We start from the raw sequence: 144179 nt of genomic DNA on the forward strand, positions 1-144179 counted from the left end.
ATTTTAATCAGATTTAATTCCAGCTGTAGGGCACCGACAACCCTATTTTGTGCCCTGCTCTTTCACATCTTATGGTTTATGCAATTAGATTATTTAGTCAATGAAAGGAGATGTAAATTGTGAGCTACATATTGAAAAAAAAGAAAAAGTAAGATTTTCATCAGTGACATACAAAATACTTGCCTACACTCCTGGAATAGACGTATGACACAAAATTGGGTCCACCAGGGGTTTCCCCTGTGCCCCGTGGGCCAGTACAACCCTGCTTGCCCCCTTAGTGCAGTTTCATGACATTATGCACTCAGGGGTCAAGGCCAGCACAGAGTTGTGGTGCTGTTTTATAATGCCGTCTGCCTGGCACTGTAAGGCCTGACTAATTTATTTATTATTATAATATTATTGTAATTATATTTATCAGAAGTTACTTATAAATTGTACACATATTCTGAAGCGCTTTGCAGGGAATATTTGAAGATTCACATCAGTCACTGCCCCAGTGGAGTTTATAATCTATGTTCCCTACCACATGTACAAGCATACACAGACATATTAGGGATAATTTTGTTGGGATAATAATCCTACCAGTATATTTTTGGATTGTGGGAGGAAACCGGAATCCCCAGAGGAAACCCATGCAAGGACAGAGAACAGTTAGGACCATGGTGGGGATCGAATCCATGACCTCAGTGCTGTGAGCCAGTAATGCTCACCGTTACAGCATCTGTGATGCCCCGCTAAGCAAACAAGCCTGTAAAAATGGGTGATTAAAAAATTGTCTAAAATTTCATGACTGTCTCCTATGGTTTTTGGCATGGTGATTTATAATATGACCACCAATGAGTTTACACAAAGTGAATGGGAAAATATGGGAAAATACAGTACCATAATAACAATTATATATATGTATTCTTGTTGAAACATATTTGTTTGTCCTTATAGTGCCTTTTTCTTTTATTCTCAAAGCTACATTGGCGTTTTCTCTCTTGTAGACAGCTTGCAGCTATTTTCTGCTCAGCATCCACCAGTAACCTCCGCCACCTATCGGGCTTTCTGATTCCCTTACCTCCTTCAAATGCTCCCTCAAAACCCACTTCTTCCGACTAGCCTATCCCTCCTCCTCCTAAACTCTTTTGCTCCTCCTATCCTGCCTACCCTACCCCTCCATCCGTTCCCATCCATTCCTACTTATCCTATTGTTTTTGCTTGCCAAATTTCACACCTATTTTGACAAATTCACTTGAAACTCAAAGGGTTGAGGGCAATCCTGATACAGCAACAAGGTAGTTTCATAGAGAAAAGAAGGGCAGGGAAAGGTGACAGAAGCTTAGACTATTGCTGTAAGACAGCATTAATTAAGAAATGTAACTGAGGCTTGTCCCTGCTTCTTTCACTCTCTGAAAAGAAAGATTTGGTCAGGAATTATTGACATAATGCTACCTTGCTTCAGAAGTGATCATTCAGTGCAGACTGAAATAAAGCTGTTATACATAATATAAGCAAATGGGACCGTGTCTGGTATGCTGGGCTGACAGTTAGGATTCTGACCGTCGGAATCCTGACTGTCAGGAGGTCATCCGGCACCCGATGGGACTATTGCAGATTGAATGGAACTGTCTACAACTGCACCAGTTTTGAATGCAAGAAAATGTGGATATGTGACCATTTGATAGGTTGTACCCTTCTACAGTATGTGGCTGCACCAACCCTATCCATGCATTTTGCTGCAGTCATCTTTATCAGTGTGCACTTGTATCACCTATAGCCCTGGTGCAGATTGATCACCATGTACCCACAACTCTTCATAGCGAGCATTTGTGTCAATACAGCCAAGAGTGTAAATGTACATGTGTGCACTTGGCTAAGTCAAATGTGTATTAGTAAACATGCAAAACCCTGCCACAAATGAATGTGTGTTCAACACTGCCTTAGCCCGTCTGCGGTGTTTAATTGCCCATTCTATTCTTTTCTCATACAGAGCTCAGTGACCTCTACGGAAGGACACCTGTGTAATGCAAAAGGATATATTACTGTACAGTATCTTTACCAGGCAGATGACGGAATAAGGAATTGGGAATGTGGAATGCTCTCTCTAATTTTGTACCCATGCTTTTATTCTGACTTGTTATGGTCCTGTATACTATGTCTCTCTGTAGAGATCAATTATCTCTATGTAATCTTGCTTTTCTTACTCATTAACCTGTCAAAAGCTCAACAGATGAGAAACACAATTAACACAGGTGTTCGTGTAACCTTACAATGCTTCCTCTGACCTCTGACCCCAACTTATTTTGCACCTCTATCTCATTTCCATCTCTAGTTTGTATCATTAAAGAAATATATAATTATGCCATGAACTTAAAAACGCACACAGTCACACATACACATACACATACACACACACACACCCACAATAAATACAATACATCATGATCCCAGCATGGCATTAAATCAGAGCTGTTGTCGTAATGTGAGCAATATCACTAAGGAATTGTGATTAGACAAATAGTCTCCACAAAATGAGTACAGGGATATACTGCAGAATAATCATTTCATCTCTGTCTGGAAACATCTTAATGCACAGCATACTTGCCTACTTTTGAAAACTAGTTTCAGGGAGATTCCGGGTGCTAGTAAAAAGTGCTGTGCTGTTGGGAAGGGGGGGGGGCAGACATCATGCTCCGCGCCAAAGCTGTCTGGCACCACCCAAAAAGGGGCAGAGCTACAAGCCTTGTGGGTGTGTCGTGGGAGAGGGCATTTTACATGTTACACATATTACATGATACACAGTCCCCCTATATTACACTATACACAACACACTCCATATTACATTATACACAGCCCCCATATTACATGATACACACACAGACCACAACATATTATATAACACACAAACTACCCCATATTACATGATACACAGACCATCCCATATTACATGATACACAGCCCCCATACTAGATGACACACAGACCACCCCATATTACATGATACACAGCCCCCATACTACATGACACACAGACCACCCTATATTACATGATACACAGCCCCCATACTATATGACACACAGACCACCCCATATTACATGATACACCGCCCCCATACTATATGACACACAGACCACCCTATATTACATGATACACAGCCCCCATACTACATGACACACAGACCACCCCATATTACATGATACACAGCCCCCATACTACATGACACGCAGACCACCCCATATTACATGATACACAGACCCCATACTACATGACACGCAGACCACCCTATATTACATGACACACAGCCCCCATACTACATGACACGCAGACCACCCTATATTACATGATACACAGCCCCCATACTATATGATACACAGACCACCCCATATTACATGATACACAGCCCCCATACTATATGATACACAGACCACCCCATATTACATTATAAACAGAATCCCCCCCACACACACACACACACACACACACACACAAGTAAAGTACACATTCCCCTCATCATATTACAGCCCCCAGTACACCACAGCACTAACCTTTTCCCTATTTCTGGGAGGTGCAGGGAGGAGGGAGCTGGCAATATGGTGGATGGGCGGAGACAGCATCAGAGCAGCCGGTGACAGGAGCAGGAGAGCAGGGCTGATACACTGAGCCCACTGTGTTTGTGTAGTGGGCGGGGCCAGCATCAGGGAAGCCCTGGCTGACGTCTCTCCTGCTCCTCCTGCTGCACGGACTTCCTCTTAGTGCACACAGCATGTGGCCGGCTGTGATGTACTATAGTGCAGAGTCGACCCCCTCCTCTCCGGCGTGCACATGTCCAGTGAAGATGTTAATGGCAACCCACAAAAAATTGGGAGGTGCGGACAGGTTTGTGGGGGAAATGGTAAAGGATTGGTAAGACAATCGCCTGGGCACTGTAATTCTCGCTGTCTTGCTGCCTATCCTGCACCCTGAAGGGTTATTCCTAGGTAACCCGAATAGTAATCGTGAAAGAAGGGGTTTGTTGGATGTGGGATATGGCGCTACACCCGGTCAAGCACGATATATGAGTATGGGATACTTAACTTAGGTATTTTCGGTCCTTTTTCTCCCTTTCTTACTTCTTCCTTTGCGTATTTTCTCGTCAATTTTTTGGGGAGAAAAAAGAAGGAATAAAGATATTTTAGGTTGGAACAGGGGTTAAGTTTTGTATTCAAGATATTATTGTTCTTGTCCCAGTTCTCTGATATTCCTCACCTCACTTACATATATATGTAGTGAGGGTAAGCTTATCTGGGTTTCTTTATATTGGGTGATGGACTGTGGGAGGCGTACCTCACTTACACGTTTCTGCACATGAAAACTCTCATCAAGGTATCTTTATCAAAAACTGCGTACCAGTACTCACGATTGATAATGTATGTACACGTGCATCAGGGTATCTTTAATCATTCCAGGCTGACTTCTTATCCAGTGAAAAAAAGTTTTTATTTTACAGTATAAAATTATAAAAAAAAAATTTCTTTAAAAACGGAATTTTAGTGTAATCCGTATACTTCTACTGTCTGCTGGTGGAGGGGCACTGTTATCCCCTTTAGGGATAGGGCAGGACTAGTGTTGGGCCACTGACCGGTAAGTGGGCTCCGCAAGGTTTGTGGGGGAGTTGGAGGCTCATGCAATCAGCGGGAGCATATGATACACAGTCAGAATAACAGAAAAATGTAACCCGTTTTGTGCCTGGTGATTTGTTAAAATAGGTGTGAAAACTGCCAAGCAAACATTTGTATTAATGACCTGCAATGTTTACCTTATATACAAAATATAATTTTTTATTACCCTTTTTTTATTTCAATTTATATAACAAATGTGAGCGACGCTGGCATCTTTAGCCGACATTTTGCATATATCGCACACAATTATTTTTTTAACACTCTCTGAGAGCTGCAAAAACTGAACAATTGCCTTAAAATTAAGGGCCTGATTAATGTTGAGTCACATTTTTGTGAATTGGGCCCCATCCCAATGTTTTGGGGACTACGCATGCATTTGCTCTTTTATGCGCATGTGCAGCCCCTAATTTGCGAATAGCTTCAGTGTAGTCGACAAGCTACTTGCAAGCATTGGGGTGGGCCAGGGACACATGGGGGGGGGGGGGGGGCAAGGCTATGTAGACGCCCAGAGATTCCAGCGTGTGCCCACAAAACGGTTGTAAATAGTGGGCACCCCCATGATATTGCAAGCGGTGCCCGGCCTTTGTGCTAAACATCCATTCGCATTGTGGCAGGATGTTCATGCATTGGTTACCGGTGGGTGGTATTAGAGGGTTCACTAAGCAGAGATTCTTCACTGTTTAGCGAGCTTTAGTGAATCAGGGCATAAATGAGGTAGCCCAAAGTGAGAGTCTGGGTGAAAGATGGAGGATACTCTAATTTATGACTATGTACTTCTCATACAGTGATTATTACATTGTGTAGAATAGAGAAAAATCGAATAGATAGAAATACAAATTTTAAGAGTCTGGTGAACAAAATGCAAAAAAGTTCAACTTTTCAAACAAAATATCAGGAACAATCTGTGTAGAAGTTAATGTTAAGTATGTCAACATGTCGTCATTATTATTTTTTCCCAACTGTTTTTTGGTTTATTATTTGTATAGTAGTCTGTTTTTCCTGAAAACCTAAGAATTTAAGAATCTTATGATGTATTAAAAAATACATTTATAATTCAGGACTTTTCCTCCAAGCCTGTTCCAGGCTTCACTCAGGTGTTAGTAAAGAGAGTGATCAAATGCATATATGTACCTTACAGCCCAATAAATCTCCTCCAAGCTCCACAATGACAGGTCGGACTGACCTTGAAATGGTCTTTAATCTGGTGTTTTAGAAGAATAGAGAACGAGCTTTGACAATCAGAAGCTAAACCCAGCTAGCACAGGACTATCTAGATATAGCTTAATCTTCTTAATCTACTAAAACAAATCCATTCCTTTATCTTGATATTAACATATTTCGGTTTTATTATGAGCTTCTTGTTTTGTAATTCTCATTCTGATTACTTGAAGGGATGATAAATATAAATTGTATATCTTAGCTATTATATGGGAAAATCAAAATACAACACATTAGACACCGTAGTGACTTTGCAATAGTGTTTGTCATGTCCGAAGATGGGGAATAAAGGAACCCCGAACCATTGCAAAGTCACAACAACGGTGTCTAGTGTGATTACATAAAGCAGCCTAAGACTGGGTGAGTGTCGTGTTTCTCGGACAGACTGTATACATATATTACACGTTCAGCACTGCATATTCATTTGGAATGGTGAGTGCTCACTAATCGTGGAATCAATCTATCTATCGATATATATATATATATATATATATATATATATATAGCCCTCTGACGAAGTCCTAGTGACGAAACGCGTAGGGTCGTGGCCTGGCGTCATCATTTCTGTTCGTCTAAGGATCAGCTGAAGCTGCCGCTGCTCAAATCCTTTCCCCACGGGAACCCTCATGCTGTAAACGGTGCTGTTCTGTCTAACCGCCTGCTGTGGTACGTCATTCTGTACTTTGTGATCCAGTGTTTTAAAGGAAATAAAATATTGTACCATCTTTTATCTGCACTATGGAGCGCTCCTGTTTTTTTTATTTTATAGAACAGATATATATATATATATATATATATATATATATATATATATATATATATATATCCAACTCGGGTTTGGCACTCACTATAACCAAATGCAGCAGCGCCGGTGCCAGCACATAGAAAAATATAGTAGATTTGCGGTGGGGCACTCGTGGCTATTCTCCATAAACTAGACAAGCCAGCTAGTATGCAGCAACGTTTCAATTTATTTATCAAAATTTGTAACCTGACGAAAATTTGATAAATAAATTGAAACGTTGCTGCATACTAGCTGGCTTGTCTAGTTTATGGAGAATAGCCACGAGTGCCCCACCGCAAATCTACTATATATATATATATATATATATATAAATATCAATAGATAGATAGATAGATAGATAGATATAGATATATATATATAGATCCCTATCTATCTATCTGTCTGTCTATCTATCTATCTATCTATCTATCTATCTATCTATCTATCTATCTATCTATCTATATGATGTACTCTACTAGTTTAGAAATGAAGGACAGGAATATATATGTCACAGTTACATTGCACTTTACAAAGGAGACAGGGATACAACAAACTGGGTATTTACAAATAATCAATAGTATGAGGGCCCTGCCTCCAAGCTTACAATCTATAGGGAAATAGGCATTGATACACAATGATTGATATTCTTTATTTCATAAAGTCCACCAGAATGCAAAGGTTCCTGGTGTGCTGTAAGATACAGTGACCCAGCAGTTTGCCCATGGGTCAGTAGGATGGAAAATCTGAAGAAAAGAGTGAATATGTGTGGACTGTATAATGGGCTGTGATTAGATAGGAACGGTATATGAAGGCTAAGTGGCCGGTTCTGGGATTTGATAAGCTTGCCGGAAGAGGTGAGTTTTCAGGGAATGTAGATTTGGAGACTGGAGGAGAGTCTTATTGTGCCTGGAAGGGCATTCCAGAGAGGGGGTTGCAGCCCGAAGAAAGTCCTGCAGTCGGGAATGGGAGCGAGTAATGAGTGTGGATGATAGACGCAGATCTTGTGAGAAGCATAGAGGTCGGGTTGGACGATCATTTGAGATAAGAGAAGAGATGTATGTTGGTGTAGTTTGGCTTATGGCTTTGTGTGTAAGTAAAATGTGAAGAGACCTGGACAACGTTAATTAGTAGCACTCGAGGACTGAAGTTGGCTACCTATGCCTTAAAGCAGGCATGTCGAAACTATGGCTCTCCAGCTGTTGTTAAACTACAAGTCCCAACATGCTTTGTCACAGTTTTGCTATTAGGGAATGCTAAAACTATGGCAAGGCGTGATGGTATGTGTAGTTTCACAACAGCTGGAGGGCCACAATTTGGACATGCCTGCCTTAAATGAAAAAAAAACCTTGAAGTGTATGCTAGTGGATTCATTTTTGTTATTAATCTTTGAAGCTTGAATATGCCTTTGCTTAATTCATTATCATATCTTGAATAAAACACATATTTTACCTTCCCTGAAGATACAATATATTTTGGGATATCTTTTTGAAAAGCAGTAGATATTGTTTTTTTTTTTTTTTTTGGTATGGGTGAGATACACTCTTTACTATTTAATAATATATGTTACTAAAAGAAAGCCGGAACTATCTCAGTATAAACAAAACCTATTTAGTTAGGCAAAATAAGAAACAAAGCTGAAGTTATCAGTCAATCTGTCACGTTCCAAAAACCTAAATGTGCCCCAGCCATTGAGGATGCAATGCTGCCAGTTATATGTACTGCATATAGGCTATCCATCACCCACACTTTAATCTAATGTAATACCATGATTTTTAGGGGAATGAAAAAGAAGATGTGGACACATTTCCATTTTTTAAATGTCAAATAGACATGGAAATGTCACTTGCATAATAGAATGTAACATGCCCTGTACCGTAGTCCCTACTGATGTACCTATATCATCAAATAGCTGCCGCTGACAATAGGTTTGAGAATCCTTTCAGAGAAGAGACTAATGAGGAGCTTGGAAGTAGGGACAGGAATGACCTGGAGCAAGATGTGAACAGCCAAAGATAGGTTTTAGTAAACTTTAAAGACATTCAGTGTGGAAACAAAAATGTATAAACATTATATGGTAAAGGCCTGTTACTATAAGACAAGACTTGGCCAGAGAGCGTTTACACTGTCTCCCCGTCGGGTCCTACAGTAGATCGGTATCTGTAGTAATGGAGTCAAGCTCATTGCATATGTGCAACCTCTGCCCCAATGTGCCTTTTGTGCATGCCCAGATTACCACGTGATATTTATCTTCCTCTGTTCTCCATAGGAGTAGGACCTGTCCATAAGTGTACCTGTGTATCACTGAACCTATTGTACAGTATAGACACAGTGGTACAACCTTTAATCACCACTGACAGTAGAAGTATCCCTGCCACCACTGCTTCTATTATCCCTGTTCAACGCCCAGACACTGCATGCTATTCCTGCTAGTCCTAGCTGGATCTGCATCATACTGCATGGGTTATGCTGCAGCACTCTTGTGTTGTCTGTGCAAATTACCGCAGGATTCTTTTCATTTTGTTGATAACTGTGGCATTTTTCAGTTTGGAAAGATAATCTAGCTTGAACCAACTGGAATACGAATCCACTCTAAAGAGATTTACCGCAACTGACCAAGGGAAATCAGAAACCTCATGGAGAGTGAGCGGTTCTTGGACATGATGGGCCCATAAAGCATTGCTTGGGTCACAGGCAGAGACAGCACACTCAATGTCAGCAGCCATAGAGGGACAAAACAGGCCATCCTCATACCCAATTCACACCAGAAGCAAATTACCGGTTTAAAGCTTTTCAACTGGGCAAATTGTGGAATAACCCGGTTTTTGTTTTTGTTTGGTGTGGTGTTAACTTGGATTTAAAACCCGGATTGACCCTTCCAAACAGAAGAAAAACCTGGGTTTTTCAGCAAATTCCTGACTTGAAAAGCTTTAACCTGATAATTTCTTTCTGATGTGAATTTGGGCCAGACTGCACCCAGCAAAATGATGTGGCACTCAATAACGCCAGGTCGGTGGTATGAAAGGGGAATTGTTCTGCTGTATGGTGACTTCACATCTAGTGTTCCCTGAATGCCCTGTTGAGCATATAAACCTGGGAGGGCACAAGGTCTATCACTTTACCTGTTCTTCGTCACACTTTTGATTTTATTGCACATGTATTTGTTACACTGCTGGTTGTCTGTCACTATTCATGTTCTTTGTTACCTCATGTTCACGGTGACTGTACTCAAGGACGGACAACTGAGTATATTACCGCTGGGCTCTCCAGACTCAGATCTTTGGCCATTATCATCAGCGACGGGGCCCAGACACGTATGGGCATTGATCGTCTGACAGACAGGCAAGGAATGAGTAGGACAGCATTGGCTGCAGCTTCCTGAGTGTTCTCAGCAGCAGCCTCATTTCAGCACCATGGACAGCTCAGGTATAGCACCATAACAGCTGATCTCATGGGGGAAATTTACTAAAGGAAATTTGTAAAAAATAGGTGTATTTGTATCCAGAAATACACTTATTTTTGACATTTACTATCCCGAAAATACGGCACTTCGTATTCGTATTGATAGCACATTAATGCGAATATGAATTGCCGTATTTTCGGGATAGTAAATGCCAAAAAATAAGTGTATTTCTGGATACAAATACACCTATTTTTTACAAATTTCCTTTAGTAAATTTCCCCCCATGTGTCTCAGTTTATGCTGCATGTGGGGAGTACTGATCTCCATGTCTGTCAATGCAATCTGCATGTGGGGAATGTGATCTCGATGTCTGTCAGTGTATGCCGAATGCATGGTCCCTGATCTCCATGTCTGTCAGTGCATGCTATATTTGATCACCTGAGTACATGCTGAATCTGTGGAGGAATCTGTGATCACATTACACTTTAATTTCATGTGAGTTCTCTGCACACGCTTAATGCACCCTGACATATTCCACTTTAATGTCATGTGTTTTCTCTGCACATGCTTCATGCACCCTGATACATGTACATTACACTTCAATGCTATGTGCTTTCTCTGAACACGTTTCATGGTCTCTAACACATTACACTTTAATGTCACGTGTTTTCTCTGCCCTCGCTTCATGCACCCTGTCACATTACACATTAATGATATTGCCTTCTCTGCACATGCTCCACGCACCCTGTCACTGCTCTGTCTACACATGCTTCATGTATCCTGACACAGTACTCTTGTACAAGCTTCATTTATCCCTCCTTGCACAATAGTATTATAATGTGTACTACAGTACAGTACGGGGGTTATTATGGTTCATCGCTTGGATGCGAGTTCGTATCCTTGCAAGTGACCCAGATCCCGCTGTGGGAATGGTGGTACGCCGGCCCACCATTCCATTTGCAAGGTGCATACATTCCATTTGCATGCCACTGGGACCGTCCCACATCTTTCAACGGTCGCCGACCATCGAAAGATGTGGAAGGTGCACGCAATGTGGAAGGTGCACGCATATGTAAGGTTGCTCTGAGCTCAGGGGGAAGTGGACGGGCAGCTGACATCCTGTGATGTCAGCTGCCCGCCCCCTGCATGCCCGTCACGGCTCCATTAGCACGAGAATGCCCATGAAATGCTGGGCATTCCCATATGCTAAGAGTGTGATTCAGTACCCAATTATCGCAAATTGTAAACGTTCTCACATGTGCGCATGCATGCCGCCTCAGCGCACATGTGCAAAGTATAAAACTGCGGTCACATTCCGGAAAATGCAACCGCAGTGTGATCACAGGTAGAGAGTGGTGGCAGGGCGGCGACACAGCATTGGAGGGACAGCAATGCGGTGTTGGATGAGTCATGTCTGGACCATTTCAGGTTCATGGCAACTGTGTGACATCAAACACTGCCAGCGCAAGCCAAAACATAATGGCTAGCAGCTAGACAGCACAGGCAGGGGGCTACCCATCTTATGTGAGTGCTTTGCTATTCTGCAAGTGTTCGCATATTAGCAATGTGCTTGGAAATTTGGCATTACGGGGGGGGGGGGTGACCTGGAATCCAGGGGCAGCTTTGTCCTGTGCTGGGCAGGCTCCACATACTAGCGTACTAGCGAAAGCAGTTTTAGTGGTGATTTTTCACAAAACTACATCTGAAGCTGTTACTTTTCTGGTCACTTGTTCCTCTTCCTGTTCCATGTCACTTTACTGTCATTTATTCTGCTCTGTTGATCATTCTTTTATCTCAGTTTTGTTTTCTGTTCTTTCATGTTCTCTTTCACTATTGCTACTTCATGTCATGTATGGTCTCTGTCACTACTCTGCTTTGCATATCTTTATCCTGTAGTGTATGCTGTTATAATCTAGACAGCGACCTCTATGTTTTATACTGTATCCTTCTGGAGCACTCAAGTCCTCTAATAACTTTGTTAAACATGTTTTTAAGTATGTTTTACAAGGGCAACATTGCTCAATGAAATAAAAACTGTGTGACTATGGTGCAGAGTTATGGGCAATTGACTTTATCTAAAATAAATGTATCCCTTTAATCCAGTACAGATATGATTTACACAGCGTCTGTGGCAGATTAAAATTTAGGTAGCCACAGAACCTGTGTAAATGATAGATGTCCTGGATAAAAGGGATATTATGGGACACCTATGGCCCCCTTATAAAATATGGGTTTGATCAATTTAAGAAATTACTTTATGTCATAATAGGGGTGGGTCACATAGAAAATTACAACGGTCACAAAATATCTTAAACAGAGGCTGTACTAAAACGCATCTTACCGTGGAGAAAATGGTGCTCCTGCTTCACCTACTATCATGAAGAAGCTTCAAGTGGTTGCCACACTGTTTACTTAGAAATGCCTGGCTGAGAAGGGTGAACCTCCTCTGTAGTTTTATATTTTGCCTGTGGCTGTACAGTGGATCTGATATCCGCCATGCAGCTGCTGCTGAGTGTATGGGAATGTTCATTGACAATTGGACACTGTAACTGAGCACACCTATTGCTTCCCTCTCGTCACTTACTGTATAGCTGCTTCTCCTCATGTTAAGTGACACTTCATCTTAGTAATACTTAGCACCACTATGAGGTGTATTCAATGCAGTGTCGTGGGTGGTTTGTACAGAAAGGATGGCTTATTTTCGGTGAGAAAAAGCCATCCTCGCTGCCAAACGCCCTTGACGTATTCAATGTTTGCCTGGAATCCGCAGCGTCAGAGGATGGTGTGGTGAGGATCCCTTTAAACTACAAAGTTTGCCGCAAATGCAGGGAGTCTGCTGCATTTTGTGGTAAGACCTGACCAGTTTAATGGGCACACTTGCCGTTTCCACCTCGCTGAAAAGAACCAGCGAGGTGGAAATAGCGAGTGAAGGGCAGGAAGTTCAATACTCTGACGGCAAGCTGTCAGCACTGATAGAGCATTGAACACCGCCCCATAGCTGCCTATGGCATAAAAAATCTATGGTGGGTGGGAAATGAGTAGCTGTGTACCCCGTAATTTGTTAACCAGCATGAAGCTCAACCAGCAAGCAGGGTAATGCCACAGCCAGGGAGACTTTTTATACATGTCCCCCAGCCAAAGCATTAACCCCCTGACCGGTCCTCCGTCTGTCTGATGGTCCTGAAGAAATATAGTATGGGTACCGGTGGAAGGATACCATACCTACCAGGGTCCTCCGGGGTAGATCGTGTCCTCTTCATTCCATGTAGCATCCAGTGACTAAATAACAAAATGCATCATCCGGCACCAGAACGAACTGTCAGAAGGAAACACAGGATGTCTGTTTACATCCTGTGGCTCCTCCTCCCAAATATGGCTATTGGCCATTATTCTTTAGAATAATGATTCCTATTCGTATTCTTTCGATGATATATATATATATATATATATATATATATATATATATATATATAAACGTAGGTTTTTCTTCCAGTACCCAGCCGGGTGTTCTGTCGGAAAGAAGAGGCGGCACTCGTCGGGCTTTAAATTCAGTGTTGTATTTGTATAGGTAAAAAATTCATTACAACAGGTTAAGACAACGTTTCAAGACCCATATTGGTCTTTTCATCAGGTCTCAGTGCAAATGGTACAGTGCAAAATCACAAACAACTTGTTATATATATATATATATATATATATATATATATTTTGTATTCGTTTCTATGGTGTTTACATTCGTATTTGTAAATGCGAATGTGCCATGAATACGACTTGCGGTATTTTTGGCATAGTAAATGCCGAAATTGCGAATATGCATAAAATATGCGTATTTATTTATACGAATACACCTATTTTATAAGTATTATCGTTAGTAAATTTCCCCCATAGGTGTTGAAACTTTTATCTGCAACTTACATGAATTCGATGTCATATGTTTTAAACGTTTTTTTGTTTTAAAAATTGTTACAATTCTGTGAATTAAATGTGGAGTTTTTAATCAATTAATTTGTGTTAACTATTTAATTAATATATAAACTGTATTTCAATCTATATATTCTCATGCCAACCTTCACCTAAATAGGAACAAAGCGGGACAGTGTTTACTTTATCAGAAAACACGAAGTTTAGCCCCAGATGGCTTCAAAACTGCAGCAATTAAAATGATATCAAGAAGTAAAGCTAAAGCATGACATGATTGAGTAGATTAGTGGGACCGATTCCATATGTCTCGCTTTAAACTGGTCCCCATGCAGCCAGCAACGACTCATGCCATTGAACAGCAAATTAATCATGCTAACTGTCAACTGCTGTCACCATACATCATTCACTTTTTTCCTTGACTCTTTATTTTCTGCTGTAAGAAAATGTGATATCAAGAAAGAAGCATGTAGAACCTGAGCACTACTCACTGTGTAACAATGTCTCAGTTAAAATATTGATGACATACAGTGTGTGAATAAAGGGAAACAGTGAGGGATTAAGCATCTGACAGGTGGGAAGCTTCTATCAGCTCCTGATTTAATATCTGAGAGATGACTGCTTGACAACAGTGAAAAGAAGCTCAATGGTTCTGTTGTATGTTGTTCCTGTTGCCAATACTAAAGTAAATCAAATTGCTTAAGTGAATTATCTAATAAATTGCACTGAGTTTTAGTGTTGTGTATCCAGACTTGAGAATCTGTGACATTTCTTGATATGAACAAACCAAGTCACCTTTCAGTTAGAGCTGTGCAGACTCGGATTCCAGAGATCCGAGCCCCCACGGGCGCCATCATTCCGAGCCTGGTTCCGAGCAGCGCTCGGAGATTCCCGCCTGACTCGGGTCCGTCCGCGTGGTCAGAACGTCATCTCCCAGCGCCGAATTTTGCAAGGCTTTAAATAGCGGCTGCTGCGCCCGCCATCTTCACTCCAGTCTAGTAGTGGGTTGGGAAAGGGTGTGTTGGTGCTGCTGCTGGAGCTTAAACTTGAGCTTGACCTTGAACGCAATATTTTTTATTCGCTGGGGCTGTCTCTCAGTGCGGCTGTGTAGTCTAACTGTGTACTTGTAGTACTACTGTCTCCTCTGTGCGGTCTACATCTGGTGTGCTGTGCTGTAATTATTTTATTCACTGGGGCTGTCTCCCTCTGTTCTCCTCTCTGCTTAGGGTGGGCTCTCCCTAGCAAGGAGGACAGTCTAACTGTGTACCTGTAGTACTACTGTCTCCTCTGTGCTGGGGCCTACCTCTGGTGCTGCGCTGTAATATATATTATATGAATAATAATTAATTATATTATATATAGTCCACTGGTGCTGCCTGCACTGAATCTGCCAGTATTATTTAGTTACTCAGTCCACTGTTACCACTGGCAGTGCTACTGCCTACGTAGTGTACCTACCTAGTACATATTAGGCTGCTATATCTAATTTAATTAAAAAATAATACTTGTGCTGTGTGGGACTGTAAAAAATAATTCCATGCTGCTGGTGCACTGACGTGTGCCACTGAGTGCCACTGCCAAGCAGTACCTAATAATAAAATTAATTATTATAAAAACTGCTGGTGCACATACTAGTATTGCTGATGTATCTACCTGTCTTGTGCCTAGTACTGCCTTATCTACCTGTCTGGTCTGGGGCCCACTGCCTAATACTGCCGTATCTACCTGTCTGGTCTGGGGCTCACTGCCTAATACTGCCATATCTACCTGTCTGGTCTGGGGCTCACTGCCTATTACTGCTGTATCTACCTGTCTGGTCTGGGGCCCACTGCCTAGTACTGCCTTATCTACCTGTCTTGTGTCTAGTACTGCCGTATCTACCTGTCTTGTGCCTATTACTGCCGTATTTACCTGTCTGGTCAGGGGCCCACTGGTAATACTGCCGTATCTACCTGTCTGGTCTGGGGCCTACTGCCTAATACTGCCGTATCTACCTGTCTGGTCTAGGGCCCACTGCCTAGTACTGCCTTATCTACCTGTCTTGTGTCTAGTACTGCCGTATCTACCTGCCTGGTGCCTAGTACTGCCGTATCTACCAGTGCAGTGCCACTCTTACATGAGCCACGTGTTTGTGCCGCACACTTGTGTGGCTTAGCATAGTTATCCAGCTACCTCGGTGCAACCTTTTGCCCTAAAAAAAATATTGTGAGGTGTTCAGAATTGAGTGGAAATGAATGTTGTGAATGTTTTTTATAGCGTAGGAGCAAAGAAAAAAAAAAGATTCTGCGATTTTAGCAGTTTTTATGCTTTTGTAACAAAAAAATCAGAACCCAAAACCCCAAAAATCCAAACACAAAACACTTAGGAGGTGTTTTACCAAAACCCATTAGAACCCAAAACCTCAAGGTAAACAGAACCCAAAACCCGAGAAGTGGCCGGTGCACATCCCTACTTTCAGTTAAGGAGCACTAAGCTATAGGGCTTGTTAATACCTATTAATTCCCTAGTAAAATAGGAGATGGCATCCAGTGGTTGCTGGCTATACCGTATGCACCTACATTGTGTGACAAGTGCAGTCTATTGGCCAGTGGTATAGTTGAGAGTTGTTCATGTAACAGTGATGATGCAGGGTAAGATCTTCAGATGTTTGAGTAAAGTAACACCGTAAAAGCTGTACAGTTACAGAAAAATGACCACATGCAATAACAAGTTTTCAAAACAATGTAATTCTGACCATTTGTGTTTGGAAAGATGAGAGTACAGTAAGGATATGTTAGCACTATTGCAAACAGGTGCAGACCTCATGGCCTGATTAACAATGGAGCGGATGGATCTGCAAACTCCAGGCCTCCACATAAAAATAAACCCATCACTATGACAGCATGATGATCACTTGCTGGCCAAGTTACATTTCTACTTTTCGCACAAAACTATCCAATATTTGGACTTTTATATATTTATGGAGACATTGGGGTTTATAGTGTATGCATGGGTGGAACTGCTAGAGACAATAGTGTCAGTTACCGCCAGGCTCCAGCCTTGAAGTGGGCACCTCCTCCATTGGCTCCTAGCCAGCTACCAAGTCTTAGAGAAGTATCCTAACCCTATCCCCCTATGCCCCTAACCCTCCCTACTTGTGGGGCCAGATAAACAATGGGACAGATGGAGCTGCAGCTTCCGACCAGCTGCCCACATGGCCAAATTGCATTGCTACAGTATCTTCCACACATATTTAATGTACAGTATTTAGGGAGATATTGTAGCTCATTGTGTTCTACAGGCTTACATGGCATTGGCATCATCTCCTGTACTTCTCATAATAGGCCCTTGAACATTTGCATCTTTAGGCCCGTAAGCTCCTTAATCCGACCCTGGCCGACCTGCAAACAGATTTATATATGCCTGAGAAAACCATAAAATGTCAGTGTATGCAAGGGCAAGTGCAAATATGCAATGAAAATGATGACAGTCATTAGAACTAGCGAGCTACAGTAGTCTGTTTGGCTGATGGAGAGTTGTTTCTTTAGAATTAGAAAGGTGTTACTGAAGCCAGTCCTTGATAGAGCTTTGCTGAGCCCTGTGACCTCCACTCTCGACCACCGCCTTGGTGTATGAGCATGTGTATGTGATGTGTGCCTGTCATAATCCAAAAAAATGCTAGAATGTGGCCTCAAATACATTCTGAATGGATCTACACTAATGACCAGAGAGGTGAAAGTAATGTTTGGTGGGTCATTCTCAATTTGGCAAATTGGGCCTATGTAATCTAGCACATTTTTACTTTTGTTTAAGAGGGGTATATCTTTTGCACCTAATATAGGGCAGATTCAAAAACACAATTATGTTCATTGCTGTTAGCCTGAGGTGTATGCTGCTGATACAGAGGTATACACAGAGGTATACACAGTGGTGTAATTATTAAATATGCACCCCCCCCCCCTGCCAGAAAATTTCAGCAGCCCACCCCCAATAAAGTTAAGACCCCCAACCCTCACTCACTCCTCCACTTGCCCCCACCTGGTCTGTGGCTGGGACCTGCAGATCTACTTGTCTGCAGTCCCAGTGCTCCTCCTGCTGCTCATGAAAAATGCCCCATACAAAATGGCTGCCCCTAACAGCACACCACTTTAAAGGATGCTAGAGGAGGACATCTCCTTTATTATCCTCAAAAACTGTCTGCTGTAAGGGGGTAGATATTTTGTGAGGGCATTTTTCATGAGCAGCAGGAGAAGTGCTGGGACCACAGACAAGTAGATCTTCATGTCCCGGCAGGTGGCAGTGTGGCAGTGATAGCCCCCGAAGACCCCCAGCGCCCACACTCAACCCTTTGAGTGCCAAGTGAATTTCTCAAAATTAGTGTCAAAATTGCCAAGCAAACATTTTTATTGATCATAATGACCTGTAATGTTTACCTTATATAGGAAATACATTTTTTTGTAACACAATATTTTTTATTTGAATTTACATACTGTAACACATGTAAGTGACACTGGCATATTTAGCAGATACAGTACTTTTTGCACAACTCTCCAAGAAGTCGGTGCTCAAAGGGTTAAGGAAAAAGGAAAATATGATTTCTTTTCCTTACACTTTTTAGCAATGAACTTTTACTTCCGATCTTACAAAAACCCCATGTAAATTTAGTGTTTTAAATAACCTACATTTAAATTGTATCTGTCGCGAAGGGTTAAAGTGTGAATAATGTAATTATTGTTTTAAACCAAGAAGGTGTTCTGTGAGAAAAAAGTAATCCATAGAAAATGTTTGCTCTGTTTCTGTGTTTTTTTTTAAAGGTAGCACAGCTCTTGCTGGACAAGTCTGTGTATATATCAGATAGCTTTTACTTCATACAACCCCAACTTATTAAAATTGATGTATCAACTCCAAGAACTTTATTCAGCAATGTGTGTCTTTTGTGGAAATGTTTGTGAAATCATCTAATAATATTTGACTTATACAAATGTTCCATTTGCATTTCTCAGTGTCTCTATATGCAGTTGATCAGTGGCACTAACTTGCATTATTGCAATCATAATTACAATAATTAATAATAGCAATAACATTTCTGCTCCAGAGCTTTTCTCCCCCTTCTTCTGTACAAGCCTTGCAGTTGCTTACATGTTAATTACTCCCTTGGATTTGTTTATCCAGAATTGAATGTAAGTACCAGCCTTACAATTAAGTAGAGTGTAATGTCGCAAGATATGTGTTGGGCTTAGAAAGATAATGCATTATTAATTTGAATAAGGAACGATTAAAAAAAAGACAAGAAAAAGTAGCAGAGGTGAAGAGAGCAAAACTCCTACAAGATTGATTTTGTCTGGTGGTGGAATGGTCGTCTTTTATAATGAAGCTTCAGCACCATGTTAGCTGAATACAAAAGGCTGATGGCTCTTTGCGTTGTCATCTGTCTTTTTTGTTTTTATCTTCAGTATCTGCATCTTTATCTTTAATGATCGCAGTTTGCACTTCCAAGTTTTATTTGCGCAAGTATAGTACATAAATACAATTACAGATTTATAGAAAATGAAATTTTGCAATATATTTTTTACTAGTGACACTTAAATTAGCATTTGTGTTGGTTTTATTTTGCTTATGACATTGTAAATAACAATAAGGTAATTTACTTGTCAGAACGCAAGAGTATTGATACACAGCGCGTGTGTCTTGTGCTGGAATAATGCATTGCCATTGCAAGTCACTTCCAGAATTTGTATGTGAGCCCAACAGGGCTGGACTGGCCATCTGTCACTTCTGGCAAATGCCAGATGGGCTGATGACCAGGTGGGCCGATTTATTTTTTCCGCTCAGCGCACAGGGAAAACCGATGGACTCGCTTCGTATCCGGCCGCTCCCTCTGTGCACCGCTGAGGTCCAGGAGAGAGGGGGGCATCACATGCCGCTATTCCACTCTCTCCTGCAAGCCAGGAGAGGCAGCGCACGCATGTGCGGTGCATGTGTGTGCTTGCATGTGCATGCCCAGGCCCTGTCCGTCGTTGAAGCCCAAGATGAGCCAATTGGGTTCGGGTTTGCAATACGTTTCTGGATGAACAATAAGTATCATCTTTACAGAAAAAGTTAACATTAAATTATTAGCCAGAGGAGTCTATGCAAAGCTGAGTGAGCTCAAATCCTTTGGTGAAGCAACTGGACCAGACCAAACACAGCAGGTTTAACTTCTGCATGCTAGATGAAGGTCTCTACTGCAATTTCTGGTGACTCAAAATGAATCCCACGCATCTTAAGCTTGATGTGTGGGAACAAAAATTCACAGGAGGCCAGGTCTAGACTGTGCGGTGTATGACCAAAGTCCAGAAATTCCACCACTTACCTGGATTTGTGGGCAGTTGCATTATTGTGAGGAAGGAGGGAACCACAAGTGTGAGTGGTTGGGTAAAGCCTTGAAATCATTTAAAGCAGTGACCAGATATTGGTTGGTGTACCACTCCCCAGTGACAATGTCTTAATCATCTAGGAGTGCAGTCATTTTCGTAAGAAGTTTAGGCAAAACAAGTAGAGTATGTGTATTTAATAGAGATGTGTAGACGCAGCAATATTATGTCCATTTGTATGGTTTAGTGTAAACCAGGGATGGGCAACCAGTCAGAGACAAAGAGACAAAAAATATGTTTAGGGACGTCGAAGAGCCAACATCATGCACATACATACATTTACGCCCTGCCAGCCTCATGCATGCATACATTTATACACCACCACCCTCATACATATACTGCCACCCTCATACATACATACATACATACATAACATTTATACACCACCACCCTCATACATACATACATACATACATGCATACATACATACACTGTCACCCTCATACATACATACATACATACATACCATTTATACACCGCCACCCTCATACACGCATACATTTATACACCACCACCCTCATACATGCATACATTTATACACCACCACCCTCATATATACATACATACACAGTTACCCTCATACATGCATAAATGTATACACCACCACCCTCATACATGCATACATACATACACAGCCACCCTCATACATACATACCATTTATACATCGCCACCCTTATACATGCATACACTGTCACCCTCATACATGCATACATTTATACACCGCCACCCTCATACATACATGCATACATACATACACTGCCATCATCATACATACATACCATTTATACACCGCCACCCTCATACATGCATACATTTATACACCGCCACCCTCATATATACATACATTTATACATACATACATAACCACTATCATCAATCCATACGCTGCCTCCTTCATACTGTACATACATACATATATCCATATATATACTGTCTCTCTAAATATAGATCCATCCACTGCTTCCAACACTATACATATATACAAACTCTACCCCCAACAACATAGTGCAGCTACATAGATAGATATGCAATCCCCCCTCCCCCAACGCAGTTCTACTGCGGCTCCATGCATGTATTCAAATTACCCCCCCCCCCCCAACACAACCCCTGGCTGCCGGATCAAGGCCACCTTCCCTCGGGTGACAAAGGGTAACTTACTGATAGACGATAACTGTCCCCAAGTTGTCTCCCTGCTTATGGCGGACACTGATCTTCAATGCTGCCGCCGGCTCTCTTGCCGCTGGTCGGCTCAGCAGTCCCCCTGCTCCTGCTGTACACCATGCTTGTTGTCTTCCCGCAAGGAACCCACAGCGCAACCACCGAGTTGGCGCGATGAACAGGAAAAGTAAATGCGGGGAGGAGAGGATGGTGCAGCTGGCCGCACACTCTGCAGGGAGGGGGTGATGCCGGATGTCCACCATATATGGTGAGGGAGGGGGCTGGTGCTCTCCGCGGCTGCCCGCTATGCTCACTGTGTGGGGAATCTTGGGCTGCCTGATCACTGCTGGCCACAGTGATTGGGAAGAAGTGAGCACTGCGACGAGGGTGATTGAAGAGCCGCAGTTCATGAAGGAAAGGGCCGCATGCGGCTCGAGAGCCTCGGGTTAGCCACCCCTGGTGTAAACAGATCCATAGCAAGGAATAGCATTCCAGAACACTACATACTATGCAGTATAAGATGGTCTCTCCAGCATACCCTAGTTGGGCTGGGTCATTCCACTGGAGTGCAGTAATACTAAATAAAATTACATTTATTGTGGGAAAATAGAATGACAGGAGAGTGCAGAAAAACTTACAAAACACAAGTTACTGGAAAGTGCATTAATACTGGGGATCTTAGTACATAAGCAGTGCAGAAATATTTGAAATTTGGTAAACTAGGCAATGCTGATGAACTTGGTAAAGCAGGTGATTGGAATCACATGGAAAGCAGAAACAATAGCAGGATGATAATGTGATAAACTGCAGAAACAAACAGAAGAATGGAAACCTATAAATTGTACATATCACTGGAACATACTGTAAGTTTTTACGAATGCATACACCATCGAAAGAATACGAGTAGGAATTACCATTCATTTGAATGGTGATTCCTAATTTACTAAGAGGGCGTATGTAATATACAGCCGCTAATTGCTGCTAAAATATGCCTGGAAAATACTGTACTTCTAATTTTCTAGGCATGTTTGGCTTTAGCCTGCACGGATCCGTGAGATCCGTGCAGGCTTCAGTGTAAAAAATAATACAATAATTAAATAAATGTAATTATTTCCCTGGGATCAAAGAGCCAGTCCTGGTTTTAAAAATTCACAGGGCAAACAACACAGGGGATCCACATAATTTTTAAAACCAGCATCAGGCTCAAAGGCCGGACCTGATTCCCAAAATACGGGGACAAAAATGACAAGAGGTCCCCCATATTTTGAGAACCAGCATCTGGTCCAACCAGCCAGCAGGATAATGGCACAGCCGGGGGAAACGTTTTACACAAGTACTCCCAGCCAATCCATTATCCCCCTGACCAGTCAGACTGGGCAGCGACCTTGGAGGAGTGGGGACTGAAGCCGAGGCCTGTCCCTGGTGCCCCAACTATTATGCATTGTTGTGGTACTATGAGTTCCAGCAAGCCTTTACTGCATGCAGTGACTAGGAGAAACACACGTCCCAGCATGTGGGGCATTACAGGGCCCACTGGTACTTGTAGTTCCACAACAGTACAAATAGTTAAATAAAGCACAGGCACATATAAAAAGCAAAGCTTTATTAAACACTACAATCATCCATTCATACTCACCAAGAGATTCCCTTGTTGGCCTGTCCCCTTCTCCATTTAGAATACAATATGTGTTCTTGGGGAAAGAAGTTTTATTCACCCACCGTCTTCATACTCATCAAGGGATTCCCTCGTTGGCCTGTCCTCTACCCCATGTAAAATCCAATAGGGGTTCCTGGGGATAGAATTTATACTCACCTGCTGTCTTCTGTGCTTCTCTAGCTCCACAGGAACACTGTAGACTCAAGCGGAGCTTGTGTTTACATCCATGACTCTGCCTACAGACCGGGGGTTTGGCCCACCCACCAGCCAATCATGAGCGGGCATCGGAAAATATTGATACACATACTGTATATTCAATGCAGTCGTTTCCTGATGCTATGAAGGCATGGAGATTTTACTTTTTAAAAGGTCAATTCTGTGTTGTTGAAAAATGGCTGGTGGATTGTTGAATCTGCAGCCAATTTTGACAGTCTGCAGCTGTTTTTGGCAAGCCACCACCATTCTGACTGCTGGAAAGTTTCTGACAGTGGGGAGATTGAATACCAACTGTTGAATTGACGTCAGAAATGGACGATATTCCGACTGTTCCGACAGTAGGAATCAACATTGAATACCCCCTATATACAGAACAAGGTCAGGAGAAAAAGAAAGTAGGCCAATATCTGGAGAGAGTTGATAGTGGCACCCATACTTTGTAGCATGCTGAGGATGTTGAAGGGGCAGAGTACAGAAGTTCATATCTTCTGGTCAGGGATGGAATCATGTGGATTTGGGAATGGTTGGTTAAGCTCAGTCCTTGCTTTAGAAGTGTGGTCTCCTGCACTTGGGCTTATTGGATTTTATTCTGCCTCTAAAGGAGAACATCAAATGTCCAGTCTGCTGTTTCTGACTTTCCATTGCCACTCTAATGTCATTGTTGTCTTCGCCAGGGTTCTACTGGAAGAATAGGTGGTGCAGATCAAAATATATAACCAAACAAAATTTATGGAGGGAGATGGAGAGGGTTTTTTTTCATTAATTTTCAGACAGATATTCCTCCTTTAAAGATAAAAAGAAAGCTATGAACCTCAGGTACAGCTACAGCTGCTGTATAAAGGAGTGTGTAAAGCTCCTTATGTAAATAGAGACAAGAAAAAACAGAAGAATACAGCTCTTGGGTTTATCCTGAAAAATGAGTACATACAATAGGATGTATAAAAACATTTATTACATTCAAAGTAAAACATACAACCACATCTAGAGAATTCTCTAAAAATGGAAAAAAATGGGGGTATAATGAAAAAATAAAAAAGGTAAAAATATGTAAATTAAAAAAATTGTCATTATGTGCAAAAATGCTCCAGTGTGGGAATTGATAATTCGTGGATCCCCACGTGGTTGTTATAGTTACCAACGGTGATGTCCACATGGTTATTGCAGTTACCAACGGTAATATTCAGCTATGCGTCTCCTACTGGAGGAATTGCTTCATATAGTCCCAGTTAAATGTCCAACTTGTGGATCAAATTTGGCTGAACAGCAGCTGGTAAATAGGACTGGAGATGGCTGCCTTAGACCATTTGTTGGTAGAGGCTGGGATCTTGAAATCACATGAATAAGAAAGGCAGGTCCGGGAAGGCTGATATACCGTGGTGCAAGACTGGAGCAAGGTGTGGGTTAAAGCTCAACGCGTTTCGACGTGTCAAAACGTCTTTATCAGGAGCAGTAAGTTACTTCTTTTTATTATTGTTGTTTTAAAAGTGTAGTAAGACTGATTCATAATATTGCATCCGTTTCAGTTCAATGTTTGTAATCCTGATCATTGGAAAATCAATAAAGTTTCATAAAAAAAAAGTGTAGTAAGAGTTGCTGTGTGTTTGCAATGTTGTTCGATAAGGGTAGTTAGAACTGTCATGTGAGCTTTCAATGTTTGATAAGTGTAATGAGAGCATCAATATGTGATGGGCTGCTTATGTGTGTTTTGTGTGTGCTTGTGTATTTTAACTTTGCAGGCAGAACCAGGCTTGCATGCTTAAACCTTTGAGTTCCAACATTGCTGTGATAGAGCCTCAACATTTCCAGCATCGCTCACAGCACCTGTTCTATTTTTGGGTGCAATATTTAACTAAACTTCAAATACAGGTTGAGTATCCCGTATCCGAATATCCGTTATCCGAATTATTCCGAAAACCATACATTCCAGAAAGTGAACAATTTTTTTTTTTAATAAAAACTTACTGGGGACATATGTAACAGCATTACTGAGGGAACTGCCATTATATATGTGCAAGACAATGATTGCTTGGCATTTAAATTCAGTGCCTAAGATTGTACACAAACTTTGTGTTTATTTCAAGTGTTTGATGTATATGTACAACATAAATGCAAGATACCTCAAGATACATCATTGAATTATTAAAATATTCTGAGCATTTTGGATAAGGGATACTCAACCTGTCATATACTTGGCTGTGTTTTTAGTTATTTATACTAAAAGAATAGTTGATGTGAGCGGCGCTGGCCTTTTTAATGGATATTTTGAGGATCTTTCACAGTAACGTTGGCACTCAAAGGGTTAAGGGCCATTTTTGTTTAAGACATGTGACCAAATTGAACAGAGTGAAGTGAAGGAAGCCAAAGCTCTTGAAAGCTGTTACAGAATGTGCAACGTGAGCTGCATTTTAAATCCTTTGTATTTTTGTTTTGACTCTTTATTGAAAAGGAAAAAAATAGAAAAGTGCAGACATCATTGTCTGCAGAGCATAGATCAGCTCTCTAGTGTTTCCTTCTACAGTTTGAGCATGCAAACAAATAATAATAAAGGAACAACCACTGTGGTCACAGTCATGCTAAGCCTACCTATAAGGAGGTGACTGGCGGCTTTATTGCCATAGAGGTTCTGCAGCAGCTTTGCAATGCCTTCTTGCAGTGATCCAGCATATGAGGAGGCAATGGCCATCATGCCACTGGTGGCAGTGAAGGAGTCAACCCATAGATACAGTGCCTGGGCACCTCCCTTAGAGTGCATGTATGTAGGTGGGGTATTTGAGTTATTGGCACAAAGGGAGGAGGGTCCCTATGGAGGTAGAGGAGTAACAGACACTTTGGGCCAGGGTAGGGCTCGCCCAGCACCAGAAGTCCTCTGATCACCAGTTGCCATACCTCCCAGGAGATAACCCCTTAGGCAGCAGCCAGTCCAGTGGCTCAAGATAAGTGTAGAGCAGATGATGAGCTGGAGAGCACACAGAGAAAAGTCTCTCTACATTGTCCCCATGGCCATGGCCGCTGTCTGACTGGGTGAGAAACGTGAAACTGGGCTGAGTTTAGGGAGATACAGGGGGAATATAGATGAAGATGCCGAAGTTGGTGAGTTCCCTATAACATACAGTATTTGAAAAGTGGACTGAGTCCTCTACAGATTATTATTATATAGGATGCATGTCTTTTTTTTATTATATTATCTATACCTGGGCTAGCCAACCCTAGTCCTCGAGAGCTACCAACAGTGCATGTTTTGCAGGTCTCCTCACAGAATCACAAGTGAGCTAATTAGCTCCATCTGTAGATCTTTTAAAATGTGTCAGTGATTAATGAGTGCAGCAGCTAGGTTGTCTGGAAAATGTGAACTGTTGGTAGCTCTCGAGGGCTAGGGTTGGCTACCACTGATCTATACCCATGCTGACACTTTTTAAGAAAAAATTAAATACCCTACTCTCATTCCCTATATCACATTTTTCTTTCCCTAACAAGATAAGAGGTACTTACTGGAGCATGGAGCAACACACCTTCTAACCTGCACAGACATGAAAGTGGCATCCTGAAAAGGTGGCGTGGCTGCAGGAAAAGGGGGAATGGCTTGGCCGCAACCAGGTTTTGCCATTACGATGGGGTCTTGCCCAGTGCTCTCTGGCACGCATTGCTCTGTGATGCAGAGCAGCGAGTGACAGGTGGACTCACAAAATACAACTAAAACAAGTAAGCACCTACAGTAGCTTTAAAAAAAAAATCACGTTCCCATATAATATCAACAATGGAAGTACAACATTTAATACAAATACCACTTCAGACACAGCCAGCATACTTTTTTGATTTAAAAAGGCAAAATGATTGACTGTGTTCTGTACCCCCATGAGTTGAGGAGGCAATATGATTCGGCACTTACTGTATGTCACTTATCTACTATATGGGCCAAATGCAATAGCTGCCTAGTTTAGTGGCCGTGCGGGATGCTGGCTGAACTTAGACTTTTTTTTTAAGGGGCAATAATTTACAAGGCATAACTAGGCCTTGGAAATGATTTCCCTTTTTAAAAAATTGTCCAAGTTCAGTCATCATCCTGCATGGTCGCCTAACTCAAAGGCTAGTACATGTGGCCCTAAAGTACTGTATATATCTTTTCATTTCAAACATGCACTTTTCTTTCATCTCATCACATGGATGAAGAAACAGAATGTACACATTGTTGTGAATTATTATTGTTCATTTCATGTACTGCTAATAGAACTTTACTTGTCATGCAGAATGACAAGTCTAAAGCACACTTTGTTTTCCCCTTAAGGGAGCATAATTTATTTTGGTCCTCAGTCCTCGGCAGGGTTTTGGTAGATGATACTAGTAGTTCCCAACTTTTCACACAATGTTCCCTTCTCTGCTACATTCCGAAATGATCTGCGTGTAAATTACATTTTGTGTCAAAAGCTGCCCTTTAGTATTTAAGCCTTCAGAGATCTGAAATCCGCCTATGTCCATATGCCAGGCAGTTAAATTTCCAGTAACATTGCTAATGCACAATGCCCTAAATGTCCATATGGTCATTGTAAGGCGTGAAAAATGTAACTCTTCATATTGCTTAACTGACAGCAAGGTCATACTTTATTTTAGTATGTAATACATCAGGCAAAAATATATATATTTTTAAAATATATTTATTTTTAAATATATTTATTAGAAATATGCCTACAGCAATTGCAGAAGTAAATACAGAACAATGTGGCAAATGTAAAACATAGCATAGTGAAAGGCCATACATTGGCTATAACAAAACAGTTTCATTATATGAGGTAGATAGAGAGGCAAAGTACAGATGGAGCCCACCTCATTCATGTTGGGGCTGGTGCGCCCCATTCCGACAGAACTCCCTGTCAGTCCCCGCCTCCGGTCCCCGTCAGTTGCCACCTCCTCCCCACACCCCCCCTAACCCTGCCCGATTCCCTGAGACCAGGGTTTCCGATCCCCACCACCAAGTGACTGGGACGTGCATGCGTGTGAGATGCTCGCACGTCCCAGTCAGATGGAGCACTCGCCAGCGGGGACATTCCAGAGAGCGCTGAAGCAAAATGAGAGGGGCTCCATCCATGTGGTTAGATGAACAGTTTTACGAATGTTAATTTTTGTAGTAGTAGGTAGAACAGTAATATAAGGGAGCCATATATTGAAAAAATTTATTTGCTATTGATTGATAATCAAGAGATAATTCCATCCAATCCATTTGTTACATATATAGACCAGACTGGAAAACATTAACTGAATAGAGATGGGTTCAGATTGAATCCATTTAGACAAAATAGTCTTTTAGGCCGCAGCTGCTATTCGGACCTATAATAATTGTACAACAATAGCTGGTTTATTTAAATCAGATGGGCTATAATAGTTCCACAAGCCATGTGCAGATTAATCTGGAAAGGAATATTAAGAGTGGTATTAATATAATATTTGATAGGGTATATAAACCCTCTGAAGCTGCAGTTACGCAGCGAAACGTGTCAATGCTATCACCCCTGAGATCCACCACTGCTGCTTTTACTCCACGCAAGTTCCATACAGCACCAACTTGCCAGTCCTGCACCAATAGAGGGAACTTTCCATACCCTACCGGGTTTTCGACCAGCCTTTGTCCATAGCCAGAAATCCTCCACACAGAAGTCTCCCGAAGGTAGTGGTTGAGACTGTCCCCCTGTGGCTACAAAAGGAACAGAGAGGGGTGTGCTATCCCCTAGAGGCACTAATAGAAACAGAGGAACCCGCAATATACAACAAATCCATTGGGCCCAATAGGAAAGGACATTTGCATCCAACCAATCTGCAGCTATTGAGTGGAACCAGTGGGTGAATATACCTCAACAAAACGTTATCTGTGATTGTATTTTTATTGTTTGCATAGTTTTATCCAATTTTATTTATGCAATTGCATTACCAATATTAACATATATTAACCATTTAATTCCGGTGATCAGCGCTGTTACAGTTTCACCCTTTTCTTGTTTGTATTTTACTGGGGGAGTTACTACCCTTAGTAGTCTGTAATAGCAGCTATTTGACAAACCAGCCCACCGCGGAGCGCCCTCTTTATATCATTGATATAAATCCATTTTGGTATTAATATAAGCTTGGATTTCTAACCAAAATGTTTGAACTACGGAACATGACCACATACAGTGTACAATGTCTACTTCAGGTAATGAGCATTTGAAACAGTTGTCATTTTCCGATGCATCTGTAAGAAACCGTAATCCTGGCGTATAGTATGCCCTATGATGCAGTTTATATTGTATTTCTGCATATGAAGCCAAAACCAGATGTTTATTCAATAAGACACAAGATTTAATAATAGTCAAAAGAGGAATGTCTGAATCATATATCTTCTACTTAGCTATACCCAGGGCTATTTTTCAGCAGGCTCCAGCAAGAACTGAGGCCATTATTCTAGTTCACTCTTTCTGACAAAATATTTCTTAGATGGACAAAAGCATGTGCACTGCAGGTGAGGCAGGTGTAAAACCCCACCCAAATCTAATTATCTCTGCACAAGTAACACCTGCCTCACCTGCAGTGCACATGGTTTTGTCCATCTAAGAAATATTTTGTCAGCAAGAGTGAACTAGAATAAGGGCCTCAGTTCCTGCTGGAGCCTGCTGAAAAATAGCCCTGGCTATACCCATAGTAATGGTGGAAAATAGTAAAGAAGTGGAGAATTGGTATGCCATGCGATATATGATGAAGGGATATAGGTGGTTGACATTAGTTATGAGTTGGAGTGTGGTAAGCAATTGTGTGACATAGCTGTGGACTTGGAAATATGCAAATATTGGAATCTGTACATTGGGGAATTTTTCTATGAGTATGGGCAGCGGTAGAAGGGAAGAACCATCGTCATCAATAAGTTGATGCACCAAGCAAAGATAATTGAGATGCCAGGATGTAAATATTGTGGCGGAGTCACCATGTTGGAAATCTCTATTGGCCAGTAAAGGCAGAAATATAGAGTGTGAGTATGAAAGACCTAGTCTTCTACAAGACAAGCGCCAAGCTAGACAGGGCGTATACAAAAGGGATTAGCCTTAATATCCGCATATATCCTTCCTAGGGGTGAGTGCAGTAGACTAACCAAACTAATACTTGGAAGAAAAGTTAGATCCAATTTGGAATATGTAAATTTGTCAACTGATCCTATCCAATCCAATGTTAGAATTATCCAATGTTAATCTATTGTTAGAAGCCAATGCATAGTCCTGAGGACAGGGTAAACTTATTCCACCTAACCGTAATGGTTGTTGCAACTTCATCAGTGCACTTCTAGGTCATTTTTCTGCCCAAATAAATTATATAAGTGCCCCTTTATCATTTGTCATGTATGAGATAACACTGCTTCCAGTCTCCTAGACACATACTAAAACTAAGGTTATATCAATTATGGGTACTTGTGTATTATCACGGCGTCCGGCTATGCTACATTTTCAGTGTAGGCTAAGCTACATTGTCAGCGTAGCCCAATGGCTGCCTAGCATAGTCAGCGTAGTGACTCCGTGGCAGCCCTGCGTAGTCAGCGTAGTCAGGTATCTAGTCACCGTACTGTCCCCAGGAGATGCAGATCTGTCCCCAGTGTCCCTGGCAAGCCTAGTGAGCACCTCTCACACAGCGCCGGCACCCGAATGATCCCCCCTCCGCTGGCGGATGCCGGCGGAGAGGGGAGCATGCGAACGCCGGCAGAGAGGCGCTCCATCTGAGCGTCTCAGATGCTTGAGCGTCTCAGTAAGTATTGCAGCAGGGTATGGCAAACCTGTCGACAGGGTTAGGGGTTCGGTAGCACGTGCGTCTCCTACACAAAGAGGGGGTGTGGCCGCAAGTGCTTCTCATGCACAATAAAGGAGGCATTTCCCAGTGCTCCATGTTACACACTGGCAAATGCCTGCATTTGAAACCCCCACTGTCCACGCCAGCCGAAGTGTGGCGAGTGCACGCATTACGCGTCTTCCCAACCTTTTCATACCCCCACTACCCACGTCAGCATGGAGTTGATTTTATTAAGTGTGGCTAGCGTAGGGAGCCACTGAGCCCAAAGCGTGGTGAGCGAAGGCGGATTACTTCACCTGTATTCCGCATTCCCTCGCGGGACTCACTGCGCTCGCCTTGCATCGGGCTCGCCACACTTTATAAAATCAACTCCATGCCGACGTGGATAGTGAGGGTATTAAATGATCAGGAGGACGCGTAACGCTTGCCACGCTTCTGGCTGGTGTGGATAGTGGGGGTGTTTCCGGAACACATTCACACCTGTCATGTCAGGCAGGTTAAAATGATCAATGGTTCCCACACAATGTAATAAGCGCAGACTGACTACGCTAACTGCGTAATGCTGACTGACTATGCTAACTACATAAGCTCCGGCTGGCCGTGAATGGGTGGGAACACGATGCTGATACTAACAGGAATGCCAGACTGACTAAGCTAACTACGTAATGAACGGGTGGGAACACTACACTACGCTGACTACGCTGCCTACTCTGGCCGCGAGAACACTATGCCTATTCTGATAGGGACTAACTACGTAATGGGCGCCGTGATAATCCACAAGTACCCAATTATGCACTACTGAAATCAAGTCCAGGGGATAGCTAAGCATCAGTGAACAGTGAGGTTCGAGAAAAGGCTAAAGTTATCGGTGAGAAATCTTGCACCATTCTCTAGTTCTGCATAGGGGTTGTGAGGCGCTGAGAGTGAGATACATAACACAGTGCACCTCTCATTCCTTGGGGTCCTGGCTGCTTGAGGTCCCACCAGCAGTCGGGACCCCAAGGAAGGAGAGGTGCAGTGGGAAGGAAAAGTGTAGGGAAGGGTGGAAGAGGGAGTAAAAAGGGTATGGTTAAAGAGGGATAGAGAGTATTAGAGATCAGGAGCAAAGAGCATGGGGGGGGGCACCACAAACTTTTTTGGCAGAGGGGAGCCAAATTTCTAGTTACTCCACTGGTCTTGTGCGACCATCAATGTACAGATGTGTAATCATTCATCTTGCATCAATATGCCACGCTATGGTAGATGCCCGGCATGAGTGAGCCCATATTTCCTGTACAACTCTGCTAACACCACACATCTTTTTTTTGCCAAAAATGCATCTTAATAGCACCGATATGCAGGTAAGATGCCCAAGAAGACTCTGTTGATTGAAATTATATGTGACATGCCTATATTCTGTATGCTGTATGCAGCTGTGGCTGTACTTGCATATGAAATGATAAAGTACAGTGTTTTCCATGTAACATGTTGTAAGCATATGGAGCTGCAGTTGCAGAAAGACTATAGTGATGTCACATATCATTTTAATCAATAGAAACTGAGTCTTTTTCACATTGTAATGCACACAACATAAAGACATAAACATGCTCACTACTAGGCATGACTAGATGGTGTTGTAACTAAAGATGAGCGGGTCCGGATCTCCGGGATTCGACAGTTCAGAACACGGTGATCCGAGTCAGGATCCGAGCCGGCTCGGGAGTTCCCGCCTGAATTCCGGATCAAAAACGAGACAAAACGTCATCATCGCGCTGTCGGATTCTCGTGGATATGGATTCTATATAAGACGCACGCGCGCCCGCCATCTTCACTCCATTATAGGAGAGGGAAGAGGGTGGTTGTAATCTGTGCTCCGTGTTCTGTGCCCCGTGCCCTGTGCTGTGATTTATTTAGTGACTGATTTTTTATTTTGTTGTAAACTAGGTGCTGCAGTGCTCACACACAGGGGCTGCAGTACACTCAGTGTACAGGGGCTGCAGTGTCCATAATACAAGGGGCTGTGTCCAGTGTGTCAGGGGCAGTGTCCAGTGTACAGGGGCTGTGTACAGGGGCTGTGTCCAGTGTACCGGGGCTGTGTCCAGTGTACCGGGGCTGTGTCCAGTGTCCAGGGGCTGTGTCCACTGTCCAGGGGCTGTGTCCAGGGGCTGTGTCCAGTGTCCAGGGGCTGTGTCCATTGTCCAGGGGCTGTGTCCATTGTCCAGGGGCTGTGTCCATTTTCCAGGGGCTGTGTCCATTGTCCAGGGGCTGTGTCCAGTGTCCAGTGTAACTGGCTGTGTCCAGTGTGACGGCATATATCTAGTGTCCACACTTAAGCCCTGTCCCCTGAGTGGCTGCTGGAACTCTCCTCTCTGGGCTTCTCCCGGAGAGGAGAATTATAAAGTCGGCAACCCTGGATTAAAGAAGTGACACTGTGGTCTAGTGTCCAATCTTTGTTAATAAATATACAAATCAAACAGTCCATGCACTCAAGAACACAAGTTGGCCGCACAGCATTGCATAGGGGTGGAAATAGACATAAAGGGGTGGGGAGGATTTACTAGGATGAGAAATTTAGAAAGTGGGAGACTTGGTAAGAAATCTCCAGTTTTTTTAAAAAGCATCAATCATTTACACTGCAAAACCAGTTTAATTTTGCAGTATAAATGATTGCCGCTTTTACATGCCAATGTACAGTATTAATAAACTTAACCCAATGGTGCCAAATGGCTTCAATGGGGAAATTTACTAAGGTGGGAGTTCTATTTCCCATACAGTAGGATGGAATTGGAGAGGCTAAAACTCTCCCTGGAATAGGAGGATGACTTTATGCTTCAATGAAAATAATATGCTATGCTAATTAATTTCTGAACATTGTGGATATGACTGAATACATTTTATTATTTAGATTTAATAGAAGCTATGTGCTGCCAGCTATAATATTATGCTGCAGATTCGGGTTACTATGATGCCATTTGTAGGGTTTTTGGTTAATTATGCCTGTCATCTGCGTTGACCCGGTGGGTGGTGCTTTTGGTCCTGGCGGGAATGAAGTAGTCCCACAGTTCCCTATGTCCAGTGACCGGGATAGTCACTGCATCACTTACACCATTTGTATGACACGGTGGCATTGTCACTTCAGGTGTTAATGGGATCATTGCACTGCATGCCTCCTGCTATGGGTAGATGACCATTTCTGGTGTTCCAGGCGAGTTCTCCATCACTAACACATTTATTCAATGGTGGTTTTGGATTGGGTAATTGTGTAAGTAACATGGGTGTTTTGTTTATTACATTATTAGCAGGTATATTATATATTTAATTTTGTATTTTCTTTTTTTGTAAAATAAGAGGTCACCATAGGAAATTTTCACCCTGGACTCCACTTGGTGTAGAACCGGCCCGGTTAATTACCTATTTATTTAATGCTCAAAGTATTAGACCAGCATTTCTCAAGTGAGCCACCAGAGATGCATTTTTTTAACTCAACACCCTGGGGCAAGCCACATTGAAAACAGTTGGCATAAGGTCTCTTCTATGTTCTGCAAGCAGATAAGCCTGGCACAGATTCTGGTTCAATTCAATTTTGACTATCCAGATTTTGGCTAACTGCACTTCATATGTACTTTGGATTTAGACTATCTTGCTATTTGGCCTTAGTACATTCTACAGGCAAGATAGTCAAGATAGACTTGCCTGCTTTCTATTTGATATTGAGTAAAGGGGGTGCGCATTGGCATCAATCGTCATCGAATGTGGCTGATTCTGACTAACTTTATATTTGATTTTGACTATATAGTCAAACTTGGTTGCAAAAATTGCACCTCGCTTCCACAGGTTTACTATGTGGGGGCCAATTTGCTTTATTTTTGTGTTCTATGGGGGACAGTGTAAATTATCTTCTTTTATATGTGTAATAACAGAGATAAAGTGCTTCAAACCCTTCACCAGTGTGTACCTTATAAATAATTACCTCCCTATTTGTTGGGAGGTCTTTAGAGTATTTCACTATGAAGATGTCAGATATGTATCCACATTATTGGTCCATATGCAAAAGAAATGGATATCATAGTGTACTTTAGTTTTTAATATACATAAATCCTAATACATATAAAATCTATCACATTAAAGTAGACACAAATATAAAAATATAAAATCGGCACACAATACAAAAAAAGTCTCCCTTGTATGGGTATGGGCTGTAAGGCTCTTTACCAGATATGTTGGAAATGATTAATGAAAGCACAGTTCAAAAGTGTCTGAGTGTAAGCAAAGCAGCAGCCCAGGAAGCCAGCGATCAGTGGGTAAAGCAGCGTGCAGGCATCACTACCAGCAGGGGAATGCCAATGCGTTTCAACCTAAGACAGGTCTTTTTCAAGACTCCTTTAGTGTGTGTACCAAGTCATCCTGAGTGTCCTTATATACCTCTCGGAAAGAAACGCCCCGTTCCCTGCCTGTTCTGGAGAAGAGGAAACCATTTTGCCCCACTAAGTATACAACATGACATACCATCTTTTTTGGACAGACGAAGAGATTACCCCAAGTATAGATAATCAAAACCCAAAGGGGAAAAAGAGAGGGTGAAAAGAAACATAACATGAGGAAAACCAAAAAGAAAAAACCTAGATCTAATAACATCACAGCACCTAAGTTGGTAATGGAGGAAAATAAGAGCAAAGTAAAAATCTGCAATATAAGCTCCCATGTTCTTAATCCATATGAAACAAGTTTCCTGGAGAAAGGCTTAAAATATGCTCCCACAGCACCCCTGAACAAATTTACAACATTTGTGACATCAACAAATTTGTCTGGAAACTCTGTTTAAGAAAATTTTTCCACAAGAAAGAAAATCAGGAAAATGTGGAAAAAAATGAGGAGCCATCAACATCCTTTAGACCAAAATCCATTTTTTTCCCAACGTATATAAAGGGAAGCTATATAGACACTTTTGTGATGATGGTACAAGAAGATGTCAGAAAAATGGATAATAAAATCAAAAAATCTATTTTGAACATGAGAGAAAGAAAAGCTCTAAAGGATTTGATGAACAAAACGGAGCTGGTAGTGAAACCAGCAGACAAAGGCGGCGGAGTGGTCCTGATGGAAAGAATGTGGTATGAGACAGAAGTTTTCAGGCAACTTGGAGACTCAGAAACATACCAAAAGCTGAGATACAACCCTACAAAAAGAATTCTAGAGGATCTAAAAAAACTTTTGATTACATACAGGGATAAAGGCACAATAACAGAAAATAAATTCAAATTTATTCTAGTATTGGAACCTGTTACACCCATAATATATGTCCTACCTAAAGTGCATAAGGACCCAGTGCAGCCACCAGGGCGTCCCATAGTTGCCGGTATAAATTCTGTAACAGCGAACCTATCAAAATTCATAGATACCTATCTTCAGCCCTTAGTGTTAGGAAAGAAATCACATTTAAGAGACACTAAAGCCCTTTTAAAACAAATATGCACTTTCAATGGAAGCCAGGGATGTTTTGGTAACAGCGGACGTCAAGTCCCTGTCCACCATTATTGACCATGAAAAAGGAATTCAAGCAACAAAGAACTTCCTACAAACTAGCACTTTAAATTTAGATCTACAAACCTTTTTAACAGAAGGAGTATCTTTTATTTTATCAAATAACTATTTTATGTTCAAAGGGAAATTTATTTACAGCGAGTTGTCACTGCGATGGGCACCAGGTTCGCCTCAAGTTACGCTAATATTTTTATGGGACAATGGGAGCTAAAGCATATATGGATGAACAAGCCATATGGGGTGAACCTGGTGACCTGAAACCACTACATAGATGATATTTTGTTTGTATGGGATGGGGATTGTGTTCTTTTAGAAGAAGTTTGCCAACATCTAAATTCCAATAATTCCATCAGTCTATCTTTTAACATCAGTGATTTTAGTATAGATTTTTTTTAGATATCACCATATACTGCAATGGAAGCACTTTAAAAACTAAGACTTTCCCAAAGCCAACCGACTCGGTAAGCTATATGCACCTCAGCAGTGCCACCATGAGAACTGGTTGAGTTCCATTCTGGAAGGACAATTAAAACAGGTCAAACGTAACTGTACAGATAAAGCAACTTATGATCTACAAGCTGAAGAAATGGGTAAAAAATTCAGAGAAAGCGGATACAAAATACAAAATATCGAAAAAGCTATAAACAATGTGGGAAAGATGGAAAGATCAACGCTCTTACAGAACAAACCCGCACCTGAAAATATCATTTGAATGGGCCTTTATTACTAATTTAAGCATGCAACATAAAGCTTTGGAGAGATCAATATACAGACCTTGGGATATTTTAAAATGAGATCCAGTAATCAGTACCAGCATACAGATGAAACCATCCTTTATATATCGCAAAGCGCCCAATTTGGGCAATACCCTCACAAGAAGCATCCATCCCGTAAATTCCATCAGAAGAGGTATACGCAGTGTGGGCTTCCACAGATGCGGCTCATGTTTAGCATGCAAGAAAATATCAAGTACCACCAAAAAAATGGAAGGGATTACAATAAATGGTCTGGAGAAAAAAGTGAAGGAATTTATCACATGTAATACAAAGAACGTTGTCTATTTAATCGAATGCACATGTAAATTACTATATGTAGGACGCACTTCTCGCTCATTGAAAACCCGCATGGGAGAACATCTCAGAAATATAGAAAAAGGATTGGAAACACACATATATCATAATTGTTCCCCTATACATATAAAAAGATTTTTTGGGTTTTAAATTTGTAGAAGGAGATAGGAAAATAGGATTCCTGCTACACAATGTGCCACTGCACGGAGGCACTTGGGGATCGGTACATGTAAAACCAGACTTCCGGTCAGGTGACCGAGGGACCCCTGACACTTCTCCATGGTTATACCTTGGCTCCAGCTCATTCTCATCACCATGGTTACTGTAAACTTCCGGCAGAGACTCCATCACAAGCTCTCTAAACGTCCTCCCACAGAATAGGCGGAGAACGGGGCATTTCTTTCCATAAGGTATATAAGGACGCTCAGGATGAATTGGCGCACACTGAAGGAGCCTTGAAAAAGACCTGTCTTAGGTTGAAACGCATCGGTGTTCCCCTGCTGGTAGTGATGTCTGCATACTGCTTTACCCACTGACTGTGAATCAGATCGCTGGCTGCCTGGGCTGCTGCTTTGATTTCACTAAGATGCTTTTAAGCTGTGCTTTCTTTAGTCTGTTCCAACATATCTGGTAAAGAGCCTTACAGCCGTTACCAATACAGGGGAGACTTTTTTGTGTTGTGTGCCCATTTTATATTTTTATATTTGTATCGACTTTCATGTGATAGATTTTATATATATTAGGATTTCTGTATGTTAAAAACTGAAGTATACTATGATATCCATTCATTTTGCATATGGACCAATAATGTGGATACATATCTGACATCTTCACAGTGAAGTACTCTAAAGACCTCCCAAGAAATAGGGAGGTAATTATTTATAAGGTACATGCTGGTGAAGGGTTTGAAGCACTTTATCTCTGTTATAATCTTTGTTTTAGGAGTGCAGAAGAACACTCCCTGCCAATAAACCATCCCAGCTGCTGCATTTGTGCATATTTGTGTGATATACCCCCTTCCCATAAAAAAAATATATATATATATATGTGGGCTAATGTGTTTTTTGTTCATGTGGGGGCCGATGGGTTTGTTTTTTCTCCGGGGCAGCATGTCCATGTTTTTCCCTGTGGGGGACTGAAGGTGTGCCTTGGCAATTTTCAAATCTTGTTTAGTATGCCGGAAATTAAAAAAGGTTGAAAGTCACTGCATTAGACACAAGATTTTATTTTTTAATCTTTCCGGGAACATTGGATTCTGTGTGGGTGTTATAGAACCACATTTTTTGAGTAAACCCTCGTTAATTTGTAACTATTAATATTGCCCTGTCTTGCCAATCCTGAGATACAATATATATTTCTACAGATGGAATTCAAAGTGGTATAGTGTTTTGTTATTCTTCCTGACCAAGTCAACGGTGCTGAAATATAACTCTTTGCATGAGTGCAATTTTCTTGTTTTGTGTTCATGCTTGTATCTGTTGGTCCTGCGGGATAGATGGTGACAGCAGTCACTGTTTTCTCAACACCTTGCAAGGAAGAACTTAATCCATTCAGGAATCAGTGATGAGAGGTTCTCAGTCCTCTCCGTCTACTGTCTTTTATTTCCCTTGGCAGAAGTTTGTGCCTGAACTTAGCCTCTGTGAGGATGAACCCAGAGACTCTAAGGTGGTAAGTAAATGTACTCAATACCCATGACATTACCGGATGCAACAGCTTTTAAGCCTACAGTATTTGTACGTTTTTTAATCCATGCCCTGAATTATCACTGAAGAAAATATAGTGTTGAAACTATTTTAGTATGTATATTCCTGCAAAATGGGAATATGGAACAGCACCTAGAAACCTAAGAATTATTTCTTATATTTATGACATCTAGAGAAAATGGAACTGAAATACAGTATTGTGCAATCATTGCATATAGGGGCCGATTTGGGTTCAATCTTAATGAACCGAATTCAGCCCCTGCCCTGATGGTCGGGTTTGCGCATGCGCATTTCAACGCATGTGCAAACCACAACTGCAAATTACCTGGGTGATTCAGAAGGTTGGCAAGCCATTCGCAGGTGAACTGATAATAATAATAAACAGCAGAGAGTGTTATTCTGAAAAAGCAGCAATGCTAAAGTCTCAGCACCAAGTGCAGTATGAGCAGGGAAGGACACTGAGAGAACAGATCTCAAAACAGGTGCTGACACTAATATAACTATTGCGTTGCACAGAGTTTACAAATTAAGGAGATAAATGCAGGGCTTTAATCTAACAATGCATAAGATGTTAGTAAAACAGAATATAAATGCAGGTTTGAATGCAACAATGCATAGGATGCTATAAATGCAGGTGTGAATGCAACAATGCATAGGTTTATTTTAATGCAGACTATAAATACAGGTTGAGTCTCCTGTATCCATAGATCCGTTATCCGAAATATTCCAAAAACTGTGTTTTTTTAGAATATTTCGGATTTTTCCCCTTTACCCTTTTTTCATACTTACCAAGTCCCCCAATGTCCACGGCAGCCTTCAGGATCTTCTTTAGTGGTCCCAGAAGTGCATTGCGTGGGTGCATCGGTGATGTCATTGGCGTGCCCGCGAACTCGCACAATGCACTCCTGGGTCCAGTGAAGAGGAACCTGAAGGCCTCCGTGGATGAGGGGGACACTGTGGACATCAGGGCACCACCAAGGTACCAGGTAAATATTAAAAAAACAAAAGTATTCCAAAAACCGTCAATATCCCTTATCCAAAATTCTCATGGTCCCGAGCATTTCAGATAAGGGATACTTGACCTGTGCAGGTTTGAATGCAACAATGCGTAGGATGTTATTAAATGAGGAATATAAGATAAACTCAGACATAAATGCATTTCCGCTCATATTTTAGACTTTTTCAAAGCATCCTTGAAAAGGCTCAAGCGTGAGCTGAAATACAAGACTCTGCTGTATTTTAATATTAGGTAAACTAACTTTTATACACTTAAATAGTCCAGGACAATATTTTTGTGTTTTTGAAGTTCCTTTTTCTTCATCAGAACTTTTTAAATTTTTGGTACTTGTTTCCTAGCACGGTGCCCGTCGTGGGTCATAAGGTATGCGATGGAGGCGACCAACGCGATTTTAGGGCTATTTTTAGCCTTTTTCCCGACAATTAAAAAATCGCGTCCATCTCATGCCTTAACAAGGTATGCGATGCGACCGACGCGATTTAACATTGAATGCATTGTATTCAATGTTATATTCCTATGTAAAATCGGGTCCATTGTATGCCATTATAATGGCATACAATGCGACCGATGCGATGGACCGGATTTTACATAGGTAACAATGTTATATGGCCCAATGGACCCAATTTTTGATTGTATAACCACCCTGATGGGTAATTTGTATGTGAAATGCCCCCCCATCGTTAACGCCACCCCACGATGAACGCCAACCCGAAGCGTGGTGAGCGCAGCGAGCCTGCGAGGGGCGGTGGTACGCGTCCTCTGACCTTTTCATACCCCCACTATCCACGTCGCCGTGGAGTTGACTTTATATAGTGTGGGGAGCGCTGCGAGGCGAGCGCCATATTATGAAAAATTAACTAAGATACCTTGATATACATGTCTCTAATAGAATATGTGTGAGTTGGGGCACGGAGTTCCCTCTATATATGGGTGACGGCCTTTTATTTCATACATGTGAAGAGCCCAAAGAAACCTTTATACATGAGTGTGCACTATGATTCATGTGAGTGGTTTATGCATAATCCCTTACTTAGTGGATCCCTTACTTTTTAAGTTCCGCAACAATACTACACATATTTATCATTTATTTTTTCTGACATGTTTATTACACCAATAGAGAATTCTAAATTAGGAAGAAAGGAGACTGCTACCATCTTGAAAAGAAATGCCATGTGATTATCTACACCAGGGGTAGCCTACTCCAGTCCTCGAGAGCTACCAACATTTTCCATGTCTCCTCACAGAATCACAAGTGAAGTAATTAGCTCCACCTGTGGATCTTTTCAAATGTGTAAGTAAGTAATGAGTGCACCTGTGTACCTGTGAGGTGTGCTGGAAAACGTGAACTGTTGGTAGCTCTCGAGGACTGGTGTTGGCTACCACTGATCCACACTATATTTATTGTGAGTATGGTATGCCACTCTTGAATCCTTTGTTGAATATCTTTGTAACACACATGTTTGCCTATCTGCAAAATTTATATAACAATTACTGCCTATTAACTAGAAGTGGGATACTGCCTAAAGAGCCAGTCACTCCATACATACGTACAGCGGCAACATCAGGGTTAACCATACCCTAAATAACCTCCCTCTTTTTCACATACTGGGGTTTGTCAGAAGTATATGCCACCTCAATAGAGGTATTACAGTGAGGGGATTTCATGTCGACGGTGGCAGTCGACACACCACCCACGACCTCTCTATTCCGATAAGACACATGTATTTGTCAGTCACTCTGAATTAAGGAATAACACTATGCTGCAATAAGATGTCTGACTGTACGAATTTGCTTCCAAATGTACAAACACCCCCAACCAACAGGCCATTGGGCTAACACACATTGTGTCGACTGTGGTAGTCAACACATGACCTAATATATTTGTTACCCGACAAGACACAAAAATTTGTCAACAAACCTAAATCTTAATTAAAAGGTGACATTGTGTCATGATAAGGTGTTTGATTGTGCAAATTACTATCGTTTGGCCATTAACTCACAAACAAACAATGACAAATTTATCTGCAGAGGCCACAGAGCCAATATATATAGATAGAAACTGTTAAAACCAGCACATGATAAGGGCAAGATGTATTAAAGGGAAAATGCGGTAAAACCCCCGTTTTCCAGCATTTTCCTATGTACTATTACCCGACCGCCACGTCACCGCAGTGTAGGGTATCGCCACCTTTGGGTGGCGATACCCTATAGAAGCCTATGGGCTTCTTTTCGCCGCCCGACGCCTCCGCCGAAAAACCCGCCGACCCCCCTCTCCCCCTTCCTCTCTTACCTGGTCCAGGTCCTCCTGGACCCGGAAGGTAACACCTTCCTCCCCCTAGTGACGCAGCCGGACGTCCTTCCGGCTGCAGGGGGGAGGAAGAGGCGCCGGGGACAGCTTGCATAGCTGTCCCCGGCGTGAGGGATGCAGAAGGGGGCAGAGAGGTGACGGAGACCCCCCGCGCACCACATTCCAGGTATCGCGGGGGGCCTCCGTCACCGCATCGCGATGCCAGCCGCATATGTTAGTACATATGCGGCCGCATCGTGGCGGGGGGGCCGCAATGGGCGGCGATGTATTTTAATACATCCCGCCCTAAATGTTTTAAAGACTGCATTGCATTCACCTAATTGCCAAGATGATCATTTAAGACGACACAGAGTCGACTGAGGCAATTTTGACCTAACCCCAGATGTGTAGATTTCCCAGGAGAATGCATATCATCCCATGGGAACAATAACCTGGAGGTGATTAGAGTATTTACATACAAACTAACCCGCTGCACGGCTGCAGGCATAATTTCTTACCTGAGTAATAAAAATACAGAGACACGGTATTAACCCAACAATTTATTCTCTGGTGCACATACACACGTGGATTCTGAGACAAATCTGTCAGATTATACCAGTGCGATACGAGTAGGCCATCGATTTTAAATAAACACACCTATCCTTCCCCTGTATTCACGTATAAATGTTACATCTGTGTTTGTCATATTTCGCTTAGTTTTAAGAAATTGTCTAATAAAGGTTACATTTTATTTCATTTAAGGACCTAATAGGTGCACCCGATAAGGACATACTTTCTCTTTCTCTCTCTTAAATAAAGCTAACACACAAAGATAACTTGATTAATTTATCACAGGAGTTGATGTGAGTCTTGGTACGCCTCAGTTGTTACATCTAGTAAAATTTGTACCACCACAGAATTTTAAAGAAACCTTCATATATTTTCATCACTGCATGCTTCTATTTTATTGAATCATTTTTTTCTGGACTTATGACACACAATTTGACGACTGTACTTCACGTTTGTCAAATTTCTATTTTTCCATATTTACCACGGAGAGGAACTGTCCAACTGAAAACTGAAACATCAATAAAGAAATTACCTAAATATTTCAGCTACATAAGGAACGTATTTTTTTTTTTTTTTTTAAACAGATTTTGTATTTTTGTGATTGTATCCATTGTCCTTTTTTCTTGTATGGTTTAATGCATATTGACCACTATACTTTTCTTCATTCTTTGATCTTTAGCAAAGTGACAAACACTAAATGATGAAAGTAAGTCGTCCCCAAGACTCCTCAGTAAACAACTGGTTTAAAACAATAGCCACTTGGTTGGAACTGTGGGTCTCTTTGCTTTGATCCCTTCCCACTAGAGACTAATTAAGACTAACTGTGTATTGATTGTCTGGAAAGTAACTATTAACAATTCTCTGAAGCACCATTCATTTGAATGCACCATTTCAGGGAATGAGCTTTTGAAATTAAATTGAAAGAAAAAAATGCTGATATACCGTATATACTGTTATTAATAAATCACTAGGGGGGTTATATAAAAAGTGTTCCCAGAAAGATGAACAGACTTTGACATGACATGCTTACAAAATTTAAAAATGGAGAAAACAGGTTCCAAAAAAACCTTGGGTATAATTCAGAGGTAGAAACTGAGGTATCTGCAGCTGTGTATATTGTGTCAGCAACTTTATGCAGACACGATATACACAGTCTTCCCATTGTGTATAAAGTCTTCCCATTGTGTACAGCTGTATGTCCTAATGTGCCGTGACTGAAATGCCCACTGTTAGTATTCATACAAGCATCAATACCTGCTGGTGGGCCCTCAGATGCCACCATTATTGGCTGTATTTTCAAAACTTTCACTGACCCTGTTTTGTACAACAATAAAAAAAAATACAAGATATAGAGATTGATCCAATTATCTAAATGGCAAGCAATAGAAATGAGTGTGGAAATAAGAGAAACCATCATAAATAAGGGCAATGGGAAACAATATACAAAATACAAATATTTTTGGGGTATTACATTTGTAAAGATGAAAAACATCAGAAAAGTAACAAATATATTAGCAGAAATGACAATATTAATATTGAAGATCTTGGGATAGCAAAGCTAAGTAGACAAAAAGGGAATAAAATACTACCCATAAAATTATACAGAAGGAGGGGCGGAAGGCAAAATGGGAGAAAGAAACAAGAGATACCAAATAGACAAAATGGCAATTATGTTTGAGAAACTATAAGCAAGTTAGGAAGCCTGGAAGTCAGGAACTCATCCACAGACCTAATAATATTTGTGGAACATACCATTATGAATACTAAAGAGAACAGGGCCTCATGTGGAAGCTCAAAATGATCTAACTCCAGTGGCATATGTGCTCCCCATGGAGATTCTTCCAGCACTGCCAGACACTTCTCAGTAACAAGAACTAAGGACTGCAGGTTAATGTCACACTGCAGCACCCGGATCATGTGACAGGGGAGGAGGTACTGTAGATTTTCATGTGAAACATTGGAATGGTGACACCTACTGTAGGTCTGGAATCGTGTGGCTCCTCTGCATAGATTCAATAAACCCCAGTGGGGTAATCATTAACAAATCTGGTTGGAAAGGTTTTTGGGGGTGTCTTCCAAATGATGAGTTACACATTTTTGGTTGTGGCCTTCTTATTCAGTGAGATGGAACTTGGTTGAATCCGCCTTTTACAGAATCAGGAGGAACTTGGCTGGTTCTGCCCTTTTCTGGGTCAGATGGAATTTGTCCAGATATGTTGGTTGTAACTGTGGCTGGATCTGTCTTTTTCCTGAGTCATATGGAAATTGACTGGATCTGTCTTTATGTGAAATCAGGGGATTTAGGGTGGGAACTGGGATGCAACAATGCAATTCCATGAATGCTCCCTGGGATTGTCACGGGCATGTATCTAAATCTCCATGTAATTCTGATTACTATGTATGAAGCAAGAAAACCTGTTTCTGACAGCTCTCTTGCATCTTGGTTGAAGCGCTACTACTAATGATTATAGTTGCGTGGCTGGCAGAAAATCAGTGTGTGCTACAGCTTGCAGGCACACAAACCTCTGCATTAGTAATATGGAATCTCACATTAGCATAAAATATTAAATCAAGCTTCCAGTGCTGCCTGCAACTACTGCTGCTTTGCATGAAACTCAAAATCTGTGGAAAATCATCCAAAAAATAAGTGTACTTTTAGATAATCATCAGATAAATTCAGCTACATTTTGGAAACATGCCAGATATAGAAACAAAAAAAACAAAAACAGTATGACACAGACTAATGTGGCAGAGAAGATAGTAAAATAGTAAAGATTGTAAACTTTTAATATTCGGGGTAGGGTAGTCCTGTGAGTAGACCATATTATTAAATAAACAATAACATAATAAATACTTGGAGACATGCATTTGGCATAATCACATGTATTAGCTATTGATATAAGGCACAACAACTATACTCAAATATACTTAAATAAACTATGGTATGGTGGCAAAGAATGCACTGCCATAATCAGAGCAATACACAACTAACAAAATTACAGACTCACTATCTACGTTCAGTCACTCCATTCACTTACCATTGTTAAATAAGAGAATGTGTATAATATAATAGAATCTAAGACCCCTTTTAACTTCTTTTTGAGCACAAGTGTAAACCTTCAACATCGGATCAAAAAATCAAAGAACCTCTAGAGGACGTCCCAAAAGATACCTTTATATGAGGAACACCTTCACGATATCACGTGAGTCCGGGTACGCCTGTGGAATCTAAAAACTTATTTTCACCACCACCACCATAAATAGTGGTTTATAATAAATGACACTTACAGACTTCATATATAGTAATTTATTATTATTTGTGTTCTTTCTTTGAATACTTGTTCGGATCTGGTTACCAACATCCATGTGAGAATTGTTGCAGTGACACCTAAAGGAGAAGTCTGCAGTAACAAAATGCAATGCCTACTGATACTGCCAATAGTGCACACACAGCAAAATATCAACAACTACTAACAACAAAAGGTATCCACTCAACCTTTTAACATGCCAACCCACTAAGGTGTGATTACACAGTCATCGTCAGTGATCAAACAAGTCAACCAAGTTGAGCGCATCCAAATCTATCAAATTAATTGACTCATTCACATTTGCACCAAAGCAGTGACTTTCCATATTTCCCCACCAGCATAACAACAGCACTACCATGTTCCAATGGTTAAAAGCAGTGAATTTAATTTGTCATTTACAGTATGTTATTGTAGAGGAAAGAATAATGGACATTAATGCTGTGGTTGGCCAGCAATATAATATTTGGGCACAAAACTATATATATAGTATCTCATGTTTGATATTTGCTCACTTTCCTTCTCAAATAATACAAATCTGTTGGAAAATCTATTGCTACATGAGTCATAAAACACATATTAAATGTTTACTAAGGATACACTATTCTCAGGAGAATGACAGTGACTGTAACTGGAATATTGCCATTCCAAAATTTGTTATTGGTTTTCCTGGTATGTATAAATGCTATGAGTTAAAACAGCAAGTGGCCATAATTCTGTGCAATGAAGGCGCAGTAATCCCTTATGATCTGAGTCCTGAAATAGCTGAGAACCACTGCATTTCCAATAGAGTTTAAAACTTAAACAGTAAGAGTTTGGTTTGTGATATAGACTGGGATTATAAACTCTTGATCTTGTATTTTAAAACCTCAACAGCTACTAAGAATTTGGAAATGTTTAAGAGAGTAGTCTGCCGAGGGCGTTGTGAAGAGCATTCTGTGTCAAGACCGACAGATGAGTCGTCTTCTAAAGGGTGTATCCTATAAAGTTTTTTTTATTTTGAACGTCCATTGAATAAAGGCAACCAGCATTTATGGAAAGTTAAAAAGCTTTAAAGTCTTAAACATGCATTTCCATTCTCAAAAACATATATGATTATTGTCTAGCTGATCTGTTAAATGCACACAATAATGAGATGCCATAAAACACACTATCTATGAAGATGTGTATGGAAAGACGCACTCTGGAAACCACACTTGTACACAGCCTATTAAAGGGATAACACTCATTATAAGTCCTAGAGGGTTTTGAGATTTACTACTTGAAATATGGGTAAATAGTGACGACTCGGTGCATCATTACCCTATAGCAGTGGTTGCCAACCTTATTTGGGGTGTGAGCTATTCGCGAAAAATGAAAACGCTTGTAGAGCTACTAAAGATGTTTTTTAGAAAAATCTGCTAATTTCTCATGTGGTCCCCGTACCCGCCTGGCCGACTTCCAATGAATCCCCACTCCATCTCGGAGTGACTCCCAACTACAGTACCTATTCTTTTCTCTGTGGGAGTGTCAGCTGTTCTGCTGTCTCCCAACTGTGGCTCCCAGTGGTGTGCAACTTTGGGGGTCCCCGGAGCAGCCTCCGGTCTGGTATGAGACAATGACACTTGATCCCTATGCAGCTGCCGGTGGCTTCTGGGTTCTCGCTTCCTGCCTTGTGGCTCCTGGCATCAGGTCCTGATTTCAGGCACTTCCTCCCAGCTGACAGCAGTACTGCAGCTAGGCGAGCTACCCAAACTATGACCGTGAGCTACTGGTGGCTCACGAGCTACAGGTTGGAGACCACTGCCCTATAGTATATTAGCCAATTGAACCCCAATTAGGGGCACAGAATACAAACATGACGGCACACAGAGATTGGTTTTAATATCTTTATTATTGCACTATTTTTCATTTTTATCTACACTTTCTATGTATTTTATAGAAAATGCTAAATTTAAGTACTAAACTCAGGGAGGATTTTAATATTTTAACCAGCGAGTAGCACCAAGTGTAATCTATAGGACATGAGTATACATGCATAGATACCACTATTTTCCTTTGTATATATTAAAAGTTATCATGTCATCTTGGTGCTGGAATAAACTATCTATAAAACATTTAAACATGCATCCCATGATTTGTATTTTGTTTGCAACACTAGTTGCAGTAGCACTTGCTTAGCAGAGGTACTGTTATTATTGTTTTTGTTAGGTATTCAGGCAACAGTTAATCATATGGGTTTACTCCTTCTAATGAGCTGTATAGTCTTCACAGGCCTCCTGACTCCCATCAGTTGTGAACCACTGCCCTAGCCTATTGTGCTCCTGTTTTTCCAAACAGGGCTCCACTGAGCATCCATATGCCATCACTTCACATTTTTTTAGCTACAGTAGGTTTATCAATTTATTAGACTCCTACTACCTAACCTGAAAATATTGTGGTATTGGTAAAAGAAGAGTGACAGCAAAGTAGTACTCCATTGCAACCCATGCCAATTTTTTTATTTTTTTAAAATTTAGTGTTAAGATAACAGAAGGGCCAATAACTAGGATCCTTAGGAAACTAGGAAATCCTTGTTAAATTTGTGAGAGTGTAGCATTTGCTATTAATGATATATTTCATTTGAGTGAAAACCATAAAACTTTTGGTCTAAGATCAACCACAGATCTATCACCAGATGGCCTCACAAATCTAAAAAAAAACAATTTAAAATAAAAAATACTCCGCTGCACATGTCTGATAATAATAGTTATTATTATTAACCACCAATAGCAGGATGCAAGACCAGCAGGCAAGTAGCCAACAATGTGTACCAACAAGGATTCCAACATTGATGCCTAAAATAAACAAATATATGTAGTAAATTATGGAACCAAAAGCTCCTACAAAGCTATATACTGAGTGTCCCCCATATTTTGGAACCAGCAACAGACTTCAACAATCAGGGCTGAGGGCTTCTACAGCACTCTGACAGTGGCATTCCCCACTGTCAGTAGTGCGAGGGAAGCCACCTCACCCCGCAGTCAGTGCAGAGTGAGCTGCTGCAGAGGATTAATGCTGGAGCCAAGGAAGGTAATATATGTTGGTGTAAAACTATGTGTATATTAAATCTGTACCATTCTAGGTGTGTGTTTTTTTTAAAGCTTTTTTTTGAATTATTTTCAATTTTGATACCATATACGGGGTATACATACATACAACATATAAATAGAACAATACAATTTCTATTGCAATAAAGCATGAACCGCTTGACGGTGGTTAACTGTGGTGCATCTTTCCTGGTCCAGTGGATTAGAATACATGTTCTTGCTATTGTAAGTATCAAAATAAGTAGAGGAAGATTCTGTTTTTTAACCTTGTCCATTGGCCATGTGCAAAAAGAAAGACTCATAAGTGCTAGAGGATCCATAGAAAACTGTACGTGGAATACACTTAGGAGAAAGTTTATAACTTTACACCAAAATCTTTGAATTTTATAACAACCCCACATACAATGTGCAAAATTTGCTATCGTTACTCTACATTTGGGACAATTACCTGTCTCCTCTTGTACCATGTGCATACGTCTGTGGGGTGTTATATATGCCCTATGTAGAGTACGAAGGTATACCTCTTGTAAGTATACAGACTGTAAGGCTTTGAGTGAAACAGCCAATAAGATCTTCTATTTGTGTCATATGTGGTATATCTTTCATCCACTTATCCAGTAGAAGATGCCATTGAACACAACCCGTTTTACTCTGTTTCATCAGTAAGGTATAGATATATTTTATTTTATATGATTTGGTTAATAGAAAATTTTGAAGTAAATCTATAGAAACAATTTGAGATATTAATATTTATCGCTCAGGTTCCGGACATGGTGCCAATACTCTGCTTACATTTGTAATGGAATGTTGTCCTGTAATAAAGCCAGTTTGATCTTTATGAATTATTACTGGTAATAAAGGTTTTAGTCTCTCTGCTAACATTTTTGTGAATAATTTATAATCAACATTTAGCGGAGAGATAGGCCGGTATGAACCAGCTAACCTTAAGTCCCGTCCATCTTTCGGTAGCACTTTGATGATGGCGTCCGAAAAATTTAAAGGGGGAGCCTCATGGTCTATAATGTAATTATACAGTAGCATGCTGTCAATGAATCTGCAATATGTGGTTCCATCAACTTTAAAAACTCATTAGAGTAACCATCTGGGCCTGGTGCTTTAGCTCATTTTAACTGGCGGATAGCCCATGAGACCTCTTCTTTAGAAATTGGAGCTACCAAAGATGACTTCATGTGGTCAGGTAATTGCGGAAGAAGGAGAATATTATAAAAAAAATGGGGGGTGTATGATGTGTAAGATGCGGAAGAAGGTGTTGCATTCATTGGCTCATTCCGATCAGCCGCTGGAGGAGAATATAATTGTTGGTAGTACTGACGTAAAACTTCAGCTATTTGGTCATCTTAATCAGTGAGAGAACCATCCTCTTTAACAAGGGGGTGAATAATTTTGTTTTGCCTTGAACCCTGTAATAAGTTCATGAGCATAGAGCCAACTTTATTTCCAAACTTATAAAATTTGGAATTAATATGAAAAAGATATTTATCACCTTGAATCTGTAAATGCTCTTCAAAATTGAATTTAGCATTCTGGTAGGCTAGCCTAGTTTCCTCATTGGGGTGTTGTTTGAAATGTTGAAAGGCATCAGATAATTGAGATTGTAAATGTGTGTATTTAGAATTTTGTTGTCTTTTAGCTTTAGAAACATATGCTATTATCTCTCCTCTGAGTACAGCCTTAGCGGCCTGCCAAAATATTGCTGGGTTGGAGTCTATGGTTTCCGAATTTTCTGCAGAGTAATTCTTGCCAAGTAGACAAAAGCTTACCGCGTAGATCTTGAGATTGGGAAAGGTGAGAGGGGAATCTCCAAATAGGCTTAGTAGCTGTCTTTTTAAAAAGCTCCATTTCTATAGAAACCATGCCATGGTCCGAAAGGATTGGGGGGGGGGTAATGTTTGCAGATTTTACCTTTGGAAATAGAGGATCTGCTATTAAGATATAGTCGATCCTGGACCACGTTTTATGGGTTAAAGAAATGTAGGTAAAGTCTCTTTCAATCGGGTTTAAGGCCTTCCATGTATCAACTAAATTAAGGGTATTTAATATGTATGGAATTCCTATTTTTGGAAGTGGGGTCTTCTGTTTAGAAGGAGGGGATCTATCTAAGAATCTTGAGGTTATTAGATTACAATTTCCACATAAAACCAAAGCAGTGGCGTCAAAAGAGTGAAGTTTGGTTATCAATTCAATAAATAATTATTTTTTATACTGAGCATGGGCATAAATATTGCATATGGTTAGGGGGGTATTCTCTATAGAAATATTGGTGAAAATATATCTACCATTATGGTCGGACATTACCTTCACCACCTTTGCTCCTAAGGATTTTTTCGCTAATGTGACTACCCGCATGACTTAGAATTTAAAGAAGAAGATTTCAACACAACCCAGTTTAACATCTGCATTTTCTTGACCTCATCAGGCACCAAGTGTGTTTCCTGTAAGCAAATCAATTCAATCTTTTGCTTGTTTAGGTATGTGAACAGCTTACATCATTTGGCAGGTGTGTGAACACCTCGAATGTTAAGTGAGCGTATAGTAATAGGCAGCATTGAACAGGAAAGTTGTAGGCAAACCACCATTGTACGTCCCAGGGAGGAGGAAGGGGGCAGAATAATAAGGGGAACAGATAGCACAAAGACAAGCGGAAAAGGAAACTTCTTAAAATATACAGCAATAACATCAAAAACCATAGACTAAGAGTATGGTTTTGCTATGCATCGATGAAGGGACACATAGTTAGAATAATCTATCAATTAATTAAAGTGTGGAAAATCTAACCAATAACGGCAGGGCTGTGTCATCCCACCAGCTCCTAATAATTACGAAACCTTTTTTTTTTTTGCAACTGCTCACAATTCAATGACTATATTATTTTTAATTAAACAATTGAACCCGTATAACAACCTTAGTAAGGCACCCAATATGGTTGGGAGAAAAAAAAAAAAACTACGGTCAACACCGTGGCACACAGATGTAGTAATGTTAACCTGCCACTTTAACAACATTATCAGTGATATCTTCTTTGCGTGGAATCAGACGCCTTTTAATAAGAAACTCCTCTGCTTTTTTGGGGGTGAGGAAGTCATGGTTTCCTGAGTCTGTAATAACTCGCAGGCGTGCTGGAAACAGCATGTAGAATTTGCAGTCAGATTTCACCATGGCAGAACAGACAGAGGAAAAGGAACACCTGGCTTTCGAAACTTCACTAGAAAAATCTTGGACTATTCAGAGAATATGTCCTTCCCACTTGATGGGGTTAATCTTTCTGGAGGCATTCCAGATTGTTTGTTTGTGCAAGTAGTTAAGAATTTTCAGGATCACAACCCTTGGCTGGAGTTTATGCTTAGATTTCAATGCTCCCAGTCTATGTATCCTCTCTATGACTATATCTGAACATGTGGATTCTACATGAAGAAGTATTAAAAGGGTATCACGTACAAACTGTTCTAGCTGGGGTCCCTTGATTGATTTAGGGATGCCAGTAATTCTGATATTATTTCTCCTTTGTCTATTTTCAGCATTTTCAAGCCTGTCAGATAAGTGTTTGTTGTCAACCTTTAAAGCTTTCACCGATCTCTGTAAAGCTTGAATATCATCCATGTTTGTGCTGATCTGAGTTTCAGCCTATCTGAGAGCCTGTCAATTTGCAATGATATGTCACACACTGCTTTCTGTAACAAAGGGGCCATGGATGCTTGTATTATTGAACTTAAATCCCCATGTGTGATATTAAGTGAACTGAGTGTGCCCGGGTTACCTGTATCACCAGACAGCATTTCAGTAATCTGCTCCTTGGCTGCGGGAATTCCCGGGGTAGGGTCCACAGCGGGCGCCATGTTTTGTTCAACGCGCCGCATCTCCTATCTCTGAGGTTGCGGAGTAGAGGTTTGTCTGGAGGTGTTTTGGGGTTCCAGGAACTTCTCCATGGCCAAATCTAGTTGCCGGGGGGAGAGTGAGTGGGTTCTTTGTGATGCTGACAATGTGACAGCGTTTAGAGCTGGATGGGAGACAGAGCAGTGAGGAGGTGCTGCTTACTTCTCCATGCCATTCCCAGAAGTCCCCTAGGTGTGCGTGTTTTATTTTAAAATTCTTTTTACAGGTGAACTAGGAGTCTAAGGGGGCCCATAAATGCCCTCCATTCTGGTACTTGTAGTTCGCCAAGTCCTAGCATGTGTGGGAGGCCTGCTGGGACTTGTAGTTTGACTGTAAAAAGGAATGTTTTTTATCTAATTTTACACGTAACAGCCCGATGTCCACCACCTTGGGACTCCGGGGACAGCCACGGGCTTCAACCAAGGATGGGTGAAGCCTGGGGGGCTTTATTGGGGTGGTCCCCACTCTCCCAGGTACGTCCAAGCTGACCAGCCACAGTGCACATGGTACGGCCGGGGGACCTTACATAAAATGTGTGCCCTGGATGTGGTAAGACACCGGGGGCTGTTGGTGCTGGTACGGGGGACCCTCAGTTTCTTTGTTGTTCCCTGTATTATTGGAACCAGATTTTTACCGCAATTCACATCCCGTTACATGTGCAATTTTCAGAAAACTTGCGAATTCGGATGTTTTTATTTTTTTTGCGAAAATTCTCAAAAGTCTAAAATTTGCATATAACATTTCACCCTAAAAATAAGCTAACACCTTGAATGAGATTTAATAACAAATAAAATGAATCATAAATCCTATGTTAATAGCATTACAACTATTCCCAACAATCCTAGGTGGTGGGTATAGGCTTAATGGGGCAGATTTATTAAGCCTTAACAAGAGGTAAATGCAAGGGTGATAAAGAGAGATAAACGTCCAGCCAATCACCTGCTAACTGCCATGTTACAGGCTGTGTTTGAAAAAAGTCAGTAAGGAGCTGATTGGCTGGACGTTTATCTCTCTTTATCACCCTTGCATTTATCTCTTGTTAAGGCTTAATACATCTGCCCCAATGTTTGCAGTGTAGATAAAGGTTAAAGTGTCCCTGCTGAAAAACAGCCTAAATGCAAGTGAGTTAGGAGTGGCCTAGCACTTCTATGCTTTGGTTGTTTTTCTGAAGGTGCCACAGTTCAAATTGCACTGTGTTTATTTTGCAAAAAGTATGTACAAGGCAGGTATTTTTTGACTAGATCGCATGTACTCTGTTATTGACTTTTGTAGTGTAGTAAAAAATCAGGTGTAGTTAAAAAAGCATCCAGTATACAGTCCAAATTGTATAGCTCAAATTGTACCTAGCACACATCTCACCATGATGTCAGGCCATGGAAATCCCCACTGAGAAAAAGCCGATTTATGCCAATAGCATATGCTATAATATAGCAAAATGGTGTAGGTTGCACAGAATTGAATAAATTATGTACAGTATTTTCCATAATTTTTTTTTTTTAGCACTATGAAGTTACGCGTATATTTGTTTTATAAATGTTTTTGATCTAAATTGTGTTACGCTCAATATTCAGTAAGGACTGATCCAGAGATGTATTGTAAATGCATTCACAGCTGCAAAATTTGTACAGTAAAGCAGTGCGAAAATACACTGTGGCCGCTGCTGGGAGTTGTGTAGGGACGGCCATAGTCGCCGTCTCAGATCATAACCATCGGACACAGATCAGACAACGTGACCAGCTGAGCAGACCTATTGCTACGCAGAATAGTCGCTGGAAGTAAGATGCCATTGCCATTGTTAACTTACATCGCAAACTGTGACATGCCCTAGAAACGGTCTACATAAACCAGAAAAATCAGGTTTATATACATCTTTGAATCAGGCAGAGAAATCAGAACTGTAAAAGCCAATGTGTCCATTTTGCATTACTCAAAAATCTAACACTTTGTTCCTATTTTAAATACTACTAATTGTACCATAACTATACACATTTTGTAACTGCTATATTAATATTCAAGCACATGGGCTCTAAGATTTTTATTTTTACTTTTAAAAAGTTTCTTACTTTTTTAATTTAAGGAGTTTGCCCATTTAATTAAAATGTATTAACTGCTCATCCCCAATGTGTTTTGAATAATATTAACGTATCATTTCTGCTGTCCTTGTGGTTTATTAAACATGGTGAATACAAATACAGGGCAATGAATCATATTACATTAGACTATTCACAATTTCTCTAATGGAAAATTATCATGTTACCACTTAAATATATTCTATGTGGATTCTACATTGTACAATACTTTACTCAACTAAATATACATTTAAAATAAATCAATGCAACATGAACAGTAAATATAGAATTTCCATGACATTTGATACTTCACTCTCAAGTCTTTCATAAAATGTAAGACAATGTAATAGAAATCACCTGAATCATTTTTGAGTTTCCATTACCACCGATCAAAGAATAAAAGGCTTTCTAATACTTTAGATAATGCAGTACTGAAACAGTCCTCTCTTCAAACGTAATCCGTTTAATAGTTATATTTCATGGAGAATAACATTTTCTCTTAAGTGCTATCAAGGTTTAATCTGTCAGCCTTTTCAATATTTCTCCAGTACTCCATTGTTTAACCTTCATTTAAAGGAAGTTGTCTCAAGGAGCTTTCCAGTGAATTATTGCTTGTTTTGCTTAATTCGTCTCTGACAAATATAGATATTTATAACTTAAACTTAAAACCATCCTGTAAGAAGTAAAAATGTAAAGCGGAAATGGAACAAATAATCATGTTTGAAATATTTTAGAAAACCGAATATGATTAAAGCTTGACATTTTTAACAATGAGAAAAATGTGATGTGTTTCTGTTAAAATATATTTGTATTTTGTGAAGTTCCCTTTCTTGTCTTGTATTTTGTTATAAACTGTATATGGGATGCAGTCAATTTAGGGACAAATTACTGACAAACATTCGTTATGCTGTTATAGTAAAAATGGTGACATGGTCAAAATGCCGACATTTAAAATGTGAAAAAGTCAAAATAGGTTTTACTGTACATGAGGTTTTTTTTTAACCGACTATTCAATCTCTGCCAATATTTGCAACAGGACTCGCCATCCCAGCTGGGATTGAATACTGCACTGAAGATATTTACCCTGACTCACCTGCTACAGACATGTCTCCCTATGGAGGAGAGTCTGTATTGCCAGAAACGGCCACGAATCCGTGACTGTTTTTCCACAAAATGGCCACTTTTCACTGATCCACGCACTTTCCGACACTTGACAGCCAGAACATTCAATTCTGGCTGTCGAGCAGAGGCGTAGCTAGGGTGGAGCCGGCGGAGCTCCGGGCGCTGTAAGTTGACATGGCGCCGGAGCCACGCACCGCGAACGGCATCGCTGCCCTGCCCTGCTGTATACTGCCCTCCCGCTCGCCCGCTCGCTCACTGTCTGAGTTTGTGGGCGCTTCCTGCTTCAGCTGCTTCAGCCGCTCCTCGGTGCTGAAAAACTCTCTGTAGCGGAAGCAGCAGCAGTGGGATGTTGAAGGCGGCAGCGGCAGGCAAGTGCAGGGGAGAGCAGGTGTGTGTGACAGTGTGCCTGTGTCAAGCTGGGAGCCGGCGACATGGGGTTCGTAAGAACGCGGTGCAGCACAGTCAGTGGCCTGCTGTGCCGTGGCTGCAGGAGCCAGAGGCAGGATGTAACCAGGCTGCTCCCTGGTTACAGATCCGGATGAAAGGTTGCTCTGTGGACCGGAGGGAGGAGGACAGTGGCACAATGCCTATGCAGTGTAGTTTTGTGAGGTGAGCAGCATGTGGAGGATGTGCAGGGGCAGGGAGGGGATGTCTTTGCTTTGTGTTATTGAGGTGGGGTGTGTGCATGTATGCTGTGTGTACTGTGTGTATGCTTTGTATGTGTGTAAATATGTATGTATGCAGGTATGCTGTATGTACATATGTATGCATGTATGCATGCTATGTGTGTGCGTGTATATGCTGTGTTCATTCATGTAAACTAAGCATAATAGCCCAGTGTGTAATCCACCTCCACAGTCAAATCATGTGTGTGTGTGTGTGTGTGTATGTATATGTGTGTGTGTATGTATATATATATATATATATATATATATATATATATATATATATATATATATATATATATATATATATATATATATATATGTGTGTGTGTGTGTGGAAACCCCCTAATGAAAATCCTGCGTTTGCCATTGATTTATAATAATGTAATCGGGTGGCGGGTGGCCTTCGGCAGCCTGCTACAAATGGGGGGGGGCACAAAGTATGCCCTTGCTCTGGGCACTGTGGCACCTAGCTACACCGCTGCTGTCGAGTTACAGGCAGAGGAACCGAAAAAAACGGCCTGAGATTCTCACTGTTGGGACGTTCCGACAGAATACCTGATTGAGGGGCAGATTTATTAAGCTTGGAGAAGAGATAAACTGGAGATAAAGCGGAGAAAAGGTAAAAGGAGATAAAGCACCAGCCAATCAACTCCCAACTGTCTTTTTCAAACACAGCTGATTGGCTGTGCTTTATCTCCTTTTACCTTTTCTCCGCTTTATCTCCAGTTTATCTCTTCTCCAAGCTTAATAAATTTGCCCCAGAATACCCCCCCTTATTCTTACTTCACAATCCAAGTAGGCATAGAGTTGGATTGTAATAGTGTGCCCGTAGCATGGCAAGGGCAGGGAGCCATGCGATGGGATGCTGTACACTTATACGGTATCCATGTCCACCTATGTCGACATAGAGACCAGAAAGAAACATGTTAACTTTTGAACATTTCAACATTTACAATTTAGACCTTGAATAACAATGAATGTCTGCATTTTGAACATTTGAAAATTCTTGTGGGTATTTTATCCATCTGTACTTTGAATGTCAGGAAATCATACTGAAGCCCTGTATATACTGTACATTGGTGTGCATTTATACACATTGAACAGTTACTTTTTACTTGAAATAAGATTGAGGGTTGGGAACGATATACTGTAGCATGCACAGCTTTATATTTATTTATTAACAGTTCTTATATAGCGCAGCATATTCCGTTGCCCTTTAAAAAAGGAGACAGTGATACAACAAACAGGGTATTTACAGACATGCACTATATCATGTACCCGATCAGCAGTGCCTTGTGCATTTATCGGAAAGATATACTCCTGCATAAACATTATCCAATTATCATGCAGATTAGCCAATTATTGTCTGATTAGCCCAATTATACGACAGTATGTACCTACTGTATCTTAGCTATAAGTAACAACAATATCGGACACCTTGTTACTGTATGATATATTTCTTATTGTCCCTCCCCTTCTATGATAACTAATCTAATATCTCTTGTCGTCACTATATTATTATAAAAGATTACGTTTTTATAGCAATTATCGGTACTTGTTTCCTAGCACGGCCACACCGATATCAATCTTGAGAGTCTTGAGCATCGCGTCGCATCGGTGGTTTTTTTGTATGGTAACGATGCTCCCGACCGATAAGATACCCCCGATATAGTTATGTACTCACGATGTGTTTTTTTCGCATCGGTTTTCATATCGGCATCTTGTTGATTGAGTCGTGGCCCTTTTAATTGTGTACCCCCGACCGACGCGATACTAACGATTTACTTCTTTTCTCACGATCTCTCTATTAAATCGCGTCGGTCGCGTCGCATGTTTAAGTAAAACCCCCCGATGCTCACGATGCACACGATTTTCATCTGTCCCATTGGCCCAACGATTTTCCCGCTGTTTAGGCCCTTTTTAATAGGCCCAATTAATCTATATAGTCCGACCCCCTATAAAATCTACCTAGTAACATATGTTTTAATGTGTTGGAGTGTGTGTTTCTATGTCAATATGAAATCTTCCCTCTGTAATCTGCTCAGTTACAGCATCAATGTCAATATTTATTGTGATAGTCCGGCCCCTTACTTTGACAGCCCCTTCTGTTCTTTTTTCCCCTTCTGCCTTTGTGGGTTTGTCTCGGTAGGAGTGAGACGTGTATTCAGTTGCTGGTGATTTCTTGGCTGATTGATCCTTTGCTGGTGATATCTCCCTGATTGATCTTGTGCTTTGAATACTATTTGCTGTTGTTCGTGAGCCTTGTGCTGCGGATTGCTGCTGTTCCAGTGGATTATTGCTGATCCTGATTATTCTGCGATTGATTTCTGCTGATCCTGACCCTGAGCCGTGCTGATCGTTAGTCCTGAGCTGTGGATTGGTCTGCTGTGGAGTGCTCTGTGGGTGATTTCAAGACCTCTGAGATGGCTGAGGTGAATATGTTCTCACTGCCTACAAGTGAGGAGGAGGCAGTGGCGTTTCTGCAGCGCCATCATCTGCTGCCATCAGAGGCTACATGCGACAATGGTCATCCGATGCGGCTGAATTTGAAGGAGACCATGTGGCGCTGTAACGTGAGGGACTGCCGTTTGAAGAGGAGTCTGAGAGCAGGACTGTTCTTTCCTGGCTGTCGTTTGCCTTTCGCAACGCTGGTCCGCTTCATATTTTCCTGGGTGCAGGAATATACCAGCATTGACTACTGCGAGAAGAATTTGTCCCTCTCTAAGAAGACGGCTGTCCTGTACAACAAGTATATGAGGGAGGCCTGCCTGCTGGACCTCATGGCGCAGCCGCAGCGCCGGATCGGAGGTCCCGGCATGATTGTCGAGGTGGATGAGACCCTCTTCGTCAAAAGGCAAGCCAATGTTGGCCGAGTACTGCCTCAGCAATGGGTATTTGGTGGCATATGCAGAGAAACTGGCCAATGTTTCGCCACCAAGGTTGCCACTCGGGACGCCAACACCCTCATGCAAGCTATCCTGCAGTTTGTGGAGCCGGGCTCTCATGTGTACACTGATTGCTGGAGAGCCTACAGTACAGCCCAGCTGAATGCTGCAGGATATGAACATGCCCAGGTCAATCACCGTTATAACTTTGTAGACCCTACAACAGGGGTACATACCCAGAATGTTGAACGGATGTGGGGGGCATGTAAGTGGCGGAATAAACGCCACAGGGGCACCGCCAGGCATATGCTCCAGAGTTATCTTGAAGAATTCATGTGGCGGAAGAGCCTGGGACAAGAGAATCCTTTTGCCCGCATACTAATTGCCCTGACTTTATTGCCCAAGGACTCTTGAGATTTACCCCCATTTCTGTTTCCCCCATTAATGCTCATGTCATATGTTTTGTTTGCCATTGATTATATACAGTTTTTATATTTTCATTTCAAAAGTAAATTTTCAAAAATGCTTTTAAAACACTTGTGTTTCTTGTCTCAGGTGAATGATTTGTGATGGATGAATGCTATGGAGTCACACCACCACTATCCAAATAATTTTTGGAGCGCGGTGAGTGTAGTGGAGCACTAAGTCAAAATCGTGGTAAGCGCAGCAAACCCCAAGAAGCGTGTGTGGGTTATTAACATTATAATTTTCATAGGCTTCTGGGGCTTGGGGCCCTCACTATGGTTTGGACACAGAGAACCACTTTTTTTAAGCATACTAAGCATGATCAACTTGAAGTTGACATGTTTAGTCGACATGTCGACATGATACACATGTTGACATGTTTAAAAGCATATCGCGTCGGCCGCAATGTACTGTGAGCTTAACAGCTCAATGCTGCCGACCGACGTGACATGTACTTGATTAAGCACTGTATAGTGCTTAATCAAGATCTTAACATGTCCGTCGCGTCGGGGCCGTTTTACAACGGCTCCGACCGACGCGACCGATCAGTATAAGCACTATACAGTGCTTAATACTGTTCTTAACATGTCCGTCGCGTCGTGAGCATTTTACAATGGCTCCGACCGACGCGACCGATCAGTATAAGCACTATACAGTGCTTAATACTGTTCTTAACATGTCCGTCGCGTCGGGAGCATTTTACAATGGCTCCGACCGACGCGACCGATCAATTTTGAAGTAACTCCCTGTATAACGCGCTACACCGTCAATATACAAAGAAATATCGCGTCGGTCGGTCTTATGCATTGTCGTGAGCGTAACATCACCGCCCGACCGACGCGATTTTTCTGCCTGCCGGAAAAAACGCGCCAAAAGCACTCTGGGGAAGGACATCAGCAGCCATTTTGATGGTAATCAGTGAGCACTACGCAGCAGCTGTGTCTGTCTCCCTGCCCCTGCACAAAACAGTAAGTAGATTTACAGACTTACTGAGCATAGGTGGGCCTTTGGGTTTGTGAACAATATATACAGGCTTAGGAGGGTGGGGGTGGGGTGGGGGTGGGGGGGGGGGATTTGGAGGGGTAGGGGTGCTTACTGTGGTTATACATGTGTCCTTCATATATCATTTGTTTGAGGATTAGAGGTTTATCATTGGCTGTATAGAGTGGATAATGCTTATGTTCAAGAGGTAGTGCTTATCTAAATAGCTATAAAGTGTTTATGTGCAGTAGTTTATGAAGTGTATGACTTTAGTGTCAAGGCAATAATGATAATATGGATTACACAGGTTTATGTATATCATGTGCCTGGAAATGATGTACTGTGTGTTATAATACATACAAAATAGTCTGTTGTTTCTGATAGTAATGCATGGTGACATAGACTGTAATGATTTCTTGGTACATATTTGTTAAATCAGGGTTGCCTACCTGACCCTCTCCTTCAGGGAGAAAATGCTCTGTTCCTGGATTTCCCTGGTAATGTAGGATTGCCATCACCTGTGGGGAGCTAGGTAATTGAAAAGAAAGGTGTTTCACCACAGGTGATGGCAATTATACATTACCAGGGAAGTCCAGGAACAGAGCATTTGCTCCCTGAAGGAGAGGGTCAGGTAGGCAACCCTGTGTTAAATAGAGCAGTTTGAGGTGTGTTGTGCTTGTTATTGAAATGGTGCAGCAGGCAGTATGCTGTGTCTACTTTATAGTAATTTGCATGTAAAGTGGTTGGTAATTGAAGTGTGAAATGGCCCCCACAATTGTTAACACCACCCCCACTATCCACGTGAACCCGAAGCGTGGCGAGCGCAGCGAGCCCCGCAAGGGGCGGCGGTACGCGTCCTCCGACCTTTTCATGCCCTACTATCCACGTCGGCGTGGAGTTGAGAATATAATAGTGTGGCGAGCGCAGCGAGCCACCGAGCCCGAAGCGTGGCGAGCGCAGCGAGCCCAGCGAGGGGACGCGGATATCTTCACAGGTAAGCGCGTCCTCTCGCGGGCTTCACAGGTGTCCGTGGTGATGTGGACACCTGTGAAGCCCGCCAGGGGACGCGCTTACCTGTGAAGGTATCCGCGTCCCCTCGCGGGGCTCGCTGCGCTCGCCACGCTTCGGGCTCGGTGGCTCGCTGCGCTCGCCACACTATTATATTCTCAACTCCACGCCGACGTGGATAGTAGGGCATGAAAAGGTCGGAGGACGCGTACCGCCGCCCCTCGCGGGGCTCGCTGCGCTCGCCACGCTTCGGGTTCACGTGGATAGTGGGGGTGGATTTGTATGTCATTCCATTTTGATTATTGATGTTTTTTTTATCTGTTTTGTGGAATTGCAGTTGCAGTTATCGGTGAATTTGAAAAAGAATATTTTGGAAGCCAATTCCATCTTTGAACAGAATAATGTAAGTTGTGCTTAAATTGTGCTTCTAAATAATTTGTTAATGTACCTAAAATGACTTTTTTTCACAGTGTACCAGCCCCACTATCCACGTGAACCCGAAGCGTGGCGAGCGCAGCGAGCCCCGCGAGGGGCGGCGGTACGCGTCCTCCGACCTTTTCATGCCCTACTATCCACGTCGGCGTGGAGTTGAGAATATAATAGTGTGGCGAGCGCAGCGAGCCACCGAGCCCGAAGCGTGGCGAGCGCAGCGAGCCCCGCGAGGGGACGCGGATACCTTCACAGGTAAGCGCGTCCTCTCGCGGGCTTCACAGGTGTCCGTGGTGATGTGGACACCTGTGAAGCCCGCCAGGGGACGCGCTTACCTGTGAAGGTATCCGCGTCCCCTCGCGGGGCTCGCTGCGCTCGCCACGCTTCGGGCTCGGTGGCTCGCTGCGCTCGCCACACTATTATATTCTCAACTCCACGCCGACGTGGATAGTAGGGCATGAAAAGGTCGGAGGACGCGTACCGCCGCCCCTCGCGGGGCTCGCTGCGCTCGCCACGCTTCGGGTTCACGTGGATAGTGGGGGTGGATTTGTATGTCATTCCATTTTGATTATTGATGTTTTTTTTATCTGTTTTGTGGAATTGCAGTTGCGGTTATCGGTGAATTTGAAAAAGAATATTTTGGAAGCCAATTCCATCTTTGAACAGAATAATGTAAGTTGTGCTTAAATTGTGCTTCTAAATAATTTGTTAATGTACCTAAAATGACTTTTTTTCACAGTGTACCAGCCCCACTATCCACGTGAACCCGAAGCGTGGCGAGCGCAGCGTGCCCCGCGAGGGGCGGCGGTACGCGTCCTCCGACCTTTTCATGCCCTACTATCCACGTCGGCGTGGAGTTGAGAATATAATAGTGTGGCGAGCGCAGCGAGCCACCGAGCCCGAAGCGTGGCGAGCGCAGCGAGCCCCGCGAGGGGACGCGGATACCTTCACAGGTAAGCGCGTCCTCTCGCGGGCTTCACAGGTGTCCGTGGTGATGTGGACACCTGTGAAGCCCGCCAGGGGACGCGCTTACCTGTGAAGGTATCCGCGTCCCCTCGCGGGGCTCGCTGCGCTCGCCACGCTTCGGGCTCGGTGGCTCGCTGCGCTCGCCACACTATTATATTCTCAACTCCACGCCGACGTGGATAGTAGGGCATGAAAAGGTCGGAGGACGCGTACCGCCGCCCCTCGCGGGGCTCGCTGCGCTCGCCACGCTTCGGGTTCACGTGGATAGTGGGGGTGGATTTGTATGTCATTCCATTTTGATTATTGATGTTTTTTTTATCTGTTTTGTGGAATTGCAGTTGCGGTTATCGGTGAATTTGAAAAAGAATATTTTGGAAGCCAATTCCATCTTTGAACAGAATAATGTAAGTTGTGCTTAAATTGTGCTTCTAAATAATTTGTTAATGTACCTAAAATGACTTTTTTTCACAGTGTACCAGCCCCACTATCCACGTGAACCCGAAGCGTGGCGAGCGCAGCGAGCCCCGCGAGGGGCGGCGGTACGCGTCCTCCGACCTTTTCATGCCCTACTATCCACGTCGGCGTGGAGTTGAGAATATAATAGTGTGGCGAGCGCAGCGAGCCACCGAGCCCGAAGCGTGGCGAGCGCAGCGAGCCCCGCGAGGGGACGCGGATACCTTCACAGGTAAGCGCGTCCTCTCGCGGGCTTCACAGGTGTCCGTGGTGATGTGGACACCTGTGAAGCCCGCCAGGGGACGCGCTTACCTGTGAAGGTATCCGCGTCCCCTCGCGGGGCTCGCTGCGCTCGCCACGCTTCGGGCTCGGTGGCTCGCTGCGCTCGCCACACTATTATATTCTCAACTCCACGCCGACGTGGATAGTAGGGCATGAAAAGGTCGGAGGACGCGTACCGCCGCCCCTCGCGGGGCTCGCTGCGCTCGCCACGCTTCGGGTTCACGTGGATAGTGGGGGTGGATTTGTATGTCATTCCATTTTGATTATTGATGTTTTTTTTATCTGTTTTGTGGAATTGCAGTTGCGGTTATCGGTGAATTTGAAAAAGAATATTTTGGAAGCCAATTCCATCTTTGAACAGAATAATGTAAGTTGTGCTTAAATTGTGCTTCTAAATAATTTGTTAATGTACCTAAAATGACTTTTTTTCACAGTGTACCAGCCCCACTATCCACGTGAACCCGAAGCATGGCGAGCGCAGCGAGCCCCGCGAGGGGCGGCGGTACGCGTCCTCCGACCTTTTCATGCCCTACTATCCACGTCGGCGTGGAGTTGAGAATATAATAGTGTGGCGAGCGCAGCGAGCCACCGAGCCCGAAGCGTGGCGAGCGCAGCGAGCCCCGCGAGGGGACGCGGATACCTTCACAGGTAAGCGCGTCCTCTCGCGGGCTTCACAGGTGTCCGTGGTGATGTGGACACCTGTGAAGCCCGCCAGGGGACGCGCTTACCTGTGAAGGTATCCGCGTCCCCTCGCGGGGCTCGCTGCGCTCGCCACGCTTCGGGCTCGGTGGCTCGCTGCGCTCGCCACACTATTATATTCTCAACTCCACGCCGACGTGGATAGTAGGGCATGAAAAGGTCGGAGGACGCGTACCGCCGCCCCTCGCGGGGCTCGCTGCGCTCGCCACGCTTCGGGTTCACGTGGATAGTGGGGGTGGATTTGTATGTCATTCCATTTTGATTATTGATGTTTTTTTTATCTGTTTTGTGGAATTGCAGTTGCGGTTATCGGTGAATTTGAAAAAGAATATTTTGGAAGCCAATTCCATCTTTGAACAGAATAATGTAAGTTGTGCTTAAATTGTGCTTCTAAATAATTTGTTAATGTACCTAAAATGACTTTTTTTCACAGTGTACCAGCCCCACTATCCACGTGAACCCGAAGCGTGGCGAGCGCAGCGAGCCCCGCGAGGGGCGGCGGTACGCGTCCTCCGACCTTTTCATGCCCTACTATCCACGTCGGCGTGGAGTTGAGAATATAATAGTGTGGCGAGCGCAGCGAGCCACCGAGCCCGAAGCGTGGCGAGCGCAGCGAGCCCCGCGAGGGGACGCGGATACCTTCACAGGTAAGCGCGTCCTCTCGCGGGCTTCACAGGTGTCCGTGGTGATGTGGACACCTGTGAAGCCCGCCAGGGGACGCGCTTACCTGTGAAGGTATCCGCGTCCCCTCGCGGGGCTCGCTGCGCTCGCCACGCTTCGGGTGCGTGTGTATGGTGGAGGGACACAAATATATAATTACTTCTGTTGTCAAATGTGGTGTAAATTGCATTTATTATATCATATGCTATCAATATCTCAGATAAAATTTTTTTTTTTTTTGCGGATTGTATTTCAGTTTGATTGTGTTTTTTTGGCCGTTTAAGGGAATTAGTTTAAAACTCTTTTTTTTTTTACACCTGCTACTGACTGAGGTAAATATTTGTTTTTTTTTTGTAGCGTGTTAATGAATAACAGTGCAGTGCGTTCATTTTAATAGTGTAAACCTAATTTTTTTTTTTTTTTTACAGAATGGCCCGTCAGGTTGATAGAAACATCATGAAGAAGTTGATCGATCTCTACAAAGAGAATAGATGTCTGTGGCGACAAGATCACATGGATTTTCACAACCAGGCAAAGAGGAATGAGGCCTTTGGGAAGATCTCGGCCTACGCTTTGAGACGTGTCCCTAATGCAGACGTCACGTGGGTCCGAAAGAAGTTCACTAATATGCGGACAGTGCTGGTGAAGGAGCACAATCGGGTCCAGCAGTCGCGATCTTCAGGAACTGACCCTGCAGATGTGTACCAGCCGAAGTTGTGGTACTACGACCGTATGCTCTTTATTGTGGAGGAGCAAGGAAGGAGGGAAGCAGAGGGAACTGCTACGGATGAAGACTCTTCATCCACTGCACAGGAGAGTGCTGACGTAGCAGTTCCCTCTGAGTCGTCGCAGCAGGGTGAGTCGTTGTCGGAGGTGGCGCCTCCTGTGGTGGCGAGCACCTCATCAGCTCCCCCCAGGAGGCGTAGAAGGAGACGGGCGACAAGACCTGCTGCTACCGGCCAGGAATATTGCTGCCCATACAAGGAGGAAGCAGTAAACAATCCCTCAGATGACTGCAAAATGTTCACGAATCATGTCTGCGCAGAAATGCGAAAGTGGAAGGGGTCAACACAACACCACTTTAAGCGTGTGCTGTATGGCCTGATGTTGCAGGCAGCAGAGGATGATATCTGTGCTGACTGCAACGGAACGTCATGCCGCAATGCGCACAGACAGCCACCACGCCCACACCCACATCACCCCCCCATGTTCAGTGCGCCGGTTGCTCCTCCGCCTGCCCCTTACTATGCGCCGGGACCCCCTATGCCACCTCCCACTGATCCCTCGACTTTGCCTGGTGCTGTGTACTCCGCATTGCGGAATGTGCAGCCCCCCACCCCAGGCGAAGAGCGTTATTCAAATTATTAATTCGGCTAATTTGACTTTTAATTTATAATTTGGCAGCAATGTTCTTGTTTCTCTTCCTTTCTGAGTACTCTACAATAATAAGTTTTTAGTCATGTACTACAATTTTGGTTGGTGAACGTTGCAGTGCGGTCTTCCTGAATTTTGCGATGGCTGTACTAGTTTTGCTCCTTCACTAACCACTGTTCTGCATATTTGTAACTTCTTTTGGATTCATGTGATTGTTTGCATTAGTGGGCACTGTTTTGGAGTGTGCCGTGATCTTCCCACGCCTCATTTCAATTTGCCTGGTTGTGATAGCCAGGCATCTATTCTCTTTGTACTGATCGATCAACTTCTTCTGAGTTTGTATTTTGTGTCTGAAAGACATTCATATTGTTAAAAAAGAAAAAAAAAATATCAAAAAGAAAAATGACAAAAAATATAAATAAAATGACAGTTATATTGTTAAAAAATACAAAAAAGACAAAAAAAAGAAAAAAAAAAAAAGAAAAAAAACATAATATTTTTATTTATTTATTTTTTTGTATGTTATGTTCTTCAAATTTTTTCCCGTAAAAAACAAAATAAAGGAAAAAAAAAAAATTTAGTTCAATACGTTACAAAAAAGAAAACGTAAAAAAAAATCAACTTTTAAATAAAAGTGTTGAAATCTATTATCATGTGTCGTGTCATTTATTATTTAGGGTGTAAATGTGTGTTTAAATTTGAAGCAGCCATGTGAAACCCTGAGATGGGTGCTTGTAATAGAAAATATTGCGTCGCTCGCATCAGGGCCATTGAATAATGACATTCAGTGCTCCCGATGGGAACGATAGTTCCGGTGTAGTTTTAAATAGTGTGTAAATTGTAAATGGGTGCAAATAGTGTGTAAATTGTAAATGGGTGCTTGCAATAAAAAACATTGCGTCGCTCGCATCAGGGCCATTGAATAATGACATTCAGTGCTCCCGATGGGACCGATAGTTCAGGTGTAGTTTTAAATAGTGTGTAAATTGAAAATGGGTGCTTGCAATAAAAAACATTTAGTCGCTCGCGTCAGGGGCATTGAATACTGACATTCAGTGCTCCCGATGGGACCGATAGTTGAGGTGGAGTTAAAGATAGGGTGCAACTTGTAAATGTGGGTGTAAATGTGGGGTTGTATTGGAAGCAGCCATGTAAAACCATAAAATGGCTGCTTTCGATAAAAGAAAGCTCCCAATGGGACCGATAGTTGAGGTGGAGTTAAAAATAGGGTGCAACTTGTAAATGTGGGTGTAAATGTGGGGTTGTATTGGAAGCAGCCTGTAAATGTGGGTGTAAATGTGGGGTTGTATTGGAAGCAGCCATGTAAAACCATAAAATGGCTGCTTTTGATAAAAAAATCGCGTCGGTCGCGTCGGGGGCATTGAATACTGACATTTAGTGCTCCCGATGGGACCGATATATGTTAAAACACCCGATATCGGTGAATGCTTCAATTATCGCGTCGGTCGCGTCGGGGACAATAAATCCTGTCATTTAGTGCTCCCGATGGGACCGATATCTGGTAATCCACCCGATTTCAGGAAAATCTTCAATTATCGCGTCGGTCGTGTCGCGGTAATTGAAGCATGGTACACGATACACAAGATTGGCAAAAATCAAGAGAATCGCGTCCGTCGGGGGTGATCGCGGCCCTTAAAGTGCACTAAATAAGAGCCGCGACCAATCCCGATTGTGGCCGTGCTAGGAAACAAGTACCCAATTATCATGTTAAACATTAAATGTTTTCATCCTGGGACTCGTGCTTACATGAGCAGTTGTCCCAGCAAATGGTACACCTACTGCAGTCAGCAGTCACATTACATTTCTGACTCTGGACTGGCACATGCATTACCTTAGGTTGAGTAAGCTGACAAAAGAGCTTTGGAAGGAGCGAAGCTTGTTTGCCTCTTTATAGCTCTTTGCATCGGAAAATGCTATCTACTGTATATGGTGCAAGCTATAACTGGCAAACTTGTTTAATTGGGCGTGATTACTTTTCCAATAGAGGACTGCAGTTTATGGCAATACCATTAATGGTATTGACATAGGAGATTTCTGCAATTACCTTGTTTTGAGCAATTCATGCAGAAACAGCCATTTCCACATGTACATTGTGGTAAAAGGACTTAATACAAGAAATATCCAACTATAAATCAATAGTATCCAACATGATAAATAAAAGGCCCATTATGGATGAACATTGGACAAAATAAACTAGTCTTTAACAAAATACACTTCTAAGTTAAATCTAGTGCAAAAACATCATAGAAAATGACTGATGTTCTATTTGTGGAGAGCATATACCGTACATACTGCAGATGGTACATGTCACTACTCTGGCAAAAATATGTACAGTATAGGGTTTTTATACATTTCTACTGTACAGTAAGTCTGTGGTTTACCTCTGCTATTGTGGTGATCGCATAATGGGATGATAAAGTAGTTATATTTCATACATAGTTCACTCGGTTTTTTACTTTATGCTTAGATATATATGATCAAATCAATAATCTCTGAGGTATCTTCAATATTATTATATTTCTTTTTATATTGTGGCACTAAGGGTCCCCATGTGGACCTATGTGGACAGGATCATCACCGAGTGCTTGCTTTTATATATATATATATATATATATATATATTGCCTGTCCTTGTGTTTCCCTCCTATATCCCTATAGACTGTAAGCTTGCAGCAGGGCCCTCTAACCCCCAAGTCTGTCTGCTACCAAGTTTGTTTTATCACTGTCTACTATTGTAAAGCGCAACCGAATCTGCTGTGCTATATAAGAAACTGTAAATAAATAATATTCTCAGAACTGTGACTGCAGTGCATTGCTATGATCAAGCTGGACATTTTCATGTATACCGTACATTATCAGAATTACTATTCATAATTATAATCAGATACAGATGTAGCCATGCTAAGCTTTGCTGTGATGAATCTTATTCATGGCAAAGCTGATGTGGCTGCTGTACCCACAACTATGAAGTGCATGTGCTGATGCATGTGTTTATCATAGGAATACTTGGATCTGCGGCTGGTTGCAGGCCGGCGTATTAAGCCACACCCATGGCACAGTGCGGCCGTGTCGTGGGATGTATGAAAGCATCTACAATTGTATATATGTTTACAAAGGGGTCCAGACTATGCACTCTGTAATAGTTAGCTAAACCTTTATGGTGACTACACCTCGTGTCCTTCAGTCTGAACAATCACTGGGTATTATGCTAACACATTATCAACTACAGATTGCTGCAACTGCACTACTATTTACCTCCTGAATCCTGCTACCCTTCAGTCCCCATGATACTCACTCCACTGGAAACAAAGCTGCATTTTTCCAGATTCCTTTGGCTCACTTTTATATCATCCCTCCTTACTCCTGTATATCTTAGTCACCATTCTATATGCATGCTACTCCCATCTCTCCCTCTCCCAGAACAGCGAAAGGCTCTCAAAAACCATGTGGCCCTCCGGGCAAAGAGAGCAAGTCTTTTGGCTAGGCACCCATTGCCCCAGTCCACCACTGTCCCACACAGCAGTGGTGGTCCAATGGTGTGATCCGCATCCTCATGCTCCTTTTTACTGACTCACATTTTTGGAGTTGTGGTGGGGTCATCATGGTGTGATCATGTAGTTACGCCCTCTACCCTGCCCATATTCAGCATCACAAACCCATACCACGCCCACCCTCAGAGGGGGCAGCAAAAATGTTGGCATGCTACTTCTTGTGTTTATATTATCATGACCAAAAAAGTAAGGCCACTCAGCCTCATCCAGTTTATTTAAAAAGGAAAAAACAGGGCACCCTCCACACTCAGGTTTCAAGGTGGCACTGTAAGATTCTGGCCAACTACAGCCGATACTTCCAATATGTCTTCTGACCTCATTGCCCTTATCATCCATACTATGCAGATCGAGATGCATATGATCACAGTTAAAAACTCAGATTGCTGTGTTAAGCATTTCTCCAGACACCCTTGAACAAAAAATTTATAAAATGTGTAAGTTTCAAAACTCTCTGAAGCAAGAACTAGTATATATTTGCTATAAGGATTTTTCTTTCATGGACCATAACGGGACCTCAGAACAGGTCCAGATACAACATTGTTTTTCTCAGAAATATCCCAGATATGATCATTTTCTGTCAATGCTTTTCTTCAGAAATGTATGAGGATGAGCTAGTCAACTTATCACCTTAATGTTGTGGTCAGATTTAATTGTTACAAAGAACTTCGGGACTTCTTTACTTTCACGGCGCCAGCATGGCGCCGCGCGTCAGAGTCCCCTTGCGGGGCTCGCTTCGCTCGCCCACGCTGCGGGCTCGGTGGCTCGCTACGCTCGCCACGCTATTTAAAATCAACTCCATGTCAACATGGATAGTGAAGGTATGAACTATCCATGTTGGCATGGCGTTAACTTCGTTTATTTTACATAGTTTGTGGCGAGCGTAAGGCGGAAGTAGCACGGCGCCATGCTGGCGCCGTGAAAGTAAAGAAGTACCAGAACTTCCTCCCTGATACTGGTAACACTTACATGACTTTGAAGATGTAGTTGTCTTCACATATAAAAAATGCAGAGAATTTAGCAATATTACCAATGCTCAATGCTGCCATCAGAAATTGTGGGCCCCCTTTCCCTTTCTTGAACTGCAGTGTTCCCGGTGAGACCTCCTCTGTCTGTAGCACTGACCACACTACCTCTACATTGCTTCAAGAAATATGTGAACTTTGTTTAAGATAAATTAGACTTGATAGACTGATTTCCTGACAGTCCCTCCCATGATGGCAGCCCTACTAAGGCTGTCTGTTATCATATGAATCATTTCAGATAGGGCCAATGGTATCCTTTACCTTTGCAACACCCAGTGTTGCTTATGGCACTAAATGGGTGCGGCATTAATTATCATCCCAATCCCTGTTTCAGGCATGGCTTTGCTGGATGTGGCTTGATTTATTATCCCAATCCCTGTTTCCATCACTCCGGCAGTCCAATAAATGCTGCAGATATTTCTGTGGCTGCTACACTGCAACAGATCAGAAGCCAGCATTTTGCTGTCACCCCTCAGTGGCACTTGTAACGGCACTGGATGGGGCTACCTTTTCCAACCACATTCCAGCTTCAGATTGCCTCTAATAGGAGTAAAGACTTCAGAAGATAGCGGTATTGGACCCACTTCTCCTCCAGTACCTCATATGCTACTTTTGTAGACCACTGTTTGAGGCTGCTATTGTACTTCTATAGACCTGCACCTCATCCTCACACTCTAATGTCATTGAAGTTGCTTGCGTGTCTCTCCATTCTCTATATATTTCATGCTCTATGGTGATTTCCTGCAGATGTTCTGACTGGAGCCACCCAAATAATCCCAATTGCAATAAAACTATAAATACATGAAAAGGGGTGTGTTTAGTGTCCTGCAGTGTTTTCCAAAAGTCCCAAGAGGTTAAAGAGAAAGGTTTGAGTGTGTTTCTCTGGGACTGAAAATTAAATATGCAGTATTTTCCTTAAAAACAGTAGGGGCAATTAGATAGACCAACAACATAAAAGAACAAAAATATTGTGACCTCTAGTTGAGGTTACATAGTTACATAGTAGGTAAGGCTGAAAAAAGACTTGCGTCCATCTAGTTCAACCTGGTATAGATATCCATTGCTGATTTGGTAGGTTCTGATATTTTACAGACAAATTATATTTCTTATTTGTACCCATGGATGTTTTTCTCCAGTAAATGTTTGTCCAACTTTGCCTTGAACGCATTTAATGAGCCAGCCGTTACCACCTCTCTGGGAAGAGAATTCCAGAGTTTGACTGTTCTGACCGTAAAGAAATTCTTTCTACTAGCTGAATGAAATCTTTTTTCTTCTAATCTATACTCATGCCCTCGTGTCCTAGATTCCTTTCTAGTAGAAAAGAGGGTGTGTGACAGTTCCTTATATTGGCCCTTGATATACTTGTACATGTTGAGCATGTCCCTCCTTAAACGTCTCTTTTCTAATGTAAATAGTCCCAAATTGCTTAATCTCTCCCCGTAGCTTAAATTCTCCATTCCCCTAATAAGTTTTGTTGCTCGCCTTTGGACTTTTTCTAATTCTATGATGTCCTTTTTATAGTGTGGGGCCCAGAACTGCACTCCGTACTCGAGGTGAGGTCTCACCAATGCTTTATACAGTGGCATAATTACCCTTGAGTCCCTAGTTTCCATTCCCCTCTCAATACATGCCAGAATTTTGTTGGCCTTTTTTGTAGCTACATTACAATGGGCACTACATCCCAGTTTGCTGTCTATTTGGACTCCTAGATCCTTTTCAAGTATGGAATTACCCAGTTCCTCTCCGCTAAATTTGTAACTTGCACACTGGTTGTGTCTCCCAAGGTGCATAACCTTACATTTATCTACATTGAACCTCATCTTCAATTTTTTTGCCCACTCATCTTGAATTGCAAGATCATTTTGAAGCATGGTGACATCTTCTGATGATTTGATGACTTTGCTAAGTTTTGTATCGTCCGCAAAGATGGATACATTGCTGAGTAACCCTATCCCAATATCGTTAATAAAAATGTTAAACAAAATGGGCCCCAAAACCGAACCCTGGGGCACTCCACTTTGTACCGGTATCGTATCTGATACGGCATCATTCACAACCACTCTTTGTTCTCTATTACACAGTCAATTCCCTACCCATCTGCAGATATTTTCACCCAATCCTAGGTTCTCCATTTTATTAATCAATCTCTTGTGTGGGACAGTATCAAATGCTTTAGCTAAATCTAGGAAAATCACATCTACAGCATTTCCATTATCAAGGTTTTTGCTAACCTCTTCATAGAACCCTAGTAGATTAGTTTGGCATGAACGATTTTTTACGAACCCATGTTGGTTAGTACTGAGTAGACGGTGATAGTCTAAATATTCCTGGATACCATACCTTAAAAATCCTTCAAATAATTTACCCACAATTGATGTTAAACTAACGGATCTGTAATTAGCGGGATCTTCCTTTTTTCCTTTTTTGAATATTGGCACTACCTCTGCTATTCTCCAATCTTTTGGTACTATACCTGACGATAGTGACTTGCTAAAGATATAATGTAGGAGGGTAGCTAGTTCATCCCTTAATTCCATTAATACCCTCAGATGAATCCCATCTGGCCCTGGTGATTTATTTGTTTTGAGTTTGCTTAGCCTCAGTATTATTTCCTTCGGCGTGAAATCCACAATGAGATCTGGCTTAATTGTCCCGTTTGTGGTAAATGTTCGTTCCACAGTCTACTCTCCCTTAAAACTTCTTTGGGTTGGTTTTGCTTTCAGTGGCTATGCACTCTTCATATAATATTTTAGCTGCTTTGATTACCCCTTTACAAGTTTTGTTTGATTCTTTGTATTTTGCGAACGCCTCCTCATTCAAGTTATTTTTATAGAATTTAAAGGCTCTGGTTTTATTGTTGATAGCTGACCTTACTTCTTTGTCCAACCATGGTGGCTTTTTTTTTGTTGAATTTACCTTTAGTTACTTTAGAAATGTATTCAATAGTTTATAACTACTCTCATTTATTGGAGCTCTATGGCCGAATGTAATGCGATGCAAGTCAGACGACCTTAGATGCCCTATGAACTCTATATGTATTTATATAATATATACACTAAACATCGGCACTCACCTTTCCTAGTTTTGGGGTGCCCTATGGCTTGTGACCACATTGTTTAAACAGACAATGTAGGGGCTCTGCACACACTAAATTAACTGATAATAAATAGTGAAGATTTGGTTCATGAATCGATCAATGCATTCAAGCCTGCAGCCCCCTTCACGGGACCCCACTTTTCTGCAGGTCCTAACACTATCGCTGAAAATGGCTACAATACACATAGCTATCACATCAATGTTTGATTCCAGGCATGCTATCTGGTCTAAAGCTCACAGCAGACTATGCTTTTATAGGTGAGCAGTTACCAACACACCTGTCACTAATCATCTAGCGAAATGGTTAACATAAGCTATGGAATCTTAGTTAAAACAGGGTGCATGAGAGAATGTGACCACAATAAGACTAATTTAAAAAAATTAATCTAATAAACAATATATACACTAAACATCGGCACTAACCTTCCCTAGTTTTGGGGTGCCCTATGGCTTGTGACCACATTGTTTAAACAGACATTGTAGGGGCTCTGCACACATTAAATTAACTGATAATAAATAGTGGAGATTTGGTTCATGAATCGATCAATGCATTCAAGCCTGCAGCCCCCGTGAACAATGTGGTCACAAGCCATAGGGCACCCCAAAACTAGGAAAGGTGTGTTTTCCGATGTTTAGTGTATATATTGTTTATTAGATTAATTTTTTAATTAGTCTTATTGTGGTCACATTCTCTCATGCACCTTGCTTTAACTAAGATTCCATAGCTTATGTTAACCATTTCCCTAGATGATTAGTGACAGGTGTGTTGGTAGCTGCTCACCTATAAAAGCATAGTCTGCTGTGAGCTTTAGACCAGATAGCATGCCTGGAATCAAACATTGATGTGATAGCTATGTGTATTGTAGCCATTTTCAGCGATAGTGTTAGGACCTGCAGAAAAGTGGGGTCCCATAAAGGGGGCTGCAGGCTTGAATGCATTGATCGATTCATGAACCAAATCTCCACTATTTATTATCAGTTAATTTAGTGTGTGCAGAGCCCCTACAATGTATATATATATATATATATATATATATATAATTTTTTTTTGGGGGGGGGGGGGGGGGGGGGCGGACTGGAAACAGGTCCGGGCCCCAAAATTCCTAATGTCAGCCCTACAATTTCTCAACTCACTGGACCAATGTCATGTGATTCCAGAAAGGGTAGAGAGGTGAGTATAACTATTTATGGGTATGGGGCCTGTTAGACGTAGGGGCATGTGTACACTGCATACCCTGCACCCACAAGAAAAATCATTTAGGTCAGAGACTGATGTGAATGACTGAAATATTCTCTGTAAGTGTATGCTACAGTCAGGGGCTGGCTGGCAACTTTTAGCCTGGGGGGGCAAGTCCAGAGCATCAGCCCATAAGTAACATCGCATCATTAAATGGAGGTTTTTAGTTTAAAAAATATGGGTACTTGTGTATTATTACGGCCCCCACTAAGCAATTTGCTTAGTGGGCTATTCTGCGTAGGAAAATCACATTGCATCGCCCATTTTAAGGGCCGTGCGATGCGATTTTACTATGTAATTGATTCACTGCTCTCTCAGTCCCGTCAGATCGCATCCCACCCCCCTCAAAATCGCATGCAATTTTTTAGGGTGTGCTGCGATGCCATTACATTAGCTATACCATAATATCATTGTATGACATACAATGATGTTTTAGGCCCCCCCCCCCACTATCCACGCCACCCCCAACCACGGCGAGCGCAGCGAGCCCTGTGAGGGGCGGAAGAACACATCCTTCTACCTTTTCATACCCCCACTATCCACGTCTGCGTGGAGTTGATTTTATATAGTATAGCGAGCGCAGCGAGCCACGGAGCCCGAAGCATGGCGAGCGCAGCAAGCCCCGTAAGGGGACACGGAATACATGTAAAGTAATCCGCGTCCGCTCGCCACACTATATAAAATCAACTCCACGGCGACGTGGATAGTGGGGAAATGACAACGTCGGAGGACACGTTTCGCCACTGCTCACCACGCTTCAGGGTGGCGTGGATAGTGAGGGGGTACGTAAAACATCATTGTATGTCATACAATGATATTATGGTATAGGTACTGTCATGGCATTGCACACCCTATAAAATCGCATGCGATCGCATGTGATTTTGCGGGAGGTGCGATGCGATCCCCTGGGGCATACAGAGCAGTGAATAAATTACATAAAAAAATCGCATCGCATGACTCTTAAAATAGCCCATGCAATGCGATTTTCCTACGGTGCCGTATGTAGGAAACTTGGGCGCCGTGATAATACACAAGTACCAAAATATGTATTAATAAAAAACACAATAATAGGACACCACAGGCTGCTCCCCTGTATAATATCAGGACACCACAGGCTACTCCCCCTGTCTTATAATAATAACAGGACACCACTGACTGCTCCCCCTGTATAATAATAATGCCATGACACTACAGGCCGCTCTCCCTATATAAATAAATTAATGCCATGACACCACAGGCTGCTCCCCCTATATAATAATAATGCCATGACACCACATGCTACTCCCCCTGTATAATAATTTTTTATACAGGGGGAGCAAGACACCACAAGCTGCTCCCCCTGTATAATAATTTATTATACAGGGGGAGCAGCCTGTGGTGTCATGACATTAATTTTTTTATACAGGGAGAGCGGCCTGTGGTGTCATGGCATTATTATTAATAATAATAATGCCATGACACTACAGGCTGCTCCCCCTGCATAATAACAGGATGACACAACAGGCTGCTCCCCCTGAACACATTAAAAGAAGGACACCTCAGGAAACAGCAGAATTTTTTTGTGAGTTTGATCCTCACCTGCTGCTGCTGCTGCTGTGGCTACCAGCTTCTGTTTGCTGCTTGATGCTTCCTGCGGCCACAGTCCCCGACTCCCCATCCACTCCTCCACCAGCCTACTGTTCCTAGTCCTACTTCCTTCACAGATGCATGGGCGGGCGGCGTCATCGTCATGACGTCCAGTCCACACCCAGCGCCTGTCAGCAGAGGGAACAAGCTGCCGAGCCCTCCTCTACATAGACCTGGAGGCCGGCAGCCATGTTCCTGTAGCTGCGGCCATATTTTAAAAGCCTACAGGAACATGGCCACCGATAGTGGAAGAAAAGGTGAGGCGGCCGCGGTTGCGGCCCACGGCACTCCTGTTAGACCGGCCTGGGGGTCGCATGGCACCCTGCCCCTAGGCCCAGCCCGCCCCTGGCTACAGTATATAAATAACTTAATAAATAAGCTAGGCACAGTTTTCAAAATATAGGCATGTGATATCACAAAACTGCATTTGTCCTTCAGTATTGCAATTCATAAATTACCTTTACTAACTTTATCAAAACATATTTTAACATTTTTTTTTTTTTTTGTATAGCAACCTACTAGCATGCATTGCAGCAAACAAAGGTTGATATTAGAAAATGAAATAATTTGCCAAACTATATTTGTAGCTGGAATGGATCTTTAAGCTTTAGAGGTCACATCAGAAACCAACTTTAAACAACAGGCTGATGTGTGAAATCATCAATAAAACATAGCCTGTGTAAGAGCCGGCCAACTAAAAACAATAATCCTTTCACCAGCCACAAACCTCTCTCACCGATTATATATTTTTCACCCTCCACTGACCTGCAATACCAGTGCTATTCCCCTTACATCAACACCTGTGAAATCTCCCTTTCATTGGAGCTGATGTGATTAAATTTAAACACGCACAACAATGCTTACAAAATGTATTTATTGTTAGCAGGGCTACTTTGAAACACAAGCCTTTAGGTATGTACACACTGTGTGATATAATGTACGATATAGATAATTTTGGCCCTTCAGCGATGTGCACTCCTAATGGTCGTTAACAACCCCCTCGGTCATCTGTGTAACTGCATTTACATATTTGGAGTTATTCATTAAGTGTGTATGTACTTGCCGATGCTCTCACCACACTGGGTCCCTGTGGATGCCGATATCATCAATGACCGACATTGTACGGGCAATTAGTGTCATGGTTTCCTGAAAATCCACACTAGACCTCAGACGTAAGTTGCCTTTTGGTCAGTGAATATACTAAGAACCTCAACTGTTGATTAATAATGTGGAGTGTGCCTCTGCAATGTATGTTTCTCTTTTCAGCACCTCATGTAAATAGGTTGTGCATACTAAGTCCCCCCCACCCCTAATTTAATATTGTGTACACAGTACACCTGAAGGTTGGGACTCCTTCAACTTAGAGTAGCACCCCACCCACCTGATCTAAACAGTTTTTAACAGTTTGGTTCCTGATATCCACGAACTGAAAACTGAAGGCACAATGGGGCAGATGTATTAAGCCTGGAGAATAGATAAACTGGAGATAAAGCGGAGAAAAAGTGAAAGGAGAAAAAGCACCAGCCAATCAACTGTGTTTTAAAATGACAGTTGGTAGTTGATTGGCTGGTGCTTTATCTCCTTTCACTTTATCTCCACTTTATCTCCAGTTTTTTCTCTTCCCCAGGCTTAATACATCTGCCTCAATGAAGGTAAGACCTAAAAATGTACACCATTTGCTAGTTTTAGGGATGGATTTGGGGCACAGCTCCCCTTGGGTTGGTGTGGCTGATTTGCCTTGGGGTGGCACACCTTAACATTTATTTAGCACTATTTATTTTCCACTAATATTATACTTTCTAGCATTTTCAATTTTGTAACACTTTTTAACCCCTAGCATCTGCTTTCTCATTAACACACTAACACCTTAGTTTTTCACTCGTGGTTTTCCCTGGGGTCACTGGGTTGTGCCATCTTTTTGAGGGGTCCTGCGCCCCAGATTCAAACTTAGTATTAGGGACCCACCAGAGATAGACTGTAGAAGACAGCTTGTCTGGCTGAAAGCAGCATAAACTCACCAGGCTATAGCAGGAATCCTTAGCTTGCACACTGGAGTTGGGCAGAGGGGTTCGGCTTGCTTGATTGACAGGTGGCTGATTTGCATAAAGATCACCGATAGGCTGGTTTGAAGTCAGAGGCGCGGATTGATGGATAGATTATACTGCTTCCAGAAAATTCTGCCTCTTTCTTCTGGAGTCGTTGCCCTCCCTCCCGCCCAAATTATTAGTTGGAATTAATTTTAGGAGTTTTCTGTAGCAGTTTTCCATTTAGTTGTTGTCGGCTAATTGTGGCGGAAAGAACAGTAGTTTAAATTCTAGCGGTATTTACATTTAGCTGGTGGTTGGTGTCGAGATGTGGGCATCACCGATCCAGGTGGGCCCACATCTGGACCTTAACAATCATTACTTCGGATAGGCAAAATTTTTGCGGACAGTTTGTATGTCAGGGCAGGTGGCCCAATTTTTTATGGCTCGGGCAGAGTGGTGAGCTCTGCCTTAGTGATATATGCGAGGTCAGGGGCAGAGGCAGAAGGTCAACCCCTGGCCTTAAGGGCAGATGGCCCTTTGGGATGTCCGCATATATAAATTTTTCTATTGCCAAGAACGCTGGCAGTTGGCCGGTCCTAGGCGAAAGGGCAGGAGGCCCTTGGATCCGGAGTTTATTATTTTCATTACTTTTTTATTTTACTAGCTGATGTGATTTATTGCATGCCGTTCTTTGCCCGCCACCTTAGTTAGAGCAGGGACGTCAATTTCAGTTAGTTTCAAATAGGCCGCCCCTGCTCAAAATAAATAAGCCGTCCCCTTTAAGCCCAATTCAGTTGTACGCGTCATTATTACATAGATAAGTGGTGTGAGTGTGGATGAATGCCTATGACTGTGTGGAGTTTAACGATTTCCCCTTGATGCTGATTAGTAGGCATATAATTCTTGGCCAATGAATATACTAAGAACCTCGATTGTTCACTAATAATGTGGAGTGTGCATCTGCACTGTGTGTTTTTATTTGCAGAACTACAAGTCTCAGCATGATAGATAGCTACATACAATGATTGCCCCAGAAAACCATTAAAAAAGAGTACAGACCAGGCCAGTGGGTTTAAACTTAGCCCCATGACTTCCTTTGGGCCCTCAGCACCTCATCTCCATCCTCAGCCAGCATCACCTCAGCATCTGCTGACCTTTTTTCAGCCCCTTCCTCATTACCTTCCTCAGCACCCATGGCTTTTCTCAGCCACAGCGCCCATCACCTTCTTCAGACACAGACCTATCACCTTTCTCATCCCCCAGTCCCATGCAAGGCTGCCATCAGAAATCTTGGGGCCTGTGGCTAACCAGATAGGCAGGGCCCTCATGGTGGGTGGTGGGGGTAATATATGCAAATTCATCAGAACAAATGATTGTAAATTTGAAGATCACATAGAACACTATGGCCACATATGGCCGTGTTCTATTGATGGCGTATATACATACGGCAGATCAGTCGCATTCGGCTGATTGTAATTCAGTCGCGCACCGGGTCATGGTCGTATTTTACATATAATGGGTATGAAAGAGTGCATTCGTATCCATTCCATCTTAGTAAATATACCCCATCGAGTCTATACCCGGTGCCATCACCTCATCTTACCTCATTATACTCTGTGTTACATATTACTGGACACTAGCCACAATGGCTATTCTGACAAATCGCAAAGCAAAATTAATTGTTTGACATAAAATTTGTTTAGGGCAAAATACTCCTGGAATAGGGAAAATACACAACAATAGTTTTGACACTGTTATTTGAGTGGGCTAAATTTAAAAAAAAAACAATGCAAAATATTGTCCACAATTATCCCATGTGAGATTACCGTTGTTATTTTTGGTCCCCTTAATTTGCTAGTTTTACCTTTAGTCATGATAAACCTGCTAACCCTTGCGCTACTTAATGCTATAAATTGCAGGAATTGTAAATGTAAAAATTCTATATGAATTAGTCAATCTATGGGATTGTCAAGCCAGAGCAAATGTTTTAAAGCCTACAGTGAGTTATATAAATGACAGTGCAATTTAACACAAAAATAGTAAATTACACAAGAAATACACAAGAATAGTTTATACTAACAAGTGCAGTTGTATCGCTGTCTGTAATAGATGTGCAAGGTAGGATCATTGTTAACTTTCTCTGAAATGTACAGTAGATAGTAGTATGTGGACACATGCTTGGACACATGTAATACATACCTCCCAACTGTCCTGATTTTTGCGGGACAGTTCAGCTTTTTGGGACTGTCCCATGCCCTCCCTGGGCCGGCATATTTAGGAAAATGGGGGCATGGATCGCGATCGCTGCAAAGCCATGCTTTCTTTTATAGAGGCCATGCCTCTATTTTGGGAGTACGTCCCCATCCCAGACTTTTCAAAGTTCAGGGGTATGCAGATGTCACATCTGCATACCCCTGAACTTTGAAAAGTCTGGGATGGGGACGTACTCCCAAAATTAACTCTGGCATTATTAAGTATGACCTCCGTTCAAATATAGTTTTATGAATGATGCTTAAGGAGTCCATACACGCTCCGTTGTGTCCGGCTCCGTTGTGTCCGGCTCCATTCTGTCTTATGCGATGCGTGCTCCCGCGCATCACATAGTACGGTACAAAAAGTATGTGCTGCACATACTTTTTGTACTAGCTACACATCGTATCGGATTGCAGTGCATGCACAATGCATGCACAAGGCATGCGATCCGATTACGATGTGTACTTTAAAAGTACATAACGGAGCCGAAAAATGGAGCGTGTATGGGCTCCTTTAGAGCTGAAAGAAATTATTGAGTCACTGGGGGTAAATGTTGATATGGAAATGGATTGCACGGCAACACAAAGGTTACATTTTTCTGTGATCTCCTATTTAAATACTGAATCAACTTATACAGTATGGTAGTTTAACTTTAGTAGTCCTTAAAATGAGCAAAATAAGAGTTAACTGAGATAACAGAAAGGAAAGATTTTTTAGAGCACAAACAGACTCTTGGATTTATATGTGCTCAGGAGACATGTAAACTAACGGACCATGCACTTGGCATAAAGAACTGCACACAGGAAAGCACTGTAATTAAAAGATTGGAAGTGTTTCACCAGCACTATTGATCCCCTGACTACACTAAGTATAATATAACATAGGAGTCAAATGCCCAGTTTTAAAGGAAAAAGTCCATCTTTTTGGGATGGGTGGAGTAAGAGGTGTAGAGCACAGCTGCCCTCTGTCAATAAATAGTTTGCCATTTATTTATAAATCTAACATTACTTTAACAATTACATTATTTACATACTCTGAACTTTATGCTGGTTGACCTGAATTGTTTAATCAGAAGTGACAATACAGTTTTAAGTTTGGGCTGGTGAAGAGCATTATGGGAAGTAAGAAATATACTCAGCAAATGCACAGTTCAGCCTTTGGATGGCTGAAGAGAGACTGTTGCAGCACCTGCCTAGCAGGGACTGCACTCCTCCTACAGCAAGTACTCCCACATGCCTGCCGGGAGAACACTAGCAAATCTGGCTAAATGTTGGCCTCTTACTCAAATGAGTTGCATTACAAGCTAGCCACCTGTGATCAGATGTCTGCATCCAATGGATGCAACAATCAGCTGAAATTCATAGCCAACTTGTCAAGTTGTTCTGTGATAATGTAATTTGAAGGAAAAGGTTTGGGTATGGTGCACAGTCTGTGGTGGACATGCGTGGCTGGCCTGATAAATTAGAATTAAATAGAGAACATTACACATGTGAGAAGCCTTTTTACCTTATTTGAACCAAGTTCAGCAGGAACCATATTAAACATGACATCATCATCATCATCAGTTCTGGGCCAAAATGTACTTTCCACAAGATCAGTTTTATTTTAAAGTCACCTGTGAATGGCTTGGTTTCTAAATACAATATGTACATATACAGAGGTTAGAGGGCCTATGGTGTAGAGGAAATGCAGATGGTGTACAGTATATGTGGGTGATGTAATTATAGGTGGGGACCTGCAATGTGCATGATCGGAGGAAAAAAGACAAATGTGTATGCTGCAAGAAATCTTGTATTTTTATTGAACGGTTCCAGTGGGTCAATTCCAATCACAGGTGCATACATACAATGAATAGGCAGTGGGGATGGGATGGGGGGTTGGATCGGGGTGTGTGGGTACCAGATAAGGGTTTTGGGGCCCTGGGTGGGCAAAGTCACACTGGTGGGGAGTGCAGAAACAAGCTGTTAAAAGGCAAATGTCTGTAGCCAGAGGCGGATTGGCCGCCGACCATGCTTCCAGGGCTGCCGCTGGCGTCACCCTATATATATGCAAGCGTCCGCAGCCTGGTCACAAACGGCAGCATAGCTCAAAACAAATATGGCCGCCACATATATTCATATATTATATGCACATATGTGGCAGCCTAATTTGTTCTGGGCCATGCTGCACATTGTAACCAGGCTGTGGCAGCTGGTCCTTGTTGGATGACGTCACCAGCGAGTGGACGGAATCGCGGGGGTGCGATGGACGAACCTGAAGCCTGGTGAGTAGTGTCCGCACCCCCCCGGGCCATAGTGTTAGCAGCACCCCCCCCCCCCCCCCCCCCTGGCCACAGCATTAGCAGCAACCCCCACCCAGCTATAGCGTCAGCACCCCCCCCCCCCTTGGCTGTAGCGTCAGCACCCCCATCCCGGGCCGGATTTCGATCCCAATCCGCCCCTGTCTGTAGCCAACGTGTGTAGGTGGCTGGCAGGAGAGCAGGTGCAGGTAGACACAGGCTGGTGGTGCAGGGGGCTCTCTCTCTAATTAATCAAACCAGCCTGGACCTATTTTTCCAGAAACATGGTACTGCAGACAGTTTGAAAAGTACCTTGGCATTGAGTGCTGTGCCTGGCTTCAGATCTCCTTTAAAAAATAGAAAGTGCATTGGTAAGTGCATAGGGGATTTGAGCAAGTAGCTTAGGGCCTTATTCTAGTTCACTCTTAGAGGCAAATTCCTTCTCAGATGGACAAAACCATGTGCACTGCAGGGGGCAGATGTAACAGGTGCAGATAGAATTAGATTTGGGTGAGTTATTTTGTTTCGGTGCCGGGATACTAACTGACTGCTTTATTTCTACACTGCAATATAGATCTCACTTTGAAGAAACACCCCACCCAATTCTAATTCTATCTGCACATGTTATATCTGCCCCATCTGCAGTGCACATGGTTTTGTCCATTTGATAAGGAATTTGCCTCTAAGAGTGAACTAGAATAAGGCCCTTAGTGCCTGATTCAGACCTGATCGCTGGGCTGCAAATCTTCGTAGCTCAGCATGTGAACAGGAAGAAAGACATTCAGAACCAGTCACCATTGGATGGATTCCACCCCCCATGTGCAGCTGGCCAATGGCCGTGGGAGAATTGGAGCCGCTGATGATGTCAGCACCCCTCCCTGAGTTATTAAGCAGAATTTCCAGAAAAATCCAGGGTGTTGCCTGCAAACGCCGGCCAGCTGTCAATCATCTTGCAAATAGCCAGTAAATTTGCAGCTCTGCAAATAGTTCTGAATCTTGCCTCCAGCTGAACTCTTACTATGCCTTGTAAATGATTGCCCTAAATAAAGTCTGAGTTCGGCTGGCATACGTCACTGCCGCCAAACTACGAGGCTTTTACATTTGGCCACACATTTTAATTCCAAACTGGAGTAGGTTTAAATGAATATTACAGGATATATATTACAGAAAACAAACAGCAGTCAAAGCCTCTTCGTGCCTGTCTTCCCACCCGCCCTTTTCACTTTTGTTTATGGTGATGCTTTTGTCTGTTAGCTGTTTTATACAGAGGGAAAGAACAGTGGATGGTCACTACAGTTGCAGATTTGGTAGAGTCATTATTATAATCTTTGGTTGACTTCACCTTCATCACCTTTTTAGTTTACTACCCCCCTCATGATGGTGGCATCAAAAACCTACTGTACTACGGACCTGATTCAATATCATTCCGAATTGGGTGAATTTGGCACCGTTTCAATGCTGGGAGGGTATGCACATGCACACGTGTATATTTGAATATATGCAGACCCCAGTAGCGAACAGCCATTCACTCCAGAAGGGGCGGGCATAGGCGGACATTGGGTCAGACCATGGGAACGCCAAGGCCATGAAAATGCTGGCCAATCTCCTGAGAATGCGGGTGGGTCTATGCCACCCTCTTTTCAGCATACACCAAAGGAAATAAAAGTCAGTTTAGAGTAACTTTTTAATTTCTGTGACCATCATATGTTTTCTCTCCCCTTCAGCTGCATGCAAGGGCATGTTCACATACAGATGGAGTAGCTCTCATTAGAGATAGATTCTATAGCCATCTGCTGTCGTTCGCCAGCCACCAGAAGGAGACATGCGCGCACGAGATTCTCGCACGTCCCGTTCCGGCTATTCCCTGGGCTGGCTGAGAGGCACTACATCTCATCCCCTTGCAGGGTACCGAGGGGAAGGGAGCCAGATGTTTGGCCGGGTGGTAAGCGGTGTTTCACGGCTCGCTAAACAGCAATCAACCACTGCGTCGCGGGCCTTACAGAGTCAGCCCCTAAGTGATTACCACCATACATTATTCCAATTAAATACATTTGAATATTGTTATTGTTTTCAATACATAGCTAGCAATGTATATTTTGTCAAATACATGTCCATGAGAATTAATGTTATGTTATGGCTTATTCATGATTGTCTTAATTATATGGTGTATACACGGGACACCCCTCCGATGATTGAAGGTTTTTATATTTTCTAAATTTCCAATTGAAACCCTATAACTGTTATGTGCATAAAACATAGATTTACGTGACTGAATTTTGCATACAAGCAATTGTATCAGCATCTTTAAACAATCAAGAAAGACCTTGCAAAGTAATATCCTGATAAATGACAGTACATAATTATGTACAAGGGTAGCATCCCTAAAGGGGTGACACCATTCCCTTTTTAAAAGGAATGAGACATATTTTATGTTTAGAGACAGATCTGCTTTGCCTTAGGCACTGGAAAAATAATTGATTACACCTGCCTAAGGCAGTGGAAGGTTGTGGATTTAACCTCGGATCCCATGTATAAATATCTACTCTATATAACTATATATACAAGGAAACTCGGACAGTCAAGTGACAAGGAGTTTATGCAGCCCATTATAGCCAAGCAATAAATTATTGTGAGGGTGCTAGTGCAGTACACAAGTTACAGAGGCCCTTATTCTGGTTGGTGCGGATATGTCCGCGTGCGTTCGTTCCGCCGATGTTTTGTGTCTGCGCATGTGCAGAGGCATATCTGCACATGTGCGAAAGGGACATACGTCCAAATTCCGCATGAATTGTTTACACTACGGAGAGGGGCGTGAGGGGCTGTTTGGCCTCATTAACATATGCATACGCCCTGCGTTTCATGGGCGTACGTATGGTAATGCGGCCGTGACGCACGTGTAGGGGGCGGACATATGACATTGCCGGATGTCAGCTGCCCGCCCAGATCCCTGCTTTTGCTTTTGCACAGAGAAATGCCCGAGTGGTCTGAACTCGCGGGAGCTGCCTGACCGCTCGGTCCTGCATTCAATGGTATGCGACCATCGAATGATGGGGTAGGTTCCCAGAGATGGAGGAGGTGTATACATGAGAAATCCACTCATGCTCCGTGCGGTCAGCGGCTTACCGCATTCGGACGAAGTGAGCGATCCGTACGGAAGGCGGGGTTTAGGACGCACGGTCCTGGCCACATATTCGGCTCCGGCCGCACAGACCAGAATAAGGCCCAGTATGACATTGATTTTGTACAGCGTTGTTTTATGGGGGTTCTGTGGGGTAAACAATACCCCAAATCCATACCTCTCAACATGACCCTCTCCAGGAGGGACACAATGCTCTGTTCCTGGACTTCCCTCTTAATTTATGATTGCCATCACCTGTGTGGAAACACCTTTCTTATCAATTAACCAGGTTCAATACAGGTGATGGCAAGCATACATTCAGGGGGAAGTCCAGAAACAGAGCATTGTGTCCCTCCTGGAGAGGGTCATGTTGGGAGGTATGCAAATCTGTTTTGTTGGTTGGATTTTTAATTGTAATAACTAGCTACAGCAACAAGAAGTAAAATGCAAGCATATTTTAATACATTTATAAAATAAGTATTTTATGCAAAAGAGTCCAGGTTTACCGGAGGAAATCTCGGAGCGTAATACTTATCCCCCTTGCCATAAATCTTGCATAAACTTGTATTATTAAGTATCTGTACTTTTTTACCAGCACTCGGGGGTGGATTGGCCCACCAGGGAAGCGGAATAGTAACAGCTAGTCCAGTCCCTTACCTTCCACAACATGGCTGACATTGACTGCTGCCTCACCTCCAGTTTTTATGTTACATGTGGAGTGCAAACTGGGAGCTCCCATCTTGACTGAACTCTGCTCCTCATACGATCCGGACCCCTGCACCTTTCCTCATACTTTACCACCTGTCCATCTCTCTGTACAGTGGGGCTGCGCTGCTCAAGTAGGAGCTGTATGTCTGCATTGTCTGCTGCTGTTTAGGAGATGGGAGGAGTGGGATTTGACACCATCACACCGACACAGGCAGTCAATGGTGTGGGAAGCTGCTGTAAGTACTTTCCGTGGAGAAAACATCAGCAGCTAAGACACAGGAGCTGTGGACATTAGGGGCTAGATGCACTAAGCTTCAAACGTGATAAAATGGAGAGTGATAAACAGCCAGCCAATCAGCTTGGCTGCTTGTTTAACACTCGCCACCTTATCACTTTTGAAGCTTAGTGCATCTGGTCCTAGGTCCCTTCCACTTCCATTCTGGCTGCTTCTTCTCACCACTACTCCCACCTTGCTGTCATAAATATGTTTTCTATTTTTCTTGTGGAGTAAATGGGCTTCAAATGCTAAGGATTGACATGCTTAGGGCAGTCCCCTGGCTGTGCAGCTGAGCAGCGAAGCCAGATAGGTAGCCGCTGGCTGCAAACACCGCAGCCACCCAGTAAATTGTCTGGTCACTCCTTTGTTGTTCGGACTGAGCCCCAAAAATGCAGCACAGTCACCACCCCTGTCATCCCTTACACAATGGTTGCATTTTTCTGCAGGTTTAAGGGTCACGCATGTGCGATCAGATTAGCAAAACCTGACCATTAGCGATTTTTGCTGATCTATGTCACAAGCTGAATTAGGCCCTATATAAGGACAAACCATAATTTGGGATCCACTTGTTTTATAATACCAGTAACAAACCCTCAAAGCAGGGCTGGAGCCTCTGGGGCAGGCACTAGGAAAATAAATGAGTAATCCCCCATTCACTCCTAGACATAATTTGCTGAATAACACAGGGATCCCTTCTGGTATACATACTGTACTGTAACGTGATGGAAATTAGGATATTGGTACTTAGTGCCAAACTAAGGACAATTGGCATTGCCAAGGCTACAAAGGTTTTACCATTTTATTAAAAATAATACATTTTAACCACCTCTTATTCTACTATATTAAACTGCAAGACCTTTATTTCTGAAATACTTCAAAACTATTTTCTATCATCTACATAATCCCCACCCCCCCAAAAAAAATAATAATAATTCCTTGCCTATCCAGTGGTTCTTACTTTTTATAAATACCTTTGCCTTGGTGACTGCTGGTATTAAGTTCTATATATTTAATAAATAAGATAGATTGTTGAGGACGCAAGCTGCATCTATTAGCATAACATAATTGTGGTGTGGTTATACACACCTTAATACCTTTAAGAAAGAGTGTACAATTGTAGATTTTATTGTATTGTGGTCTAACAAACAAAAAAAGATTTAGGGGCAGATTTATTAAGCTTGGAGAAGAGATAAACTGGAGATAAAGCGGAGAAAAGGTAAAAGGAGATAAAGCACCAGCCAATCAACTCCCAACTGTCATTTTCAAACACAGCTGATTGGCTGTGCTTTATCTCCTTTTACCTTTTCTCCGCTTTATCTCCAGTTTATCTCTTCTCCAAGCTTAATAAATCTGCCCCAATATCAGCTAAGAGTAGATATAACAGAAAGTATGGATAATTACAGCCTAGAGCAGTGGTTTCCAACCTTTTTTAGGGCGTGAGCTACTTGCAGCAAAATAAACCACCCGAAGAGCTACTAATTTTTTTTTAAAGACATCTGCCTAATAACCAAATAATGCCCTTTACACATTATGCCACACACGCAATGCCCCAGACACAATGGGGGTTATTTTGGTTCACTCTTTCTGACAAATTTGTTCTTAGATGGACAAAACCATGTGCACTACAGGAGGGCAAATGTAAAATGTGCAGAGAGAATTAGATTAGGGTGAGTTATTTTGTTTCTGTTCAGGGTAAATACTGGCTGCTTTACTTTTACACTGCAATATAGATCTCACTTTGAAGTAAAACCCCACCCAAATCTAATTCTTTCTGCACAAGTAACATCTGCCCCACCTGCAGTGCACATGGTTTTGTCCATCTAAGAAGGAATTTGTCAGAAAGAGTGAACCAAAATATCCCCAATAATGCCAGACACTGCAATGTCCAATATGCCGCATACATACCTCCCAATACTGGAGAAAGAGGAGAAGGGACATCTGCATGTGCCGAACTTGCACGAAGATAGGGGGCATGACCTACTATCATAGAACTCCACGGTTTTTTCCCGCTATGGGGGCATGGCCATACCCCCAGCCCCTCTGAATAGACACTGTGCCATATATAAATACAATAAAAATAACTCAAATGAAGAAGCGTTCGCCAAATACAAAGAAGCTAACAAAACTTGCAAAGGGGTAATCAAAACAGCTAAAAAATTATATGAAGAGCGCATAGCCACTGAAAGCAAAACCAATCCCAAGAAGTTTTTTAAATACATAAATAGTAAGCGTATAATTATGGAAAATATAGGCCCACTAACTGATATCAGTGGAAATAGTGTTACAGAATATAAGGAAAAAGCAAAACTGTTAAATGAGTTCTTCTCATCAGTATTTACTAAAGGAGAGCAGACTGTGGAAAGTACATCTACAACAAATAAGCCAGATCTCATTGTTGATATCACGCCCAAGGAAATAAAACTGAAGCTCAGCAAAATCAAAACAAATAAATCACCGGGGCCAGATGGAATTCATCCGAGGGTACTAATGGAATTAAGGGAGGAACTAGCTACCCCCCTACATTATATATTTAGCAATTCACTTTCATCAGGTAAAGTACCAAAAGATTGGAGAATAGCAGAGGTAGTGCCGATATTCAAAAAAGGCAAAAAGGAGGATCCTGCTAATTACAGACCAGTGAGTCTAACATCAACTGTGGGTAAACTCTTAGAAGGATTTTTAAGGGATAGTATCCAGGAATATTTAGACCATCACTGTCTTCTCAGTACTAACCAGCATGGGTTCGTGAAAAATCGTTCATGCCAAACTAATCTACTAGGGTTCTATGAGGAGGTTAGTAAAAACCTTGATAAAGGAAACGCTGTAGATGTGATTTTCCTAGATTTTGCTAAGGCCTTTGATACTGTCCCACACAAGAGGTTGATAAACAAAATGGAGGACCTAGGATTGGGTGAAAATATCTGCAGATGGGTAGGAAACTGGCTATGTAATAGAGAACAAACAGTGGTGGTGAATAGTGCCGTATTACATACAATACCAGTACTAATATAAGGAACTGTCAAACACCCTTTTTTCTACTAGAAAGGATTCCAGGACGTGAGGGGATAGATTAGAAGAACAAAGATTTTGTTCAGCTAGAAGAAAAAGTTTATTTACAGTCAGAGCAGTCAAACTTTGGAACTCTCTTCCTGGAGAGGTGGTGTCGGCAGACACATTAAATACGTTCAATATAAGGTTGGACAAACACTTATTGGTTAAAAACATCCATGGGTACATATGAGAAATATAAATCGGTCAATCTTTTATAAACATCCTAGGTTGAACTAGATGGATGCAAGTCTTTTTTCAGCCTTACCTACTATGTAACTATGTAACTATGCATAAACATACCAGCAGTTACACAATGCCCACAGTCATACCATTAACACAATGCACCCCCCAGCAGTGCAAGATAAATAATGCTCGCCCAATTGTGGTGCCTTTCTAAATAAATATTACTGTGTGCACGCGCCATAGTGCCAGAAACAGGTATGCCCCCACAGTGCCAGATATGCCCCCAATAGTGCCAGATATGCACTCAATAGTGCCAGATATGCCCCTACTGTGCCAGATATGCCCCCAATAGTGCCAGATATGCCCCCACTGTACCAGATATGCCCCCACTATGCCAGACATGCCTCCAATAGTGCCAGATATGCCCCCAATAGTGCCAGCACTCACTGTTGTTGTTGGCTGGCTGTATGCTCTTTATCCACCACTGCCGCTGCTACTGCTAGTGGACAGGAGAGCAGCACAGCACGCGTCTCTCACTTCCCTGTGACTGGGCCATCAGCAAATCAAAGCTCGTGGACCGGCTCCTGATTGGCTGCCGGCCCATGAGCTCTGATTGGCCGATGGTCACAGGGATACACACTGAGGGGAAGGAGAGACGCTTGATGCACTGTCCTTCTCTCAGAACTAGCTGCGGTGGCGATTGAGGGAGGGGGAAGACACGGGAGGGAGGGAGAGACGAGCGGGCGGCAGCCAGTGGTTGAGCCACATGGATCGCTGCCGCGAGCTACCAGTGGCTCACGAGCAATGGGTTAGCGACCACTGGTGTAGAGAGTTACACCTTATATGACTCAAACATAGATAAGAATTACAATCAACATACTGTATATACATTATGTACGTACTGTAAGCGCTACTTGGATCCAGACATCTCTGGGTGCCAGATATTTATGCACTGTATACAATGGCACACAATACACTGATGAAGTCTCTTCTCATTGGTCTAAGAAACACACTCACCCTTCAAGTTTTCAAGGGCACATAGGCTGGCTTATAGGAGAATGTGACTTTGTCTAATATGCAGCCTCAGGGTCCTGCCTTGCAATTCATCTTTATCAATCATATCTACTTATACTCATAACTTGCAATTGCAGTGTGCGGTTATTCATCCGCAATGACCGGATTACTGCTAGTAAAATACTGATGACCCTTGATGCTCCAGCTCTGTGCTTAATTGATTTTGGGACTTCTGCGTGCAGGATACCCATAAGGCAGTGGATGACCTGTGGATTTTGCAGCTTTGTGAACTAAACGTTGACCATCACCCGCACGAACATCCGCCCCCCTCACACGCATGTGAATGAATGTTTTGTATAAACATTCATTCACAGCCTTGCGTGCAGCTTAGAAAACATTGATGGTCGCCGACCATTGAATAATTTCCTAAGCGCTCGCAAATTTAAGTCACTCTCTGATGACTTAGATCTGTGGCGCCCTGGTATGGAAACAGAGCGATTGTAAAATATGTATAACCGTGCTTTATGTTTTCAGCTGCTCCAATGATAGAATTGGCATTATATATGGAGAAAGGAGCGCTTGAAATAAGACACCAAGGTATTGTAGGGAAAGTGTAGGTGAACACCAAAGCTGCGTGTTCCCTGGCACCGCCTGTCCGCATCCTTTCAAAAACCAACAAGCCACAAAAGGGCTGTAAACAAATAACAGGCTTTTTAAAGCCAAAGCTTTTATTTACCCCCCCCCCCCCCTCCCTTCCCTCCCCCTTCTTTTACAGGCAAGCACATTCATTGGTATTTTAATATTTCAAGCGCTCCTTTCTCCATATGGAAACAGAGCCGGCAGCTGCCCAACCCCGGCACCTGCTTACCGACACAAATAAATGGGAACACCTAGCATTTTCATGGGAACGCCCATGAAATGCTGGGCGTTCCAATGGGTACTATCCGTTGCCGCCACCTCACACCCCCTCCATGCATAAATGTTTATGCGCATGCACAGTTGCAAAACATCACTCCCCCTCCGATCAGAATAAGGGCCTTTGCACACTGCAGCATAATACTTTCTGGTTAGAATTATATTAGTACAGCAGCAGCGCAGCTGCTGTATAGCTGCAAGAATCCATTCTTTATGACACAGGTTCTTAAACTCGGACCCCACGCAGTGCATGTTTTGCAGGTCTCCTCACAGAATCACAAGTGAAATTATATTTTAAAATGTGTCAATTAGAAATGAATGCACCTGTGCATCTCCCGGGTGCCCTGGAAAACGTGAACTATGTGGGGTCCTGAGGACCAAGTTTGTGAACCTCTGCTCTATGATATCAAAAAGAACTAGCCCAATAAAGCCCAGCAATATTATCTATCCCAGCAATATTACAGCATTACTGGTATTTCTTATTTTTCTAATAGTTACTAGCATAACACTGTTAAAATTGCTCTGTATGTTGCATTTAGTTATTTACAAGCTTTTAAAGGTTTATGTGTAGTCAGTTTCTGGACAAACTCCTCCTCATCGTCTCGTCAAATTCTGTTGGAATGACATATGGCAATTTAAAGCTGTAACTTTAACTGTCAGATGAGGACAGCCTAAGTAGAGCAACTGCAGCTCACTTAGACATATTTCTGCATCATTTTATAAATGGGGACCTAAATCACATATTGATCACTGTGAAAATTGCTTTTTACTTGTTTTCTGACATTTCATAGCATTGTTATTTTGTAAGGATGAAACATTGAACAGTCCTTGTTCACTGTATCAGTACTTTCTACTGATATGACTTTTATTTGTCCAGCTTAAAATATTAATTAGATATCTAGAAGTAGATAAAGGGTGTGGTCAAAGTGCAGACTCTGGGGCAGATTTATTAAGATTGTTGAAGTAACAAAGTGGTGAAAACGAACCAGCCAATCAGCACCTAACTGTCAAATTGATTGGCTGTTGCGTTATCACCTTCCACTTTATCACTACACCAAGCTTAATACATCTGCCCCCAAATACAAAACTACAGCAACTAAAACTTTATAAATCAAACTGAAAGAGACACAACTATTGAGGAGTTTTAGCAGTGATCTTTCTAGTCTTGTAAATGAAGAGGTATAAAGTTCAGCAGAACAATCTGACATTTGCTGGGCATACACTGATTGTCAGGCTGACAGACATTTTATCTGACAGGCTGAACCACAGCAGATATCGTGGCTATACACTATATCTGCTTTGCTCCCCCAGGTGGTGACATGTCCCCATTCTTTACATTCATATATTTATGGGTGTTCTTCAGCAGGTTAAAACAAATGCAACCTAAAAGATGGGCAAACTTCCAGTAAAATAAAAAAAAATGGCAATAATGTATCACATAGCTTTAAAATCGGTCACTCTATAAGGTAGACATGCTAACCAACTCTCTCTCCCCCCCCCCCCCCCAATGCAGGACAGGAGGTATGATCATATAATGTGCCTTTACCTTTATACTATATTTACTTATTTCCATATTCAATCCCGATCAAAATTTTCACCTGATGAAAAAAAATGTGCCCAAGCCACTTCACTTTTATTTATTTTTTTTCGGGGGGGGGGGGGGGGGGGGGTGAAATGGCATGGGAGAAAACGGCCACAAAGTGGTTGAAAACAGCCATGAATTTGTGGCAATTTCCCAATTAGATGTGGTTTTGTGCCCGGGTGAAAAATTTGCGCTGAGATTGGATAGGCGGATCTAATTCACCCAAAAAAAGGACGAAAAACTGAGCTTTTTTTCATATGGCAACAATTTTGGCTTGCCGGGATTGAATACGGGTTTATGACTGTAATTATACCGTTGCCACATTCTCCAGGTTGTTCATTAAAGTCATTTATCAATAACATAACATTTCAAAAAAATTAGAAATGAAAAGACTTTGAACAAATGTTTAATAGTAACAACTTGTTCTGGGAGCACCACCAACAGGTTATACTAGAAATCATCCTTTGATGACAACTATGTTGGTTTAACGATTAACAAATCACATTTATGAGATTATGTGCGGATTCAAACAAACCTTTCCTTAATAGTAACCTGAGATTACATTGTGTAACATAGAGAGATTTGGTAAGAAATCTGCAGGTTTTTTAAACCGGCAATAATTTACACTGCAAAACCAGTTTGATTGCCGCTTTAAAAAAACCTGGAGATTTCTTACCAAATCTCTCACTATCTGAATCTCTCATCCTATTACATTTCACCCAATAAATTCAGATGCAGATAGTGGTTAGATAGGAGATCTTGCATATTAAACATCACTGCATCTTATGTTAATGAATAACTGGTCAATGTTTGTCTCAGCTGGTTTGCGAGCACAGAGGAAAGCCCATCTCCATTATAATAACCTACTTTATGAAGATTAAATGCCTCTGCAATTCAAACAAGGGAAAATTGCTTTAAAGCAAAATCAAACATCCCCATGCTAGCTGAGGATTTGGGAAAGAGAATAAGAAATCTCTGCTATATTGTTATTGTGAACCGGTCAGTCCACAAGTAATTGCTTTTTCATAGATAAATTTGCTTTTTACTTTTCTTCAGTAATGAAATGAACTCGACACGTTTCTTGCGATCGCAAATCCGTTCTCACTCAAATGTCACTGACGGAATGTTCATCTGAGGGTCCTGCAAAGCATATAATGGAGGACATGGGGCCATGGGATGACTGACAGATATGATGAATCCCATTCATACATTTTTAGGGGCGGGTAGCATTGTATTGGAATGTTTGCACAGATACAGTAAAAAGATAGATAGAATAGGAAGGTGAAAATAAGCATATTTATAATAAGGTGTAATGTACTGTATATACATATATATATATATATATATATATATATATATATATATATATATATATATATATATTAGAGAGAGTAGAGAGCGCCAAAGATTTCCGCCACCTTAAGTGCAGTGTTTGAGTCAAATATATAAATGATCAAAACATTTTTTGAAAGAATAACATATTTTATTAAAACGTATATGGTAAAAACGTGTGGTGTCTCAGTTCTTTTGAAGACGGTTATAACCCAACGCGTTTCGTCTTTAGAAAGACTTCATCAGGGGTTTAAAAAAGACACAATGGAAGAATACAAGGGGATGCCTCAAATATTTTCAAAATGTAAGATGGAACTCAAAAAAATATATACAGTAGGTCGCAATCTTAAATATGTGTTATAACTGAGAAAATTTTAGACGTCCATATTAGATGAGACTAATGTAGGTCCCATATTCTTCTAGATATGATGAATCTTCACAAACTTATCAAAACAGCAAATGCCAAATGATATAGGTTAGATTAGAACCGGACTGAATAGAACAGGATCGGATGCACGATCTACAAGGTCAAACGACCGTAATTTCTTCCAGATGTTGTCTAGGGTAGACAAGGTGGTGCAAGTGGGACTAAGTCCTCATACACTGATGTTGCTGTAAAGTCACCTATATGGTGGCTTTTTTGCTATAGTGATTCTTCCAGATGTAATCTAGGGTGTACAAGATGGTATAGATAAAACTACTTCCTCACAGACAGACGCTGCTGCACAGACACTTGCGCGGCGGCTTAATGTACCAGTGGTTCTGTACAAATGTATCAATGAGGGCATCAGCAACGTCCGATATGTATATATAACAACGGTTTTCAAATAAATGAAGACTGGAGGCGGCACTCTCAGTGAAAAAATGGCAAACTTGTATTCAAATCATGGCGATAATAAACATCACAGCAAAAACAGTGTCAGCATTGGTGTGTCGACAGTTTCGAGGCTTGCGCCACTTCCTCAGGACTGCTGACTGTGCAACATAGCTTAACAGCAAAACGGTGAGTTCTCTGCACCTCACCGTTACTGCACTGTTCACCTTGACAAAGGGGTACCTTATGCCCCGAAACGTTGGTATGCTATTTTTGCACAAATATACGTTTTTGAAAATTCCCAGAGTGCCGCTGTCTGCTTCTTTGCCTACTCCTGCACAACTGTTCCGGAAGGCACCTGGGTCCCTGAGCAGCTGGGGGAGTGCCAGGTCAACACACACCTTGTATATATATATATATATATATATATATATATATATATATATATATATATATATATATATATATATAAAGAGACGGGTAGTCGGCACTCAGCTCCTTAGTTAATATGGCCCCGTGCCATCAGCAGGGTCCAGCGCGCCGGATAAATGAATATATGTACGATCGTCTGCAGCACTGGAGACTGCAAATAACTCACACAACAACCAGCTTGGAAGTTGACGTTTCAGCCTTTATCAAGGCTTACTTGTTAGCTATTTTGAAAAACGTTGATTTTGCACTGTACCAGTGTTCTCTCGTTTATTGCATAGACTGCCGCCGTGCAGTTTTTAAAAAACTTAGAGTGACTTCTTGCTTCTCTTGCTATACATCTCCCCTGTGGGACTGCAGAGCACCTAAGACTTTGCAGCTATTCTGCTCGAGTGCCGGGATCTCCTGCTTGTACCTCCGACACGCTGGACCTGCTGGCGCACTTTTCCCTCTGCTCTCCCAGAACGTGGACGGCAATAACAATACAGTAGGCGGGTCCTACCAGATGCCTCTGTATTGTTATTGCCGTCCACGTTCCGGGAGAGCAGAGGGAAAAGTGCGCCAGCAGTTTCAGCGTGTCGGAGGTACACAGGACGCAGCAGCATTGCCCGGTGGTTCTCAGCCTCAAGATTGAAAGTGGAGTCGGTAAATGATTTTAAAAACCACGTGGTAGTTTCTAGCCCACGCTGATGTATTAAATGGTACGAGTTGTACATTTTACTCTGATCTTTTAACTGAAAACTTGTTTCATATTAAAAAAGCAATACTTGCACTATGAAGCGCTTCCCCTATTTCTTGTTCTAGATACCTGTTAATCCCGTGGGATCCCGGGATTTTTCCTAAAAGGGTGGAAAAGCAGCGGCCACAAAATCAAAGGCCTAGTGCGTGCTAAAGACTTATTCCCTGGGAGCTCCAATCAGACTCTGGGACTTTTCTCCATTCACAAAACTGAGGTTTATGAAGCCAGCGCTTCTCCATATTGTCTTTTTTTGATATATATATATATATATATATATATATATATATATATATATAGGGAGTTTGCGGCCCGGCACTCCACTGCCTGGTCAGCTGCCCCGGTGCCCTTCCACAGGGGGATGGGTACAGTAGAAATAAAGGATGGCACTCAGGAGACTTTTAAATACGTGCTGTATTAGCTGTGCAAAAAGAGACCAACGTTTCGGGGTATGTACCCCTTTGTCAAGGTGCTAGTGAGAACAAAAACAACTGTAAAGTGCTTACCTTATAAAGGAGTGAGTAGATTAGGGTTCGCGCCGTCCAGCGCCGATCACCTGTAGCCACGCCGTCTCCCCGCCGGAAGGACAGGAGGGATCCAACTGGAAGTGCGTCACGTTTGCGTTCCGGGAGTAACTGTATGGCACGCAAGCCATGTGGTTGTCATGGGGATTGTGTTGCCTCTTAGCTGCGGCTGCGGCTGGCGGTAATCGGAAGCTGAACTTAGCGAAACCTTTACAAAAGTGTAAAAATATACAAACAATTAGGTTGCCAATCAAGGACTGTGTGTCTGATGTGTGTACATGTTGCACTGTGCTTTAATAAATCTGCGAACCGGTGTTTGATTGGCCTGATGCCGGGTACAGTGATGGTGAGACAGGAACATATTAAATCGTGGCTCTTGTTAATGTGATCCACTGGTGAATAGTGTGACCTGTGTGAGTTTATAACAGTGCAATGTGTGCTGTGTGGTGATGGTGGGTATATATGTCCTGAGGATTTATTTAAAAAAAAGGTTTGGACTGCAACTGTAGGTCATCCGTGTGTTAATCCAAAGTTCATCTTCTGTTTGTTTGTTTATATCCTTGAATATGTATGTCTCACAGCTCTGGGGTTAGGGGGTAGCCAATCAGGGATCGGGGTTTCTCTACATACATTGGCACTGAAGCACTTCCCTTGTGAGAGCTTGTTTTGTGCTTAATAGCTCATTATTTTGTTGCTATAGGAGCTTCAGTGTGTAATGTCAGGGTCAGATGTGTCTGAGTCCTATACTGTCTCCATGACAATTGTACGATCATGTTGGATACATGTTATAACACCTGGAAACAATGCAAAGGGATAGCAAGAGACTAGAGGAGAGGAAGAATTTATTTCATAAAGGGGTCGAAAGTATATAGAAAGTTCAGAAATAGTCATTCCCAATAGGGGAACAAACCTATGAAGCCATGTAATTCTTTTTTCAAAAACCTATGAAGCTATTTGCTAGTCTTCCGGGCCAGAGGTCTGTGACTTGTATTCAGTGTAATAACCAGAATCGGAATCACTTTATTGGCCATTTATACTCTCGTATACTAGGAATTTTTTGTGGATACAGTGCAGCTTCAAGCATGGTACAAGAGGGATAACAGGACATACATACATTGCATCTGTTGCGCATACAAATGACAATTCACGTGTTATGATTTGCAAGGTTAGATAGAGCAGTCAGGTGTTTAGATTAGCAGTATCTTAGAGTACATTGTACAATAGCTGAATAGCTGTCGGGAAGAAGCTTTTTGCGTTTCTTGAGGACTTGGCAGGAATGGACCTGAAGCGTCTACCTGATGGGAGAATATCAAAAAGGTTATGGCCAGGGAGGCGTTTGTCCTCCACGATCCTCGCTTATTGACCCTACTTAAGTATTGTTCCCTTACAGGGGGTGGTCTGTCCCAATAATCCTCTCTGCTGTCCTCACCACTCTTTGCAGGCTTCCTTTGTCAGATTCATTGGTGCCTCCATGCCAGTTTGTAATAGAGGAGCATAGAATGGACTCCACAATAGCAGTGTAAAAGAGCTGCAGCAGCTCCTTCGGAATGTTGAATTTTTTTCAGTTACTTCAGGAAGAACAGCTGCTGTTGGGCCTTTTTGACAATGGAAATTATGTTGGGCTCCCATCTGATTTTTGTCCCAAGGAATTTGAAGGTCTCTACCCATGAAACCACTCTGTTGGAAATTACCAGTGGGACCTTGACATTTGGTTTTCTTCTGCAGTCTACTATCATTTCAACTGTTTTGATGGAGTTTAGGTCCAGGTTGTTTCTGGCGCACCACTGTGAAAGTCTGTCCCCTTCCCGTCTGTATGCAAACTCTTCTGCCTCCTTGATTAGGCCGATGATGGTGGTGTCATCAGCAAATTTTATGATTTTTACTGAGTGGTCACTCAAGATGCAGTCATTAGTGTAGAGAGAGAAGAGCAGGGAGGAAAGGACACATCCCTGTGGAGCACCAGTGCTGATCGTACGAATAGCGGATGTGAAGGCTCCGGCTTTCACCACCTGTTTTCATGCCGTCAGTAAATCTACAATACAGGAGCAGGTAGATTATGGAACTCCTAGGGAGAGAAGTTTGGAATTAGGATAGCGGGCGCAATTGTGTTAAAGGCAGAGCTGAATTAAATGAATAGGACCCTCGCGTAGGTGCCTGGATGATCCAGCTGTTCCAGGAAATAATGCAGCCCTAGGTTAATTGCATCCTCAACGCTTCTGTTTGCTTGGTAGGCAAACTGCAGGGGGTCGAGATGGGTGTTTGTCACCTGCCTCAGGTGGTTCAATACCAGTCTTTTGAATGCCTTCATGACCACTGATGTTAGTGCGCCTGGCCTGTAGTCATTTAGATCCTTCACAGCCAAATTCTTGGGAACCGGAAAAATAATTGAGCGTTTGAAGCAGGCGGGGACCCTACTCATTTCCGGTGAGGTGTTAAAGATGATAGTGAAGATTGGTGCAAGCTGCATTGCACAGGTCTTAAGGGTAGATGGCGACACTCCATCAGGACCTGCAGCCTTCCTAAATCTGACCCTTTTGAACAAAGCTTCTACCTCCCCCTGGTCGACCTGCAAGACCTCGGAGTGTTGGTCAGGGTGGTGTGGCGGTGCAGCTGCCTTACTATGGTCGAGAGGAGGGGGGTATGAGGCACTGGGCTCCTTTATCAAATCTGCAGTAAAACTCGTTCAGCTCCTCAGCCAGTTCCTGGAGCATTTGAGTTGGGCTTGGGACTTTCTTGTAGCTGGTAATAGCTTGCATACTTTTCCAGACTGCTGCAGGGTCTTGGCTGAGAGGTTGTTTGTTAGCTTGCTGGCGTAGCACTTTTTTGCCAGCCTGATTTCACGTGTCAGGGTGTTCCTGGCCACTTTGTACTGTGCCCTATCCCCACCACTGTAGGCCTCCTCCTTGGCCCGGTGGAGCTTCCTTAGCTGACTGCCGAACCACGGCTTATTGGAATTAAAGGATCGAGCTGTTTTGGATGGTACACACAGATCCTCGCAGAAACTGATGTAGGATGTCACGACATCTGCTAGTTCGTTCAGGTCAGTTGCAGAGGCTTCAAAAACCCTCCAGTCCGTGCAATCGAAAACAAGCCTGAAGCTTGAGTTTTGTCTCACTTCACCAGCTTTTAACTGACCTGACAGTGGCCTTTGCTGACTTTAGCTTCTGAGTATATGTTGGAAGGAGGTGGACCAAGCAGTGGTCAGAAAGTCCCAGGGCTGCTTGTGGGATGGATCGGTAGGTAGACTTTATAGCGGTGTAGCAGTGGTCCAGCGTCCGCCCCTCCCTGGTGTGACATTTGACCTGCTGCTTGTACTTTGGTAACTCCTGGGACAGGTTGGCCCTGTTGAAGTCACCTAATATTATGAACAGTGAGTCCGGGTGTTTGAGTTCGGTGTCTGTTATTAGGGATGCTAGTTGTTGTTGGGCTACTTTTGTGCTTGATTTTGGGGTGATTTACACTCCTACCAGGATAATTGAGGCAAATTCTTGTGGGGGAGTAGAATGGGTTGCATTTGATGGTGAGAGTCTCCAATTGAGGGCTGCATGATTTACCCAGAGTCATTACATCGTTGCACCACCTTTCATTTATGTCGAAGCAGATTCCTCCACCTTTGGATTTGCCAGAGAGCATCCCACGTCTCCATACTTTGCCAGACCTTCCCGCTGACCAGAAAGTGTCCCTAGCAGGCTCCCAGATGGTTGTGTCAGCATCCTTGAGAGGGATGTTTTTCCAGCTGACATCCCTGGGGGGCGCAGCTTTATAGCTACTGCTGGTTACTGCCCCCCCCCCCCCGCCATATTGGCCTCTGCTGGGAGTCCTGGGGAGCTGGTAGGCTGTGGCTCAGGTTGGGACCGCCAACACACAGCCCTGGGTGTTTGCTTCTCCACCACCTCTGTGAATGGATCTCCATGGTCGCCGGTTCAATCTTCAACAACCGCTATCCACCTTTGCTGCATCATTTCCGCACAGGGCAGCAAGGGCAGAGTGGGCTGTTAGGGCTGCCGATCTGCCCACTTCCTGTTCTGTCAGGCCCATATGGGTGGTCTGCTCCAGGGGTGAGCTCCATTCCAGAAGGGCTTCTCTGCTGTGCTTGGTCACTGAACTCAAGGGGATGATGAACAAGGACAAGATCAGGGGGAGAATATTGTATTTTAGATTATTTAAGGGTTATTTAAGAGAAACATATGTAACTGGACAGAAAGCATAGGTACCTGATGTCAAGGGGGCAACTTGATAAAGTCAGATATAGTTAGTTTTTCCAGTACCTTGTTCTGTGATATTCCCTGAAGATGTAAAGGCAGTCCTAGTAGAAGGGGCAGGGGTTTAATTCCAATCCAGTGTGCATCTCAGTGCAGGAGTGCAATCTGTTTGTTCTGGAGAGATGTCCATGTAGTGAAGTACAAGTTAACGGTAAGTCCATGGATATTTTTCATGATTCCGAAGTCAGCTGTGTAGAATTTAAGCTGTTTTGTAGAGATGTTCAGAAGCATGTAAAGTGTGAGGCAGCCATCTTGGCAGCCCTGGTAACGCTCACTAAGGAACTAAAAACTACTATTACAAATTTACAGTCCAACGCCTGAAATCTGTTCGTAAAGACTGTGACACTCATATATATATATATATATATATATATTATATATATATATATATATATATATATATATATATATATATATATATATATATATATAGGGGTGGAGGCGGCGGCACTCTCAGCAAGCAACGTAGAAAGGGGTACAGGGATCCGGTGCCTTCCAAAGGCTAGACGGTGCAAGCCGCTAGCCAAATGTATAGTGTAGGGGGGACGGCGGCACTCGGTGCAAGAAATGACTCACGCGGTAGGCATGTATAACCAACGTTTCGTGGCCAGGGTTGCCACTTTATCAAGGTGCCAATAACGAATATAGAGAATATATACACTGTATATATATATATATACAGTGGGGTTAGAACCGGCACTCTGTTTGAAATGAGTAGCTGCCCCAGGTGCCTACAGTGGAATGTAGATACTGTAGAAAGGATCTGAGTCACTCCAGGGGTCTTTGTATAAATAGATCATGCGATCAAATGGGATTTCTTGGTAATAACAATCCGGCAAATGCATATCAGTCAACGTTTCAATACTCTTCTGGTATTTTTATCAAGACCGCATCTGCCACAGAAGAACACTAACCCGCTCGGGGGCGGGGAAACATATGAGCGCTCGCGGCGCTTGTACAAGTATATATTACTTACCGGCTCCTGTTAGCTTCCACGGCCGGGTGCTGCACGCGTCCACTCCTGGATGGGGTGGCACCTGCTGCTGACGTACGTCTCGAATGTGTTGCCAAGCAACTGTAAGAGACGCTGTCCCCGGCCGCAAGAAGCGTTCAGAGCAAGCCGGGTACATTCAAGGAAAACACAAGTTTGCTATCGCAATAAACAGAACTAACTCAGCGCTCCTGATGTGATTTAGGTGACGGGTGTTGCGTACGCATACTCATACATAGTGTAGCGTTTCACTGCTGACGTCTGTCACTGCTCTGTTGCTAGGCAACTCTGCAGGACTCCGTCCCCGACCTGTTGAATAATCAGAATGAGCTCTGGTCGACATACTAAATGGGTTGACACAGCAAATAAAGTTCATGTGGAAAAGAGGCAGTGGGATTAAAGGAAAGTCTGCCAAGTAAACCGTTCGTTCAATCCACCTGGGCGTATAGTTTGTAGACGGTAGATCCATCTGGACTCCAATTTTAGCAGTATACCATCACGGTCTCCGCCCCTAATAGAAGTGGGAACGTGATCAATTATGATGAATTTTAATTCGGCCAAAGTATGATTTTTTTCCAGCCAGTGTCGGGCCACTGGTTGGTCCGATTTTCTGGTGGTTAAGGCAGTGTTTATCGCAGAGCGATGGAGGGCCATTCGTTTGCGGACCGTGCGTATAGTTTTTCCCACGTAGTGGAGTCGACACGGGCAGTATAATAAATATATGACGTGTGTGGATAAGCACGTCAATACGAACTTGATGTGAAAAATTTCTTGCTTGTGGGGGTGTTGAAAGGTACGGCTAGTAATTATGTTTTTGCATGTTGTACATTTTAGGCACCTGTAGCATCCAGGCAGGCGTTGTAGAAAAGAAGTCGTGGTATTTGGGGGTGAACTGGAGAAGCCTGTTATATCTGTGTGCATTACGAAGTCCTTTATGTTCCTGCCCCTGGTGTAGCATGACATCGGGCGAACACTTCTAAAGCAAGGAAGGGCCACATCGCTCTTAACGATCGGCCATAATGCTATTGTGGCTCTTTGCACTACTTGACTGGTGGTGGTGAATTGTTGCTTCCAAGGGAGAATTTGTTTTTTAGGCTTTGTGGAAGTCGACAGTAATTCAGTGCGTGGAATAGATAGTACCTCCTGTTGGGTGCTTTTTAATTGTTGCAGGTTGTATCCCCTCAGGTGGAACTTGGTGACAATGTTGTTGGTACTATCCAACGCTGCTTCTGGTGTGCTTGAAATTCTTGCTGCACGCATGAATTGAGATTTTGTGAGTCCTCGCTTCAATAGTTTGGGGTGATGGCTGGATGCCAAAAGCAGGGTATTGCGGTCTGTAGTTTTGGTATACACTCCGGTTTCTATTTTACCTGCATGGATACTGACTGCTACGTCCAGGAAATTAATTTGTTCTTTTTGAATATTAATTGTATATTTGATGGGAGTGTTGCTACCATTGATGTCATTGATCATCTGTTCTAATTTGGTAGTAGGGCCTGTCCACAATATAAAGATGTCATCGATAAATCGAACGAATAGTAAAATCGATTTATTTAAGCCGGAATTATTCAAGAATTTTTCTTTTTCTTCATTGAACATAAAAATATTCGCCAGACTCGGTGCTACCGGGCTGCCCATTGCACACCCGGACTGTTGCTGAAAGAATTCACCGTCATAGAGGAAATAATTCCGTTCCAACGTAAGTGTCAGAAGCTGTATGAACAATGGTTGATCTAAATCATTGATTTCATTATCCCTTAGGAATTGGGCCACTGCTGCCACCCCTGCCCTTTGGGGGATTGATGTGTACAGGCTACACACGTCCATGGTGATGAGGGTTGTATCTGGTGGAATATGCTGTACTTGTTGTAGGCGAATCAGGAATGCAGTAGTGTCCTTGATATATGTGGCTTGTGATTGATTGTGAGGTTGGAGGATAGTGTCCAGTAGTTTTGAAACAGGTTGGTACAGAGATGATATGGCTGAAATGATTGGACGACCGGGGGGTTTTGTGATGCTCTTATGTATTTTGGGGACTGTGTAGATCAATGGTACCTTGGGGTGCTGTTGGGTAAGTGCTGTTGCTAGAGTTTTGTCCAAAGAGCCGTTGGTAATGGCCTGCTGTAGTATTTGATCCAATTCTTGTTTATAGCTTGTAGGCACCCGGGGCAGCTACTCATTTCAAACAGAGTGCCGGTTCTAACCCCACTGTATCTACAAGGACCTCCTGTCCACCCGGAACAAGGCACCTTTACCACTTTCAAATTGTTTACTTCTACGTGTACCCAGCTCTATACAGAGCAGTCAGGGGCACATTATGGAACCACAAGCGGCCTCTGGATGCCGTCCAATGCCTAACACTAAAGGCATTTTACACAGCTTTAATGCAGCACAAGCAGAGAATATTTTGTTCGATACCACCGAGGATGAACTAACCCCAGCAACCACACTTGAAGACATTGCACACCAATTATTTCAACTTCGAAAAAGAGAAACCGACTACCAACTACACGGATCATCGTTATCTAAATATTTCCGCCAACAAATGATACCGCGAGGATTTCGTATCCGTAATTCACAAACCATAGGCCGTTATAACCCTGACTTCTGTCTTAAATGGATCGGAGTCCTCAATAAATGCAGCAACGATTTAATCTTATTGGTCATTGAGGAATCCTCTCGTGAACTGCAAATTATCAAAAATAAAATCTCCAACTTGGAAACAAAATTTGACATCCCTGCAACCTGTCTTGCCAACCCAGAATGGATAGAGTCCATTGATCAAAAAATCCACAAATACAAACAGGACCTACTTAAATTTAAAGCTAACAAATTTGACACGGTCACTCGTGACTACGAGGATAACCGGGTCTATCGATGGCTTATGGGCGGCGACCCCCAGCCCCAACAATGTAGCGGCAATTACGGATAACGCCGCAGAAGAGTAAATCGTACCACGGAAAACCCTATATCATACTCTGACAGTGATTTTAGATTAAGAGATTCTGACGACCCCACTCAAAGATCCGCAGTCCCTTTAGAGGGAACACAAGAGGCTGCCAAACAAAGCAGAGGCAGAGGTCGTCCACCCGCCGGGGGGGCCAAAATTCGCGGATCCAGAGAGCTGCGGGCCCTAGCCCTGAATTAATTTATAATCTATCTCAACATACCCTTACTACCAGCGAACTTAAGGTCCTGAATCGTGGACTGTCATTCATTCCTACCAACACATATGATGACTTTCAGTGGCAAGTGGACAAATATCGTTTTGAGAGAAACCTCAGACTGAAAGAACATTTTCAGCACCAGCCTCAGATTGAACAGATCACCAACATTCAACAATTCATCCGGTCGCGAACCACGTCCAACTTCGACCCGATGTCCACCAATAGGTCCATTCCCACATTCACAAGGCTAGTGGATGCAGCGGTAGTCAAATTTAATGCAGCAACACCCAGGATTAATCATAATATGTCTAAAGCAGAGAAAGAGGCGCTTTCCCAACTATCCAAGTACCAACACATCATTATTCGTCCAGCGGATAAAGGGGGCGCAATCGTGATTCAGGACCTCATCGATTACAAGACAGAATTACAAAATCAATTGTCAGACTCCAATACCTACAGTAAACTGCCAGGGGACCCCACTAAAAGCTATAAACAAGAATTGGATCAAATACTACAGCAGGCCATTACCAACGGCTCTTTGGACAAAACTCTAGCAACAGCACTTACCCAACAGCACCCCAAGGAACCATTGATCTACACAGTCCCCAAAATACATAAGAGCATCACAAAACCCCCCGGTCGTCCAATCATTTCAGCCATGTCATCTCTGTACCAACCTGTTTCAAAACTACTGGACACTATCCTCCAACCTCACATTCAATCACAAGCCACATATATCAAGGACACTACTGCATTCCTGATTCGCCTACAACAAGTACAGCATATTCCACCAGATACAACCCTCATCACCATGGACGTGTGTAGCCTGTACACATCAATCCCCCAAAGGGCAGGGGTGGCAGCAGTGGCCCAATTCCTAAGGGATAATGAAATCAATGATTTAGATCAACCATTGTTCATACAGCTTCTGACACTTACGTTGGAACGGAATTATTTCCTCTATGACGGTGAATTCTTTCAGCAACAGTCCGGGTGTGCAATGGGCAGCCCGGTAGCACCGAGTCTGGCGAATATTTTTATGTTCAATGAAGAAAAAGAAAAATTCTTGAATAATTCCGGCTTAAATAAATCGATTTTACTATTCGTTCGATTTATCGATGACATCTTTATATTGTGGACAGGCCCTACTACCAAATTAGAACAGATGATCAATGACATCAATGGTAGCAACACTCCCATCAAATATACAATTAATATTCAAAAAGAACAAATTAATTTCCTGGACGTAGCAGTCAGTATCCATGCAGGTAAAATAGAAACCGGAGTGTATACCAAAACTACAGACCGCAATACCCTGCTTTTGGCATCCAGCCATCACCCCAAACTATTGAAGCGAGGACTCCCAAAATCTCAATTCATGCGTGCAGCAAGAATTTCAAGCACACCAGAAGCAGCGTTGGATAGTACCAACAACATTGTCACCAAGTTCCACCTGAGGGGATACAACCTGCAACAATTAAAAAGCACCCAACAGGAGGTACTATCTATTCCACGCACTGAATTACTGTCGACTTCCACAAAGCCTAAAAAACAAATTCTCCCTTGGAAGCAACAATTCACCACCACCAGTCAAGTAGTGCAAAGAGCCACAACAGCATTATGGCCGATCGTTAAGAGCGATGTGGCCCTTCCTTGCTTTAGAAGTGTTCGCCCGATGTCATGCTACACCAGGGGCAGGAACATAAAGGACTTCGTAATGCACACAGATATAACAGGCTTCTCCAGTTCACCCCCAAATACCACGACTTCTTTTCTACAAATCCTGCCTGGATGCTACAGGTGCCTAAAATGTACAACATGCAAAAACATAATTACTAGCCGTACCTTTCAACACCCCCACAAGCAAGACATTTTTCACATCAAGTTCGTATTGACGTGCTTACACGTCATATATTTATTATACTGCCCGTGTCGACTACACTACGTGGGAAAAACTATACGCATGGTCCGCGAACGAATGGCCCTCCATCGCTCTGAGATAAACACTGCCTTAACCACCAGAAAATCGGACCAACCAGTGGCCCGACACTGGCTGGAAAAAAATCATACTTTGGCCGAATTAAAATTCATCATAATTGATCACGTTCCCACTTCTATTAGGGGCGGAGACCGTGATGGTATACTGCTAAAATTGGAGTCCAGATGGATCTACCGTCTACAAACTATACGCCCAGGTGGATTGAACGAACGGTTTACTTGGCAGACTTTCCTTTAATCCCACTGCCTCTTTTCCACATGAACTTTATTTGCTGTGTCAAACCATTTAGTATGTCAACCAGAGCTCATTCTGATTATTCAACAGGTAGGGGACGGAGTCCTGCAGAGTTGCCTAGCAACAGAGCAGTGACAGACGTCAGCAGTGAAACGCTACACTATATATGAGTATGCGTACGCAACACCCGTCACCTAAATCACATCAGGAGCGCTGAGTTAGTATCACCCCTTGTTCTGTTTATTGCGATAGCAAACTTGTGTTTTCCTTGAATGTACCCGGCTTGCTCTGAACGCTTCTTGCGGCCGGGGACAGCGTCTCTTACAGTTGCTTGGCAACACATTCGAGACGTACGTCAGCAGCAGGCGCCACCCCATCCAGGAGTGGACGCGTAAAGCACCCGGCCGTGGAAGCTAACAGGAGCCGGTAAGTAATATATACTTGTACAAGCGCCGCCGAGCGCTCATATGTTTCCCCGCCGCCGAGCGGGGTAGTGTTCTTCCGTGGCAGATGCGGTCTTGATAAAAATACCAGAAGAGTATTGAAACGTTGACTGATATGCATTTGCCGGATTGTTATTACCAAGAAATCCCATTTGATCGCATGATCTATTTATACAAAGACCCCTGGAGTGACTCAGATCCTTTCTACAGTATATATATATATATATATATATATATATATACACTGTATATTTTATATATATATATATATATATATATATATATATATATATATATATATATATATAGGAATCCGATGCGACTGCACACTAGGGCTATACTTAGTAGAATATAGCTGACATCCACACCGCGTGTAGGTAGCAACGTTTCAATGTTTTTTAATACATTTTTATCAAGCACATACAAACAATTTAAAACATACCTTATATACCCTGTCTCCTTCACCATGTGTAACAGCGCTTCCGGGTCCAGGACCACGCACCCGTCCGGGGCGCTTCAAGATGACGTCACCTGGTGACTCCAGTTACCAAGGAGACCAGGATCAGTCAGTATAACAACCAACCTAAAAAAGACCAAATAACAATGTTTAGCATCGACGGAACTGGCTTAACACTCACATAATAACCACTAGACAATACTAGGATAGAACTCATACATATATATATATATATATATATATATATATATATAAATTTTTGTTTAACATCAAAAAGCAATCAAAATCAATTGACACCAAGTTGATCGTTTAAGCCAAATGGACTAAGCGTATTTAACGGCATAATCCATTGGCATTCTCTTTTCAGCAACATATTGCCTCTATTGCCCCCCCCCCCCCCCCGTTTTGGCGGGGGAATATAATCCAACATTCTGTATCTGATTGATGTCAGCGAATGCCGACATTCCACAAAATGCCTGGCGACAGGCTGTTTGCTGCCACCAACATCGAGAGCCAATTTAATGGCAGATCTGTGGGCTGTCTTACGTTCGCGGAATGTGCGCTCTGTTTTTCCCACGTATGACAGTCCACAGGGACAAACTATTTGATACACAAGGTATCTCATCTTACAAGTCAAATGAAACCTTATGTCAATGGTTTTCCCCGATTGGGGATGTTTAAATGAACTTCCTTTTAATAAGAAACCGCACGTAGTGCACCGACACCCAAAGCAACCATTCGCTGCCTGCAAAAAATGTTTGCCTTTACTGGGAATCATGTCGACCATGTCGGTTTTTACTAAATATTCCCTGAGGTTACGACCTCTCTTGTAACAAGATAACAACCTTGTATTTGACAATCCCAACGACTCGTCCGATGTTATCAGATGCCAATTATGTTTTGCTACTGCGTTGATTTTTTTGCTCTGAGGATTAAATACTGTAGGCCATGGTAATATCATATTAGATGTAGGTTTCTTGGTCTTACTCAAAATATCCTGTCTCTCTAATTTCAAAACTCTATTTTTAGCCTCATCCAACAAACTCTTAGGATAACCCCTTTCACTGAATTTCAGAGACATTAAATCTATTTGCTTGATGGCTGTTTGTATGTTTGAATTAACCCTGCGTACTCTCAAAAACTGAGAGTACGGTAAACCCGCCCTCAATGGTGCTGGGTGATAACTGCTATAAAGGAGCAAATTATTTCTGTCTGTCTCTTTGCTAAATAGCGTAGTGACCAGAGTCTTATCTTCTTTTATAATTTTAACATCAAGAAATGAGATTTCCTTCAAGTTCATGGTGAAGGTAAACTTGATGGGCCAATCCCTTTAGTTATGCTGCTGGATAATAGATGAAAATGCTTCGGGAGTACCCTCCCACAGTAACAACACGTCATCGATAAATCTTGAATAAAAAGAGATCTTTGACGCAATCTCTTCGTTAGTAAAAAACAGCATTTGTTCGATGAAGAACATAAAAATATTGGCGTACGATGGGGCCACAGGGGACCCCATCGCACACCCGCTGACTTGCAGGTAAAAATCATTGACGTGAGAAAAATAATTATGCTCCAGCAACATTTCCAGCAACTCCAGCACCAAGGATACACTAGGCCCACAATACAGAGGATGGTCTACCAAAAATCGTCTAACAGCCTGTACCCCCTCCCTATGAGGGATAGAGGTGTACAGGCTGCTGACATCAATGGTGACCAACCAAACATCAGGAGACACATCAGGGATCAATAACAATTTGTTCAATAGATCAGTGGTGTCCAACAATAACCTGGGATGACTCTGGACACACGGCTGAACCAGGGTATCCAGGTAGGTTGACACCAATTGAAACAATGAGCCCCTGGCCGCTATTATAGGGCGACCAGGAGGGTTAACTGGATCCAGTTAACCCTCCTGGTCGCCCTATAATAGCGGTTTCTTATTAAAAGGAAGTTCATTTAAACATCCCCAATCGGGGAAAACCATTGACATAAGGTTTCATTTGACTTGTTAGATGAGATACCTTGTGTATCAAATAGTTTGTCCCTGTGGACTGTCATACGTGGGAAAAACAGAGCGCACATTCCGCGAACGTATGACAGCCCACAGATCTGCCATTAAATTGGCTCTCGATGTTGGTGGCAGCGAACAGCCTGTCGCCAGGCATTTTGTGGAATGTCGGCATTCGCTGACATCAATCAGATACAGAATGTTGGATTATATTCCCCCGCCAAAACGGGGGGGCAATAGAGGCAATATGTTGCTGAAAAGAGAATGCCAATGGATTATGCGGTTAAATACGCTTAGTCCATTTGGCTTAACTGGATCCAGTTAAAACTCCTGGTCGCCCTATAATAGCGGCCAGGGGCTCATTGTTTCAATTGGTGTCAACCTACCTGTATACCCTGGTTCAGCCGTGTGTCCAGAGTCATCCCAGGTTATTGTTGGACACCACTGATCTATTGAACAAATTGTTATTGATCCCTGATGTGTCTCCTGATGTTTGGTTGGTCACCATTGATGTCAGCAGCCTGTACACCTCTATCCCTCATAGGGAGGGGGTACAGGCTGTTAGACGATTTTTGGTAGACCATCCTCTGTATTGTGGGCCTAGTGTATCCTTGGTGGTGGAGTTGCTGGAAATGCTGCTGGAGCATAATTATTTTTCTCACGTCAATGATTTTTACCTGCAAGTCAGCGGGTGTGCGATGGGGTCCCCTGTGGCCCCATCGTACGCCAATATTTTTATGTTCTTCATCGAACAAATGCTGTTTTTTACTAACGAAGAGATTGCGTCAAAGATCTCTTTTTATTCAAGATTTATCGATGACGTGTTGTCACTGTGGGAGGGTACTCCCGAAGCATTTTCATCTATTATCCAGCAGCATAACTCCAGTGATTGCCCGATCAAGTTTACCTTCACCATGAACTTGAAGGAAATCTCATTTCTTGATGTTAAAATTATAAAAGAAGATAAGACTCTAGTCACTACGCTATTTAGCAAAGAGACAGACAGAAATAATTTGCTCCTTTATAGCAGTTATCACCCAGCACCATTGAGGGCGGGTTTACCGTACTCTCAGTTTTTGAGAGTACGCAGGGTTAATTCAAACATACAAACAGCCATCAAGCAAATAGATTTAATGTCTCTGAAATTCAGTGAAAGGGGTTATCCTAAGAGTTTGTTGGATGAGGCTAAAAATAGAGTTTTGAAATTAGATAGACAGGATCTTTTGAGTAAGACCAAGAAACCTACATCTAATATGATATTACCATGGCCTACAGTATTTAATCCTCAGAGCAAAAAAATCAACGCAGTAGCAAAACATAATTGGCATCTGATAACATTGGACGAGTCGTTGGGATTGTCAAATACAAGGTTGTTATCTTGTTACAAGAGAGGTCGTAACCTCAGGGATTATTTAGTAAAAACCGACATGGTTCCCAGTAAAGGCAAACATTTTTTGCAGGCAGCGAATGGTTGCTTTGGGTGTGGGTGCACTACGTGTGGTTTCTTATTAAAAGGAAGTTAATTTAAACATCCCCAATCAGGGAAAACCATTGACATAAGGTTTCATTTGACTTGTAAGATGAGATACCTTGTGTATCAAATAGTTTGTCCCTGTGGACTGTCATACGTGGGAAAAACAGAGCGCACATTCCGCGAACGTATGACAGCCCACAGATCTGCCATTAAATTGGCTCTTGATGTTGGTGGCAGCGAACAGCCTGTCGCCAGGCATTTTGTGGAATGTCGGCATTCGCTGACATCAATCAGATACAGAATGTTGGATTATATTCCCCCGCCAAAACGGGGGGGCAATAGAGGCAATATGTTGCTGAAAAGAGAATGCCAATGGATTATGCGGTTAAATACGCTTAGTCCATTTGGCTTAAACGATCAACTTGGTGTCAATTGTTTTTGATTGCTTTTTGATGTTAAACAAAAATTTATATATATATATATATATATATATATATATATATATATATATATATATATATATATATATGTATGAGTTCTATCCTAGTATTGTCTAGTGGTTATTATGTGAGTGTTAAGCCAGTTCCGTCGATGCTAAACATTGTTATTTGGTCTTTTTTAGGTTGGTTGTTATACTGACTGATCCTGGTCTCCTTGGTAACTGGAGTCACCAGGTGACGTCATCTTGAAGCGCCCCGGACGGGTGCGTGGTCCCGGACCCGGAAGCGCTGTTACACATGGTGAAGGAGACAGGGTATATAAGGTATGTTTTAAATTATTTGTATGTGCTTGATAAAAATGTATTAAAAAACATTGAAACGTTGCTACCAACACGCGGTGTGGATGTCAGCTATATTCTACTAAGTATAGCCCTAGTGTGCAGTCGCATCGGATTCCTATATGTCGGGCAGAGAGCTTGAGGACATGCACCGGGCCACAGTAACTATATGTAAGCGGAGAGTGCCGGTTAAAGGACATATATATATATATATATATATATATATATATATATATATATATAATATATATATATATATATATATATATATATATATACAGAAGATTTTCAGGGCACTCCTGGAGATGATGAATATTCCTGCCCCGGTGCCTTCTCATGTGCTCCCGCACAGTAATGTAGAAAGGGACGGTAGTGGCACTCGTGGGTCTTTCAAGGTAGAATAAAGCAACGGACACCAAAGTCCAGCAACGTTTCGGTTTATTTACCGTTATCAAGCCTCAAGTGAATACAATACAAAAAACAAATATATACCCACTCACCATCACCCGTGCGTTGCGGTCTCACGCTACCCCCGCTGGTCCAGGTCCAATGACGTCACCCCAGGCGACACACGCCGGCCGGCGTGTCCGGACTGCTGCTGGGTTGCTATGCGACCGCTAAAAACAACAACATGAGCGAAACATGTGTGTAAGTTAAAATACGCAAAACAAAGGAACGCAATCATTAGAACAGGGAATATCCAATGAGCAAACAATGTTAAATAACATAAGGGGCACTGATATTCATTCAATGCCTAACATCACATAATAATATCATGTCATGGTATGTGCATTAATAAACATGCAAACCGTACGGATATACAAGAGAGCAGGACAAGCAACAGCGTACGGAGGAAGCTAAAGAAAGCAGTGGAAGCTACATGCCTCGTTAAGACCAAGCGGGTGCACCGTATTTAAGCGATGTATCCACTTGGTCTCTCTTTGCAGTAACAATTTGTCCCGATTGCCACCACGTCTGTTAACAGGAATGTGATCTATGATCTTGTATCTTAAGCTAGCAAGGCTATGTCTCTGCTCCCTGAAGTGTCTAGCGACGGGTTGTTCCGTGCTAGCAATTTTACCCTCCAGAGATGCCCTAATGCTAGACCTATGCCCCGCCATTCTGGTTTTAAACTGACAGGTGGTTTTACCCACGTAAATCAAACTACAAGGGCATCTGATAATGTACACAACGTGTGTTGTACTACACGTCACCACATGTTTAATGGGGATTTTTTCACCCGTGTGGGGATGTTGGAATGAGTCCCCCGTCTCTAGGTAGCCACAAGTCGTGCATTGCACGCATTTATAGCACCCAGGTTTACGTTGTAAGAAGCCAGTGGTAATGGGGGTGGACAGGTTAGATATATCATTATGGACTAAATAGTCCTTGATATTACGTTGTCTTTTATAGCTGGGTAGCAGGCTGATGTGTGTAAACATCTTCAAATCAGCATCAGAGGAAAGCATGGGCCATAGTTTTTTGGCCACTGTGGTGACAGCTTGGGCATTAACATTAAAGGAATGTACAAAAGGGACTTTATCTTGCAAGGGTTGTTTAATTTTTGTTCTAAGGGTATCCGCCCTGGGAATGGACAATGCTTTGTGTTTAGCTTGTCGCAGGTCACTTAATTTGTACCCTCTCACCAGGAACTTCTGGATCATCAGGTCAATTTCTTTTTCTGTATCTACCGGGTCATCGCATATTCTGCGTACTCGCAGAAATTGCGAAAAGGGTAGACCTCTTTTAGTAGATTCGGGATGTGCACTGGCAGCATGTAGTAGGGTATTCCTATCAGTACTTTTCTTATACAATCCTGTCGTGATTTGATTATTTATCAAGGAAATTTGAACATCAAGGTAGTGAACTGAGGTGTTACTGATTTCACAAGTAAACTTAATGGTGGTCTCTCTGAGGTTGATGTCATTAATCAACTGTCTTAGCTCAGATTCATCGCCTGACCAAACAATCAAGAGGTCATCAATATACCTCAAAAACAGGCGTAGTTTACTGTAAATCCCTTCATGTCTAAAAAACAGTTCTTTCTCCACCTGAAACATAAAGGCATTAGCAAACGCAGGGGCTACGCAAGAACCCATCGCGCAGCCCCTGCGCTGCAAGTACCACTTCTTGTCAAAAAGAAAATAATTTCTTTTAAGGGTCATGGATAACAATTTAGCAAAGAAAGAAATATCTGGTCCTTCATAGCACCTGCTGTTGTTCAATAGGAGTCTGACGGCCTCCACACCTTCCTCGTGTGGGATGTTGGTGTAGAGGCTGACTATGTCCAATGTGCACAGAATGCAGTTGTCAGGTAAGTCATCCAATTGCTGTAGTTTCGTAATGAGGGTGGTAGTATCCTTTAGATAGGTGGGTTGACATTGTACCGATGATTGTAAATAAAAGTCAAGAAATTTGGACACTTTATAATATATCGAGTTCCTCGCCGCAATGATGGGACGGCCGGGTGGGTTACAGGCATCCTTATGCATTTTAGGCAGGGAGTATAGTACAGGGGCAATAGGATGGTCCTCGAACAGCGCCTTCGCTGTGTTAGATGTAATGTGTCCATCAGATACGGCATCCGCCAAAATTTGCTTTAGTTCAGCATTGTACGCCATAGTGGGGTCTCCTGGGAGCAGTGTGTACACCTCTGCATCGGATAACTGACGAAGTAATTCATCACGGTATTGCTTAACATTTTGTACCACTATCCCCCCGCCTTTGTCAGCGGGGCGGATGGTAATATTAGGATCTTCACCTAATTTCAGGAGACTGTCAAATTCCTTCTTGGAGAGATTGGGTGGTTTCGATGGTGGACGTTTACCTTCAGTAATGGCAAGGTGGTCCAGGGCTTTGTTAAATGCCTTCAGGGTTTGGTTATTGGTTAAGGGATCGAAGGTTGAGTGTGGACGAAAAGGGGCAAGTTCATCAGGCGATACAGTGTCGTCTTTTTTGTAGAAATGTTCTTTAAGACGTAATCTCCGGTTGAACTTATATGATTCGACCCGCCATTGGAATTCATCGAATTTAGGGGAGGGGACGAAAGAGAGACCCTTACTGAGCACCGTCATCTCCTCAGGCGTCAGTGTTCTATCAGACAAGTTGAACACTATTTGTTGGTCCTGTAATTTGTTCTCTTTCTTACGTATCCTTGTGCATTGGCCTCCTCTTCTGGTAGGATGTCCCCTGTTATGACTCGTTGGGCACGGGTCTTTACACCTAAAGGGGGCCTTTGCTGGGTGGTCGCTTCTCTCTCGCTCTGTGAGGAATTGCCCCCACTGGATGTGTCCGTGTCCCCCCACCTGCGCCTCCCCTGGAATTGGCGTCTCCTGTATGGTTTTTTATGTTGTTCAGAGGAATTATTATACACCCAGGTGTACACTCGCTGCTCTAAATAGTCCTTCTGGACTATTTCCAATTTATTCCTTTTGAATTTAATTAATTCTCTTCGATAAGAGTCGACTTGACTGCTGAGCTTATCCAACCATTTATTTTCTGTGTCCGCTTGTAAAATCGGCAGTGTGGTCAGCTCGAATTGGGCAATTTTTTCTTTGACTTCTTTCAATTCCTTAGTGACTTCAGTTATCACTAGAATAATCAAATCAAGACTACATTTGTTTAAAATTGCCACCCATTTTCTGCAGAAGTCTTGATTGTATTTACCAATCGTGGGAGTATTGCGTATGCGGAACCCCCTCGGTATTTGTCCCGATCTATGGTAATCTGACAATGTCACCCCGTGCAGATAGTAATCAATTTCGCGCTTCCTTAGTCTTAGCAATTTGATGTATTGGGTTTCACTGGTTTCAGCTCCTCCGGTAGAGGCTAGATCATCCTTAAATAGGACGCTACTCACTTCAATGTCAGAATATGTCAGGGTTTCACCTGTAGGTAAGGTTACGTTCTTGAATCCCGCATGTTCCTGCATAATCTGTGGTTTGCAACCAACGGAGCGATTCCTTTGCAGATGGTAGTGAAGCTATTAAATAGAGGAGGGTGCCGCATGTGCCAGAGTCCCAAGGGAAACTTGCAATGTATACAGAAGATTTTCAGGGCACTCCTGGAGATGATGAATATTCCTGCCCCGGTGCCTTCTCATGTGCTCCCGCACAGTAATGTAGAAAGGGACGGTAGTGGCACTCGTGGGTCTTTCAAGGTAGAATAAAGCAACGGACACCAAAGTCCAGCAACGTTTCGGTTTATTTACCGTTATCAAGCCTCAAGTGAATACAATACAAAAAACAAATATATACCCACTCACCATCACCCGTGCGTTGCGGTCTCACGCTACCCCCGCTGGTCCAGGTCCAATGACGTCACCCCAGGCGACACACGCCGGCCGGCGTGTCCGGACTGCTGCTGGGTTGCTATGCGACCGCTAAAAACAACAACATGAGCGAAACATGTGTGTAAGTTAAAATACGCAAAACAAAGGAACGCAATCATTAGAACAGGGAATATCCAATGAGCAAACAATGTTAAATAACATAAGGGGCACTGATATTCATTCAATGCCTAACATCACATAATAATATCATGTCATGGTATGTGCATTAATAAACATGCAAACCGTACGGATATACAAGAGAGCAGGACAAGCAACAGCGTACGGAGGAAGCTAAAGAAAGCAGTGGAAGCTACATGCCTCGTTAAGACCAAGCGGGTGCACCGTATTTAAGCGATGTATCCACTTGGTCTCTCTTTGCAGTAACAATTTGTCCCGATTGCCACCACGTCTGTTAACAGGAATGTGATCTATGATCTTGTATCTTAAGCTAGCAAGGCTATGTCTCTGCTCCCTGAAGTGTCTAGCGACGGGTTGTTCCGTGCTAGCAATTTTACCCTCCAGAGATGCCCTAATGCTAGACCTATGCCCCGCCATTCTGGTTTTAAACTGACAGGTGGTTTTACCCACGTAAATCAAACTACAAGGGCATCTGATAATGTACACAACGTGTGTTGTACTACACGTCACCACATGTTTAATGGGGATTTTTCACCCGTGTGGGGATGTTGGAATGAGTCCCCCGTCTCTAGGTAGCCACAAGTCGTGCATTGCACGCATTTATAGCACCCAGGTTTACGTTGTGAGAAGCCAGTGGTAATGGGGGTGGACAGGTTAGATATATCATTATGGACTAAATAGTCCTTGATATTACGTTGTCTTTTATAGCTGGGTAGCAGGCTGATGTGTGTAAACATCTTCAAATCAGCATCAGAGGAAAGCATGGGTATATATATATATATATATATCAACAATAAAATTATAGGTGCGCTGACACTTTTTCTGTCCTTATAGAAACACTTTAAAAGTGATCCTTATCCACACTCAGTCCAATGGGTTAACTTGTTTAGGGCAGCAGCTCCCCTCTGGTGAACCCGATTCCCACGGGAACTTCAGAACATTTCCATTTAAAACAAATAGAGGGGGCGCTTCATAGTGTAATACTGTTTATTTAAAACAGGTGGACAATGCTAACAGCAAATCTCCTATTAGGAAGGTAGAACCCGTACCGAGGTATTCCTCCGGTGTGGGCTGGCTACCACAAGATATATATCAAATAACCACTGGCACAAACTGCAGGCACTTGTAGCTCACTCACGGGACCTCTCACTGCTCCAGGAGCACAATGTCAATTCCGGAACCCAGCGCCTCAGCGTCTTTGAGCAAAAGCAGCCACACAGCACGATCTCCAGCGGCACTCAATGCGTCACACAGGCCACGCCCCTACGCGTTTCGTCATAGGACTTCGTCAGTGGGGTATATATATATATATATATATATATATATATTAGTGCTGGGCACGTTAACGCGTTAATATCGCGTTAACGCGCCAGCACATTAACGGCGATTAAATGTATTATCGCCGTTAACGCGTGGGGGGGGGGCGCGCGGCGGGATGGGGGCGCTGCACATGCTGACGGAGACCCTGTGCCCCTCCAAATATGGCTTCCGCTGTGAAGGAGACAGATGCTAGAGGTGCTCCTTTACCTCTAGCGTCTGTCAGGGATGTGCAGAGTGACCAGCGCTACCCGGAAGTGCGGATTCCGGGAGCGCTGTGGACCCTGCAACCCCTGGCAACAAGCCAGGATACACCCTTTCCCCCTGGAAGGAAGCAAAAAACCCACCACCCCCCTGGCATTGGGCAAATAACCCACCACCCCCCTGGCAACGAGCAAGGAACCCCCACCCCTGGCAACGAGCAACGAACCCACCAACCCCCTGGAAGGAAGCAAGCAACCCACTGGCATGGAGCAAGGAACCCACCACCCCCCTGGAAGGAAGCAAGCAACCCACCACACCCCTGGCATGGAGCAAGGAACCCACCACCCCCCTGGCAACGAGCAAGGAACCCACCTTCCCCCTGGCATGGAGCAAGCAACCCACCACCCCACTGGCATGGAGCAAGTAACCCCCCCCCCCCGCATGGAGCACAAAACCCTGGCAACAAGCATGAAACCCACTATTGCAACAAGCATGCAATCTCCCTTGGCAACAAGCATGCAATCTCCCTTGGCAACAAGCATGTAATCCCACCTGGCAACGAGCATGGAACCCCCGGCAACGAGATTTTAGGTAAGCGGCACTTATGTGCCTATCAGTGCGATTAATCGCAGTTAATCGCAAAATATTTCATGCGATTAATCGCGATTAAAAATTTTAATTGTTGCCCACCACTAATATATATATATATATATATATATATATATATATATATATATATATATATATATATATATATATATATATATATAGACGTCCAGACGGCGGCACTCAACCAAAAGAATCAAACACAGGCAGTGTTTTCAACGTTTCGAAACTTTTAATAACGGTTCTTCATCAGGATGTACAATTCACAACAGATATAAAACAGTATTTATACATACCCAGATGATATCCACACCAATAGTTTCAGGCCTGAGTTGGCGCCACTGGACTTGCTCCACGCCTCTGCATGACGCACAAAACATGCGCGTCACTGCGTCAGCAGTGGAGACCTGACAGCGCGCCTAACCCCGCCCCTGTTTCCATGGTGATCAACCAAACAACAATACCCGGCACCAATGTTGAGTAAGCAGGGAGACCCATGGCGGTTAGCAGCGTCAGCGTGTCACGTCACATCATCACGCTGAACCCCGCTGCCATCCACGGTCCTTCCCAGCCGCATCAGGGGCATTATTCTGGTTGGTGCGTACTTTCCCGTATACTTTCGGATGGCGTTTTTTAGCCATCTGCGCATGCGTGGGGAACGCTATGCGCATGTGCGACGCATGGTCTCCGTACCTGTACTCACTAATACCGTACAGAAATGTGCACCGCAATCACTCGGGAAATATGGGCGTATTATGGGCGTCATTCGGAAATACACAGGGGCGTAGTTTCAAAGTGGGCTAAACTGGGCGGAAACATGAAGAAAAAAAAAGGGGGAATATAGGGAGGATGGCGGCGCCAGGAGTTGCGGCCGTATGTATATTTGTGGGGCACTAGCTCCCCTTAGGAAAACGTTCAAAAGATAGAGATAAATATACACTTCGGCGCCACTCAATCAGGTTTTTAACGATAAGTCTTGATTCACTGTACACAATTCTTCATGGTTTTCCCCGTGTTTGTGCAATGTCTTAAGGGCACCTACTGACCTTAAAAAAGGTCCCTATGTGCCCGTAGAGGTTTCTTTTGTCCTTGCCAGGAAAAACTGGTACTCTCATCAGGTAACAGAAAATAAGCGGATTACTGACCTTATACAAAGGCCCTATGTTCACATAAAGGTATCTCTGTCCTATTGTTCTCACAACAGATCTATATCAGCTTCACTCCACATGTAATCATCAGGAAACACACTCACCTCAAAATGAGGCCCTATGTTCATAGAAAGGTATCTTTAGTATGTCCACGTCCAATATTTCCCTTGTAATAATGCTCCGATATCGCCGTAGCAGAAAAACAATTTATTCCAGGACGTATACAATAAAAACATACAGAAAGATCCAATTAAAAATACACACAGTCTCAGGTGAGCCCAAAAAATCACTCTCTCCCTGTATCCGGATACTAGGAGGAGTTCAACCAGATGGAAAAAATTGGTAAAGGGTCTCACCTATGCTGTGGGTCCAGTCCTCTCACCAACGCGTTTCGGGCTTTAAGGTTAGCCCTTTTTCAAGGTGAGGACACCTTGTATGTTTTTATTGTATACGTCCTGGAATAAATTGTTTTTCTGCTACGGCGATATCGGAGCATTATTACAAGGGAAATATTGGACGTGGACATACTAAAGATACCTTTCTATGAACATAGGGCCTAATTTTGAGGTGAGTGTGTTTCCTGATGATTACATGTGGAGTGAAGCTGATATTGCTATTTGTGCGCCAATACTTTTTTTAAGGGGGAGGGGGGAGCAGCTCTGATAAGGTAACAATGGTAATAGGATAAAAATAGAATCGAAGCGCTGGGAGCAACTGGGGTAGAATGGATAAAGAAATAAATAAAAATAAAAAATAAAAAATTAAAAATTAAAAAATAAAAAATAAATAAAATTAAAAATAAAGAAATAAAATTAAATAAACAAAAATAAAAAAACAGACAGAAAAAACACTTAGCAACAAGTAAAAAGAGAGTTTAAAGTGAAACGAGAGAGATAAGGTAAGTATGCAATACCAATAGAATAAACAGCGGCTTTTTATGTTTAAGCTCTTTTTTGAGAATGTGGCAAAGTCTTTTAGCGAGTGTTTCTGAGGTCTTTCAGTACAGTGAACAGCTGACTAGCCCTAGCTACGATACCGTGACGGGATGCGGCTTTCTCTCCACGTTCGGAGTCCCGTGCGGCGGCTTCCGGCTTCAGCGTTTGTACTTCCGGCAGATGTATCTCTCGCTCCTGGCTTTGCTGGCTCCAACGCGTTTCGTGCTTGCGCACTTAGTCATGGATACCTGTGCTGGTTCTCCACCCTCTATTTATGGGGTGGTTTCTTTCTTTTTTTCTTTTTATCAAAAAACTTTATTTTGTAAAAAACGGAACTTGCGGCAGGAAGTTGTATAAAAATGGAGGCAATCACATGTTGCACTCCATGTAAAATATGGGTATTGCAATGAAAGAAGTTTAGTAAGTAGATAAAAGTGTAGAAGCAAAGATTGAAAGTTGTATACAAAGGAGAAAAGATAGACGAACAAGAATAAATATATGAATAAAGAAAAATAAATATATAAATATATAAAAATAAAAATAAAAATAAAAAGTAAAAAAATAATAAAATAAAATAAAATGTAAAATAAAAATAATGAATAATAAATAAAAAATGAAAAAAATATAATTATAAAATAAAAATCAAAATGACTAAAAACAAAAAGTATATACATGGCAAGAATTTCTGAGGATTTTTTTCCTAGTTATAAAAAACTCTTAATGTCAAAGTCTATATTTAAGCCTTGAGGGTGTAAGGTTTTCAGATGGTAGATCCATCGTGTTTCATTTTGTAATAAAGATGCGATATGGTCTCCACCTCTCCAGTGTTTGTTAATTTTTTGGATTCCCATGAATTTGATCAATGATGCATCTTTATTGTGGTGTTCCCGGAAGTGATTTGAGACACTGTGTGTTTGTTATCCTTTTTTGATGTTGTACAGATGTTCTCTTATCCTTATTTTCAGTTTCCTCTTCGTTTGGCCGATATATTGGAGCCCACATGGACATTCCAATAGGTATATAAGGCCTTCGGTCTCACAGGATATTGGGTCTTTTATTTGATGGGTTTTGTTTGTTTGAATGGATTTGAATTCTTTTTTTGATTTTGTGTGTCTTTGTCTGGTGGTTTTGCAGGCCAAACAGTTTAGGCAATGTGTGAAGCCTTCATTTTTTTGAATTTTATTTTTTTCTGGTGAAATGAAACTCTTCGTTAGTTCTTGCTTCAAGTTTCTAGCTTTTTTGAAAATGATTTTGGGCTCGTTTGGTAGGATGTCTTTTAGGTTTTCATCTGATTTTAAAATGTACCAGTGTTTCTTCAATATCTTGTTTATTTCTTGATGTTGGCTGTTATATTGTGTGATGAAATTTAATTCATATTCTTTGTTTTCAATCGGTTTCTGTTTGTATTTTATGAGATCCTTTCTGTCCATGTTTTCGATCTTTTTTTGTTCTTGCAGCTGTTTGTTTTTGTAGCCTTTTTGGGAAAATTTAATCCTCATTTTTTGACTTTCTTCTCTGAACGTTTCTTTTTTAGTGCAGTTTCTTCTTACCCTTCTTATCTGTCCCGTTGTAATATTTTTGAGCCATTGTGGATGATGGTTACTTTTTATGGATAAGGCGTTATTTCCACTCACTTCTTTGGTATGGTTTTTGGTTTGGATGCAATTGTCTTCAATATAGATCTCTAGGTCTAGATAGACCACTTTGGATTTGCTGGTGGTTGAGGTGAATTCTAGGCCATGTTGGTTCTCGTTCATACAGATAGCGCCGGCCTTATTATTGCTGGCGGAGCGCCAGGACCGTGTCCCTGGCGATCCGCCAGCAATCTGGCGCTCTGGCTGAATGAGACGCTCGTGCGTTTCCCACGCACGAGCGTCTCAATAGCCGGCGGCGAGGCGGCGCGGCGGGTGCAGTCCTGCCCGTCTCCAGCTTCAGGGAGACGGGCAGGGCTGCGGGGGGCTGCGGGGGGGCGGTGTGGACCGGCGGGGACCCGGGGAAGCCGGCGGGGACCCGGGGAAAAGCACCGTCGGAACGGGACGCGCGTGCACCTCGTGCACGCGCGTCCCCTTCCGACATACAGATGGCGCGGGGCGGGGGATGGCGGGTGGCGAGTCCTCCGCCATCCCCAGCAAAGACAAGCCCGGCGCCATCTGTATACAGTAAGAATTCTTCTAGCTCTGTTTCAGGACCCTCCCAGATGAAGAGGAGGTCATCAATGTATCTTTTCCAGCTTATCAGATATTTGGAGTATTTGTTGTTCTTCCAAATTTTTTCTTCTTCCCAGTGGGCTACAAATAAATTTGCATAGATTAAATTGGTACTTGTGAGTTATCCGGGCTCCCGATTTTGGGTACTTGCGATTTGCATGCGATATCGCATGCGATATCGCATGCGATATCGCATGCGATTTGCATAAGATTTGCTATTCATTTCATTACCCCACTATCCCCAAAGTGTGTCTATCAACGTGAACCCGAAGCGTGGCGAGCGCAGCGAGCCGGCGAGGGGCGGCGGTACGCGTACTCCGACCTTTTCATGCCCTACTATCCACTAGGGCGTGGAGTGAGAATAGAATAGTGTGGCGAGCCCGAAGCGTGGCGAGCGCAGCGAGCCCCGCGAGGGGACGCGGACACCTTCACAGGTATCCACGTGCCCTTGCGGGCTTCACAGGTGTCCGCGTCCCCTCGCCACGCTTCGGGCTCGGTGGCTCGCTGCGCTCGCCACACTATTCTATTCTCACTCCACGCCCTAGTGGATAGTAGGGCATGAAAAGGTCGGAGGACGCGTACCGCCGCCCCTCGCGGGCTCGCTGCGCTCGCCACGCTTCGGGTTCACGTTGATAGACACACTTTGGGGATAGTGGGGTAATGAAATGAATAGCAAATCTTAAGCAAATCGCATGCTAAATCGCATGCAAATCGCAAATCACATGCGATATCGCATGCGATATCGCATGCGATGTAGTACCAAAATCGGACGCCCAGATAACTCACAAGTACCACTAAATTTTTCCAAAAAGGCTACAAAAACAAACAGCTGCAAGAAGAACAAAAAAAGATCGAAAACATGGACAGAAAGGATCTCATAAAATACAAACAGAAACCGATTGAAAACAAAGAATATGAATTAAATTTCATCACACAATATAACAGCCAACATCAAGAAATAAACAAGATATTGAAGAAACACTGGTACATATTAAAATCAGATGAAAACCTAAAAGACATCCTACCAAACGTGCCCAAAATCATTTTCAAAAAAGCTAGAAACTTGAAGCAAGAACTAACGAAGAGTTTCATTTCACCAGAAAAAATTAAAATTCAAAAAAATGAAGGCTTCACACATTGCCTAAACTGTTTGGCCTGCAAAACCACCAGACAAAGACACACGAAATCAAAAAAAAGAATTCAAATCCAATCAAACAAACAAAACCCATCAAATAAAAGACCCAATATCCTGTGAGACCGAAGGCCTTATATACCTATTGGAATGTCCATGTGGGCTCCAATATATCGGCCAAACGAAGAGGAAACTGAAAATAAGGATAAGAGAACATCTGTACAACATCAAAAAAGGATTACAAACACACAGTGTCTCAAATCACTTCCGGGAACACCACAATAAAGATGCATCATTGATCAAATTCATGGGAATCCAAAAAATTAACAAACACTGGAGAGGTGGAGACCATATCGCATCTTTATTACAAAATGAAACACGATGGATCTACCATCTGAAAACCTTACACCCTCAAGGCTTAAATATAGACTTTGACATTAAGAGTTTTTTATAACTAGGAAAAAAATCCTCAGAAATTCTTGCCATGTATATACTTTTTGTTTTTAGTCATTTTGATTTTTATTTTATTTTTATATTTTTTTCATTTTTTATTTATTTTTATTTATTATTCATTATTTTTATTTTACATTTTATTTTATTTTATTATTTTTTATTTTTTTATTTTTATTTTTATTTTTATTTTGTTTATATTTATTTTTCTTTATTCATATATTTATTCTTGTTCGTCTATCTTTTCTCCTTTGTATACAACTTTCAATCTTTGCTTCTACACTTTTATCTACTTACTAAACTTCTTTCATTGCAATACCCATATTTTACATGGAGTGCAACATGTGATTGCCTCCATTTTTATACAACTTCCTGACGCAAGTTCCGTTTTTTACAAAATAAAGTTTTTTGATAAAAAGAAAAAAAAGAAAGAAACCACCCCATAAATAGAGGGTGGAGAACCAGCACAGGTATCCATGACTAAGTGCGCAAGCACGAAACGCGTTGGTGCCAGCAAAGCCAGGAGCGAGAGATACGTCTGCCGGAAGTACAAACGCTGAAGCCGGAAGCCGCCGCACGGGACTCCGAACGTGGAGAGAAAGCCGCATCCCGTCACGGTATCGTAGCTAGGGCTAGTCAGCTGTTCACTGTACTGAAAGACCTCAGAAACACTCGCTAAAAGACTTTGCCACATTCTCAAAAAAGAGCTTAAACATAAAAAGCCGCTGTTTATTCTATTGGTATTGCATACTTACCTTATCTCTCTCCTTTCACTTTAAACTCTCTTTTTACTTGTTGCTAAGTGTTTTTTTCTGTCTGTTTTTTTATTTTTGTTTATTTAATTTTATTTCTTTATTTTTAATTTTATTTATTTTTAATTTTTAATTTTTTAATTTTTTATTTTTTATTTTTATTTATTTCTTTATCCATTCTACCCCAGTTGCTCCCAGCGCTTCGATTCTATTTTTATCCTATTACCATTGTTACCTTATCAGAGCTGCTCCCCCTCAAAAAAGTATTGGCGCACAAATAGCAATTTTTCTTTTTAACTCATGGTGGAGGAGGAGTTCATTTTGCCGCAGGGCTTGATCAGACAGCACCTGCAGGCTAGCAGCAATTGACTGCTGGGTGCCAGCCATGGCCTGCTGGGCCTCAGCAATAGCCTGCAGGCTCCCAGCGATAGCCTGCTGGCTGCTGATCAAACCCTGCAACACCTCCTCGGTCCTACGCACCCGCTCTTATGCCGACTCTCCCTGCTGCTGAATATTGCCAGCAGCTTTCGAGGCATGGGGCCAGCCCCAGAGGTGTGGCTGTGTTCCCACCGCTGGGTCAATTTCTTCTTGAGGCTCGTTTTGAAGTCGTGCCACCTGCAATCAAAGTTTACATATTAATACATGTCACTCCTCCTGTTTGCTGTAGCACCCATTGCAATCTGCAACATAATACAACATGTGCCTCATGACACCAAGCTTACATTATATTAAATGTTAACACCAACCCTTAGAAGATACACTCACACTCACCCTACAATAACTATCAATTCAATGACATGGCAAACATGTCTGTGCCTCCAAGCAACGTGACCGGCCATTGACCAACTCCATCTAATATCTAATGTAAACATTACTGCTCTTGCACTGCTCAAATGTAACACACATGAACTTGCCTCTTCTTAACGTGCTCCGTCTCACAAACTTGTGGAGCCACCGCATTAATCTCCGCCGTTATGTCCTCCCAGATCTTCCATCTCCTTGTGTGTGTCAACTTGTCCTGTGGACACTCGATCCAATCCCGTGCCCGGGGCACCAGGATGGCAAGCTCCTGTGCTTCGAATGCCATGTTTCTAGTTGTTGGTTCCTCTGTTGCCCTATTTCGGCCTCGGCCACGGCCACTACCACTGGCACCGCCACGACCACTGGCACCGCCACTGCCACCGGCACGGCCACGGCCACCTGGCGCTGTACTTGAAGTGCTGGCCAGGCTACTCTGTTGGGAAGCCACCTGCTGTGTTCCCAATGATTCTGCTGAGGCTGAAGATGGGCCAGCTGCAGATTGGCCTGATGTCGATGGCCATCTGGCTGCTCTTCCCCCAATGGCTGGTCTGGGTTGATGGGGACATAGGTGGTGCTGGAGTCCATGCGTGCAAATAGGTCCTGCCACTCCTGCTCTTCCTCAGATAGAGATGCAGACATGTGTGCAACAACATTGCATTTGTCCAACACACCTTTATATACTATTTCTTTAATTGGCGTACATCATCGACACCCTGCGTTCCGTACGGCCGCGTTCCGTACGGCAGCGTCAACCGTGCAGCGCATAGGCCACGCCCCTAGCTGCGGAAAATTATTTGAAAAAAACCTGGCAAACTGAGTAAGTCTGATTTAGTAGGTAAATGCAGATTTGTACACCAATGACCAGGTCAGACATGAAATGTATATGTGAATGTACATCTGTACTGTGCACTTGTTTGGTATGTAGTAGAAATGACAATACCCATTCCATATGTAAATCCAGTCCACCACTTAGGCACAAGTAATCAGTGCTAGCATCAAAATCACATGTGAAAGCTCTCCAAATTCAGCCTTGGTGCTAGCTTCTTTTCATTCCACCTCTCTAGTATGGCCCAGTAGAAGGTAAGTGTACACATGGCAGCATGGCCTAATATTGGGAAAAGGTCTGGCACTATTTGCTATGTTTCTGCTGCATAGCTTTCACTATAAAATAGCTGTTTAGTACCTTGTTGAGTTAGGTGTAAGTGGCTAGTGATGCAGACTATTTCACCTGTTGCTTATACCCATGTTTGGTGAATGTCATAGATTATATATAATGGGTTCCCATCTTATTTTACACTGTCTGTTTAGGAGATAGTAAGTAATGGCATGGTCTGCTAAACTATGCAAAGGTACAGCAAGTGTGGGTTTGCGATGCAATGGGTTAGCCGTCTGTTCGGGCGCATACACGCTGTTACTGTCAAAATGAACAATAAAGTTAATACCAAATATCACTCTGATCAACCAATGACAGGACATGATTGCTTGAATTGTGCCATTGCTAAGATGGCGGCCTATGGGAGAGCAGCCCCATTCTCGCCAGCGGAGCTGAGGACACTGGTCTCCGTTATAGAGACCAGGCTGGGGCGGGCGGGCCCATTTATCACAAACCGCCAGAAGAGGAATGCCTATGCGGTGGCCCGCCGGCGCATATATGCCCGCACACAGGTGCGGCGGACCATCGCTCAGCTGGAGCGGCGGTGGTCAGACCTGAGGCGTCGGCAGCCGGATTTGCTCCAGCAAATCAGGGGCAGTATTGCTAGATGTGAGTGTTTATACATTAAATGTCCATTTGTACCTGATTGCTTACATGACATTATTTAAGCCAATAAGGTCACCAGCTTGATCATGAGTTAAACATGGCATACAATATATGTGTGCTACTTCCTGTTTGACACCCTGTAATGGTCATAAAATATGTTATTGTGGAGGATTAATGTTTGTGATGCTTGCAATGGACCAAATGTCACAGCATACCTGCCATGTTACAGGCTGTGTTTTGTAAAGGGCACTAAGGAGCTGTTTGCCTGTACAATTATCTGTACTTATAACCTTTGCATTTATAGCTTGATAAGGCTTAATACAAATTACCCTTAAATGGCACTTTTTTGTTTTTTTGCCAAACACAGCACGGGATTGAGCAAAACAGGCCCGGGAGGAGGCAGAGGTGGCCCAGGAGGAGCTTTCAGAACGAAGGGCCAAGGAGGAGCTTCCTGAGGAAGGGATGGCGGAGGAGGTGGCAGAGGAAGTTGAGGAGGAGGGGTGGGCTGTGGAGGCGCTGCCAACAGAGGAGGAGGTGCCACAAGAGGATTCCCCTGAGGAAGAGGAAGAGGAGGAGGTTGAGGCCTGTGAGGTCGTCCAGGCCGCCGAAATTGGTATGTATACATAATGATTAATTTTTCCTTTTGTCATCTACTATTTGCTATGTAGCACTGGTGATTCAATTGTATTTTTCAATACTATAAAGTGATAAAACAAACTGGGTAGCAACAGACACACTTAGGGGTTATCAAAACGAAAAGTAAGTTTGAGGTGACTGTGCGCTAGAGTCGGCTGCCTTGTGGGGTGACAGTGATGGAGTGGTAACCCTAGAAACCACAGAAGACATATACAGAAGGAAAGATTATCAGAGACTCCTCCACTGGCGCCGAAAGATACGTCCCTATAGATCAAGGGGCGGTCCTCTTCTCCAAAAACTAGGGAAGGCTATTTGTGAAATACTGTACGCCCCTTTTAGGGTGAAAGGGTTCCTCTTCTCCGAATCTAGAAAGCTCAAACACGGGTCCCCAGGATAGCTGTCACACTGATGTTGGGTTATGGATACTTGCGTCCCTTAAGGCCTCGTTTATGGTGGAGAACTAGGATGGTATCAAAGTTCTCAAAACAGGCTTGAAACTGAGCGGGATTGATCCCGGGATAACCAAAAGTCCACGCTTGGTCCGGGTGCCGGTCTGCAATGCCAAAGGGTCCACAGTCCTTTTAAGGAAGGTCCAAAAGAAACACACTCCAAACGCGTTTTCGATTGCTGCCTGCAATCTTTATCAAAAAACGCGTTTGGGGTGTGTTTCTTTTGGACCTTCCTTAAAAGGACTGTGGACCCTTTGGCATTGCAGACCGGCACCCGGACCGAGCGTGGACTTTTGGTTATCCCGGGATCAATCCCGCTCAGTTTCAAGCCTGTTTTGAGAACTTTGATACCATCCTAGTTCTCCACCATAAACGAGGCCTTAAGGGACGCAAGTATCCATAACCCAACATCAGAGAGACAGCTATCCTGGGGACCCGTGTTTGAGCTTTCTAGATTCAAAGAAGAGGAACCCTTTCACCCTAAAAGGGGTGTACGGTATTTCACAAATAGCCTTCCCTAGTTTTTGGAGAAGAGGACCGCCCCTTGATCTATAGGGACGTGTCTTTCGGCGCCAGTGGAGGAGACTCTGAAAATCTTTCCTTCTGTACACTTAGGGGTTAGATAGGGTGGGCAAACCATCCCTTTTATCCAGGACACATATTAATGATACAGGTTGTGGGGATGGCTTTCAGGTCGATTTTAAGTGTCAATGAACCAGTGTAGTTAATCTGTTTCCAGGAAGAAAGGGATGACGTGCTCATGTAAGGGTTACATGTCCCTGCTGCAAGCGTACAACCTGTAGCCTCATATAGGTGAGTAGAGTTTACAGGTGATTAATTTGACAAAACTAGATTCAGTATGGCATAAATGGAGTATGGACAGGCGTCGCTTAGACTGGAGTAACAAGTGGTCAGTGCCCCTGGGCCCTTCTCTAGCTAACCAACCCCTGCGGTCTGCATGTATGTTTGGCACCATAATTGTGTGTTGATTTTGTCTTAGTAATGATTTTGTGCATGGGAGTGGGTTAGTGCTGCAGCTTCACCTAACTGGCATTATGACAATGATTTATGGAGCAGACCATCATCAGGCAAGCCATGCTTGATTGCACAAATGTACTGAGCATTCCTGAGAGTTGACTAAGTCCCCTGCCACGCTCCATCATATAACAGACACTGAACTTTGTTTGCAGAATTGGGATTGGTGCAGCGCGTGACATGCTTCTCAGAGCTTAGTCATGGGTGGGTTTGGATTCAGAAGGAGCACTATGACTGTGAGGTGTTCTACAGAGTAAAGGGTAGAGGGAAAAAAACAGGCTTTCCATGTAGTATGTATGCATGTATGTATAGATGTATGTGTCATATATATATAGTTATATATGTGTCTATATATATACATATATATATATATATATATATATATATATATATATATATACACACACCTGTCACGGTGCATGTTTAAAATTTAGGTATGACTATGTTAAATGTATGCATGAATATTTATTAATTTTTCCATTTTTATTTTCTCCCCGGTTGAGCCAGCCCAAGCACAAGAGGGTCTCCGTGGGGCCCTCTTACGTATAAGAGGCCACTTGCGGCAGGTGCTGGTGGAATTAGACCGGAGGGGGATCTTTAATTTTTTTGGTTGTTTCCGTTACCAACAATAGTTGCAGTGTAAATAAATTGTTTATTACAGTTCGAAGTTGTCTGTGTGTTTATTTAAAATGGGAAAGTATATGTGTAACTTGTTTAAAATCTTTTAAATAAGCAAAATGTACATACTGTAGATAGATGTATGTTAGGTTCACATGCTGTAAGGGTTAATGTGTGTAATGAATGTAGTAGGAATGTGGTTCAGTCTAGATTAGGATTTAATTGATTGAAATAACAATAATACCTTTTTAATGAGGTTGCCTAACTGCCTAAGTGGGTCATGTGATCGCTGTGTGTACTCAGTAAAAAAGTGTTGTATTTTGCGAAAATACTCCGCATCGGTGCGTACGGCCAGCTTCCCGTCCGTTCTAACGCGGCAAGACCGTGCTTACGCGGTAAGACCGTGCAGAATCTGTGCGTGTCCACCGCACACGCAAGGTTTGTATGTCGTCCGTACACACGCCCTGTTCTAAAAAAGTGTGTCCGTCCGAATGCGGAGGACCCGTGGGCGTTTCTACGGCCGATGTCCGCACGCCACCGCACAGCGTGGCGTGCGGACCGCACCGTAGGAAATCGGGAAAGTACGCACCGATCAGAATAAGGCCCCAGGTTACCAAGGTAACTGTGTAAACATAAACAGACATAAAAAATCGTCAGCACGCAGGCTGACACAGTCAAAGAACATATAATACAGATCTATCAGCAGGGCTATTTTTGTGCAGGCTCTAGCAGAAACTGTGGCCCTTATTCTAGTTCACTCTTTCTGACAAAATATTTCTTAGATGGACAAAACCATGTGCACTGCAGGTGAGGCAGGTGTAAAACCCCACCCAAATCGAATTATCTCTGCACAAGTAACACCTGCCTCACCTGCAGTGCACATGGTTTTGTCCATCTAAGAAATATTTTGTCAGAAAGAGTGAACTAGAATAAGGGCCACAGTTCCTGCTGGAGCCTGCACAAAAATAGCCCTGTCTATCAGTGTCCCATAAAGCTAAACCCAAGAACGAGAAAATATTAAAAGAAAAAGAGAAAAAAGAAAACTGTGTAATATAATGTCGACACATAAGAGTGCATATGCAACACCGATGCAACAGCTGAAAAACAAATTGACTGCATGGCCTTGAAATTTAGGGAAAGGGGCTATGATGATACTTTTCTGCAAGAGGCCAAGATCAAGGCCCTCTCTAAGACTAGGGAATCACTGCTGACCTATAGGGATAAAACAGATAATGGCAAGCGATTCCCGTGGGTTAATCACTTTAATGCTAACAGTGGTAATGTTAAAAAATGTGTTAAGAGATTATGGCCTCTGGTCCAAATGGATCAGACTCTTAACTTAGCTAATACTACGATTATGCCCAGCTACACTCGTGGCAGGAGTGTGAGGGACATAGTCGTTAAAACTGATATCGGCAAATTACAACAGAGCAGCAGTGAATCCTTTTTGAGAGCTAAACCAGGGTGTTTCAAATGCCTGAATTGCATTACTTGCAGATCACTTATTACAGGTGACTCTTTCTGCCATCCTTCTAGTGGCAGGAGATATGGAATCTGGCATAGAGTGACCTGTACCACTCAGTACATTGTGTACATGATTACGTGTCCATGCTCCCTCAGCTATATAGGTAAAACTGAACGTACATTGAGGGAACGCATGGCTGGTCACAGACACTCCATCAAGATGGCCCTTGAGAAGGGTGTGAGTGACCAACCAGTGGCGCGTCACTTCTTAGAGGCACATCACACTATTCCAATGTTGCGTTTTATGATCATCGATCATATTCCTGAATCCATACAGTACGTAGAGGCAACAGAACATTAAAGTTATTACAGTGTGAGGCTCAATGGATTCAACGGCTGGGCACATTGGCCCCGAGAGGCCTTAATGAATTCAGAGGCTTACACTGTTTTTTGTAACTAGCACTTTAACAATTGTTCGTTCTAGTATTCAGTATAAATTCATTACATATGTCGATTGCGGTCTCCGATACTGTTGACACCTTACATGCAAGGTCTGTGTATGCATCTCCATGTATAACTTTGTTCCATTTTTTTTGTATGTTTTTTGCTGCCAGTTCTCCTGTTTTTTCTGTTCATTATGTATTTGTCGACACTCTTATGTGTCGACATTATATTACACAGTTTTCTTTTTTCTCTTTTTCTTTTAACCCCTTCCTGACAGAGCCAGTTTTTGCGTTCCTGACAGAGCCCTTTTTTTCAAATCTGACATGTCTCACTTAAGTGGGGATAACTTTTTTTTGCTTTTACTTATCCCAGTGATTTTGAGATTGTTTTTTCGTGACACATTGTACTTCAAATTAGTGGTAAATTTGGGTCGATACAGTCTGTGTTTTTTTGTGAAAAATACCAAAATATCGTGAAAAAATGGAAAATTTAGCAATTTGCAAAATGTTAAATTTTCTGCTTGTGAGACCACTCAAAATAGTTAATAACTAACATAGACCATATGTCTACTTTATGTTTCCATCATTATTTCAACTTACTTTTCATTTTTTTGGACACTAGGAGGCTTACAATATGAATAGCAAATTCTCAAATTTTCAAGAAAATTTCAAACACTGATTTTTTTAGGGACCAGTTCAGTTCTGATGTGACTTTGAGGGACTTGTATGTGAGACACCCCCATAAATGATACCATTTCAAAAACTGCACCCCTCACAGTATTCAAAACAGCATTTTGGAAGTTTGTTAACCCTTTAGGTGTTTCCCAGGAATTAAAACAAAGTGTAGGTGAAATTTCAAAATTTCATTTTTTTTGCAGATTTGCAATTTTAATACATTTTTCTAAGGAACACAGTACATTTTACTAGAGAAATGTGACTAAAAATTGATTCCCCCAATTCTTTGGTTTTCATAAATATCCTATATGTGGCCCTAGTGTGCACGGTGACCAAACCACAGGCTTCATAATAGAAGGAGCACCTACTTGATTTTGGAGCCTCCTTTTTATGAGATTATTTTTTAGGCACCATGTAGGTTTCTAGGCACCATAAGATGCTAAAAGTTAGGAAACCCCCACAAGTGACCCCATTTTGCAAACTACACCCCTCAGGGAATTCATCTAGGGGTATAGTGTACATTTCAAACCCCCAGGGGTTTCACCAATTTTGATACAACTGGGCAGTGAAAATGAAAAATTAAATTTTTTACACAAAAATGCAGTTCTGGCTCAAAATTTTTTATTTTCAGAAGGTATGAAGGAGACAAAGCACCCCAAAATCTGTGCCCCAATTTCTCCCGAGTACGTCAATGCCTCACATGTGACCAAAAAATACCAGTTGGGTGCATGGCAGGACTCAGAAGGGAAGGAGTGATTTTTGGATTTTGCAGCTCAGATTCTGGTGGAATTTTGGTGGGTGCTATGTCGCATTAGCAAGACCCCCCAAGCACCAATACAGTAGAACCCCCCCACAAGTCACCCCATTTTGCAAAGTACACCCCTCAGGGAATTTATCTAGGGGTATAGTGTACATTTCAAACCCCCAGGGGTTTCACCAATTTTGATACAACTGGGCAGTGAAAATGAAAACATACATTTTTTTACACAAAAATGCAGTTCTGGCTCAAAATTTTTCATTTTCAGAAGGTATGAAGGAGAAAAAGCACCCCAAAATCTGTGCCCCAATTTCTCCCGAGTACGGCAATGCCTCACATGTGACCAAAAAATACCAGTTGGGTGCATGGCAGGACTCAGAAGGGAAGGAGTGATTTTTGGATTTTGCAGCACAGATTTTGGTGGAATGAATGGTGGGTGCTATGTTGCACCAATACAGTGGAACCCCCCCCACAAGTCACCCCATTTTGCAAAGTACACCCCTCAGGGAATTCATCTAGGGGTATAGTGTACATTTCAAACCCCCAGGGGTTTCACCAATTTTGATACAAGTGGGCAGTGAAAATGAAAAAATACATTTTTTTACACAAAAATGCAGTTCTGGCTCAAAATTTTTCATTTTCAGAAGGTATGAAGGAGACAAAGCACCCCAAAATCTGTGCCCCAATTTCTCCCGAGTACGGCAATGCCTCACATGTGACCAAAAAATACCATTTGGGTGCATGGCAGGACTCAGAAGGGAAGGAGTGATTTTTGGATTTTGCAGCTCAGATTCTGGTGGAATTTTGGTGGGTGCTATGTCGCAATAGCAAGACCCCCCAAGCACCAATACAGTGGAACCCCCCCACAAGTGACCCCATTTTGCAAACTACACCCCTCAGGGAATTCATCTAGGGGTATAGTGTACATTTCAAACCCCCAGGGGTTTCACCAATTTTGATACAAGTGGGCAGTGAACATGAAAAATTACATTTTTTTACACAAAAATGCAGTTCTGGCTCAAAATTTTTCATTTTCACAAGGAATGAAGGAGACAAAGCACCCCAAAATCTGTGCCCCAATTTCTCCCGAGTACGGCAATGCCTCACATGTGACCAAAAAATACCATTTGGGTGCATGGCAGGACTCAGAAGGGAAGGAGTGATTTTTGGATTTTGCAGCTCAGATTCTGGTGGATTTTTGGTGGGTGCTATGTCGCATTAGCAAGACCCCCCAAGCACCAATACAGTGGAACCCCCCCACAAGTCACCCCATTTTGCAAAGTACACCCCTCAGGGAATTCATCTAGGGGTATAGTGTACATTTCAAACCCCCAGGGGTATCACCAATTTTGATACAAGTGGGCAGTGAAAATGAAAACATACATTTTTTTACACAAAAATGCAGTTCTGGCTCAAAATTTTTCATTTTCAGAAGGAATGAAGGAGACAAAGCACCCCAAAATCTGTGCCCCAATTTCTCCCGAGTACGGCAATGCCTCACATGTGACCAAAAAGTACCAGTTGGGTGCATGGCAGGACTCAGAAGGGAAGGAGTGATTTTTGGATTTTGCAGCACAGATTTTGGTGGAATGAATGGTGGGTGCTATGTTGCACCAATACAGTGGAACCCCCCCACAAGTGACCCCATTTTGCAAACTATACCCCTCAGGGAATTCATCTAGGGGTATAGTGTACATTTCAAACCCCCAGGGGTTTCACCAATTTTGATACAAGTGGGCAGTGAACATGAAAAATTACATTTTTTTACACAAAAATGCAGTTCTGGCTCAATATTTTTCATTTTCACAAGGAATGAAGGAGAAAAAGCACCCCAAAATCTGTGCCCCAATTTCTCCCGAGTACGGCAATGCCTCACATGTGACCAAAAAATACCAGTTGGGTGCATGGCAGGACTCAGAAGGGAAGGATTGATTTTTGAATTTTGCAGCTCAGATTCTGGTGGTATTTTGGTGGGTGCTATGTCGCATTAGCAAGACCCCCCAAGCACCAATACAGTGGAACCCCCCCACAAGTGACCCCATTTTGCAAACTACACCCCTCAGGGAATTCATCTAGGGGTATAGTGTACATTTCAAACCCCCAGGGGTTTCACCAATTTTGATACAAGTGGGCAGTGAACATGAAAAATTACATTTTTTTACACAAAAATGCAGTTCTGGCTCAAAATTTTTCATTTTCACAAGGAATGAAGGAGAAAAAGCACCCCAAAATCTGTGCCCCAATTTCTCCCGAGTACGGCAATGCCTCACATGTGACCAAAAAATACCAGTTGGGTGCAGGGCAGGACTCAGAAGGGAAGGAGTGATTTTTGGATTTTACAGCTCAGATTCTGGTGGAATTTTGGTGGGTGCTATGTCGCATTAGCAAGACCCCCCAAGCACCAAGACAGTGGAACCCCCCCACAAGTGACCCCATTTTGCAAACTACACCCCTCAGGGAATTCATCTAGGGGTATAGTGTACATTTCAAACCCCCAGGGGTTTCACCAATTTTGATACAAGTGGGCAGTGAACATGAAAAATTACATTTTTTTACACAAAAATGCAGTTCTGGCTCAAAATTTTTCATTTTCAGAAGGTATGAAGGAGAAAAAGCACCCCAAAATCTGTGCCCCAATTTCTCCCGAGTACGGCAATGCCTCACATGTGACCAAAAAGTACCAGTTGGGTGCATGGCAGGACTCAGAAGGGAAGGAGTGATTTTTGGATTTTGCAGCACAGATTTTGGTGGAATGAATGGTGGGTGCTATGTTGCACCAATACAGTGGAACCCCCCCACAAGTCACCCCATTTTGCAAAGTACACCCCTCAGGGAATTCATCTAGGGGTATAGTGTACATTTCAAACCCCCAGGGGTTTCACCAATTTTGATACAAGTGGGCAGTGAAAATGAAAAATTACATTTTTTTACACAAAAATGCAGTTCTGGCTCAAAATTTTTCATTTTCAGAAGGTATGAAGGAGACAAAGCACCCCAAAATCTGTGCCCCAATTTCTCCCGAGTACGGCAATGCCTCATGTGTGACCAAAAAGTGGCAGGACTCAGAAGGGAAGGAGTGATATTTGGATTTTGCAGCACAAATTCTGGTGGAATGATGGTGGGTGCTATGTCGCATTAGCAAGACCCCCAAAGCACCAATACAGTGGAACCCCCCCACAAGTGACCCCATTTTGCAAACTACACCCCTCAGGGAATTCATCTAGGGGTATAGTGTACATTTCAAACCCCCAGGGGTTTCACCAATTTTGATACAAGTGGGCAGTGAACATGAACAATTACATTTTTTTACACAAAAATGCAGTTCTGGCTCAAAATTTTTAATTTTCACAAGGTATGAAGGAGACAAAGCACCCCAAAATATGTGCCCCAATTTCTCCCAAGTACGGCAATGCCTCACATGTGACCAAAAAGTACCAGTTGGGTGCATGGCAGGACTCAGAAGGGAAGGAGTGATTTTTGGATTTTGCAGCACAGATTTTGGTGGAATGAATGGTGGGTGCTATGTTGCACCAATACAGTGGAACCCCCCCACAAGTCACCCCATTTTGCAAAGTACACCCCTCAGGGAATTCATCTAGGGGTATAGTGTACATTTCAAACCCCCAGGGGTTTCACCAATTTTGATACAAGTGGGCAGTGAACATGAAAAATTACATTTTTTTACACAAAAATGCAGTTCTGGCTCAAAATTTTTCATTTTCACAAGGAATGAAGGAGAAAAAGCACCCCAAAATCTGTGCCCCAATTTCTCCCAAGTACGGCAATGCCTCACATGTGACCAAAAAATACCAGTTGGGTGCATGGCAGGACTCAGAAGGGAAGGAGTGATTTTTGGATTTTGCTGCTCAGATTCTGGTGGAATGAATGGTGGGTGCTATGTGGCATTAGCAAGACCCCCGAAGCACGGTGAAATTATGAACCTAATATTCCATAGATGTGTGGTATATTTTAAAACACTCCTTTATACATAGGCCGGGTTTGTCGGGGCAAGTGTCACACTGGAAAATAGTTTGCTTTCTTATTCCCTTTTTATAGCAAACTTTGCACCTTTTTTGTGTCCTGCCCTTTTTTCCAGTGGAGGGGATTTCATCAGGAAAATGCTGCCCTGGTACAATACGGGGACCAGTACTAGAAGTACTGGGGCCCTCTGCCTGCTGGTTCCCAAATATTAGGCCCTTTATGACTTCCTCTTGAAAGTGCATAAATGTCCCCCTCTGGCCGGTAGAACGGAATAGCACGTAAGCGTTATACAGTGCCATCTGGATGATATACACGGCCACCTTCTTGTACCAGATTTTTGTTTTCCGTAGGGCACTGTACGGCTTCAGTACCTGATCTGAAAGATCCACTCCGCCCATGTACCTATTGTAATCCAGGATACAATTAGGTTTGGAGGTGTGGGTACTGGTACCTCGTACAGGGATGGAGGTGGTACTGTCTCCGTGAATTGTTGTCAGTATAAGGACATCCCTCTTGTCCTTATATTTGACCAACAACATATTTTCGTTGCATATTCCCCTGCTTTCACCCCTTCTCATTACTTGGGCAATGTGCGTTTTTGGGAGGCCTCTTTGGTTCTTGCGCACAGTACCGCAAGCTGCTGTACCTCTTGAACCAAGGGCCTTAAACAGGGGGATGCTGGTGTAAAAGTTATCCACATAGAGGTGATAACCTTTATCCAGGAAGGGGTGCACTAAATCCCAGACAATTTTCCCACTAACACCTACGAGGGAGGGGGGGCATTCTGGCGGTTCAATTCTTGAATCCTTCCCTTCATAAACCCTAAACCTGTGGATGTACCCTGAGGTGCTTTCACACAGTTTATACATTTTTATGCCATACCTTGCCCTCTTACTGGGAAGGTACTGGCGGAATTTAACCCTTCCTTTAAAATGTATAAGGGACTCGTCGATACAAATAAATTTTTCAGGGATGTACACCTCTTCAAATTTGGCACTGAAATGATCAATGACCGGCCTGACTTTGAATAGCCGGTCAAAGGTGGGATCATCTCTGGGTGGGCACTGTGCATTATCGGTGTAATGTATAAATTTAAGAATTGTCTCAAATCGAGTCCGGGTCATGGCCATACGGTAAAATGGAGTACTGTACAGAACATCTGTACTCCAATATTGCCTAATTTCTGGCTTTTTTACTATGCCCATATGAAACACCAGACCCCAAAACGTCATCATCTCTACTGCATCTACAGGGGTCCACCTAGCAAATGATGACGTGGGGTTTTGAGCAATAAACTGCTGGGCATATAAATTAGTTTGGTCCACCATTAAATTTATAAAATCATCAGAGAAAAATAATTTGAAAAAGTCAATTTCTCTGAGACCTGTGGAATCAAATTGGATTCCTGGCATGGCCAAAAACTCAGGAACCTGGGGCTCAAAATTGTCTGGTGGTGGGGTCCATACGAGATCAATTATTGGGGGGGGGGGGTCTCAGCTGCTCTACGGGGGCGTCTTTGAGGGGGTCCCTCATCACCAGAGGAGGAAGAGGAGCTTAAGGCAAATCCTTCAAATTCCCCGCTTGCATCACTGGCTGTGTCAGAGTCAGAAGCAAGCATGGCATATGCCTCCTCCACTGAATACATTCTCCTGGATGACTGGGAGGACATTTGGGAGGACATTTGGGAGGACATTTGGGATGCCATTTTTATTTTTGTGTTACTGGTAGTGAAATGTTTCAACACGTGTATAGTGTAGGGGGGGGTACAAACTTTATTTCAATCCGGGGGGTATGTAGTGTGTAGTGTGTATGTAGTGCAGAAAAAAAAAAATACTTTATACCAATAAAAAAAAAAAAAATGAAGGGGTTAAAAATAAAAAATTTAAGGGGTTAAAAAAAAAAAAAAAAGGTCCTGCGCCAAAAATTGAGCACAGATGTTGGTCAGTAACGTCTGTCACTGAACAGCGCTCAAAGGCAACAGGAATTTGATCAAAAAAAAAAAAAAAATAGATTAACCCTGTGCCGAAAAAGATGATCAGTGATGTACGTCACTGATCAGCGCACAGCGGCCACAGGACACCCACAAAATCACAGTGTGTGTAAAAAAAAATTAAAAAAAGACCCCACAGCACACACACAAAAAAAAAAGGTGATCAGTGATGCGACACTGATTACCAGTGAGGTGCAGCAGGTGCACAACCTTTGGTGCAACTGACAGGTATATATAAAAAAAAAAAAACCTCTGTACCCCCAAAAAAGTTGCTGATCACCTCAGATATAGTGATCAGCACAAAAGGCGGGGGCAGCAGACACAAAATTTAGCACTCTCTATCACTCTCTGTCACTATCTCTCTCTATCTCTCTATCTCTCACTATCTATCACTCTATGACACTGCAGCAGCAGCACTGACAGGTATATCTATATATAAAAAAAAACCTGCGCCCCCAAAAAGTTGCTGATCAGTTAATTTATACTGATCAGCACAAAAGGAGGGGGCAGCAGTCAGTTATATAAAAAATATATAGCACAATCTGTCACTATCTCTCTCTATCTCTCTCTCTCTATCTCTCTCTATCTCTCTATAACTATCACACTGCAGCAGCACAAAATATAGCACTCTGTCACTAGGCCTCTCTATCTATCTCTCTCTCTCTATCTCTCTCTCTCTATCTATAACTATATCACACTGCAGCAGCACAAAATATAGCACTCTCTGACACTATCTCTCTCTCTATCTCTCTCTATCTCTCTCTATCTCTCTCTATCTCTCTCTATCTCTCTATCTCTCTCTATCTCTCTATCTATCTCTCTATCTAGCTATTACACTGCAGCAGCACAATTTCACAGCACAGGAAGGCACAAGTAGCAACAGGATCCAGGAAGCAGTGATGAAGCAGCGATCAGGTAAGTATGGAGCAAGGTTCTGGTCAGTATGGCGGCAGGGGGGTACGGTGACCGCACTGCACGCTATTCCAGACCGGAATGGCATCTGCAGTGCAGTCACCGTTAGTTTAAATCCCCCTCCTTGGCTGTGATTGGTCCGTCGGTCCGACGGACCAATC

Source organism: Crinia signifera, chromosome 8 (assembly GCF_055691185.1).
Source record: "Crinia signifera chromosome 8, ASM5569118v1, whole genome shotgun sequence".
NCBI lineage: Eukaryota > Metazoa > Chordata > Amphibia > Anura > Myobatrachidae > Crinia > Crinia signifera.